This window comes from Coregonus lavaretus (assembly GCF_964263955.1).
Source record: "Coregonus lavaretus genome assembly, chromosome: 22".
Classification (NCBI taxonomy): Eukaryota; Metazoa; Chordata; class Actinopteri; order Salmoniformes; family Salmonidae; genus Coregonus; species Coregonus lavaretus.
The window spans coordinates 6,745,575-6,869,243 of NC_140009.1; the positions used below are offsets into that span (position 1 = coordinate 6,745,575).

General features: G+C 41.8%; 8 protein-coding genes across 10 annotated transcripts; 1 reads left to right on the forward strand and 7 right to left on the reverse strand.

Moving 5' to 3' along the window:
* Window positions 1-14,460: 14,460 nt before the first annotated feature.
* Window positions 14,461-33,305, reverse strand: LOC311149834 (SRSF protein kinase 1-like). The gene is made up of 15 exons (XM_084187067.1): window positions 33,267-33,305; window positions 32,500-32,554; window positions 25,144-25,280; window positions 24,711-24,819; window positions 24,435-24,522; window positions 24,102-24,296; window positions 23,560-23,725; window positions 23,390-23,415; window positions 23,001-23,247; window positions 22,240-22,686; window positions 21,901-22,001; window positions 21,539-21,646; window positions 21,274-21,343; window positions 17,732-17,824; window positions 14,461-17,414 (listed from the first exon to the last, which is right to left on the reverse strand). The coding sequence occupies exons 1-15, from the start codon at window positions 33,277-33,279 to the stop codon at window positions 17,227-17,229; spliced, it is 2,043 nt and encodes a 680-aa protein (XP_084043193.1). The 5' UTR covers window positions 33,280-33,305; the 3' UTR covers window positions 14,461-17,226.
* Window positions 33,306-37,180: 3,875 nt separating this feature from the next.
* LOC311149836 (interleukin-17 receptor D-like) lies at window positions 37,181-56,855 on the reverse strand. Its single transcript, XM_084187069.1, has 12 exons — window positions 56,584-56,855; window positions 53,974-54,058; window positions 42,964-43,122; window positions 42,565-42,683; window positions 42,160-42,283; window positions 41,741-41,779; window positions 41,489-41,631; window positions 41,298-41,372; window positions 41,127-41,193; window positions 39,132-39,272; window positions 38,829-38,998; window positions 37,181-38,401 (listed from the first exon to the last, which is right to left on the reverse strand). Exons 1-12 carry the CDS (start codon window positions 56,845-56,847, stop codon window positions 37,865-37,867), a joined length of 1,923 nt encoding a protein of 640 aa, XP_084043195.1. The 5' UTR covers window positions 56,848-56,855; the 3' UTR covers window positions 37,181-37,864.
* A 300-nt stretch (window positions 56,856-57,155) lies between these two features.
* Window positions 57,156-75,912, reverse strand: LOC311149843 (protein FAM50A-like). Its single transcript, XM_084187080.1, has 13 exons — window positions 75,597-75,912; window positions 75,382-75,466; window positions 75,139-75,238; window positions 74,587-74,735; window positions 74,002-74,078; window positions 71,694-71,760; window positions 68,283-68,344; window positions 66,471-66,547; window positions 59,174-59,228; window positions 58,414-58,462; window positions 58,246-58,316; window positions 58,001-58,111; window positions 57,156-57,461 (listed from the first exon to the last, which is right to left on the reverse strand). The coding sequence occupies exons 1-13, from the start codon at window positions 75,705-75,707 to the stop codon at window positions 57,453-57,455; spliced, it is 1,023 nt and encodes a 340-aa protein (XP_084043206.1). The 5' UTR covers window positions 75,708-75,912; the 3' UTR covers window positions 57,156-57,452.
* A 418-nt stretch (window positions 75,913-76,330) lies between these two features.
* Window positions 76,331-80,029, forward strand: LOC311149854 (transmembrane emp24 domain-containing protein 4-like). Of its 2 annotated transcripts, XR_014615059.1 has the most exons (6): window positions 76,331-76,507; window positions 76,857-76,957; window positions 77,252-77,377; window positions 77,867-78,013; window positions 78,319-78,557; window positions 78,913-80,029. XR_014615059.1 is itself a non-coding variant. In XM_084187095.1 (5 exons), exons 1-5 carry the CDS (start codon window positions 76,369-76,371, stop codon window positions 78,466-78,468), a joined length of 663 nt encoding a protein of 220 aa, XP_084043221.1. In that variant the 5' UTR covers window positions 76,334-76,368; the 3' UTR covers window positions 78,469-80,029. The 2 variants fall into 2 exon arrangements, 1 of the variants encoding a protein (XP_084043221.1); XM_084187095.1 differs by having other exon boundaries at window positions 76,334-76,507; window positions 78,319-80,029.
* A 77-nt stretch (window positions 80,030-80,106) lies between these two features.
* LOC311149851 (pyridoxal phosphate homeostasis protein-like) lies at window positions 80,107-90,569 on the reverse strand. Its single transcript, XM_084187092.1, has 8 exons — window positions 90,462-90,569; window positions 89,439-89,546; window positions 88,476-88,511; window positions 88,303-88,378; window positions 87,971-88,111; window positions 81,668-81,810; window positions 81,444-81,542; window positions 80,107-81,278 (listed from the first exon to the last, which is right to left on the reverse strand). Exons 1-8 carry the CDS (start codon window positions 90,549-90,551, stop codon window positions 81,129-81,131), a joined length of 843 nt encoding a protein of 280 aa, XP_084043218.1. The 5' UTR covers window positions 90,552-90,569; the 3' UTR covers window positions 80,107-81,128.
* Window positions 90,570-91,673: 1,104 nt separating this feature from the next.
* Window positions 91,674-99,829, reverse strand: LOC311149857 (small nuclear ribonucleoprotein G). The gene is made up of 4 exons (XM_084187097.1): window positions 99,723-99,829; window positions 96,487-96,509; window positions 92,220-92,344; window positions 91,674-91,863 (listed from the first exon to the last, which is right to left on the reverse strand). Exons 1-4 carry the CDS (start codon window positions 99,752-99,754, stop codon window positions 91,813-91,815), a joined length of 231 nt encoding a protein of 76 aa, XP_084043223.1. The 5' UTR covers window positions 99,755-99,829; the 3' UTR covers window positions 91,674-91,812.
* Window positions 99,830-100,472: 643 nt separating this feature from the next.
* On the reverse strand, window positions 100,473-107,548 carry LOC311149839 (uncharacterized protein). The gene is made up of 2 exons (XM_084187073.1): window positions 107,480-107,548; window positions 100,473-103,893 (listed from the first exon to the last, which is right to left on the reverse strand). Exon 2 carries the CDS (start codon window positions 103,876-103,878, stop codon window positions 102,211-102,213), a length of 1,668 nt encoding a protein of 555 aa, XP_084043199.1. The 5' UTR covers window positions 103,879-103,893; window positions 107,480-107,548; the 3' UTR covers window positions 100,473-102,210.
* Window positions 107,549-110,496: 2,948 nt separating this feature from the next.
* On the reverse strand, window positions 110,497-120,777 carry LOC311149838 (TBC1 domain family member 22B-like). 2 transcript variants are annotated; one of them, XM_084187071.1, is made up of 13 exons: window positions 120,554-120,777; window positions 118,673-118,729; window positions 117,963-118,330; window positions 117,598-117,765; window positions 117,417-117,487; window positions 116,555-116,683; window positions 115,945-116,010; window positions 115,676-115,790; window positions 112,069-112,175; window positions 111,840-111,915; window positions 111,539-111,666; window positions 111,323-111,418; window positions 110,497-111,073 (listed from the first exon to the last, which is right to left on the reverse strand). In XM_084187071.1, the coding sequence occupies exons 1-13, from the start codon at window positions 120,607-120,609 to the stop codon at window positions 110,945-110,947; spliced, it is 1,566 nt and encodes a 521-aa protein (XP_084043197.1). In that variant the 5' UTR covers window positions 120,610-120,777; the 3' UTR covers window positions 110,497-110,944. The 2 variants fall into 2 exon arrangements, with proteins under 2 accessions (XP_084043197.1, XP_084043198.1); XM_084187072.1 differs by lacking the exon at window positions 118,673-118,729.
* Window positions 120,778-123,669: the final 2,892 nt, after the last annotated feature.

Sequence of the window (123,669 nt, forward strand, 5' to 3'; positions counted from 1 at the left end):
AAGTTGGAGTTGGTGATGGACCCCCCCGATGGACATGTCTACCTTACACTTCAGACCACTTTCTCGCTTACATTGGTAGTAGGTGGCATATAGGCTTTGAAGAGAGAAGAGTGTTAAGGACAGAGTTAGATCAAAACACTATCTCAATTATCAGTGGAACTATTTTCACCAAGGACTATGAGCTTGGTCCCAGATCTGTTTGTGCTGTCTTGACAACTCCTATGGTTGTTGTCATTGCTATTCACCATAGGATTTGGCAAGACAAACCAAAAAGATCTAGGACCAAATAGCTAATAAATGTCTATGACACCCTGTTACGAGCCCCGTGGCTTTAAACGTCTAGGGTGGATGGACATGAGACCCGTAACATAATTCATGCAAATTAGGATGATGACATGGAACAGTGAGACAAAAACTACACGACAACCATAAACTACCGTCAAACATAAAAGGTTTATTGCTGAACACACGGTAAAGGTTTGGGAAAAAGGGCTGAGCAGGACCCAAGAAATGAAACAATAGTGTAAAAAAAACCTAAACTGATCTTGCCTGCCTCAAGAACCGCTAAGCTACTGCTAATCATACAAAAGTACAGGGGGTGGTCCGCTCAGGTCTAACTAGTGTTTTTAGACAGATTTCTTCCTACGGGTAATGTACGCCCAAGGGCAACTTGCTTAAACTCCCCTTTTCCCAGAAACACACAAAGTTACCAAACAGATTAACCAACAAATTAGTGAGTACACAAAACACAGGACACCACAGTATCCATACTCACATACGGAAATAGTCTCTCTCACAACAAACACAACTGACCGGCTTTTAAACAATGGGATGTGTGATTGAAAAACCAGCAACAGGTGGTGCAATGCAGAGGAATGTTCACTGATTGGTCCACCTTAGCAATCAGCAGACACCTCAACGACCACCAATCAGGAACATACAGGACACCTGTGATTAGGGCAGAAGGAGAGGAAAAAACACAAAAAGACACAGGATACCTGTATCCGTAACACACCCTATCATCACTATCAACATGGACATGGTCAGTTAGGATATCATTCGGAGCAGGTGCTAGAGAAGAGATCAAAATCCTTCCCTCTATGTCTATTAGTAGTAGTCGTGCTACCACAACTGTCCACTGGAGGGGGCTGTTGTCAATGTCTTGTTCACATGGTCCTCTCATTCTAGTAGGCTACAGCAAAAAAAAACTATATTTTGTGTGTGTGTGTGTGTGTGTGTGTGTCCAACCATGCATGTAAACACTGTGTGCCAGTTTGGAGGCACTTCTGATTCTCGGCAGGTAGGGGAACACAGAGGGACAGACTGGTGCCTTTGGGTCGGTGGCTGCCAACTACTGATGGCACATATCTCCTCCCCGTTCTTCTGTAGAGGTGGGAAAATGAACATACAGTACAAGTACACATATTATATCAGATAGTGAAATATAATCACATCCTCAATATAAACACCCAGGGACATAAAGTGCAGTATAAGCTACACGTGACTTTAGTCAGACCACTAGGTCTTTTTTAAACAGCTACAGCAACAACAACAAAATTATGGACATGATTCCACACACAAAACATTCTATCCATTACACAGATCCATTACATAGATCCATTTCACAGATCCATTACATAGATCCATTACACAGATCAGATTCGTTCATTACATCTTCAAGTGTGAGATTCCTGACTAGACTACAGTTATATCTGGTCCATGTGTTGGTAGTGGTGAGATGTGGTTATGGGTTCATTGAATGTCTAACTGTATGAGAAGCACAAGGACAAACCCAAATAAATGAATGCACAAGCACAGAAGAAGGAAACATTTAATATTGTAACAGTTATGGTTAAAAACGACTACTTTTTGAATTTGTAAACAATATTGAGGTTATTACATCACATTGGAGAATTTACATGTTTAATACTTAGTCAGAAGTCTTATAAATCAATCAAAAGAATAACACCTAGCTGGGTGTATCTGGTTCCACTATGCAACATGTTCTGTCACCTTACTCCTAACGCCTCTCATCTCCTTATCTTGAATAATTCAATACCTCACACCTATGCTGGCACAAGGGTTGTCTCAAACACAGGAGACCAGTGGCGGCTCCTGAAAAAATTCTCAGGGGGGGCAATTTTTCTGATGATTTAGGTGACCTACACACATTTTAAAAAAGATATGTCCAGCAACAACATGAAGACAGGGGCAGCATATAAGTCAATACCAGAAGCATTTATTGACTGATCTCAAAAGTGTTGGCTTACCAGGGTTGGTGGAGCCCTCAGTTTCATCTTTGCCTCGCAAAGCTAACTCAAACACTCCGCAAAACTTCACACACTGGATTAGCCGGCTGAGGATGTGGCGGTTCTTGCTAATGTCGTAGTAAATATATTTGTCATAGTGAATATGGAATATGATATGTTGAGTAAAATGTTGTGCTAAGATCTATTTAGGTCAGGAGCTGGTTATAAGTTCTGTTCCTATCCAATAACAATGGACAAAAGGGTCCTATCTTGTCAGCCTTGTCAGTTTCAGTTCTCCAGTAAACTTGTGATTATCAACACTAACCTCATCGTTGTGGCGGCGGACAGCTAGCCTGTATCCCTCATCCAGTTGAGTGGGAATGTTCACTCTCCCCAAAGCAGACCATCTCAAACAGCTATCCATGTGGGTCTTTGACAGCTCATGTTTCTTAATCTTTCCTGAAAGATGGTGCATGTCCGTTACACACCAGTCGCTGTCCAAGCGGTGCTGTCTGCCGTGCCGCCTTCAGGGTGAAAGAGTAAGCAGGGGGTAGCAGAAGACTGCATTAGCTACATCGCAGCCTGCTAGCCAGGTTTTTCGTTCGTACCAATTTTTGGAAAATCCTCGGGTGTAGGACTTCCCCCCTTTAGTAGAAACCTGTTGAATTATTAAATTTGGTCTGGGAGGTCCTAATTGTTTCGTTGCCAATTTATCTTCATTTGTTCGCCGACAAAAAGGAACTTCTTTCAAAGACACAATCGAGTTGCACTGAAGCCTAGCCATTTTGATAGAAGTAGTGAATTGATTGACGCTGCTACCCGCTCTTTTCTTAGTTACGTTCATGGTTATATGTTACGTATGACGAAAGCGCGTAAGTGCAAGCCCTCAGAAACCCATAGAGATTGTATTGAAAGCTCTGATATTTGAAAAAAATAGATTTTACATGGGAGTCTATGACAGACTTCTGGGCGATTTTCAACCTGACTGAAATCGCCCCAAAAGGGGGGGGGGCCATTTGAAGCACGACTTTAGCCTGATTGGACATTTAGTGGCACTGTGGCAGATCAGACGTCTAGATTACAACACTGATAACTACTGTTGCCGTGATATAATTGATTAGAAAAAAAATCCCTTCCTTTTCCCATTTGGCAGTGCGTCGCCCATATCGCCCTATTGAACACACCGCCCCTGCAGGAGACACACCAAATCTTAACAATTAGCATTTAGCATGATTAAACCTAAGAAACATACAGTTTTATAAAACTGTTTTAAACTACCATTACTTGTTGTAAATCATGCGAACATCATCATAATCATCATCATCACGCTTGCAAGTTTGTTTAGGAGATCTTAAGAGTTACTTTGATTGACAGCCTGACCAGAGACATTGCGTCATCAGGCGGGTAAAGGCCAGAGACGGCAGAGGAAGCGAGACATCTCACGCGCTCCTTTTTTTCCGGTCAGTCAATGAACTAAACAGACTAGACCATAGACCTCGACAGATATCGCATCATTGTATCTGTCCCATTATGACGCCTGTGAGAGCATGGGCAGCGCCATTAAGGCCATCTCATTTGAAAGTATTTCATTTTCTTCTACTGCTACTTCAATGAGTTGGTAAACAAACTGGAATGGTGCATACTGCCACCTGGAGTGTGTTGTTTGAACATGTATAAAGCAAAGGTTGGCGATTTACTGCCACCTGCAGTAATGGAATGTTTCCTTATGAGTATAATTAATTGGCTCATCCCTCCTGGTGACCTGGATGGAATTATGTCATTAACCAATAGCAAGTCCCACCCAGTTGACTGGGTTCCCAACCTTTTTTCCCCAGGGCCCCGTTTTTCACATTTAAAAAAATGTCACTATATTAAATACACCACCAGCTTGATTTTGTTTAATTTAAGGGACCTACTAGGAAAGTGTGGCTGTTTTGAAGCTAATTTCCTGCAATTCTATGTAGCTTAATTCTACTTTTGACATATTTTAGGAAGGCTATTTAATTATAATAATAATGGGTAATGAAAATATAGTAGTGGAAAAAGTACTCAATTCTCATACTTGAGTAAAAGTAAAGATACCTTAATAGAAAATGACTCATGTAAAAGTGAAAGTCATTCAAAATGTAAGGAGTACTTTTGGGTGTCAGGGAAAATGTATGGAGTAAAAAGTACATTTTCTTTAGGAATGTAGTGAAGTAAAATTAAAAGTTGTCAAAAATATAAATAGTAATGTAACGTACAGATACCCCCCAAAAACTACTTAAGTAGTACTTTAACGTTTTTTTTACTTAAGTACTTTACACCACTGGGAAAATAAATGATAGACCCGATTTCTCCAAATGTTACTCCACTAGCAAATATGTTTTATTATGATAATGTAGATTAACTCTCAATTTAATTATTCATGGTTTGTACGTTTCCTCACAATATTGTTTCGAACATTCGTTTTAGGACTGATGGCCCAGCTAAACATTCTACTCAATGCAGTATCAATAGGTGCTGATGAAAAGCGGCAGGTGGGCGGCAGGTAGCTTAGTGGTTAAGAGCGTTGTGCCAGTAACCGAAAGGTCGCTGGTTCTAATCCCTGAGCCAACTAGGTGAAAAATCTGTCGGTGTGCCCTTGAGCAAGGCACTTAACCCTAATTGCTCCTGTAAATCGCTCTGGATAAGAGCGTCTGCTAAATGACATAAAATAAATAAAAATAAATACATAAAAGTTTGTCTGAAGTGCATTACTGTGTCTGGGAAACAAGATGACATTTGAAAAGGAGGCAAATAATTAGTAGGACTGTCATCATTGTGATGTCACCAGATTGACTTTAGATGCAGTATAACTTTAGCTAGCTTGCTAAAATTGAGGGGAGAGCGCCAACATTTAAGCTAGCTCAAGTTAGCACTGCTAGCTATTTCTGGCGAACTTTGCTAGCTCATGGCAACATTGCCATCTCTCTAAAGTAAACTTGACAACATCAAAAGGGTGGAAAAGTTGTTCTCTACTTATTATGTGTCAACTTTAGCAATGTCATCATATTTACAGGCAACTATAGCGTAATTTTGATGAAACAGTCATTAGCCCCTGTTCAGAGAGTTTCGCATTAACCTTCAGTCGGACATCAATATTCTGCGGCATCTGTAGGACGTTGACAACAATGGCAACGACGTGACAGAGGTGCAATTCATGAATACATATTCTCTTTTACAGGAAGTGAACAGATCAATCCATAGCGACAGAGTCAGACATTGTATAATATTACTTCCCAAGCAAAGTCCAATTTCATGGACTCCTCGACTTTGGGTCGTAGCTCAGCTTCTGAATGTCAAAGAGCCAAATCAATGTGCATCCCATGTGCATCAGAGTCGCATCTTCCTCTGGCATTTTACCCACACCCGTCGCTATGGGTGTGGGTAAAATGCCAGAGGAAGACGCGACTCTGATGCACATGGGATGCACATTGATTTTTTTTACAATGTCCATAGTAAAAGCCTGAGTAAGACATCTTCATTTATCCACCATCGCCGTGAAGGCGCGCTGTCCTTGGTTCTGAAATGTTGAACCGCTGTCCAGCTCCAGCAGATCATTGATCTTCTCAATGACTTCAGCACGAGCCAAAGGTAAGCAGAGAGAACCCACTGGGCACAGACGTCAATTCAACCTCTTTTCCACCTTGGTTCAACGTAATTTCATTGAAATTACGTGGAAACAACGTTAATTCAACCAGTGTGTACCCAGTGGGAACGACCTCAGCGCTCAATAGATGGGGGTCTTGAATTAGAAAGGATTCGTTTTGTGGATTTAAGTGTGACTTTTCTTCATTCAGTTATAACTTCATATGACAAGTTAATTCCTACTGCTTGGAATTGTCTGGCAGATGACCAAATGGAGCGTTCACGGAAAACAAGATGGCAGTGAAGTGAAACACAAACAGACAGTGACTGACAGTAAGCACTGAAAAGCTTCTTCTTCTCCTTCCCCTCATCCTCCTTTCCCTCCTTCTTCTTCTTCATAAAGGAAGTGCTCTGGAGTAAACGTCCATCCCGTCCTCAGCCTTTTAGAACAGTCCTCTTCTTTGAGGGTCTTTAGAACAGCCCTCTTCTTCGTGGGTACGTCCATGCTGCTGTTTGCTGTATTTCACTCTGTTCTGGTTTTAACACCAGGAGTGTATACACGGTCTGTGGGAGGATGCAGTTTGCATCAGGTGAGATTAGAAGACAGTCTAGCCTAACTAGCCGGTACATTTTAATGTATAGCATCCAGTGTTTGCTGAACTAACATGTATAGCCAGGGGCGGAACCTAGAGGACATTTTTAAAAAAACACTTGCTGGCCCTCTTCTCTATCCTGTCTCTAGGCAACCTTGGCTGATGAACAGTCACACGGTATGTACAGTCATACAGGCCCCTGGCTGCCACCCCCCAGTGACAGAAGTTGTCATCCCTGTTGTCCAGGAGAGGTGAGATGACAAACCTATCCTGTCCAGTCAGTGAAACCCCAGTGAAATCTCTCCTGTTTCAGAAAGGTGGCATGTGTCCAGTGCTATTGTCACTAGTGACAACAACACTGTGGGCTCCAGCCCAAAGGGATTCTGTTTCAGTCCAGATTCTGACACCTACGTTCACACCTTCCTTCAGGGGTGGATGGATTACATAACACAATACATGTTGTTATGTCTCTTAGCAGACTTCTATATCCAAGGCTCCGTACACACTCAGGTTTTACAACTGGTGTAAAAGGCATTTCACACAACGGTTGTGACACATCAGATATTTTCAATGAGTTTGTCTGCACAAAAAATGTTTACACAACCATTGTGGATAGCCTCCACTGTATCCATCTCACCCCTAGACATACATATTCACTCATTCATTCATCGTATTTATATACTCACCTCCAGATGTAATTGGACAGTGAAGCTAAAAATGTAAATTTGGCTCTATACTCCAGCATTTTGGATTTGAGATCAAATGTTTTATGAGGCGACAGTACAGAATGCCACCTTTCATTTGAGGGTATTTTCATACATAGTTCAGGAATAAAAGCACTTTATGTATCTAGTCCCCCCATTTGAAGAAGTCGTATGTATTTTCAACAAATTCAGATATAGTGTACTAAAGTAGTCAAAAGTGTAGTATTTGGTCCCATATTCCTTGCACTCAATGACTACATCAAGCTTATAACTCTACAAACTTGTATGCATTTGCAGTTTGTTTTCGTTGTTTCAGATTATATTCTGCCCAACAGGTACATTTGATCTTAAATCCAAAATGCTGGAGTAAAATGTTAGCTTCACTGTCCAAATACATATGGAGGTCAAGTCAGTGTATAATCTCCTTGGTCTTTCCCCAGCCATTCTGATGGTGATGGGTTGTACGAGACGCCCCGGAGGTGAAGAGGATGTGTGGTGAGAGGAAAGGCGAGTACACCCTGGGGGACTGTACGGTGAGGTGGACCTACATCCTGGCTATCAGCTGTGTCCTGGACTCTCTCATCCTGGCCTTCCTAGCCTTCACACTGGGTAACAGACAGGACAAACCGCTGCCGGATGACTTCGAGGTGGAAGGGAAAGGTGAGGGGACAAAATTAGGAGATATTTGTTGCATGAGGGATTCATTCAAAAATAGCTAAGGGGTTGGGGGGGGGGGGGGCATGCTGCATAGCACATTTCCCTAGTGGATATGAAAGTATACAATTCCATTTTATTTTATTAGGTGGGAAGAAGCAAAAAAGGGGGTGTTGATGCAGTTGTAATGATGTGATAAAACACGTTTTTGTAGACTGAGGGATTCAGAAAATTAAAGAGCTTGGAGTGTGGGACACTGGGATTATCTCAATTTTTAAAACATAGCCCTACTTTTTCATTTATCTTATTTTAACTCATCCTGTTTCCATTACAGAAAAACAATGAGGCACTGGAGTAAGAAGAGACCACGTCTTAAAACAGCTCAGCTGGTAGAGCACGGCACTTGTAACGCCATGGTAGTGGGTTCGATCCCCGGGACCACCCATACGTAAAAATGTAAGCACACATGACTGTAAGTCGCTTAGGATAAAAGCGTCTGCTAAATGGCATATTATATTATGATCATTAACATAATTCTGACACTTATGACGACCGGGCCCGGGATGCAGCAAGGCCTCTATGGTTAGTGTTATTACAATAGACACTAAGGCGTCCTTTCCTCAACATTTATTTATTCAGTTTTATTACTCGTTATGCTAGGAGGGCAGTTTTATTACTCGTTACGCTAGAGGGCAGTTTTATTACTCGTTACGCTAGAGGGCAGTTTTATTACTCGTTACGCTAGAGGGCAGTTTTATTACTCGTTACGCTAGTGGGCAGTTTTATTACTCGTTACGCTAGTGGGCAGTTTTATTACTCGTTACGCTAGAGGGCAGTTTTATTACTCGTTACGCTAGAGGGCAGTTTTATTACTCGTTACGCTAGGAGGGCAGTTTTATTACTCGTTACGCTAGAGGGCAGTTTTATTACTCGTTACGCTAGAGGGCAGTTTTATTACTCGTTACGCTAGTGGGCAGTTTTATTACTCGTTACGCTAGAGGGCAGTTTTATTACTCGTTACGCTAGAGGGCAGTTTTATTACTCGTTACGCTAGAGGGCAGTTTTATTACTCCTTTCGCTAGAGGGCAGTTTTATTACTCGTTACGCTAGAGGGCAGTTTTATTACTCGTTACGCTAGAGGGCAGTTTTATTACTCGTTACGCTAGAGGGCAGTTTTATTACTCCTTACGCTAGAGGGCAGTTTTATTACTCCTTACGCTAGAGGGCAGTTTTATTACTCGTTACGCTAGGAGGGCAGTTTTATTACTCGTTACGCTAGGAGGGCAGTTTTATTACTCGTTACGCTAGGAGGGCAGTTTTATTACTCGTTACGCTAGGAGGGCAGTTTTATTACTCGTTACGCTAGAGGGCAGTTGTATTACTCGTTACGCTAGAGGGCAGTTTTATTACTCGTTACGCTAGAGGGCAGTTTTATTACTCGTTACGCTAGAGGGCAGTTTTATTACTCGTTACGCTAGTGGGCAGTTTTATTACTCGTTACGCTAGAGGGCAGTTTTATTAGTCGTTACGCTAGGAGGGCAGTTTTATTACTCGTTACGCTAGGAGGGCAGTTTTATTACTCGTTACGCTAGGAGGGCAGTTTTATTACTCTTTACGCTAGGAGGGCAGTTTTATTACTCGTTACGCTAGAGGGCAGTTTTATTACTCTTTAAGCTAGGAGGGCAGTTTTATTACTCGTTACGCTAGAGGGCAGTTTTATTACTCCTTACGCTAGGAGGGCAGTTTTATTACTCGTTACGCTAGAGGGCAGTTTTATTACTCCTTTCGCTAGAGGGCAGTTTTATTACTCGTTACGCTAGAGGGCAGTTTTATTACACGTTACGCTAGAGGGCAGTTTTATTACTCGTTACGCTAGGAGGGCAGTTTTATTACTCGTTACGCTAGGAGGGCAGTTTTATTACTCTTTACGCTAGGAGGGCAGTTTTATTACTCGTTACGCTAGAGGGCAGTTTTATTACTCCTTATGCTAGAGGGCAGTTTTATTACTCCTTTCGCTAGAGGGCAGTTTTATTACTCGTTACGCTAGAGGGCAGTTTTATTACTCGTTACGCTAGGAGGGCAGTTTTATTACTCGTTACGCTAGGAGGGCAGTTTTATTACTCGTTACGCTAGGAGGGCAGTTTTATTACTCGTTACGCTAGGAGGGCAGTTTTATTACTCGTTACGCTAGAGGGCAGTTTTATTACTCGTTACGCTAGAGGGCAGTTTTATTACTCGTTACGCTAGAGGGCAGTTTTATTACTCGTTACGCTAGTGGGCAGTTTTATTACTCGTTACGCTAGAGGGCAGTTTTATTACTCGTTACGCTAGAGGGCAGTTTTATTACTCGTTACGCTAGAGGGCAGTTTTATTACTCGTTACGCTAGGAGGGCAGTTTTATTACTCGTTACGCTAGGAGGGCAGTTTTATTACTCGTTACGCTAGGAGGGCAGTTTTATTACTCGTTACGCTAGGAGGGCAGTTTTATTACTCGTTACGCTAGAGGGCAGTTTTATTACTCGTTACGCTAGAGGGCAGTTTTATTACTCGTTACGCTAGTGGGCAGTTTTATTACTCGTTACGCTAGAGGGCAGTTTTATTACTCGTTACGCTAGGAGGGCAGTTTTATTACTCGTTACGCTAGGAGGGCAGTTTTATTACTCGTTACGCTAGAGGGCAGTTTTATTACTCGTTACGCTAGGAGGGCAGTTTTATTACTCGTTACGCTAGAGGGCAGTTTTATTACTCGTTACGCTAGAGGGCAGTTTTATTACTCGTTACGCTAGAGGGCAGTTTTATTACTCGTTACGCTAGTGGGCAGTTTTATTACTCGTTACGCTAGAGGGCAGTTTTATTACTCGTTACGCTAGGAGGGCAGTTTTATTACTCGTTACGCTAGGAGGGCAGTTTTATTACTCGTTACGCTAGAGGGCAGTTTTATTACTCGTTACGCTAGAGGGCAGTTTTATTACTCCTTATGCTAGAGGGCAGTTTTATTACTCCTTTCGCTAGAGGGCAGTTTTATTACTCGTTACGCTAGAGGGCAGTTTTATTACTCGTTACGCTAGGAGGGCAGTTTTATTACTCGTTACGCTAGGAGGGCAGTTTTATTACTCGTTACGCTAGGAGGGCAGTTTTATTACTCGTTACGCTAGGAGGGCAGTTTTATTACTCGTTACGCTAGGAGGGCAGTTTTATTACTCGTTACGCTAGAGGGCAGTTTTATTACTCGTTACGCTAGAGGGCAGTTTTATTACTCGTTACGCTAGAGGGCAGTTGTATTACTCGTTACGCTAGTGGGCAGTTTTATTACTCGTTACGCTAGAGGGCAGTTTTATTACTCGTTACGCTAGAGGGCAGTTTTATTACTCGTTACGCTAGTGGGCAGTTTTATTACTCCTTTCGCTAGAGGGCAGTTTTATTACTCGTTACGCTAGAGGGCAGTTTTATTACTCGTTACGCTAGAGGGCAGTTTTATTACTCGTTACGCTAGAGGGCAGTTTTATTACTCGTTACGCTAGGAGGGCAGTTTTATTACTCGTTACGCTAGAGGGCAGTTTTATTACTCGTTACGCTAGAGGGCAGTTTTATTACTCGTTACGCTAGGAGGGCAGTTTTATTACTCGTTACGCTAGAGGGCAGTTTTGTTACTCGTTACGCTAGAGGGCAGTTTTGTTACTCGTTACGCTAGAGGGCAGTTTTATTACTCGTTACGCTAGAGGGCAGTTTTGTTACTCGTTACGCTAGAGGGCAGTTTTGTTACTCGTTACGCTAGTGGGCAGTTTTATTACTCGTTACGCTAGGAGGGCAGTTTTATTACTCGTTACGCTAGAGGGCAGTTTTATTACTCGTTCCGCTAGAGGGCAGTTTTGTTACTCGTTACGCTAGTGGGCAGTTTTATTACTCGTTACGCTAGAGGGCAGTTTTATTACTCCTTACACTAAGAGGGCAGTTTTATTACTCCTTACACTAAGAGGGCAGTTTTATTACTCCTTACACTAAGAGGGCAGTTGTTTGGACCTTACTGTAACCAATGGGACCCCGTTTTCATGTGGCGTTTCCCCCTTTTTCGAGCCTTGGTAATTGAACTCAGTTTTACTTTATTATGTTGATATTTTGCAATGTCTTCTGTATACAATAACTGTATAAATCATCAATACACATTTTATTTTCTGAGTTAAAGTTTTCTGTTCCTTGTATTTCTCATTTTAAAAAAACTGTCCTATCAACAGTAGCTGGGTAAAGAATCAAGCTAGACTAGATTACATTTCATAATGTGAATAACTTTTGTTTTATTGTATGGTGTGGCGTAGTATACCATTTTATAGTGTCCAATTTTAACCCTACCTCTTTAAGGAATAACTGGAATAGTATAAAGTAATCCTTCTTCCCCCACCCAACAGTGGTTGTCCCACTTGCTATCATAAGTTGAATGCACCAATTTGTAAGTCGCTCTGGATAAGAGCATCTGCTAAATGACGTAAATGTAAATGGACATTTCTAATATGTGTGTGATAAACCCTGACTGGCAAAATGGAGCTTGATATAAAATGACCTTCCTCACCCAGTAGACCCAAGACTAAAAAGGTTCAACATGTATTAAGGACATCATTACAGTATATACAGGGGTGGAAATTGAGATTTTGACAGGTACAAATTAGTTTTTCAAGGTGGGTTTCGCACTTCGCAGTAACCTTTTCCCATTTCCACCCCTGAACATTAGAGCACCCTCTCATCCTATGGACCAATAACATACAGTGCCATTAAACAGCTGATGGACATGCATACGAAAGATCTTGCACACTTCTTCCAAATGCTTTATTAAAACAATACTACCTAAATCATTTTAGCTAAGACCGTAAGGTCCGTCCCAAATGGCACCCTATTCCACAGTGCATTCGGAAATTATTCAGCCCCCTTGACTTCATCCACATTTTGTTACGTTACAGCCTTATTTTAAGATTGATTTAAAAACATTTAATCAATCTACACACAATACCCCATAATGACAAAGCTTAAACAGGTTTAGAATTTTTTGCAAATGTGCTAAAAATAAAACAGAAATGCCTTATTTACATAAGTATTCAGACCCTTTGCTATGAGACTTAAATTTGAGCTCAGGTGCATCATGTTTCCACTGATCATCCTTGAGATGTTTCTACAACTTGATTGGAGTCCACCTGTGGTAAATTCAATTGATTGGACATGATTTGGAAAGGCACACACCGGTCTATATAAGGTCCCAAAGTTGACAGTGCATGTCAGAGCAAAAACCTAGCCTAGTGGTTAAGAGCGTTGTGCCAGTAACCGAAAGGTTGCTGGTTCTAATCCCCGAGCCGACTAGGTGAAAAATCTGTCGATGTGCCCTTTGAGCAAGGCACTTAACCCTAATTGCTCATGTAAGTCGCTCTGGATAAGAGCGTCTGATAAATTACAAAAATAAATAATAATATATATTTTAAAAAAAATAGGGTACAAAAAAAATTAAATGTCTGCAGCATTGAAGGTCCCCAAGAACACAGTGACCTCCATCATTCTTAAATGGAAGAAGTTTGAAACACCAAGACTCTTCCTAGAGCTGGCAGCCCGGCCAAACTGAGCAATCTGGGTATTAGAGCCATGGTCAGGGAGGTGACCAAGAACCCGATGGTCACTCTGACAGAGCTCCAGAGTTCCACTGTGGAGATGGGAGAACCTTCCATAAGGACAACCATCTCTGCAGCACTCCACCAATGAGGCCTTTATGGTAGAGTGGCCAGACGGAAGCCACTCCTCAGTAAAAGGCACGACAGACGCTTTGAGTTTGCCAAAAGGCACCTAAAGGACTCTCAGACCACGAGAAACAAGATTCTCTGGTATGATGAAACCAAGATTGAACTCTTTGGCCTGAATGCCAAGCGTCACGTCTGGAGGAAGCCTGGTGGTGGCAGCATCATGCTGTGGGGGTGTTTTTCAGTGGCAGGGACTGGGAGACTAGTCAGGATCGAGGCAAAGATTAATGGAGCAAAGTACAGAGAGATCCTTGATGACAACCTGCTCCAGAGCACTCAGGACTTCAGACTGGGGTGAAGGTTCACCTTCCAACAGGACAATGACCCTAAACACACAGCCAAGACAACGCAGGAGTGGCTTTGGGACAAGTCTCTGAATGTCCTTGAATGGCCCAGCCAGAGCCCGGACTTGAACATCTCTGGAGAGACCTGAAAATAGCTGTGTAGCAACGCTACCCATCCAACCTGACAGGGCTTGAGAGGATCTGCAGTGAAGAATGGGAGAAATAGGTGCCAAGCTTGTAGTGTCACACCCAAGAAGACTCGCGTCTGTAATCGCTGCCAAAGGTGCTTCAACGAAATACTGGAGTAAAGGGTCTGAATACTTACGTAAATGTAATATTTCCGTTTTTTTTTTTTTTTTTATATATATAAATTTGAAAACATTTCTAAAAACCTGTTTTCGCTTTGTCATTATGGGGTATTGGGTGTGGATTGATGAGGTGAAAAAAAACAATTGAATCCATTTTAGAATAAGGCTGTAACTTAACAAAAATGTGGAACAAGGGAAAAAGGTATGAATACTTTCAGAATGCAACATATAGGGAAGCGTGTGCCATTTCGGCCACACCCTAGGATCAGTTAACTGTACATGGATGTAATATAGAGCAAGGCAAACTCTTTGGTATTTACACACAATACTTTATTTTTCACAACTTCTTCTTTTGAATGGGGCTCTTATGAACAGATTTGTGTTGAACGTTTTTCAAACATAATATTACTTAATGAAACCCACAAAACATGAGAAAACCAGTCTCCTATCCGATGAGTGAATCAATGACAAGTTAGAACTGCAACGGATTCTGAACAAAGTGTCAGGTGATATGGGTTTTACTGATCCGAACGGCAAGACAGTCCTCTAATGCATTTTCCTGTGGAGACCTAGAAATAGTTCCGTCAGGAAAGAGAGTGGAGTGCCACCTACAAGTCCGTTTGCCCTATGTGCAACTTCCTAATACAAAAACAAAAACAAAAAGAAAAGCCTTACGAGTGAAGGTGTAACACAGAAGTACTCTTCGCCTTAAAGTGAACACAAGACACACTAATTACATTTATCAAGAGAAAAACCAAGTTGTATCAAGTTATAGGACAGAGATTTTAAAAGTGGTAGAGGGTACTAGAGACTACAGAGGTAGAACAAAACAAGATGGTGGTGGGAATCACAATAACAACAAGTCATCTTACACTACATAACCAAAAGTATGTGGACACCTGCTTGTCCAACATCTCATTCCAAAACCATGGGCATTAATATGGAGTTGGTCCTCCCCTTTGCTGCTATAAACAGCCTCCACTCTTCTGGGAAGGCTTTCCACTAGATGTTGGAACATTGCTGCGGGGTCTTGCTTCCATTCAGCCACAAAAGCATTAGTGAGGTCGGGCACTGATGTTGGGCGATTAGGCCTGGCTCGCAGTCGGCGTTCCAATTCATCTCAAAGGTGTTCGATGGGGTTGAGGTCAGGACTCTGTGCAGGCCAGTCAAGTTCTTCCACACCGATCTCGACAAATCCTTTCTGTATGGAACTAGCTTTGTGCACTGGGGCATTGTCATGCTGAAACAGGAAAGGGCCTTTCCCAAACTGTTGCCACAAAGTTGGAAGCACAGAATCGTCTACAATGTAATTGTATGCTGTAGCAATAAGATTTCCCTTCACTGGAACTAAGGGTCCGTGCCCAGACCATTATTCCTCCTCCACCAAACTTTACAGTTGGCACTATGCATTGGGGCAGGTAGCGTTCTCCTGGCATCCGCCAAACCATGATTTGTCAATCAGACTGCCAGATGGTGAAGCATGATTCATCACTCCAGAGAACACTGCTCGAGTCCAATGGCGGCGAGCTTTACACCACTCCAGCAGACGCTTGGCATTGCGCTCGGTGATCTTATGCTTGTGTGCAGCTGCTCGGCCATGGAAACCCCATTTCATGAAGCTCCCGACTAACAGTTATTGTGCTGACGTTGCTTCCAGAGGCAGTTTGGAACTCGGCAGTGAGTGTTGCAACCGAGGACAATTTTTACGTGCTTCAGCACTCAGTGGTCCCGTTCTGTGAGCTTGTGTGGCCTACCACTTAGCAGCTGAGCTGTTGTTGCTCCTAGACGTTTCCACTTCACAATAACAGCACTTACAGTTGACCGGGGGCAGCTCTAGCAGGGCAGAAATTTGACGAACTGACTTGTTGGAAAGGTGGCATCTTATGACGGTGCCACATTGAAAGTCACTGAGCTCTTCAGTAAGGCCATTCTACTGCCAATGTTTGTCTATGGAGATTGCATGGCTGTGTGCTCGACTTTATACACCAGTCAACAACGGGTGTGGCTGAAATAAGCCCAATCCACTAATTTGAAGTGGTGGGTCCACATACTGCTGTATATATAGTGTATATGGGTGAGAAGTGTACGGAGCACAGAATTATGGACCACCAAAATGATTGACCATAAACCAATGTTGCCTAGTAGCTTCTTTAAACACCATCAACAATGAAATAAAAAAGGAGAAACAAAGACGTATTCCTCCTTGATGATGATGATGATGATGATGGATGATGACAAAAATGTAAGAACACAAACCAAAACAGAAATAAATAATCATCTCAGACGCTTCAATTGGAAAGTGATCTGTTGCAACAAGTCTCTTGTAAGATGTTTAAATTTGCGTCGCAGTGGCCGGATGCCGCCACTGGAGGGCATACATCTAGGGATGTAATTCAGGGACGTGAAACACTACTTTTACATTTTAGTCATTTAGCACAGTGTTTCCCCAACTCCAGTCCTCCAGTATCCACAACTGTACACATTCTTGTTGTAGCCCCAGGTAAGCACACCTGATTCAACTAATCATCAAGCCCTCAAAAGAGTTGCACCAGGTGTGTCCAGGGCTACAATAATAACGTGTGCTGTTAGGGGTACTGGAGGACTGGAGTTGGGAAACACTGGTTTAGCAGACACTCTTACAGTCGCTCTGGATAACAATGTCTGCTAAACGACTAAAATGTCAAATGTAACATTGCAGATAGAAATGTAATGAAAAGAGCCGACACGATTCCCTATTCTATCTGACAGATGATCATATATCTGTTCGACACCATACATTTTCATCTGAACGTTCAGTAACATTACATGCTCCTGAACATAGCCCCAGGGTTTTACGTCGCAGCGGTTGGACTGTTCCATCACGGGCCGCATTCAGCAGGGCAAAACGTTACGGAACGCTCAGATAGAACTCCTTACTGTAGAACAAACATGCCTCTATGACAAGTAGAAAAACTAGTCATGTCAGCTCCAGTCATTCAAATTAGCTGCAACATTCAAAAACGTTTGCCTACTGAACAGGCCCCAGGGTATTTTGCATTGCAGTACTGGAGGCAGTCACTGGGGGGCGATCCAGGGGTGGCGCAGGCAGTCTGCGGCCGTGGCCCTCTTCTCCGGTACCAGCTCCAGCATGGGGAGGAGGAAGTCAGCGAAACAATCAGCCTCCTCTTTGGGCCACTCGTACTTATCCTGCAGCACCTCTAGTAACCCCCACGGCTTCAGCTTGGTGATGTGCTTCAGGTCACCTAGGGAAGAGAAGTTTTAGAGACAGACGGCACAGTCAGCCTCACAGAGAAAGGTAGAAGGGTTAGACAGAGAGACAGACGGCAGTCAGTCAGTTAGAGACAGGGTTTCACATCACCACACTAACATGACAAGACTCACCACCATGACACACACACACACATCACTCAAGACTGTTACTAAAGCTTTCCTTTAAATGACAGCATACAAGAAAATAAAAAAGATTGGCACTGTGAAATACACGCACAGATGTTTGTGTTTACAACAAAAGGGGTGATAGGTCTTCATTTAAAAACTTTACATAACCACATTGCTTTACCTTTCTTGGTGAAAAAATCCTTGGAATATTTCCCAGCCGTTATGAGTTTGTGTGGGACTTGCCCCAGCAGCTCAATGATCAATGCAATATGGTCTGCTCAGACAAAAAAAACAAGAGCAAAAAAAGAGGGAGAAGAGAAGAGGGGAGGACGAGACAAACGACAGATTCATCAGACTTCGTGCGGCAATCACAAGCCCCCCCTGGGTGTGGGGGTCAATCTGACAGCACTTAGAGGAACCCACCTTTTATTTTGGGGTGTACAACCCTTTTTATTTTGGGGTGTACGACCCCTTTTATTTGGGGTGTATAATCCCTTTTATTTGGAGTGTACGACCCCTTTTATTTTGGGTGTATAACCCCTTTTATTTGGAGTGTATAATCCCTTTTATTTGGAGTGTATAACCCCTTTTATTTTGGGTTTATAATCCATTTTATTTGGGGTGTATAATCCCTTTTATTTGGAGTGTATAACCCCTTTTATTTGGAGTGTATAACCCCTTTTATTTTGGGTGTATAATCCCTTTTATTTGGAGTGTATAATCCCTTTTATTTGGAGTGTATAATCCCTTTTATTTGGAGTGTATAATCCCTTTTATTTGGAGTGTATAATCCCTTTTATTTGGAGTGTATAACCCCTTTTATTTGGAGTGTATAATCCCTTTTATTTGGAGTGTATAATCCCTTTTATTTGGAGTGTATAACCCCTTTTATTTGGAGTGTATAACCCCTTTTATTTGGAGTGTATAATCCCTTTTATTTGGAGTGTATAACCCCTTTTATTTGGAGTGTATAATCCCTTTTATTTGGAGTGTATAATCCCTTTTATTTGGAGTGTATAATCCCTTTTATTTGGAGTGTATAATCCCTTTTATTTTGGGTGTATAATCCCTTTTATTTGGAGTGTATAATCCCTTTTATTTGGAGTGTATAATCCCTTTTATTTGGAGTGTATAATCCCTTTTATTTGGAGTGTATAACCCCTTTTATTTGGAGTGTATAATCCCTTTTATTTGGAGTGTATAATCCCTTTTATTTGGAGTGTATAATCCCTTTTATTTGGAGTGTATAATCCCTTTTATTTTGGGGTGTATAATCCCTTTTATTTTGGGTGTATAATCCCTTTATTTCGGGGTGTATAATCCCTTTTATTTTGGGGTGTACAACCCCTTTAACTTCACCTGTAAAACAATACAAAGACACCCGCCTAAAACTAAGTAGAGAACACCCAGACATGACAGAGACTGGATTAAATGTGGTTCTGATTCTACGTAGTATGCTAGTGTTGACATTGGAACGTAGCAGCTGGGTGTTGGGACTCCTGGTGCTGTCAGAGGACCTTGCCTGCTCTACCTCCCCACGTCCCCCAGGGCAGGCCACAGACACAGATTAGCGTACCTCTTCTGGTTAATAAAAATATTAATACAATAAAATCTCCTAGCAGGTTTCCTTTGGACTACAAAGCACTTTCAATGGAAAATCTCAGCTGAACATGCTTTTCAGTCCAAGACTAGGCTTAAAATATCCGGGAAACTGGCCCTTGAAGATTGACTATAGCTGACATATAGGCAGGTAGCATACTGTACGACGTGCTGTAAACCAACAATTCCTTCTCTTCTATTAATGTATGACATGACAATGACAGAACCGTTGGCTACAGTAATACATAGGCCCAGGTTAGCTGACATATGCGATAACATAGTGTATCCAGATGGCTATTAAACTACCGTATTTTCCGCACTATAAGGCGCACCGGATTATAAGGCGCACCTTCAATGAATGGCCTATTTTAGAACAGTTTTCATATATAGGGCGCACCGGATTATAAGGCGCATAGAATAGAAGATACTGCAGTCAAACGTTTGACTGGGGTTGCGTTATGCATCCACTAGATGGAGCTGTGCTAAAGGGAATGTCAACAAAACAGTCAGATAAAGTCAAACTTTATTAAGCGTTCCGACAACAATTTTGGGGTCTTTATACACACACAAGTGGTGTGGGACTGTGAGTAAGCACAGTACCGGTGTTTACTGACTACGGTAGCCGTAATGCTGCAAGCGGTGCGGCTTTGTAGTTTACCAGTCGTACTGAAACATTTCATTATTATTACATTGTTTTTATTGGTTTTTCATACTGAAACATTTTGACAGAGCACCTTGAGCGCCGTGTACAACCAGTATGGATCAACCAATTGATCCATATATAAGGTGCTCCGGATTATAAGGCGCACTGTTGTTTTTTGAGAAAATTAAAGGCTTTTAAGTGCGCCTTATAGTGCGGAAAATACGGTAATTAAAATCACTGTAATGGAGTAGCACAGACTGCACCGTTTATTGTCAACTAGACTACTAATCAATATTGTACCATCAAACACATTGCACAGTATTGTACCATCGAATGCACACACCGCCTACTGCAAAAAGCATAACTGTTGGTTTTTAATCATTAATACATTTATAAATATTTAGGACCAACTCAAACCCAAAAGTGATAAGAGAGGTTTTTCACAGTATGCAAACGGTTAACGTCACCAATCCAAAATAGCTCTTCTCTGTAGGCCAGTGCTCTCCAAACCTGTTCCTGGAGAGCCACACTCCCGTAGTTTTTATATTGTCATTTTACCCAATTACGTGATCATGACCTTGTCTCATCACTGGAACTCCCCAACAGGCTCGGGAGAGGCGAAGGTCGAGTCACGCGTCCTCCGAAACATGACACGCCAAACCGTGCTTCTTAACACCAGCTCGCTTAACCCGGAAGCCAGCCGCACCAATGTGTCGGAGGAAACACTGTTCAACTGACGACCGCAGTCAGCCTGCAGGCGCCCGGCCCGCCACAAGGAGTCGCTAGAGCGCGATGAGCCAAGTAAAGCACCCCCGGCCAAACCCTCCCATAAACCGGACGACGCTGGGCCAATTGTGCGCCGCCCTACTGGACTCACGGTCACGGCCGGTAATGACACAGCCTGGGATCGAACCCCAGGCTGTAGTGACGCCGCGACACTGCGATGCAGTGCCTTAGACTGCTGTGCCACTCAGGAGGCCCTCCTGTAGGTTCACTCCAACCATGTTCCTGGAGAGCTACCCTCCCGTAGGTTCACTCCAACCCTGTTCCTGGAGAGCTACCCTCCCGTAGGTTCACTCCAACCCTGTTCCTGGAGAGCTACCCTCCCGTAGGTTCACTCCAACCCTGTTCCTGGAGAGCTACCCTCCCGTAGGTTCACTCCAACCCTGTTCCTGGAGAGCTACCCTCCCGTAGGTTCACTCCAACCCTGTTCCTGGAGAGCTACCCTCCCGTAGGTTCACTCCAACCCTGTTCCTGGAGAGCTACCCTCCCGTAGGTTCACTCCAACCCTGTTCCTGGAGAGCTACCCTCCCGTAGGTTTTCACTCCAACCCCAGTTGTAACTAAACTGATTCAGCTGATCAACCAACCAGCTAATTATTAGAATCAAGTACGCAAGATTAGAACAGAGGCAACCTTCTAAAAGTAGACTACTATACATATATTCAAATCAAGCAGAAGAACAAGCGGATGCATAACTACCTTCGTCCCTGGCGTAATCTTCCCCGGAATGGGGCTCAAACAAGTAGTCCCCTGTGGCTAGCTCAAATGCCTGCAGAGAAGGAAAGGACAATAAACAACAAAGGAAGGAAGCAGACACTGTACTGTAGGGAGGAGGATCTTGTCAGGCATTCTAAACAGGATCTCCTTTTTGAATCCCTTCTACGTTCCTTTATTTACTGGTTTTAAAATGTTGGTTTTATTTGAATGTAAAGTGTGTAAGTGGTTCTCTGTTGTCCAGGCTTACCATGCAGGCTGTGCTCCATATGTCGGCTGGTGTATTGTAGCCCGACCCTATGAGCACCTCTACAGAACGGTACTGTCTCGTCTGGATGTCTTCTGTAAAGTGCTTGTGCTGCGGAGGAGAGAGAGAAAGGGGTGAGATGGAGACAGGTCAATGACACTGCTATTGCAGAACTGGGTTCAAATAGTGTTTTTCTTTTTGAATACTTTCCACGTTTGATTGAGCCTGCATGGAGTGGCAGCTGGGGCGGAGTTTAGACTTTTGGGATTATTCCATTGGCAAGCTCAACCAAGCAGGTGGGCGACATGAATGCCGGGAAGACTTAAGCAGGAAATCCCTTAGGTCATCTGCACACAGATACTCACCACCCAGCAGGCGTTCCCCAGGTCTGCTATCTTGACCTTCAGTCTGTCTGCGTTGAGTGGCTCCAGGGGGTTCACCAGGAGGTTCCCTGCTGCTAGTTTGGCTGCATCGAGAGCGAGAGAGAGAGAGAGAGAAACTCAGCAACCAACCATTTCAACACTGATCTGACTGTCAAATAAAAGGAATACAACAACGTACTGCACTAGAGTCGACGCCCGCACCTACATCTAATTAGCATAATCATCCAAAATCCCCAACAAAATCCACCTGTTTAAGACAGAGATATCTGATACCCGTGTTCTCAACATCATGACTGTGTACTCACCGTCCTGTCTACTCACCATCCTTCAGACTCTCCTGTTCTCCTCCATACTGGACGTTCTCCAACACCTCCTCTGTGGCCTCCTTCTCCCCACGACTCCTGTCCTGCGCCTCCTCTGTGACTTCCACTTGACTCCTTTCCTGATTCTTCTCCTCCTCCTCTGGCGATAGCTCCCCCTCCTCCCGGCCACTAAAGCTTGTTGTCTCAGTCTCGGACGCTTTTGTCTTTATTTCAGTCTCAGCCATCTTCCTGGTCAGAGCTCCACTCTCTGGGGTGTCAGGCTCCTCTGTTCCCGGGGACACCAGGCCGTTACACACGGGCTGAAGAAGAGAGCGATCCACTGTTTGGTCTGCGTTACCGTTGTGTTGGTCATGCTCTCTCCACTCTGCTTTCTTCTCTTCCGTTTCATCCTCCTCTTCCTCAGGATGAAGGCCGTTACAGTTCACCTCCGCACCCGCAATGCACTCTGGGTATATGAGAAAATAACATTAGATCTAGTAGGAGGCTGGACTAGTAGTTTCCTTCTAATTAGTCTAATTCTGTGTTGTTCTTAATCCTAATCTTGGAGACCCACTGGGTGTGTAGGCTTTGGTCCCAGCTCAGCTGGTTCAACTAATCAAACACTTGATAATTAGTAGATTAGTTGAATCAGGTGCATCAGTGCTGTGTTGAGGAAAAAGCTGTACAACCCAGTGTGGATCTCCAGGCCCATGATTAAAAAATACTAACGTCCCCTTGAGGGACAATAAAGTTGTATTGAATAGAATTCCAGAAAATCACCTGCTGTGTCTTGGATGGCTACTTCCTGTAAGGAGATCTGTCTGAGAGGAGCACAATATTGCCGCTCCGACTTGGGAGAGACGGGAGACTCTGGGTCCTCCTCCTCTTCATCCTCCTCCTCCTCCTCCTCCCTCCCCGGAGCCTTCTCCATCTCCTCCAGATCCAGAATGCATTTCTCCAACAGCTCCGCCTGACGCTTCTGCTTCTTCTTTAACTTCTTCTTCTTGTTCTTGGACATTTTGGTCGTCTGGAGAGGAAGAGGAAGCAGGCCAGACAGGAGTCAACAGGGTTTACTGAATACAACACTACTGGTTGTGGCTGCAGCAGCACAGCAACACTGAATGGCTAAAATTGTTAGCAGAGACAATGAGTGAAAAGGAGAGACTTACTGCTTTTGGAGCTGGAGCTGTGCTGACTGAAGAGAGAACAGAGCCAAGTCAACATTCTGCTGTACACCACAATTCATATTTTGGTGAACTTTTTCACGAGTGCTGGTGTCGCGCCGTGTCTGCATCTGCACGCGGCGTGTATGGGCGCAGTGCATGGACTTAACCCCTACCTGCGGACCCTGAGGGGGGGGGAGCCCCTGCTTTCTGCCACTCTGTAGCCTCCGCGGCCAGCCTCCTCACGTACGGCTCATTCACCGTCAACAGGATGTTCTCTGGCTTGATGTCTGTGTGGATGATTTTACACTTGGTGTGAAGATAGTCCAGCCCCTGGAGGACCTGCAGAAACACCCGGGGTAACACTAGTGCCATATTGCCATCCATCTTGTTCATTAGTCAAAGAAGTCTGGACATCAATGTCACTTTAGCCAGACACCCTGGGATAGTTTAAGTAGATTAGTAAGACTTTTTTTTTTTTTTTTTTTTAATGGGACTGAAAGTTTTTTTAATTAATCTTTGCAAGGTCAATGAGGTGAAGGATCAGTAGCAGGGTTGGGGCCAATTCCATTTTAATTCATTGCTTTTCAATTAGGAAATAAGGAATCTCAGTTTACTTGCTGAATTGATATGGAATTGACCCCAATCCTGATCAGCAACAAGACATAGGATTAGGTTTGGATAGCCAAGGTATGAGGACTACGCCATGTGTCATTACCTGTCTTATAATGCTCTTGACGCAGGGCAGAGGAAGGCCCTGGTAGTTGGACTTGATGATCCACTTCAGTAGGTGGTACCCCAGCACCTCAAACACCATGCACACATGAGTCCCGTTGATGCCGGAGATCTTGAAGTCATCCAGTAGCTGGACCACCATTTCCCTCTTGGGGTCGTCAGGGTCTGTGTTTCTCACCTACGAACCACAAAAACCCAGGAAATAAAAAAATGTATCAGAACAAATGTCTGAAAGGAGAACAAAGGGAGGGAAGAAAATGAAATATCAGGCTGATGTCAGGCCGATCAGTATGATTGACTCGGAGTTAGCACTCACAGATCTCAGCAGTTTGATCTCATCCACAGCCGTCTCTGTGTAGTGCTCTGCACTCTTCACCACCTTCATAGCCACAAACCTCTTCACCCTACAAAACAGACCGACAGTCAGTCAAGCTGACAGTGTATGTTAAGATTCTGTGCAATATAGGATTATTACAGCAAACTAATTAGGTTTAACAAATACTGCTTCTGGCATTGTGAAGATCTGTTGATCAGAATCTGGTGTGACGCAGTCTCAGGCCTTCACAGACAATGACATGAGAAGTGATCTTACTGGATGTCCCAGGCCAGCCACACAGTGGAGAAGTGTCCCCAGCCCAGCTTCCTGATCACATGGTACCTCCCGTTGAACAGATCTCCTATCTTTACATGGTGATAGCCACCTACACACAGGAGAGGGAGATTAGTGACAGCAGGAAAGCAAACATCATTCAAAGGAGTCATTGGCTCACCCTTGAAGTCCAAAACAACCTAAATAAGCATGTCGATTATTGTAGGCTCCCAAGTTAATATATTACAATTATTAGGACTAATAATGAAATAACATTCTACTTTTACAAAAATCATACAATGAGTTGCTTGACTTTGCGAACTAGCAGCACCCCCCCCCCCCCCCACCATTGCAGTAGTCATCCCCCTCACCCGTGCGCCAGTCACCCGTGCACCAGTCACCCCCCCCCTCACCCTTGCAGCAGTCATCCCCTCACCCTTGCAGTAGTCATTGGGGTCCTCCTGCTCCTCATCATCAGAGCCTAGGATCTCCTCAGGCTCATCTGGCTCCTGGGGAGTGGTCTCTGGCTGGGGCTGCTGCAGGGGTACTGACCCCCTGGGGTGGGCTGGCTGTCTGGATGGAGGACAAGTACAACAATGGTTAGAGGCCTTCTCGTGAGCACTTGGCACAGGCTTTGACAATATTTACCGATACTGTTTAGTGTTCAACTTTTCTCTCTTTCCTTAAATCATTAGAATAACTATTTTCAATAATAGATTTTTATTCACAGAGAATAGTACAAGAAAAAACATTCTGGTATTTCTGGTAGACCTATTACTAATGTATATTACTAACAGCACTAAGATGATCCCTTGTTGTAAAACAGCACAGTATTAGGCATTCCATAACCATAATTCCAGGGATAACATTACATAAAACTTTTTTCCAGAAATGAGTGAGACTTGCATGGGATTTACACTAACATTTTTCATTATTTGTTTTTGGGGGTAGATCAGCTTTAGCACTGCAGATAGATTGTAACTTCCATCAACGTAATTGTCTGCAATGCCCCATATGTTTTTTTTCCCCTCGCACACACACACCTACAAAGACATCCATTTTTATGTAAATAGATACAGTTGGGAGAACAAGTATTTGATACACTGCCGATTTTGCAGGTTTTCCTACTTACAAAGCATGTAGAGGTCTGTAATTTTTATCAAAATTAAGATCAAAAATCCAGAAAATCACATTGTATGATTTTTAAGTAATTAATTTGCATTTTATTAGATTCCGTCTCTCACAGTTGAAGTGTACCTATGATAAAAATTACAGGTCTTGTAAGTAGGAAAACCTACAAAATCAGCAGTGTATCAAATACTTGTTCTCCCAACTGTGTACACACACACACACGTATATATACACACACATATAGTGGTGTGAAAAAGTGTTTGCCCCCTTCCTGATTTCTTATTTGTTTGCATGTTTGTCACACTTAAATGTTTCAGATCAAACAAATTTTAATATTAGTCAAAGATAACACAAATAAAAACAAAATGCAGTTTTGAAATGAGGGTTGTTATTATTAAGGGAAAACAAAATCCAAACCTACATGGCCCTGTGTGAAAAAGTGATTTCCCCCTACAACCTAATAACTGGTTGGGCCACCCTTAGCAGCAACAACTGCAATCAAGCGTTTGCGATAACTTGCAATGAGTCTTTTACAGCGCTGTGGAGGAATTTTGGCCCACTCATCTTTGCAGAATTGTTGTAATTCAGCCACATTGGAGGGTTTTCGAGCATGAACTGCCTTTTTAAGGTCATGCCACAGCATCTCAATAGGATTCAGGTCAGGACTTTGACTAGGCCACTCCAAAGTCTTCATTTTGTTTTTCTTCAGCCATTCAGAGGTGGACTTGCTGGTGTGTTTTGGATCATTGTCCTGCTGCAGAACCCAAGTTCGCTTCAGCTTGAGGTCACGAACAGATGGCTGGACATTCTCCTTCAGGATTTTTTGGTAGACAGCAGAATTCATGGTTCCGTTTATCACAGCAAGTCTTCCAGGTCCTGAAACAGCAAAACAGGCCCAGACCATCACACTACCGCCACCATATTTTACTGTTGGTATGATGTTCTTTTTCTGAAATGCGGTGTAACTTTTACGCTAGATGTAATGGGACACACAACTTCCAAAAAGTTCAACTTTTGTCTCGTCAGTCCACAGAGTATTTTCCCAAAGGTCTTGGGGATCATCAAGATGTTTTCTGGCAAAAATGAGACGAGCCTTAATGTTATTTTTGCTCAGCAGTGGTATTCGTTTTGGAACTCTGCCATGCAGGCCATTTTTGCCCAGTCTCTTTCTTTAGGTGGAGTCATGAACACTGACCTTAACTGAGGCAAGTGAGACCTGCAGCTCTTTGGATGTTGTTGTGGGGTCTTTTGTGACCTCTTGGATGAGTCGTCGCTACGCTCTTAGGGTAAATTTGGTCGGCCGGCCACTCCAGGGAAGGTTCACCACTGTTCCATGTTTTCGCCATTTGTGGATAATGGCTCTCACTGTGGTTCGCTGGAGCCCCAAAGCTTTAGAAATGGCTTTATAACCTTTTCCAGACTGATGGATCTCAATTATTTTCTCTCTCATTTGTTCCTGAATTTCTTTGGATCTCGGCATGATGTCTAGCTTTTGAGGATCTTTTGGTCTACTTCACTTTGTCAGGCAGGTCCTATTTAAGTGACTCCTTGATTGAGAACAGGTGTGGCAGTAATCAGGCCTGGGTGTGGCTAGAGGAATTGAACTCAGGTGTGATAAACCACAGTTGAGTTGTGTTATAACAGGGGGGGCAAACACTTTTTCACACAGGGCCATGTAGGTTTGGATTTAGTTTTCCCTTAATAATAACAACCTTCATTTCAAAACTGCATTTTGTGTTTACTTGTGTTATCTTTGACTAATATTTAAATTTGTTTAATGATCTGAAACATTTAAGTGTGACAAACATGCAAACAAATAACAAATCAGGAAGGGGGCAAACACTTTTTCACACCACTGTACATATACACACACACACACACATATACATACATTCTTTAAAAATATATATTTCCCTTTATTACTTTCCAACCCCACCACCCCTTCCCTAATTGGAGTAAACTAGTGAACACTTAGGCCTCTACTTCCAGCTTATACATACTATATAAATTTTATGGACACAGTCAATTTTACAATAATTCTATTTTGTTTGTTTTTACTCCTGAACTTCCTCTACCCTCAACCTCTCCGATCATTTTCATGATGTCCATCCGGTTTGCTTCTATATGCCATATCTTTCTAACTGTGCTCTTTCACAAAAGCTCTCAACCTATATTCTATATACTTATTATGGACACCTTATGCTTTACATTATTAGTTATCTTGTTGTTATTATTGTTAGTTGTTAATAGTCCCATCCTTCAGCTTCATTCAACACCTCCCATCGATCTCTTAACACCATCCATATAGGATTTCTATTTGCCATATATTTTTCAACTGTACTGTGAAGTTTTACAAAAGTTCTGAACCTTTCTATTCTCATTGTTTCTACAGATTGTAAATTGTAAATAAACATTTTTGCTAAAAGTATTATATTATTGATCGATCCAGGACTATTAGCCTTTCCATTCAAGACGTCTCACAGTAGAGTGACAGCCTTACGTAAGGGATAATGCGTTCTATGGAAAATAATTAACGACCTTCCAATGAGTTGCATTATTTTCCAGAGAACGCATAGAGCCCCAAGTTGATAACCCTTTAATACCATGGCTATAAATTTACATTTAAGTCATTTAGCAGACGCTCTTATCCAGAGCGACTTAAAGGAGCAATTAGGTTTAAGTGCCTTGCTCAAGGGCACGTCGGCAGATTTTTCACCTAGTCGGCTCAGGGATTAGAACCAGCGACCTTTCGGTTACTAGCACAACGCTCTTAACCACTAAGCTACCTGCCACCCCATTTCCCTCTAGAAATGTGATCAACATCCACTGAAGTAGCTAGCAAGTTTACTAGAATAGCTACAGTAGTTGCCTTGGTAACCAAACAAACAGACTTGCTCCTTTAGCTAACCAACCCATCACTCTTAGCTTGCTATTATGAAAATCGAATTCAACAATGCCAATAACATTTTCAATTGGACTTTTGCTTTCAAAAGCAGCTCAAACATAGAACATGTAAGAATGAACTATAGCCATTGAATTCTACCGTGAAATATAATGTGCGTTATAGGGAAATAATGCACGCTCTAGAATGCCCTTCAAGCCAATCAGAAACGAGTATTCAACAATGCTATGGTATGATTAAGTGATAATGCCCGAGAAGCTGGTGTTGAGGATATATTCGTCTCGGGCCGGCAAACCGTGCCAACATATCCTCCAAACACCGGCATCGAGGGCACTCCCACTTTTATACAACGGGTTACCAACATACAGTTGAAGTCAGAAGTTTACATACACTAAGTTGACAGTGCCTTTAAACAGCTTGGAAAATTCCAGAAAATGATGCCATGGCTTTAGAAGCTTCTGATAGGCTAATTGACATCATTTGAGTCAATTGGAGGTGTACCTGTGGATGTATTTCAAGGCCTACCTTACTCAGTGCCTCTTTGCTTGGCATCATGGGAAAATCAAAAGAAAAATCAGCCAAGACCTCAGAAAAGAAATTGTAGACCTCCACAAGTCTGGTTCATCCTTGGGAGCAATTTCCAAACGCCTGAAGGTACCACGTTCATCTGTACAAACAATAGTACGCAAGTATAAACACCATGGGACCACGCAGCCGTCATACCGCTCAGGAAGGGGACGCGTTCTGTCTCCTAGAGATTAACGTACTTTGGTGCGAAAAGTGCAAATCAATCCCAGAACAACAGCAAAGGACCTTGTGAAGATGCTGGAGGAAACAGGTACAAAATTATCTATAGCCACAGTAAAATGAGTCCTATATCGACATAACCTGACAGCATCATGCTGTGGGGGTGCTTTGCTGCAGGAGGGACTGGTGCACTTCACAAAATAGAAGGCATCATGAGGAAGGAAAATTATGTGGATATATTGAAGCAACATCTCAAGACATCAGTCAGGAAGTTAAAGCTTGGTCACAAATGGGTCTTTCAAATGGACAATGACCCCAAGCATACTTCCAAAGTTGTGCCAAAATGGCTTAAGGACAACAAAGTCAAGGTATTGGAGTGGCCATCACAAAGCCCTGACCTCAATCCTATAGACTCAAGTTAAACAATTTAAAGGCAATGCTACCAAATACTAATTGAGTGTATGTAAACTTCTGACCCACTGGGAACGTGATGAAAGAAATAAAAGCTTAAATAAATCATTCTCTACTATTATTCTGTTATTTCACATTCTTAAAATAAAGTGGTGATCCTAACTGACCTAAAACAGGGAATTTTTACTAGGATTAAATGTCAGGAATTGTGAAAAACTGAGTTTAAATGTATTTGGCTAAGGTGTATGTAAACTTCCGACTTAAACTGTATTCAAATAATGATTTACATATTTTCATTAAAAACTTTATTTTTATTATTTTATTCATACCATTTCATCCTTCCACAACATTTAGTCCCGACACAAATCTAAGGTTGCTACCCAAGCCAGCTGGTCGTTCGTTCTATCGGTTCGGTTGCCAGAGACGCGACCCAGTCGTTCGTTCTAATGTTCCATTGCCATACTGGCTGGCAACGTTCTTATCCCTTGCTGGCTAGCTAGCCAACTACAGCTAACTCACAGTCACGTCAAAAAGTGCAGCCAGAATAACAGCAAAGTAGCTGCATTTGCGTTTGTTTAAGCTGTTTTCTAGTGACAATTATTTGGATACATCCATAACAATGAGCTAATGATGCATGATTTCGCCTGGCATAGAAAATGTGCTCACTCGTCAGGACACTGTTGTTCAGCGGAGCTAGCCAACAACACAGTTAACACAATCACTTCAAACGGAAGCTGGAAAGACAGTAAACTAGCTGCACTTAGTTCATTTTTTACCTGTTTTCTATTGATAGTTCTTTGTATATATCCATAAAAACTATGCTGATTCATTTCGACTGGCTGAGAAAAAGCTGCATGCCTGTCGGTCTCGTCCCGACTCCCAACACGTTCATTACTATGGGACAGCTGGAGATCGAATTTCAATAGAAACAATGTTGCAAATGTCAGAGAGACAGACAGCAAGGTTTATACAAATCTCCACAGTTGAAAACTAAATGTAAGTCTAAAAGAAATGTGAGATAATGTCAAGATGCTTTTTATAGTAGAGATCAAGTTTATACATTTCCTGGCTGGACTGATGAGACAGTGGATTGCGCAGTCAGATGGAAATAGGCATTTTAACGTCATAGATTTAGCCAATAGACACCGGCTGGAATGCGGTTTTAACCAATCAGCATTCAGGATTAGACCCACCCCGTTGTACAATCCTCTATAAATAACGTTATTCACACATATACATAGGATGAGTACAGTGTGCTAACCCATTGTTTGGAAGGACAACATTAATTTCGAAGTCATTTTGCTCATGTAATGTTTAAAATGTGATTTATTATTGTGAAAGAGGCCAAACACTTCTATGTTGACAATATATGTCTGATGAGAGGTGCTCTTAAAATGTATTACTATTTTTTGTTTATTTTTTTAATTATACGATTTATCATTGTTTAGGTTGAGCAAAAGCGGGAACTGACTAACTAATAATAACTTAAAGGGCAGGGCATTTTCCTCATCCATAATGTCATGTTTCAGCTGGCCAGTGCTGAGGACTTCTTCATTCTCCTGTTGTTTTAAAATAGCAGCACAGAAGCTAGGCATTACATAACACCGGGCCTACAGAAGGATGTCTGCCATGTGTGACGGCATAGTGTGGGTTGGCTTGGCTGTTGTTGGGTTAAATCACAACAAATCGCAATCCTTTCTATAACTGGATTTACTCAAATAATGTACATCATTCATAACATGTAAAATGGGCGTTAAAGGATTCTTTGAGGTATACTGTTGTTCCGGGCAGGCCCAAGAATCACCAACACTTGTATTTAACTCTGTGCCGGGTCTATTCAAATCTGGCCCTTGAGACCAGTTACACTTCTGATTTACTGTAGACCTGGGACACCAATTAACTATCCGATGGAAACAAAACCCAGAAGTGCTTTGGCGCCCCAGGAGTAGCTCTGCTCTATGCATTCAGATGTCCATATCTACCTTGGATGTGCCATGGTCACATGCACACGCTACCATACACTGGTGTGATGGCAGTTTGTGTCACTATGTAAACATTGATGTTATTAGCTCATGACATTTCCAGATATGTTGCATTCCTTCTATGACTACAGAGAATAGATAAACCAGAGGCTGTTATAGTTCACACACACACTCAAAAGCAAATAATGAATCAACTGCTGCATGAAACAAAGGACAGGTGCAATCTAAAGTCTTTCTAGAAACTTCACACAAATGCATGCATTGCATTTTCTACAACATATCATATACTTTGAGCCTACATAAATAATTAACTGGGTTTTATGTATGTGGTAGAAAACGGATGTACTGACTGACAGGCAACTGACAATACCTTAACAAAAGGGAAATATAAGACATCACGGGTACTGCGACATCAGTACAACTGCCGCAGGTGCAGTCTAGTAGTAATGTGGCTGTCATCGACATACTGTACCACAACGCAGTAAGTCAGTCCGTTTTAGGACCCTACGGAAACTTCATTCAATGCTTATGGTCAAATTAAATACCTGTGTCAGATGTAGCCACGGGTTGTGCAGCGAGACATGCTAACTATGTAACAGTACACTACAGAATTACTCACTTCTTGCTCGACTTCTTCGCTTTCGCCCTCTTCTTCCTTGCTTGAAGTGCTAGAACTGTAATGCAATGAAGAACACATTTATTCAATATCTAGCTAACTATCCCATTACTGGTTAACTAGTCTTTTAGAAGCTATGTTTCCATGTCGTGACTCACTGGATGGAACGTTATGTGCTAGCTAGCTAAGTTAGTTAGCCAAAGACATTTGAAAGCTGGCCAAGGTAGCAAATAAATTAACGTTAGCCACAGTTGTTAGCTAGCTAGCTATTGTCGCAGGAAACAGACACGAATCAAATTGTGGCCGTATTACATAAGTGAGATACTGGTTGAAGATATTCAGTAACGTCCTCTTTTAAAAACAGTAAGAGCCACTGCGATGTTTGGCCAGCTAACGTTAGCTAGCCAGCTTTCGTGCAACCACCACTCACTGAAGATCTGTTAATGCAAATCGTACAAATGTTGCATTATTCCGGCCACGTTTACTCAATTATTTTTTCATGGATAGCACAGGAAATGGACACAGTTAGGAATGGTCTGTAGGGGCAAGGTTGATGGTGCTAACTAGTTAATACTAGCTAGCTGCGCCAATACGTGCCTGGCGTTCAGTTTAGCAGGAGATGCAGTTCCACAAAACATTTCGTACATAAGATTACGTTGATATAATGAACTGTAACTTTAAAAACGACATCAATTTACGTTTGTTAATAATATATTATATTAACAAACAATTGCTTACTGATTAATCTTTTGTATCTTTATGAAGATTACCTTTTCTCTCCATGTTGGTCGGGTAGTTCAGACGTTCGTTCTGCCAGTAGCACAAACGAGGATGTCACTCTCGTATGGCAATGAGGAAACCTTCAAATTAAAAGCCCGCGTTTCACTATTTCAATATCAATAACTGATTTAAATATTTTTAACTTTAATCAAGTATTTTATCAAAACCAAAAAATATGATTTAAAAAAGGCCCAGTGGAGTCAAAATTCTGTTTTTCCTGTGTTTTATGTCATATTGTACACCAGCTGACGAAACTAACACTGTAAAAGTGTGAAAAAAAAGTTGATCAGTGTTATTTCCTAATACAGTGGTTGCAGGTTGAAAATACAATCAACACAGGACCTTCTAAATCAGCAGGTTTGCATGGGTGGTAGTTTCAGCTTTACATGGTGACATCTACATGTGGTAAATTGGTTAATAGACCAATAACACAGAGTTCCAAATCTCTGCCAATAACATGCTCGTTTTCAGTTTTCCCCTCCCCACTCAGCCCACTCTGACAGTCCAAGCAAAATTCTTGCTTGATAAATTGTTTTTTGCTAAAAAAGCTATTTTTGTCAATTTTTAATGGAAATCTATTACAGTAAGGTACTTAATTGTTACCCAGAAATTATTTGAAATTGGTATAAAAAACAAACACATTAGGCCTTTAAGACCAATAATGAAAATTACAATGTTGAGACTGATATGTTAAAAACATTGGTCTGTAGAGAAAAAACCTTACAACAGGGGTGTCAAACGTCCGGCCCGCGGGCCGGATCAGGCCCGCAAACGGGTTTAATCCGGCCCGCGAGATGATTTTGAAAAAAAAGAAAAGAAAAAATTATTTAGGAAAAAAACAAACAAAAAATATTTATTTTTGTAAAGTATAAAAATGCGCTGCAATTTTTCTATAAAAAAAACTGCTGTTCCAATTGAGTCCACTGGATGGCGCAATAGCAATTGTGTTAAGCAAGCAAACTGTTTATACCGGGGCAGAGCAAGTAGGTCAAGCACGTGCAGCCAATGAGCTACTTTGTTTTGCCCGCGATATTTATTACGGCTTCTACTTTTAACATTATGTGCTTTGGCACCCTCATTGCCCCAATATGTCTCTGTCAAAAAAGAGAAAAGTGGACGCAGAGTGCAGAGTGTTCCAAGAAAAATTGTCATCCTATTTATTCACGGAATTGAATGGGAAAGCTGTATGTTTGGTGTGTTCAGAGCATGTTGCAGTGCTGAAAGAATATAACCTTCGTCGCCACTATGTGAGTCTTCATGCCGACAAATATGACAACTTTCAAGGACAGCGGAGATGAGAGAAGGTGAATGAACTGTTGGCGGGTCTGAAGAAACAGCAGTCTGTGTTTACTCACAGCCGAGACATCAGTGATGCTGCAGTGAAAGCTAGCTACCTCATTGCTAATGAAATCGCAGTGGCTTCAAAACCATTTAGTGAGGGTGAATTTGTAAAAACATGCATGATGAAGGCAGCGGAGATTGTGTGCCCTGAAAAGCGGCAGGCTTTTGCAAATATCAGCCTGACAAGAAACACAGTTGCAGACAGGATTTCCGATCTTTCAGTGGATTTGGACAGCCAGTTGAAGCAAAAAGTAAAGTCATTTATTGCGTTTTCGGTTGCAATTGATGAAAGCACGGACATTACAGATGTTGCACAACTGGCCATTTTCATCCGCGGAGTTGATGACACATTGACCGTCACCGAGGAGTTCGTGGAGTTGGTGCCGATGACAGATACAACGACAGCAGCTGATATTTTTACCGCACTCGTCGGCGCGCTGGACAGGGTCGGAGTGGACTGGTCCCGCGCTGTCAGCCTGGCTACAGATGGTGCGCCCTCAATGATCGGGAAAAAAGCAGGCGTTGTGACAAAGTTCAGAGAGAAAGTGCAATCTGCAAATGGAGGACGTGATTTTTTGACTTTTCACTGTATTTTGCACCAGGAGGCTTTGTGTTGCAAGTCATTAAAGATGGATAACGTCATGAAGGTGGTCATCCAAACTGTTAATTTCATCCGATCCAGAAGCCTGAATCACCATCAGTTTGACAGCCTTCTCAGAGAGAAAGACCACATCTATGGCCTGCCATACCACACTGAGGTAAAATGGTTAAGCCGAGGTGCTGTGCTGAGGCGTTTCTTTGATTTACGAGAAGAAATTGAACAGTTCATGGAAGAAAAGGGCAAACCAGTGTTAGAATTTCATTCCGCAGAATGGATGCAGGACCTTGCATTTATGGTGGATGTTACAGAGCACCTGAATAACTTGAACAAACAGCTGCAAGGGCGCAACAAAGTTGTCACGCAGTATTATGACAGCTTACGTTCTTTCAAGTTGAAGCTGTCATTGTGGGAGACGCAACTTGCCGGTGGTGATGCAGCTCACTTCCCCTGTCTGAAAAATGTGTGCGCGACCCAACATGTGGCAGACATGAAGCAGTTCAAAGATCAAATAACGGGACTGTTACGGGAGTTTGAGCAACGCTTTCAGATTTATGTTTATATGTTTTTATGTTGATGTGCTATTGTTTTTAATTGATTTTATTTTATTTGTATATTTAACCTATTCTTGACTCTGTGGTTCTTGCACTTGTTTGGGGAACAGGATTTCATTATTTTTATCTACATTTCTGCCTGAGAAATGACACCCTGATATAGTTATGTGATCTGTGAAACAGTTCTGTTAATCACTGAGGCATTGTGTGTTTGTGTGTTCTTTGTCCTCAGAACTTTCAAATAACTTGAGGTGTTTTATGATTAATTGTGATGTTGTGCTTTTGGACACTGTCTTCAGGCTCCAGCTTTATGTTTATATGTTTTTATGTTGATGTGCTATTGTTTTTAATTGTTTTTATTTTATTTGTATATTTAACCTATTCTTGACTCTGTGGTTCTTGCACTTGTTTGGGGAACAGGATTTCATTATTTTTATCTACATTTCTGCCTGAGAAATGACACCCTGATATAGTTCTGTGATCTGTGAAACAGTTCTGTTAATCACTGAGGCATTGTGTGTTTGTGTGTTCTTTTTCTTTAGAATTTTCAAATAAACTTGACGTGTTTTATGATTAATAGTGATGTTGTGCTTGTACTATTTTGGACACACTGTCCTCAGGCTCCAGCTTTATGTTGTATATTGATCGTATTAAAACAAAGAAAACAATCTGAAGTTGTTGTTTTTAAGTTATATATACCATGATTTTTCCGGTCCGGCCCACTTGGGAATAGATTTTCCTCCATGTGGCCCCTGAGCTAAAATGAGTTTGACACCCCTGCCTTACAACCTGTCTCAGCTTGGTGGCTGGAAATCATTCACTAAGGTCTGAGGGGGTCTGTGTCACATGACCTGCTGCTTGCTTTTTACTCCTACCCCTCCATTGCCCCCAATGCAATACAGTATATTACATATTGGGCTATAACAACAAAACAAAGCTGAGCTAAAGTGGGATGGAAAATACTCAGTAGGGTCTCTACTAACCAAATATGTTTAGAGGGGGACTCTCGTACATATCGAGCAGCACTTCATACTCCACCCTCTGTATTTAAATAGGTTTGAACATACCAGTATGTGTGTAAACTTTCAAAATAAATGCTGGTATATCTATTTTTCCTAGGTGGTTGCAATGCCGTGCAACACGTTTTACTGCACTAGAATGCTTCAAAAATCGACTTTCCCAAAGTTTAGCATGTCTTTGCAGGGGGACTATTATTTTTAGAAACAAATCCGCGTCTGTGCTGCCAGCATAATATCGAGCATAATTTCCTGCTGCTAGCATAACGGAGATGAGAAAACCTATTCAACTGTCAAGGCAATCAAAATCCTGTTTTCCATTCCGCAGCTTTCTTAATTAAATAACATATATGGAATAACATCAAATGTAGCCTATTGCAAAGAAAAGCTATATTCATTTGATTCATACTTTATTCTGGACTGAATGAACTGATGGTCAAATTTGTTTATATCCTAGCCTGCAGATAGTGAGACCATCAAGACAAGTAAACTGCGACTACTAGCGGCTGTTCAGGCTATAGCTAAAGCATTGTACATACAGATCATTACATTTACATTTTAGTAATTTACCAGACGCTCTTATCCAGAGCGACTTACAGTTAGTGAGTGCATACATTTTCATACTTGCCCCCCCGTGGGAAACGAACCCACAACCCTGGCGTTGCAAGCGCCTTGCTCTACCAACTGAGCTACAAATACTCCGAGACTATTTGTAGGGAATCTAAAATGATCCAACATAGCCCATGGTCAACCCTAACCACACCAATAATATAATCCTCCTAACATCTTGTATAAGGAAGGCCATTTTTTAAAAAGCTTGCCTGGGCTCAACAGTCACAGAATAGTTTCCCATCGAGGACCACTTTGGAAAGAAGTGTTTTAATTAATACTTTTAAGTGCTATCCTCTGGGAATACATTTACATTACATTTTAGTCATTTAGCAGACGCTCTTATCCAGAGCAACTTACAGTTAGTGAATACATATATTTTTTTTATACTGGCCCCCCGTGGGAATACAGTCATCATAAGTCAATTGTCCCGGAGTTTGCAGTGCAGGGCCCAACTGGGATGCTCACGCTCACACACATTCCACATGTTTGTCATGCTCTTTATCCCCCCCTGCATCAGATGATTCCTGATGATTACTCAACGCCATGCCAGCTTCCTGTATAGACCATTGTAGAGCAGCACCGGCTGGCAGCTTGGTGTAACCTTCCTCTGTAATGTGTTCTATTCTCAGATACCCCCCAGGCCTATGTAGGGCCACACCGTGGAGGTGGGAGAAGAGCAAAGGCAAGTCTCTAGTTAGGGTGTAGCGCGACACAAACCCTAGCTGGGCAGGAATGTCCTTCTCCTCAGAGTACTCAAATATGGCAGCCATGTACTTGGAGATGTCTCTCCCCTTGGCTTTGGCACTGCCAAGCTCTTCTCCCACCAGAGCTACTACGGCTGCTGCCGAGCTTCGGCTTTGTGCCTCGTCGCTCTGAGATGGCCGCCTCTGTAGTCCCCGGGAACAGATGACCAGAACAAAGTCACTCTCCTGGATCCTCCTGCAGTGCCATCCCATGGGTCCCTCCTCTGCCAAGCTTAGAGAATCCCACAGGTCCAGATACACCTGGCGCAACAGACAACAATAAATAATAATACAAGTGATATAACAAGGTATTATAAATAACATTTACATTTGGCCCTTTAAAATGCAATTTTCAATTACAACCAAGAAGACCAGGTGCGTTCAGTTCGGTTTCAACGATTGCTATGTTGCATGACGGTTTGCACTGAATAACACGTTTCCACCCAAAACGGTGTGTAGCATTCTTCAACAGCCTTTTGAGGAACGTTTGCTCCTGTTTTGGTGGGTGTGGCCTGATCAATTTGGGTGTGACCATTTGGAAATGACGTGCAGCGCGGCATACACAATCGCTCTCTGGGGCCACTATAATCACAACATTCTTCAACTGGTCGTTAAGTACAGTACCGTTTCTGTTGAATTAAACGTTGCACACTGTTCTGTCGTACTGATATTCTCATCCCAGTGTTACCTGTGTAGCCATGTGCTGCTGCAGGAAGACTGCTAATTGCATGACTGCTCGGACATGGGCAATGCCGTCATCGCTGCTGTAGCAAATTAGTAATCGAGGCGGAGTTAACGTGCTGGTCAGTGACACATGTTCCTCATTCCCATTCTTGCCTAGATGTTGCTCGATTATTTCTGAAAAGCACAAAACAAAGTGTATGAAATGTATTGTATTGCCAAATTCTTGTTAGAGGAAAACGTTTTGTCTGTCTGACCTGCACATGCAAAGAAAGCATTGGTATCGTTAGTGAAATGTAAAGATGCCGACCGTGATTTATCTCTGTCTTCCTCGTGTTCTGCCTGGGATTCTTCCAGATGACAGCCAGTAATAACACCACTAACATGGCTGCCAGGGCAACGCCAACAGGCAGCAGCAGGGTCAGGGATGGAGTGGCTGTGGGAGGTGGCTCTGCGGGGAGCAAGGTAGACTATATACACTGAACCAAAATATAAACTCAACATGCAACAATTTCAAAGGTTTTACTGAGTTACAGTTCATGTAAGGAAATCAGTCAATGGAAATAAAACCATTAGGCCCTAATCTATGGATTTCACATGACTGGGAATACAGATATGCATCTGTTGGTCACAGATAGCTTTAAAAAAAGGTGGATCAGAAAACCAGTCAGTAACTGGTGTGACCACAATTTGCCTCATGCAGTGCGACACATCACCTTTGCATAGAGTTGATCAGGCTGTTGATTGTGGCCTGGGGAATGTTGTCCCACTCCTCTTCAATGGTTGTGTGAAGTTGCTGGATATTGCCGGAAACTGGAACACGCTGTCGTACACATCGATCCAGAGCGTCCCAAACATGCTCAATGGGTGACATGTCTGGTGAGTATGCAGGCAATGGAAGAACTGGGACGTTTTCAGCTTCCAGGAATTGTGTACAGATCCTTGCGACATGGGGCCGTGCATTATCATGCTGAAACATGAGGTTATGGCGGTGGATGAATGGCACGACAATGGGCCTCAGGATCTCGTTACGGTATCTCTGTGCATTCAAATTGCCATTGATAAAATGCAATTGTGTTAGTTGTTCATAGCTTATGCCTGCTCATACCATAAACCCCACCGCCACCATGGGGCACTCTGTTCACAACATTGACATCAGCAAACCGCTCACCCACACAACACCATACATGCTGTCTGCCATCTGCCCGGTACAGTTGAAACGGGATTCATCCGTGAAGAGCATACTTCTCCAGCGTGCCAGTGGTCATCGAAGGTGAGCATTTGCCCACTGAAGTCGGTTACGACGCAGAACTGCAGTCAGGTCAAGACCCTGGTGAGGACGACGAGCAAGCAGATGAACTTCCCTGAGATGGTTTCTGACAGTTTGTGCAGAAATTATTTGGTTGTGCAAACCCACAGTTTCATCAGCTCTCTGGGTGGCTGGTCTCAGACAATCCCGCAGTTGAAGAAGCCGGATGTGAAGGTCCTGGGCTGAAGTGGTTACAAGTGGTGTGCGGTTGTGAGGCCGGTTGGACGTACTGTCAAATTCTCTAAAACAACATTCAATTCTCTGGCAACAGCTCTGGTGGACATTCCTGCAGTCAGCATGCCAATTGCACGCTCCCTCAAAACATGAGACATCTGTGGCATTGTGTTGTTTGACAAAACTGCACATTTTTAAAGTGTCCTTTTATTGTCCCCAGCACAAGGTGCACCTGTGTAATGGTCATGCTGTTTAAACAGCTTGTTGATATGGCACACTTGTCAGGTGGATGGATTATCTTGGCAAAGGACAAATGCTCACTAACAGGGATGTAAACACATTTGTGCAAGAAAATTGAGAGAAATAAGCTCTTTGTGCTTATGGAAAATGTCTGGGATCTTTTATTTCAGCTCATCAAACATGGGACCAACACTTTACATGTTGCGTTTATATTTTTGTTCAGTATAAATAGCTAGATAAGCTGTTATACACTCTATACTGTTTCTCATTTTCAGAAAGGGAGTTTTTGACATTGCACAATTTATTTTAAAAGCCTGGGGGAGAAGGAGAAGTGTGGTGATTGATTGACATTTTTATGATAAATTCTGCAGGTAATGGAATTTTGTTTTGCGTTTTGTGCACACGCACTTAAATAAGTAGTGTCTTATAAGGTCGTACGGGCTGGGCACCAATTGGTCTATGACATGAAATAAAATAACCCAATAAAAAAAATCTATCATATACCTATGCTAAGTACACAGCAAAAAATATCTACAAGCATTTGTATAAGTTGTATAAACGTTGGTCTTGATTGGAACATACCGTGCTTAATCTGCATCACTTGAACATTGAATGTTTTTCTTACAGCGTCTACCTCATCAACTGCGATCTGAGATAAAAAAAAAGTACAGATTTATGGAAACATGGGCTGAAACTACAAGTTTTTGTTTGTATAGTTAGAGTTTGAGTTGTGCCACATTTTCAATGACTCACCTCACATGTGTAGTTGGACCCTTCCACCAGCCCTTGGAGATGATAACTGTAGTGAGTTCTGTTTTTTGTGGAATTCTAAAGACGGTAGCAATAAAAAAGGTAGAAATCATTATACACGGCAGACTAATAATGACAGTAAATCATTCTCCACATAGACATGTAAATAGTCGATCAAAAGCTCTCTCACTCACAGGTTTAATGATGTATCTCTTCAGCCCCCCTCCATAACATAATGAGAAGTAGCGGTTGATTCCAAAATGTGGGGGAGCAAGGTTGAATGTCACAATAATGTCAGACCCTTCCTGCTGAACTTCTATATGTTTTGGGTACCAATCTATAAAAGGAAGAAAGAAAAAAAACATTGACAAACAAATTAACCAATGCTGTACAGAGAGTGATTCATAAGATTGTCAACATTAACTCAACAAAGTAGTATTACTCACCTTTCTTGCAATGCTCAAGTCCATTTTTCTCTGGGCATGCTGCAAAACAGCCAGGAAATTCACACATTATTTACAATAGATTGCATTTTTATTGACTGGATTATGTTTGATTGTAAATTTACAAAATAAATAAAAAAAATAAAAAACATTTATGTCATAGTGGAAGCAAACAGTGTTAGTGAACATTTTACATTTTAGTCATTTAGCAGACGCTCTTATCCAGAGCGACTTACAGGAGCAATTAGGGTTAAGTGCCTTGCTCAAGGGCACATCGACAGATTTTTCACCTAGTCGGCTCGGGGATTAGAACCAGCGACCTTTCGGTTACTGGCACAACGCTCTTAACCACTAAGCCACCTGCCGCCCCAATGTTCCTGTGTTCCATTTATGTGGTACTGTATAGTGTGAGGAAGATTTACTGCGTGTGGTGAACATTGTACTGTGGTAGAATTGATCCCACAACTCAGGAACTGGCAGGGCCATCACAGTGACAGCATACTGGGCACCCAGGTCTAGACGGGAGAAGGAGTCTGACTGGTACACCTACAACAGCCAATAAAAACACTGTTAGATGTCGTGGGAATCTTGACAAGACAAAACCCTGCTTTATTGGCCCAATAACATCTATCATTTTTTACTTTAAACAGTTTTCACTTTACAGTAGCTTTCCTTTTCACTACCTTTCAGTGAAAATAGTATATACAAGTTCTGTAAGAACTTGGTATTGAGGTTGTACTGGGTTTTATCCACCTTTTCATAGATGTGTTTTCAAAACTAATTCAGACAAATTTGGGGAATGGGGTCATATCAGCAAAGTGTCCTACCCTTTGGGCATATGCGGCAGAGAGAGAAATATTGCTTTGAAAGAGAAAGAGCTGACAGGCAATATGAGATCCTCCCAAGGCCTGAAGGGAGACCTGGAACCCTCTGAGGAAGGAGATCCCTGGAACAAACACAAAGGGACAAGGCCGGTAAAGAGTGAGCGAGTTAACATGCATGATAATACTAGTCATTAACATGAATGCATGTATTGTACAAAATCATTTTTATGGCAATACAGGATGAAAGTCACCATTATTACTGTATATTCAGATTGGTACCCTCTAGGCCAGTAGCCTTTTCTCTGAATTCATATTCCGTAAATTATAATGACCCCTACATTGGATCTACAGTATATGATTGATGATTACAGGAAAATGTTTGTGTCTTATGTTTGCCCTTACCAAACTGGCTGGGTTGCCAGGAGACAACTACAGTGTCATATTTAGGATTCTCGTCAGCTACAAACTCTACAGTCACATCGTGAGGCGCATGGACATAATGTTGGCACACGTCAGAGCTCTGTCCACCCAGAAAGACAAAACATGGCCATGGAACACAACCTGGGGAAATTGATGATAATAACAGGATTATAATAATAGTAATGATTAACATTTAACACACAGCGCTAAAATGGTAATAGCAGAAATGCAAAAATGGACTAATGGATATACATATACATCCACCTTATCCATTTTTTACATTTCTGCCATGACCATTTTAGCGCTGTATTTTAAAGCTCTATTTATTATACAGTGAGGTATATACAGTGGGGAGAACAAGTATTTGATACACTGCCGATTTTGTAGGTTTTCCTACTTACAAAGCATGTAGAGGTCTGTAATTTTTATCATAGGTACACTTCAACTGTGAGAGACGGAATCTAAAACAAAAATCCAGAAAATCACATTGTATGATTTTTAAGTAATTAATTTGCATTTTATTGCATGACATAAGTATTTGATCACCTACCAACCAGTAAGAATTCCGGCTCTCACAGACCTGTTAGTTTTTCTTTAAGAAGCCCTCCTGTTCTCCACTCATTACCTGTATTAACTGCACCTGTTTGAACTCCTTACCTGTATAAAAGACACCTGTCCACACACTCAATCAAACAGACTCCATCCTCTCCACAATGGCCAAGACCAGAGAGCTGTGTAAGGACATCAGGGATAAAATTGTAGACCTCCACAAGGCTGGGATGGGCTACAGGACAATAGGCAAGCAGCTTGGTGAGAAGGCAACAACTGTTGGTACAATTTTTAGAAAATGGAAGAAGTTCAAGATGATGGTCAATCACCCTCGGTCTGGGGCTCCATGCAAGATCTCACCTCGTGGGGCATCAATAATCATGAGGAAGGTGAGGGATCAGCCCAGAACTACGCGGCAGGACCTGGTCAATGACCTGAAGAGAGCTGGGACCACAGTCTCAAAGAAAACCATTAGTAACACACTATGCCGTCATGGATTCAAATCCTGCAGCGCACGCAAGGTCCCCCTGCTCAAGCCAGCACATGTCCAGGCCCGTCTGAAGTTTGCCAATGACCATCTGGATGATCCAGAGGAGGAATGGGAGAAGGTCATGTGGTCTGATGAGACAAAAATATAGCTTTTTGGTCTAAACTCCACTCGCCGTGTTTGGAGGAAGAAGAAGGATGAGTACAACCCCAAGAACACCATCCCAACCGTGAAGCATGGAGGTGGAAACATCATTCTTTGGGGATGCTTTTCTGCAAAGGGGACAGGACGACTGCACCGTATTGAGGGGAGGATGTATGGGGCCATGTATCGCGAGATCTTGGCCAACAACCTCCTTCCCTCAGTAAGAGCATTGAAGATGGGTCATGGCTGGGTCTTCCAGCATGACAACGACCCGAAACACACAGCCAGGGCAACTAAGGGGTGGCTCCGTAAGAAGCATCTCCAGGTCCTGGAGTGGCCTAGCCAGTCTCCAGACCTGAACCCAATAGAAAATCTTTGGAGGGAGCTGAAAGTCCGTATTGCCCAGCGACAGCCCCGAAACCTGAAGGATCTGGAGAAGGTCTGTATGGAGGAGTGGGCCAAAATCCCTGCTGCAGTGTGTGCAAACCTGGTCAAGACCTACAGGAAACGTATGATCTCTGTAATTGCAGACAAAGGTTTCTGTACCAAATATTAAGTTCTGCTTTTCTGATGTATCAAATACTTATGTCATGCAATAAAATGCAAATTAATTACTTAAAATCATACAATGTGATTTTCTGGATTTTTGTTTTAGATTCCATCTCTCACAGTTGAAGTGTACCTATGATAAAAATTACAGACCTCTACATGCTTTGTAAGTAGGAAAACCTGCAAAATCGGCAGTGTATCAAATACTTGTTCTCCCCACTGTGTGTGTGTGTATATATATATATATATATATATATATATATATATATATATATATATATATATATATATATATATATATATATATATATATATATATATATACATACATACATACATACATACATACATACATACATACATACATACATACATACATACATACATACATACATACATACATACAGTGGGGAAAAAAAGTATTTAGTCAGCCACCAATTGTGCAAGTTCTCCCACTTAAAAAGATGAGAGAGGCCTGTAATTTTCATCATAGGTACACGTCAACTATGACAGACAAAATGAGAAAAAAATATCCAGAAAATCACATTGTAGGAGTTTTAATGAATTTATTTGCAAATTATGGTGGAAAATAAGTATTTGGTCAATAACAAAAGTTTCTCAATACTTTGTTATATACCCTTTGTTGGCAATGACACAGGTCAAACGTTTTCTGTAAGTCTTCACAAGGTTTTCACACACTGTTGCTGGTATTTTGGCCCATTCCTCCATGCAGATCTCCTCTAGAGCAGTGATGTTTTGGGGCTGTCGCTGGGCAACACAGACTTTCAACTCCCTCCAAAGATTTTCTATGGGGTTGAGATCTGGAGACTGGCTAGGCCACTCCAGGACCTTGAAATGCTTCTTACGAAGCCACTCCTTCGTTGCCCGGGCGGTGTGTTTGGGATCATTGTCATGCTGAAAGACCCAGCCACGTTTCATCTTCAATGCCCTTACTGATGGAAGGAGGTTTTCACTCAAAATCTCACGATACATGGCCCCATTCATTCTTTCCTTTACACGGATCAGTCGTCCTGGTCCCTTTGCAGAAAAACAGCCCCAAAGCATGATGTTTCCACCCCCATGCTTCACAGTAGGTATGGTGTTCTTTGGATGCAACTCATCATTCTTTGTCCTCCAAACACGACGAGTTGAGTTTTTACCAAAAAGTTCTATTTTGGTTTCATCTGACCATATGACATTCTCCCAATCCTCTTCTGGATCATCCAAATGCACTCTAGCAAACTTCAGATGGGCCTGGACATGTACTGGCTTAAGCAGGGGGACACGTCTGGCACTGCAGGATTTGAGTCCCTGGCGGCGTAGTGTGTTACTGATGGTAGGCTTTGTTACTTTGGTCCCAGCTCTCTGCAGGTCATTCACTAGGTCCCCCCGTGTGGTTCTGGGATTTTTGCTCACCGTTCTTGTGATCATTTTGACCCCACGGGGTGAGATCTTGCGTGGAGCCCCAGATCGAGGGAGATTATCAGTGGTCTTGTATGTCTTCCATTTCCTAATAATTGCTCCCACAGTTGATTTCTTAAAACCAAGCTGCTTACCTATTGCAGATTCAGTCTTCCCAGCCTGGTGCAGGTCTACAATTTTGTTTCTGGTGTCCTTTGACAGCTCTTTGGTCTTGGCCATAGTGGAGTTTGGAGTGTGACTGTTTGAGGTTGTGGACAGGTGTCTTTTATACTGATAACAAGTTCAAACAGGTGCCATTAATACAGGTAACGAGTGGAGGGCAGAGGAGCCTCTTAAAGAAGAAGTTACAGGTCTGTGAGAGCCAGAAATCTTGCTTGTTTGTCGGTGACTAAATAAATACTTATTTTCCACCATCATTTGCAAATAAATTCATTAAAATTCCTACAATGTGATTTTCTGGATAAAAATTTCTCAATTTGTCTGTCATAGTTACGTGTACCTATGATGAAAATTACAGGCCTCTCTCATCTTTTTAAGTGGGAGAACTTGCACAATTGGTGGCTGACTAAATACTTTTTTCCCCCACTGTACGTACGTACATACATACATACATACATACATACATACATACATACATACATACATACATACATACATACATACATACATACATACATACATACATACATACATACATACATACATACATACATACATACATACATACATACATACATACATACATACATACATACATACATACATACATACATACATACATACATACATACATACATACATACATACATACATACATACATACATACATACATACATACATACATACATACATACATACATACATACATACACTCTACCGGTCAAAAGTCTTAGAACACCTACTCATTCAAGGGTTTTGTTTATATTAACTATTTTCTACATTGTATAATAATAGTGAAGACATCAAAACTATGAAATAACGCATATGGAATCATCTAGTAACCAAAAAAGTGTTAAACAAATCAAAATATATTTTATATTTGAGATTCTTCAAATAGCCACCCTTTGCCTTGATGACAGCTTTGCACACTTGTCATTCTCTCAACCAGCTTCATGAGTTAGTCACCTGGAATACATTTAAATTAACAGCTGTGCCGCCTTAAAAGTTAATTTGTGGAATTTCTTTCCTTCTTAATGCATTTGAGCCAATCAGTTGTGTTGTGACAAGGTCGCCCCCTTATACAGAAGATAGCGCTATTTGGTACAAGACCAAGTCCATATTATGGCAAGAACATGTCAAATAAGCAAAGAGAAACGACAGTCCATCATTCATTTGTCCTGTTTTCAACAGGACAATGACCCAACACACCTCCAGGCTGTGGAAGGGCTATTTTACCAAGAAGGAGAGTGATGGAGTGCTGCATCAGATGTCCTGGCCTCCACAATCCCCCGACCTCAACCAAATTGAGACGTTTGGGATGAGTCGGACCACAGAGTGAGGGAAAAGCAGCCAACAAGTGCTCAGCATATGTGAGAATTCCTTCAAGACTGTTGGAAAAGCATTCCAGCTGAAGCTGGTTGAGAGAATGCCAAGAGTGTGCAAAGCTGTCATCAAGGCAAAGGGTGGCTACTTTGAAGAATCTCAAATATAAACTATATTTTGATTTGTTTAACACTTTTTTGGTTACTACATGATTCCATATTTGTTATTTCATAGTTTTGATGTCTTCACTATTATTATACAATGTAGAAAATCGTAAAAATAAAGAAAAACCCTTGAATGAGTAGGTGTTCTAAAACTTTTGACCGGTAGTGTGTGTATGTACAGTATATATACACTGCTCAAAAAAATAAAGGGACACTTAAACAACACAATGTAACTCCAAGTCAATCACACTTCTGTAAAATCAAACTGTCCACTTAGGAAGCAACACTGATTGACAATACATTTCACATGCTGTTGTGCAAATGGAATAGACAACAGGTGGAAATTATAGGCAATTAGCAAGACACCCCCAATAAAGGAGTGGTTCTGCAGGTGGTGACCACAGACCACTTCTCAGTTCCTATGCTTCCTGGCTGATGTTTTGGTCACTTTTGAATGCTGGCGGTGCTTTCACTCTAGTGGTAGCATGAGACGGAGTCTACAACCCACACAAGTGGCTCAGGTAGTGCAGCTCATCCAGGATGGCACATCAATGCGAGCTGTGGCAAGAAGGTTTGCTGTGTCTGTTAGCGTAGTGTCCAGAGCATGGAGGCGCTACCAGGAGACAGGCCAGTACATCAGGAGACGTGGAGGAGGCCGTAGGAGGGCAACAACCCAGCAGCAAGACCGCTACCTCCACCTTTGTGCAAGGAGGAGCAGGAGGAGCACTGCCAGAGCCCTGCAAAATGACCTCCAGCAGGCCACAAATGTGCATGTGTCTGCTCAAACGGTCAGAAACAGACTCCATGAGGGTGGTATGAGGGCCCGACGTCCACAGGTGGGGGTTGTGCTCACAGCCCAACACCGTGCAGGACGTTTGGCATTTGCCAGAGAACACCAAGATTGGCAAATTCGCCACTGATGCCCTGTGCTCTTCACAGATGAAAGCAGGTTCACACTGAGCATGTGACAGACGTGACAGAGTCTGGAGACGCCGTGGAGAACGTTCTGCTGCCTGCAACATCCTCCAGCATGACCGGTTTGGCGGTGGGTCAGTCATGGTGTGGGGTGGCATTTCTTTGGGGGGCCGCACAGCCCTCCATGTGCTCGCCAGAGGTAGCCTGACTGTCATTAGGTACCGAGATGAGATCCTCAGACCCCTTGTGAGACCATATGCTGGTGCGGTTGGCCCTGGGTTCCTCCTAATGCAAGACAATGCTAGACCTCATGTGGCTGGAGTGTGTCAGCAGTTCCTGCAAGAGGAAGGCATTGATGCTATGGACTGGCCCGCCCGTTCCCCAGACCTGAATCCAATTGAGCACATCTGGGACATCATGTCTCGCTCCATCCACCAACGCCACGTTGCCCCACAGACTGTCCAGGAGTTGGCGGATGCTTTAATCCAGGTCTGGGAGGAGATCCCTCAGGAGACCATCCGCCACCTCATCAGGAGCATGCCCAGGCGTTGTAGGGAGGTCATACAGGCACGTGGAGGCCACACACACTACTGAGCCTCATTTTGACTTGTTTTAAGGACATATATATATATATCTGCAGAGATGATCAATCGGGTTCAAGTCCGGGCTCTGGCTGGGCCGCTCAAGGACATTCAGAGACTTGTCCCGAAGCCACTCCTGCATTGTTTTGGCTGTGTGCTTAGAGTCGTTGTCTTGTTGGAAGGTGAACCTTCACCCCAATCTGATTTCCTGATCGCTCTGGAGCAGGGTTTCTTCAAGGATCTCTCTGTACTTTGCTCCGTTCATCTTTCCCTCGATCCTGACGAGCCTCCCATTCCCTGCCACTGAAAAACATCCCCACAGCATGATGCTGCCACCACCATGCTTCACTGTAGATATGGTGCCAGGTTTCCTCTAGGCGTGACGCTTGGCATTCAGGCCAAAGAGTTCAATCTTGTTTTTCATGGTCAGAGTCCTTTAGGTGCCTTTTGGCAAACTCCAAGCGGGCTGTAATGTGCCTTTTACTGAGGAGTGGCTTCCGTTTGGCCACTCTACCATAACGGCCTGATTGGTGGAGTGCTGCAGAGATGTTTGTCCTTCTGGAAGGTTCTCCCATCTCCATAGAGGAACTCTGGAGCTCTGTCAGAGTGACCATCGAGTTCTTGGTCACCTCCCTGACCAAAGACCTTCTCCCACGATTGCTCAGTTTGGCCGGAGGCCAGCTCTAGGAAGAGTCTTGGTGGTTCCAAACTTCTTCCATTTAAGAATGATGGAGGCCACTGTGTTCTTGGAGACCTTCAATGCTGCAGAAATATTTTGGTACCCTTCCCCAGATCTGTGCCTCGGCACAATCCTGTCTCGGAGCTCTACGGACAATTCCTTCAACTTCATGGCTAGGTTTTTGCTCTGACATGCACTGTCAACTGTGGGACCTTATATAGACCGGTGTGTGCCTTTCCAAATCATGTCCAATCAATTGAATTTACCACAGGTGGACTCCAATCAAGTTGTAGAAACATCTCAAGGATGATCAATGGAAACATGATGCACCTGAGCTCAATTTCGAGTCTCATAGCAAAGGGTCTGAATACTTATGTAAATAAGGTATTTCTGTTTTTTTATTTTTTTTATAAATTTGCAAACATTTCTGAAAACCTGTTTTCACTTTGTCATTACGGGGTATGGTGTGTAGATTAATAAGGAAAAACATTTATTTAATCAATTTTAGAATAAGGCTGTAACGTAACAAAATGTGGATGAAGTCAAGGGGTCTGAATAATTTCCGAATGCATGGGAAATAGGGTGCTATTTGGGACACACCTTACGGTCTTAGCTAAAATGATTTAGGTAGTGTTTTAATAAAGCATTTGGAAGAAGTGTGCAAGATCTTTCGTATGCATGTCCATCAGCTGTTTAATGGCACTGTGTGTTATTGGTCCATAGGATGAGAGTGTGCTCTAATGTTCAGGGGTGGAAATGGGAAAAGGTTACTGCGAAGTGCGAAACCCACCTTGAAAAATTAATTTGTACATGTCAAAATCTCAATTTCCACCCCTGTATATACTGTAATGATGTCCTTAATACATGTTGAACCTTTTTAGTCTTGGGGTCTACTGGTTGAGGAAGGCTATTTATGTGGAAAAAGAGAAGGGGTCTGAATACTTTCTGAATATACTGTCTCCACTGAGTATACAAAACATTAGGAACGCCTGCTCTTTCCATGACATAGACTGACCAGGTGAATCCAAGTGAAAGCAATGATCCCTTATTGATGTCACCTGTTAAATACACTTCAAAATCAGTGTACATGAAGGGGAGGAGTCAGGTTACAAAATTATTTTTAAGCCTTGAAACAATTTAGACATGGATTATGTATGTGTGCCATTCAGAGGGTGAATGGGGAAAAACAGCCATTTTCAAGTCTTGCCATAGATTTTCAAGCCGATTTAAGTCAAAACCGCAATTAGGCCACTCAGGAACATTCAATGTCGTCTTGGAAAGCAACTGCAGTGTATATTTGTCCTTGTGTTTTAGGGTATTGTCCTGCTGAAAGGTGCATTTGTTTCCCAGTGACTGTTGGAAAGCAGACTGAACCAGGTTTTCCTCTAGGATTTTGTCTGTGCTTAAAGCTGTATTCCGGTTCTTTTTAGCCCAAAACACTCCCTAGTCCTTGCCGATGGCAAGTGTACCCATAACATGATGCAGCCACCACCATGCTTGAAAATATGAAGAGTGGTTCTCAGTGATGTGTTGTATTTGCGCCAAACATAACACTTTGTATTCAGGACAAAAAGTTAATTTCTTAGTCACATTTTTTGCAGTATTACATTACCTTGTTGCAAACAGGATGTATGTTTTGGCATATTTTTATTCTGTACAGGCTTCCTCATTTTCACTCTGGCATTTAGGTTAGTATTGTGGAGTAACTACAATGTTGTTGAGCGTTTAGTGTTCCTCAGTTCTCATATCACAACCATTAAACTACACTGCTCAAAAAAATAAAGGGAACACTAAAATAACACATCCTAGATCTGAATGAATGAAATAATCTTATTAAATACTTTTTTTCTTTACATAGTTGAATGTGCTAACAACAAAATCACACAAAAATTATCAATGGAAATCAAATGTATCAACCCATGGAGGTCTGGATTTAGAGTCACCCTCAAAATTAAAGTGGAAAACCACACTACAGGCTGATCCAACTTTGATGTAATGTCCTTAAAACAAGTCAAAATGAGGCTCAGTAGTGTGTGTGGCCTCCACGTGCCTGTATGACCTCCCTACAACGCCTGGGCATGCTCCTGATGAGGTGGCGGATGGTCTCCTGAGGGATCTCCTCCCAGACCTGGACTAAAGCATCCGCCAACTCCTGGACAGTCTGTGGTGTAACGTGGCGTTGGTGGATGGAGCGAGACATGATGTGCCAGATGTGCTCAATTGGATTCAGGTCTGGGGAACGAGCGGGCCAGTCCATAGCATCAATGCCTTCCTCTTGCAGGAACTGCTGACACACTCCAGCCACATGAGGTCTAGCATTGTCTTGCATTAGGAGGAACCCAGGGCCAATCGCACCAGCATATGGTCTCACAAGGGGTCTGAGGATCTCATCTTGGTACCTAATGGCAGTCAGGCTACCTCTGGCGAGCACATGGAGGGCTGTGCGGCCCCCCAAAGAAATGCCACCCCACACCATGACTGACCCACCGCCAAACCGGTCATGCTGGAGGATGTTGCAGGCAGCAGAACGTTCTCCACGGCGTCTCCAGACTCTGTCACGTCTGTCACATGTGGTCAGTGTGAACCTGCTTTCATCTGTGAAGAACACAGGGCGCCAGTGGCGAATTTGCCAATCTTGGTGTTCTCTGGCAAATGCCAAACATCCTGCACGGTGTTGGGCTGTAAGCACAACCCCCACCTGTGGACGTCGGGCCCTCATACCACCCTCATGGAGTCTGTTTCTGACCGTTTGAGCAGACGCATGCACATTTGTGGCCTGCTGGAGATCATTTTGCAGGGCTCTGGCAGTGCTCCTCCTGCTCCTCCTTGCACAAAGGCGGAGGTAGCGGTCCTGCTGCTGGGTTGTTGCCCTCCTACGGCCTCCTCCACGTCTCCTGATGTACTGGCCTGTCTCCTGGTAGCGCCTCCATGCTCTGGACACTACGCTGACAGACACAGCAAACCTTCTTGCCACAGCTCGCATTGATGTGCCATCCTGGATGAGCTGCACTACCTGAGCCACTTGTGTGGGTTGTAGACTCCGTCTCATGCTACCACTAGAGTGAAAGCACCGCCAGCATTCATAAGTGACCAAAACATCAGCCAGGAAGCATAGGAACTGAGAAGTGGTCTGTGGTCACCACCTGCAGAACCACTTCTTTATTGGGGGTGTCTTGCTAATTGCCTATAATTTCCACCTGTTGTCTATTCCATTTGCACAACAGCATGTGAAATGTATTGTCAATCAGTGTTGCTTCCTAAGTGGACAGTTTGATTTCACAGAAGTGTGATTGACTTGGAGTTACATTGTGTTGTTTAAGTGTTCCCTTTATTTTTTTGAGCAGTGTATGTAACATTTTTAAAATCACCATTGACCTAAGAGTGAAATCCCTGAGCGGTTTCCTTCCTCTCCAGCCACTGAGTTAAGAAGAACGCCTGTATCTTTGCAGTGACTGGGTGTATTGATATACCATCCAAAGTGTAATTAATAACTTTACCATGCTCAAAGTGATATTCAGCGTCTGTTTTTTTAAATTTATGTTTACCAATCAGTGCCCTTCTTTTAGAGGCATTGGAAAACCTCCTTGGTCTTTGTGGTTGAATCTGTGCTTGAAATTCACTACTCGATTGAGGGACCTTACAGATAATTGTATGTGTGGGGGTACAGAGATGGGGTAGTCATTCAAAATTCATGTTAACCACTATTATTGAACACGGAATGAGTCTATGCAACAAATTATTAAGCGATTTGAGCTAATTTTTACTTCTGAACTTATTTAGGCTTGCCACAACAAAGGGTTTGAATATTTATTGACACTAGACATATCAGTTTAAATGTTATTAATTTCTACATACAAAATTCCACTTTGACCTTATGGGGGTATTGTGTGTAGATCAGTGACACAAAATCTCAATTTAAACCATTTTAAATTCAGGCTGTAACACAACAACAACAACAACAACAAAAATGTGGAAAAGTAAAAAGAGGTGTGAATACTTTCGGTCTGAAACAAACTTACTTCCAAATGCCTCGACAGAGGGAATGCCTAGGGTTCTTCCAACATCTTCTCTGTTGATTCTGCAGTATTCGCATCCTGGACTCCCCTGAGATGGTGCACGAGAAAGACAGGATACAGTGGGGGGAAAAATGTATTTAGTCAGCCACCAATTGTGCAAGTTCTCCCATTTAAAAAGATGAGAGAGTCCTGTAATTTTCATCATAGGTACACGTCACACCTATGACAGACAAATTGAGTAAAAAAATCCAGAAAATCACATTGTAGGATTTTTAATGAATTTATTTGCAAATTATGGTGGAAAATAAGTATTTGGTCACCTACAAACAAGCAATATTTCTGGCTCTCACAGACCTGTAACTTCTTCTTTAAGAGGCTCCTCTGTCCTCCACTCGCTACCTGTATTAATGGCACCTGTTTGAACTTGTTATCAGTATAAAAGACACCTGTCCACAACCTCAAACAGTCACACTCCAAACTCCACTATGGCCAAGACCAAAGAGCTGTCAAAGGACACCAGAAACAAAATTGTAGATCTGCACCAGGCTGGGAAGACTGAATCTGCAATAGGTAAGCAGCTTGGTTTGAAGAAATCAACTGTGGGAGCAATTATTAGGAAATGGAAGACATACAAGACCACTGATAATCTCCCTCGATCTGGGGCTCCACGCAAGATCTCACCCTGTGGGGTCAAAATGATCACAAGAACGGTGAGCAAAAATCCCAGAACCACACGGGGGGACCTAGTGAATGACCTGCAGAGAGCTGGGACCAAAGTATCAAAGCCTACCATCAGTAACACACGACGCCGCCAGGGACTCAAATCCTGCAGTGCCAGACGTGTCCCCCTGCTTAAGCCAGTACATGTCCAGGCCCATCTGAAGTTTGCTAGAGTGCATTTGGATGATCCAGAAGAGGATTGGGAGAATGTCATATGATCAGATGAAACCAAAATATAACTTTTTGGTAAAAACTCAACTCGTCGTGTTTGGAGGACAAAGAATGCTGAGTTGCATCCAAAGAACACCATACCTACTGTGAAGCATGGGGGTGGAAACATCATGCTTTGGGGCTGTTTTTCTGCAAAGGGACCAGGACGACTGATCCGTGTAAAGGAAAGAATGAATGGGGCCATGTATCGTGAGATTTTGAGTGAAAACCTCCTTCCATCAGCAAGGGCATTGAAGATGAAACGTGGCTGGGTCTTTCAGCATGACAATGATCCCAAACACACCGCCCGGGCAACGAAGGAGTGGCTTCGTAAGAAGCATTTCAAGGTCCTGGAGTGGCCTAGCCAGTCTCCAGATCTCAACCCCATAGCAAATCTTTGGAGGGAGTTGAAAGTCCGTGTTGCCCAGCGACAGCCCCAAAACATCACTGCTCTAGAGGAGATCTGCATGGAGGAATGGGCCAAAATACCAGCAACAGTGTGTGAAAACCTTGTGAAGACTTACAGAAAACGTTTGACCTGTGTCATTGCCAACAAAGGGTATATAACAAAGTATTGAGAAACTGTTGTTATTGACCAAATACTTATTTTCCACCATAATTTGCAAATAAATTCATTAAAAATCCTACAATGTGATTTTCTGGATTTTTTTTCTCATTTTGTCTGTCATAGTTGATGTGTACCTATGATGAAAATTACAGGCCTCTCATCTTTTTAAGTGGGAGAACTTGCACAATTGGTGGCTGACTAAATACTTTTTTCCCCCACTGTATGCATAAAGTACTTGTATGTGACACAGTGAACAGGTAAACCCAGAGGTGGAGCCCAATGTTCTAATCCTTTCCTTCAGGATGTACGCTCGGTCATCTTGAAGTTTATTGTTAGTCTAAGAGAGAACAAAACACAGCTGGAGGAAATGAGAGTGAGAAAACAGGAACAGCCAGAGAACCCAGGCTCTCACCTGTCAGGTAGCTAGTATAGTAGGTAGGTTAAAAGCCTCCATCTTGGAATATTTCTTAAACAGAACCTTTGCATGCATGACTGTAAATCGCTTTGGATAAAATAATTTGCTTATTAATAGCATATATCACTTCCTAAATCAATCACTGTACTACTGTCAATAACTGTACTACTTTAAATCGACTCTACAGTGACTATTTACTGGGATTAATAATTTCGTACTTCTGTAATCCACTTCAAGATGTTTTTGTCCTTGATTTATCCAGGTTTTTTAAATTATCCTGCATGTCACTGTCCTTCGCTGGTCACTGTTACCTTTTGTAATATTTTGGCATTTTTTAAAACCAGAAAATTTATATTATGCATTTGGTAAACAGGACATATCGGGTTTGTCTAGAAATCTTGACAACACGATTTGTAAAATAAGTGGTACAGCGCCAGAAATCAAAGCATTTTACCTTTCAGTATTCCTCATCTGAGGTGCAGGATTTTTTTTTTGCAGCTTCCAAAATATTTCCTCGAAAACACAAATCAACTCAACTTTGTTGGTACAAGTCGTATACCTAATAACCCAGTCTGATTCCTTCCCTTCAGCGTGTTCAACAAAAGCAGTGAAAAAATGAGCCAAAACATTTTGTGAACAACATAGAAAGTCAGGTAGAGTGACAGAGAGAGGCTTAATTACTACGTGTGTGGAGGCTCACCTGCAGGACACATTCCAGACTGCAGTTCTGTGGTGAGATGGCTGTTAGGTCCTCCTGGGCCCAGAGGTACTGACTCAGAGTCAGAGCCTGGAGTAAGATGAGATTGGCTCTCCACATCCTGCCGAAATACACATCGCAGTGCCCCAAGTACCTGGACTCAAAACAGCTCCCAAATCGGGACTGTATATCCGTTTTCTGTAACACAATAGGTGTTGTCTGGTCCTTGTATGTACAGTTTTGAAGAACGCTGTGAAGTGTTGACATCTCAGGGTGAGTGCGTGAGAGAGAGAGAGAGCGTGAGAGAGAGAGAGAGCGTGAGAGAGAGAGAGAGAGCGAGAGACAAGGGAGTGGTGTCTTCAGGCTAAAAAGGTGTACACAAAACACAGGCAGCTCAACCTGCCAACTTTTAACAGATGTGTTCCAGTTTTTTAATTATCTCCAAGAGCCGAGTCTTACGATTATATAATGGAGCCAACCAAACCACACTCATTCATGAACAAGGCCAAATTAAAATAATAATATGAATTAATCATGTTGATCTAATCTAATTTAAATCAACACAGTGGACAGCATCCAAGTGTAGGTTTATTTGTATTTCAAAAATAGGATCACATATTTTCATAGAAATTAAAGTTGGAATATTTATTAAACAGAACTGTTATCTTATTGCTAAAGAGATCACTATGGTTTCATAAAACAACACTTTGGGGGATTGACATAAAAAGTTGAGGAGTAACAATGAAGAGTAACATAATGTTTTAAAGTGAATACAATTTATTACATCTGAAAGGAGAATGCTTCTGACAATACATTCATAGTAAAACACAGAAATAAAATTTGTGTCCAGAATGATCTTGAAGACAATATTTTCACCGGATCTGAAAAACAAGAAATTAAGAAGAATATTTCATTTATGTTGCAACATCTGCACATTTTACGATCAACCTCCCAACTTCATATCCATGCTTTACCGAATAATAACATTTTCACTATAATTATTCAATTATTAATAGGTCTATTTTCGAGTTGCCTCAGATAGCCATTTCTGACATGTTTAATGAACCTACAACTGAAAGTGAACAGGACCATGCATGCAACGCTTTAAACACAGACACTCATACAGTGTCATGTGTTGCCTACTTATGAAACCATCCCGTTGTTGCAGTTTGAAAAGGCTATAAATCATGAGCCACTAGGCACGATAACAATCTATCTAGCCATTGACGCTACATTCCTTTGATGATTTATTTGGACGTGTGATTGGCCACAGGAGGAAGTGCTGTGGAGGACGACATGACGTCACACTCGAAATAAAAACCCACAATACAAAATCACATAGTTTGATAAAACTAAGGAAGCAATTACAATATTCCAATGTAGATATTGGCAGTGTGTTAAAGTTAGACATACTACTCACAGTATATTTGTCCCATTTCTTCTCCGGGTCGTAGGGCTCCCAGCGGCTGGCGGGGAAGATGTGCTTGTTCTTTTCATACCAGCACCTCAGCACCACTTTACCTGCGTGAGACTACGACACACCAAGGAGGCTCACCGGTGTTAAAGCTGCACTGACAAATTACCTTTTGATTCTAAAAAGTATCAAAACACACTTGGAAATTGAACAGTATATTAATTGTGATTAAACAATACGGATCTCCTAACCTCGTCTTTTTCAACCGTGGCGTCGTTCACCAGCCGAATGTCATCGTGGACGTCAAAGCTGAAGAGTGGGCCTGTGGTAGAATAAAGTTAAATACATGCCATCAGTGAACTTCCATACATATTTCAATATGCTGTACATTTTAGAAGAACTTTGAGGTTTCCACTCACCAGATTTGCCTCGAGCTTTCGTCACAATGAAGTCATAGAAACTGTGATGCTAGAAGAGAAAACAGAGATAACTAACTGTGATTCTAGAAGAGAAAACATAGATAACTAACTGTGATTCTAGAAGAGAAAACATAGATAACTAACTGTGATTCTAGAAGAGAAAACAGAGATAATTAACTGATTCTAGAAGAGAAAACAGATATAATTAACTATGATGCTAAAAGAGAAAACACAGAGATAATTAACTGTGATGTATGAGAAAACACAGAGATAATTAACTGTGATGTATGAGAAAACAGATATAATTAACTGTGATGTATGAGAAAACACAGAGATAATTAACTGTGATGTATGAGAAAACACAGAGATAATTAACTGTGATGTATGAGAAAACACAGAGATAATTAACTGTGATGTATGAGAAAACACAGAGATAATTAACTGTGATGTATGAGAAAACAGTAGTCCCCTGTAGCTCAGTTGGTAGAGCATGGCGCTTGCAACGCCAGGGTTGTGGGTTCGTTTCCCACGGGGGAGCCAGAATGAAAATGTATGCACTCAATAACTGTAAGTCGCTCTGGATAAGAGCGTCTGCTAAATGACTAAAATGTAAAAAACACAGAGATAATTAACTGTGATGTAAGAGAAAACTGAGATAATTAACTGTGATGTACGAGAAAACAGAGAGATAACTGTTCAATTTAAAGATCAAGAAGAGCTATAAATGTATAATGGGATAAATCAGTCTAGTAGCACTTACATGTGGGATGATCAAATCCTCTTTGATATACATCAGCTGTTCCACACCAGCAGCCCTACGAACAACAACCAACATTTGACAACCTTCCTTCATAGATATATGTAAGGGATAATCAACGAGGGGCTATGCATTCTATGGAAAATAATAGACCATGTGGGAGGTATGTGCCACGATGCCAAATATTTATTTTTTGAACTAACCCAAGACATTGGAATACTAAACCTGTCGTTTTCCAATGGGAGCAAATTAATCATAGTGGGCAGAACAAGCAAGGAGGTGGGCAGAGCCAAACACGAGCTAGTGAAATCCTATTGGCGCGTTCTAGCATTTATTTGCATATTTCCATTAGGAAGCGCCTACTCTGAAGTGCACATGTGCAATAACTAAATTCGCCCTTGCACTCTTTCTAAACAACATAATATATTTTTTTTACTTTGGCAAAGGGTAGTCTACAAAACGCAGTCCACTCTTTGTTACAGATTCTAGTTTTGGAAACAAAAACAACTGTATGGACATCAAATGTTTAATCGATGAGAAAATTAGCAGAATGTCGGACAAATTCCTCCCACAGGCCTTCCTCTCACCACCATATTTGGTAGTGAGTGGAAATGCCTACCGGATGCTTCACATTTACACATCCAGTGAAATATCTGGCTCATCGCAGTGCTAACTGTGCCACTAGAGATCCTGGTTCGAATCCAGGCTCTGTCGCAGCCGGCCGCGACCGGGAGACTCATGGGGCGGTGCACAATTGGCCCAGCGTCGTCCAGGGTAGGGGAGGGAATGGCCGGCAGGGATGTAGCTCAGTTGATAGAGCATGGCGTTTGCAACGCCAGGGTTGTGGGTTCGTTTCCCACGGGGGGCCAGTATAAAAAAAATATATGAAAAAAATATGTATTCACTAACTGTAAGTCGCTCTGGATAAGAGCGTCTGCTAAATGACTAAAATGTAAAATGTAATTGTTCTAGCCGAGTAGCACCAACCTTCCACAGAGTTGCATTATTTCGCAGAGAACACAGAACCGAGAGTTGATTATCTTGCTTATACCGCGGCTATAATTGACACATTTCCCTCTAGAAATGTGTTCAACATCCACTGAAGTAGCTAGCAAGTTGACTAGATAGCTACAGTAGTTGCCTTGGTAACCAAACAGACTTTAGCTAACCGAACCATAGAAATAGAATGAATAGAAGGAGCATCTCTATTCAAGTCAAACGATGGTATAACGGGTGGACTGGCAGCCATTTTGAGTATACTCATGCCAGGAAGTAAAAGCTAGGTTTAAAATATACCCATCTTCAACCTAGAGTAAAACCTAGGTAAAAGATGGGAAGGTTGAAGGGGAAATCAGCAGTTGCAACATCCATTTCTGGACTTATAACTTAATAATATGTATCCATTGATTCTTGAAGAATAAAGCTTATAAATGCCTCATGAGACTAGTTCCAACTGTGGTACCCATCAGAACCCAAAACAAAAGCTTGTTTGTAAACAAAGTAAATGTAATAAACACTGTATAGCCTCAAAACATGGTTAAAACTATAAAGTTCGAAAACAAATTAATGGGACCAGCGCTGTTGCTGGATTGTACAGGATTAGCAGTGAAACCGTGAACAGCAGTCGGGAAATCCACTAATAAAGTGTCTGTAAATAATTGTTTAAACGTCTAAATCAGGGGTGTCAAACGTACGGCCCGCGGGCCGGATCAGGCCCGCAAACGAGATGATTTTGAAAAATAAAAATATTTTTTTTTTTGTAAAGTATAAAAATGCACTACAATTTTTCAACAAAATAAACTGCTGTTCCAATTGCGTCCACTGGGTGGCGCAATAGCAATTGTGTTAAGCACGCAAACTGTTTATACCGGGGCAGAGCAAGTAGGTCAAGCACGTGCAGCCAATGAGCTACTTTGTTTTGCCCGCAATATTTATTACGGCTTCTACTTTTAACATTATGTGCTTTGGCACCCTCATTGCCCCAGTATGTCTCTGTCAAAAAAGAGAAAAGTGGACGCAGAGTGCAGAGTGTTCCAAGAAAAATGGTCATCCTATTTAATCACGGAATTGAATGGGAAAGCTGTATGTTTGGTGTGTTCAGAGCATGTTGCAGTGCTGAAAGAATATAACCTTCGTCGCCACTATGTGAGTCTTCATGCCGACAAATATGACAACTTTCAAGGACAGCGGAGATGAGAGAAGGTGAATGAACTGTTGGCGGGTCTGAAGAAACAGCAGTCTGTGTTTACTCACAGCCGAGACATCAGTGACGCTGCAGTGAAGGCTAGCTACCTCATTGCTAATGAAATCGCAGTGGTTTCAAAACCATTTAGTGAGGGTGAATTTGTAAAAACATGCATGATGAAGGCAGCGGAGATTGTGTGCCCTGAAAAGCGGCAGGCTTTTGCAAATATCAGCCTGACAAGAAACACAGTTGCAGACAGGATTTCCGATCTTTCAGTGGATTTGGACAGCCAGTTGAAGCAAAAAGTAAAGTAATTTATTGCGTTTTCGGTTGCAATTGATGAAAGCACGGACATTACAGATGTTGCACAACTGGCCATTTTTTCATCCGCGGAGTTGATGACACATTGACCGTCACCGAGGAGTTCGTGGAGTTGGTGCCGATGACAGATACAACGACAGCAGCTGATATTTTTACCGCACTCGTCGGCGCGCTGGACAGGGTCGGAGTGGACTGGTCCCGTGCTGTCAGCCTGGCTACAGATGGTGCGCCCTCAATGATCGGTGGTCCTCTGTAGCTCAGCTGGTAGAGCACGGCGCTTGTAACGCCAAGGTAGTGGGTTCGATCCCCGGGACCACCCATACACAACAAAAAAAAAATGTATGCACGCATGACTGTAAGTCGCTTTGGATAAAAGCGTCTGCTAAATGGCATATTATATTATTATTATTATTATTATTATCGGGAAAAAAGCAGGCGTTGTGACAAAGTTCAGAGAGAAAGTGCAATCTGCAAATGGAGGACGTGATTTTTTGACTTTTCACTGTATTTTGCACCAGGAGGCTTTGTGTTGCAAGTCATTAAAGATGGATAACGTCATGAAGGTGGTCATCCAAACTGTTAATTTCATCCGATCCAGAAGCCTGAATCACCGTCAGTTTGACAGCCTTCTCAGAGAGAAAGACCACATCTATGGCCTGCCATACCACACTGAGGTAAGATGGTTAAGCCGAGGTGCTGTGCTGAGGCGTTTCTTTGATTTACGAGAAGAAATTGAACAGTTCATGGAAGAAAAGGGCAAACCAGTGTTAGAATTTCATTCCGCAGAATGGATGCCGGACCTTGCATTTATGGTGGATGTTACAGAGCACCTGAATAACTTGAACAAACAGCTGCAAGGGCGCAACAAAGTTGTCACGCAGTATTATGACAGCATACGTTCTTTCAAGTTGAAGCTGTCATTGTGGGAGACGCAACTTGCCGGTGGTGATGCAGCTCACTTCCCCTGTCTGAAAAATGTGTGCACGACCCAACATGTGGCAGACATGAAGCGGTTCAAAGATAAAATAACGGGACTGTTACGGGAGTTTGAGCAACGCTTTCAGATTTATGTTTATATGTTGATGTGCTATTGTTTTTAATTTATTTTATTTGTATATTTAACCTATTCTTGACTATGTGGTTCTTGCACTTGTTTGGGGAACAGGATTTCATTATTTTTATCTACATTTCTGCCTGAGAAATGACACCCTGATATAGTTCTGTGATCTGTGATATACTTCTGTGAATCACTGAGGCATTGTGTGTTTGTGTGTTCTTTGTCCTCAGAACTTTCAAATAACTTGAGGTGTTTTATGATTAATAGTGATGTTGTGCTTTTGGACACTGTCCTCAGGCTCCAGCTTTATGTTTATATGTTTTTATGTTGATGTGCTATTGTTTTTAATTGATTTTATTTTATTTGTATATTTAACCTATTCTTGACTCTGTGGTTCTTGCACTTGTTTGGGGAACAGGATTTCATTATTTTAATCTACATTTCTGCCTGAGAAATGACACCCTGATATAGTTCTGTGATCTGTGAAACAGTTCTGTTAATCACTGAGGTATTGTGTGTTTGTGTGTTCTTTTTCTTTAGAATTTTCAAATAAACTTGAGGTGTTTTATGATTAATAGTGATGTTGGGCTTGTACTATTTTGGACACACTGTCCTCAGGCTCCAGCTTTATGTTGTATGTTGATCGTATTAAAACAAAGAAAACAATCTGAAGTTGTTGTTTTTAAGTTATATATACACCATGATTTTTCCGGTCCGGCCCACTTGGGAATAGATTTTCCTCCATGTGGCCCCTGAGCTAAAATGAGTTTGACACCCCTGGTCTAAATGAATAGAATGACAGTAAAGCAGTTATGCTATGTTTTCACTGAGTAGTTAGCTGAAATTCACTATGATTGTGTTTCTTTTTCACTCTGATGGTTAACTTTCTGTGCTGCTACCATTCACTCCCAGTCATTCCAAATGCGGAAGCTGGTCCCTTGTTAAATAGTGGTGCAAGGAGTCATGTGATATTAGAATCCTGTTTTCTTAACCTGTATATTTTGAACCTAGAGTAAAAGCAGGAAGTGTCCTCTTCAATCTGGGTCATGGCTAGAAGGGATCCAGCTTCTGACAGAATTGACTTTTCGTAGCAGGCTTAGGAGAACCTGCGCGACAGGTTAGGAGAATAAACGTGGCAGGTTAGAGAATTAGGCTAATTAAGGTTAGAAAAAGGGTTAGGGTTAGCTAAAATGCGCCCCCCCCCCCCCCCAAAAAAAAAGATACACTTTTGACGTAAACTTTACAAAAGACGGATCCCCTCTAGACATGATGTTCAATCTGTGCTGTGATTTGTTGTTTCAACTCAACTGACATTACAAAAAATACATTACATGAGCCACATCAGTTGAATGAACATTCTACATTACCATGGCAATCCATGTCAGTTGATAGACCATTCCAAAATACCATGGATATTATTGCATCACAATACCAGTGTACCCATGAGTTTACCAGTCAAATCGCCCGGTTTCCAAGCTTCCAAGCCTGTTCTATTCATTATATTTATATGAACCAAACCATCAGTCCTAGTTTGCTATTATGAAAATCGAATTAAACAATGCCAATAATGTTTTAAATTGAAGTTTTGCTTTCAAAAGCAGCTCAAACATAGATCATGTAAGAATTAACTTCATAGCCATTGAATTATACTGTGCATTATAGGAAATAATACATGCTCTAGAATGTCCTTAAAGCCAATCAGAAATGAGTACTCAACAATTCCATGGTATATACTGTATATACTGTGTACTACCGGTCAAAAGTTTGGACACATCTACTCATTCACAGGTTTTTCTTTATTTTTACATTGTAGAATAATAGTGAAGACATCAAAACTATTAAATAACAAATATGGAATCATGTAGTAAACAAAAAAAGTGTTAAACAAATCAAAATATATTTTATATTTGAGAATCTTGAAATAGCCACCCTTTGCCTTGATGACAAATTTGCACACTCTTGGCATTCTCTCAACCAGCTTCACCTGGAATGCTTTTCCAACAGTCTTGAAAGAGTTCCCACATATGCTGAGCACTTGTTGGCTGCTTTTCCTTCACTCTGCGGTCTGACTCATCCCAAACCATCTCAATTGGGTTGAGGTCGGGGGATTGTGGAGGCCAGGTCATCTGATGCAGCACTCCATCACTCTCCTTCTTGGTAAAATAGCCCTTCCACAGCCTGGAGGTGTGTTGGGTCATTGTCCTGTAGAAAAACAAATGATAGTCCCACTAAGCCCAAACCAGATGGGATGGCGTATAGCTGTAGAATGCTGTGGTAGCCATACTGGTTAAGTGTGCCTTGAATTCTAAATAAATCACAGACAGTGTCACCAGCAAAGCACCCCCACACCATAACACCTCCTCCTCCATGCTTTACGGTGGGAAATACACATGTGGAGATCATCCGTTCACCCACACCGCGTCTCACAAAGCCGCGGCGGTTGGAACCCAAAATCTCCAATTTGGACTCCAGACCAAAGGACACATTTCCACCGGTCTAATGTCCATTGCTCGTGTTTCTTGGCCCAAGCAGGTCTCTTCTTATTATTGGTGTCTTTTAGTAGTGGTTTCTTTGCGGCAATTCGACCATGAAGGCCTGATTCACACGGTTCCCTCTGAACAGTTGATGTTGAGATGTGTCTGTTACTTGAACTTTGTGAAGCATTTATTTGGCCTGCAATTTCTGAGTCTGGTAACTCCAATTAACTTATCCTCTGCAGCAGAGTTAACTCTGGGTCTTCCATTCCTGTCGCAGACCTCATGAGAGCCAGTTTCATCATAGCGCTTGATGGTTTTTGCGACTGCACATGAAGAAACTTTCAAAGTTCTTGACATTTTCCGGATTGACTGACCTTCATGTCTTAAAGTAATGATGGACTGTCGTTTCTCTTTGCTTATTTGAGCTGTTCCTGCCATAATATGAACATGGTCTTGTACCAAATAGGGCTATCTTCTGTATACCCCCCCTATCTTGTCACAACACAACTGATTGGCTCAAACGCATTAAGAAGGAAATACATTTCACAAATTAACTTTTAAGAAGGCACAGCTGTTAATTGAAATGCATTCCAGGTGACTACCTCATGAAGCTGGTTGAGAGAATGCCAAGAATGTGCAAAGCTGTCATCAAGGCAAAGGGTGGCTAATTTAAGAATCTCAAATATAAAATATATTTTGATTTGTTTAACACTTTTTTGTTTACTACATGATACATGTGTTATTTCATAGTTTTGATGTCTTCACTATTACAAAATAGTAAAAATAGAAAATAGTAAAAATAAAGAAAAACCCTGGAATGAGTAGGTGTGTCCAAACTTTTGACTGGTACTGTGTGTGTGTGTGTGTATATATATATATATATTTAAACTTAACTATTTTTCTAATATATATTTTATTTTATGCACTTTGATATTGTTGTATAATGAAAAACGCTTTACAAATGTAATAAATTATAAAAAAGGATCAAATCAATGGTAATGCTATAATGTTAGTGCCCGTGGGCACTCGCTGCAGGACACTATAAACCTAGGGTGTATTCATTAGACGAAGACTGTAGCAAACAGTTGCAAAACATTTTACTAAGGAAATAGTTTACTGCAAATGGAAAACGTTTTGAAACGAAAAAGAGTTTCTATTGGAAAAAATTCAGGTAGGTCCCTCCCAGTTTCATTCTGTTTTCTAGTGAATACCTCCTATATAAAACCAAAGCCACCGCTTCAGTCACTCATCACCTCTTACCTGAGCTCACTGAAATCTTTCCTCAGGACCTCCAGTGCTTTCTGAAGGAACTGCTGCATGGTGTTGCCTTTCTTCATCTGTAGTAAACAACAGTGTAGACTGATACATGCTATAGTGTACAGGTAGGTACAGTTGAAGTCGGAAGTTTACATACACTTAGGTTGGAGTCATTAAAACTCGTTTTTCAACCACTCCACACATTTCTTGTTAAGAAACTAGAGTTTTGGCAAGTCGGTTAGGACATCTACTTTGTGCATGACACAAGTAATTTTTCCAACAATTGTTTACAGACAGATTATTTCACTTATAATTCACTGTATCACAATTCCAGTGGGTCAGAAGTTTACATACACTAAGTTGACTGTGCCTTTAAACAGCTTGGAAAATTCCAGAAAATGATGTCATGGCTTTAGAAGCTTCTGATAGGCTAATTGACATCATTTGAGTAAATTGGAGGTGTACCTGTGGATGTATTTGAAGGCCTACCATCAAACTCAGTGCCTCTTTGCTTGACATCATGGGAAAATCAAAAGAAATCAGCCAAGACCTCAGGAAAGAAATTGTAGACCTCCACAAGTCTGGTTCATCCTTGGGAGCAATTTCCTAACGCCTGAAGATACCACGTTCATCTGTATAAACAATAGTACGCAAGTATAAACACCATGGGACCACGCAGCCGTCATACCGCTCAGGAAGGATACGCGTTCTGTCTCCTAGAGATGAACGTACTTTGGTACGAAAAGTGCAAATCAATCCCAGAACAACAGCAAAGGACCTTGTGAAGATGCTGGAGGAAAGAGGTACAAAAGTATCTATATCCACAGTAAAACAAGTCCTATATCGACATAACCTGAAAGGCAGCTCAGCAAGGAAGAAGCCACTGCTCCAAAACCGCCATAAAAAAGCCAGATTACAGTTTGCAACTTCACATGGGGTCAAAGATCTTACTTTTTGGAGAAATGTCCTCTGGTCTGATGAAACAAAAGTTGAACTGTTTGGCCATAATGACCATCGTTATGTTTGGAGGATAAAGGGGGTGGCTTGCAATCCGAAGAACACCAACCCAACCGTGAAGCACGGGGGTGGCAGCATCATGCTGTGGGGGAGCTTTGCTGCAGGAGGGACTGGTGCACTTCACAAAATAGATGGCATCATGAGGAAGGAAAATGATGTGGATATATTGAAGCAACATCTCAAGACATCAGTCAGGAAGTTAAAGCTTGGTCGCAAATGGGTCTTCCAAATGGACAATGACCCCAAGCATACTTCCAAAGTTGTGGCAAAATGGCCATCACAAAGCCCTGACCTCAATCCTATAGAAAATGTGTGGGCAGAACTGAAAAAGCGTGTGCGAGCAAGGAGGCCTGCAAACCTGATTCAGTTACACCAGCTCTGTCAGGAGGAATGGGCCAAAATTCACCCAACTTATTGTGGAAAGCTTGTGGAAGGCTACCCGAAACATTTGACCCAAGTTAAACAATTTAAAGGCAATGCTACCAAATACTAATTGAGTGTATTTAATCTTCTGACCCCACTGGAAATGTGATGAAAGAAATAAAAGCTGAAATAAATAATTCTCTCTACTATTATTCTGACATTTCACATTCTTAAAATAAATTGGTGATCCTAACTGACCTAAGACAGGGAATTTTTACTAGGATTAAATGTCAGGAATTGTGAAACACGAGTTTAAATGTATTTGGCTAAGGTGTATGTAAATTTCCGACATCAACTGTACATGGACGGAAAGTTCATGTATAGCTCCAACAATGGATTTGCTTTCCGGCAGAAACCTGTTTTGTCTCACTGTACCTTGACAGTCTTACGATGCCCCGATCCATCCCAGTAGGAGAATGTGATCTCAATTTCTTCACCTGCACAGAAGATTAATGAGTGTCATTATCATGACAAGGTTGTAATTAGCAGGGTGGTGAACTATTCATTTAAACTCATCTTAGGGCGGCAGGTAGCTTAGTGGTTAAGAGCGTTGTGCCAGTAACCGAAAGGTCGCTGGTTCTAATCCCCGAGCTGACTAGGTGAAAAATCTGTCGATGTGCACTTGAGCAAGGCACTTAACCCTAATTGCTCCTGTAAGTCGCTCTGGATAAGAGCGTCTGCTAAATGACCTATTTATTTATTTATCTTTACCATAGAGACCAATATAGAAGGGCTGTGGATGTACCATAGGGACTAATAGAAGGGCAGTGGATGTACCATAGGGACCAATATAGAAGGGTGGTGGATGTACCATAGGGACCAATATAGAAGGGCAGTGGATGTACCATAGGGACCAATATAGAAGGGCAGTGGATGTACCATAGGGACCAATATAGAAGGGCAGTGGATGTACCATAGGGACCAATATAGAAGGGCAGTGGATGTACCATAGGGACCAATATAGAAGGGCTGTGGATGTACCATAGGGACCAATATAGAAGGGCAGTGGATGTACCATAGGGACCAATATAGAAGGGCTGTGGATGTACCATAGGGACCAATATAGAAGGGCAGTGGATGTACCATAGGGACCAATATAGAAGGGCAGTGGATGTACCATAGAGACCAATATAGAAGGGCAGTGGATGTACCATAGGGACCAATATAGAAGGGCAGTGGATGTACAATAGGGACCAATATAGAAGGGCAGTGGATATACCATAGGGACCAATATAGAAGGGCAGTGGATGTACCATAGGGACCAATATAGAAGGGCAGTGGATGTACCATAGGGACCAATATAGAAGGGCAGTGGATGTACCATAGGGACCAATATAGAAGGGCAGTGGATGTACCATAGGGACCAATATAGAAGGGCAGTGGATGTACCATAGGGACCAATATAGAAGGGCAGTGGATGTACCATAGGGACCAATATAGAAGGGCAGTGGATGTACCATAGGGACCAATATAGAAGGGCAGTGGATGTACCATAGGGACCAATATAGAAGGGCAGTGGATGTACCATAGGGACCAATATAGAAGGGCAGTGGATGTACCATAGGGACCAATATAGAAGGGCAGTGGATGTACCATAGGGACCAATATAAAAGGGCAGTGGATGTACCATAGGGACCAATATAGAAGGGCAGTGGATGTACCATAGGGACCAATATAGAAGGGCAGTGGATGTACCATAGGGACCAATATAGAAGGGCAGTGGATGTACCATAGGGACCAATATAGAAGGGCAGTGGATGTACCATAGGGACCAATATAGAAGGGCAGTGGATGTACCATAGGGACCAATATAGAAGGGCAGTGGATGTACCATAGGGACCAATATAGAAGGGCAGTGGATGTACCATAGGGACCAATATAGAAGGGCAGTGGATGTAACATAGGGACCAATATAGAAGGACAGTGGATGTACCATAGGGACCAATATAGAAGGGCAGTGGATGTACCATAGGGACCAATATAGAAGGGCAGTGGATGTACCATAGGGACCAATAAAGAAGGGCAGTGGATGTACCATAGGGACCAATATAGAAGGGCAGTGGATGTACCATAGAGACCAATATAGAAGGGCAGTGGATGTACCATAGGGACCAATATAGAAGGGCAGTGGATGTACCATAGGGACCAATATAGAAGGGCAGTGGATGTACCATAGGGACCAATATAGAAGGGCAGTGGATGTACCATAGGGACCAATATAGAAGGGCAGTGGATGTACCATAGGGACCAATATAGAAGGGCAGTGGATGTACCATAGGGACCAATATAGAAGGGCAGTGGATGTACCATAGGGACCAATATAGAAGGGCAGTGGATGTACCATAGGGACCAATATAGAAGGGCAGTGGATGTACCATAAGGACCAATATAGAAGGGCAGTGGATGTACCATAGGGACCAACAGAAGGGCAGTGGATGTACCATAGGGACCAATATAGAAGGGCAGTGGATGTACCATAGGGACCAATATAGAAGGGCAGTGGATGTACCATAGGGACCAATATAGAAGGGCAGTGGATGTACCATAGGGACCAATATAGAAGGGCAGTGGATGTACCATAGGGACCAATATAGAAGGGCAGTGAATGTACCATAGGGACCAATATAGAAGGACAGTGGATGTACCATAGGGACCAATATAGAAGGGCAGTGGATGTACCATAGGGACCAACAGAAGGGCAGTGGATGTACCATAGGGACCAATATAGAAGGGCAGTGGATGTACCATAGGGACCAATATAGAAGGACAGTGGATGTACCATAGGGACCAATATAGAAGGGCAGTGGATGTACCATAGGGACCAACAGAAGGGCAGTGGATGTACCATAGGGACCAATATAGAAGGGCAGTGGATGTACCATAGGGACCAATATAGAAGGGCAGTGGATGTACCATAGGGACCAATATAGAAGGACAGTGGATGTACCATAGGGACCAATATAGAAGGGCAGTGGATGTACCATAGGGACCAATATAGAAGGGCAGTGGATGTACCATAGGGACCAATATAGAAGGGCAGTGGATGTACCATAGGGACCAATATAGAAGGGCAGTGGATGTACCATAGGGACCAACAGAAGGGCAGTGGATGTACCATAGGGACCAATATAGAAGGGCAGTGGATGTACCATAGGGACCAATATAGAAGGGCAGTGGATGTACCATAGGGACCAATATAGAAGGACAGTGGATGTACCATAGGGACCAATATAGAAGGGCAGTGGATGTACCATAGGGACCAACAGAAGGGCAGTGGATGTACCATAGGGACCAATATAGAAGGGCAGTGGATGTACCATAGGGACCAATATAGAAGGGCAGTGGATGTACCATAGGGACCAATATAGAAGGGCAGTGGATGTACCATAGGGACCAATATAGAAGGGCAGTGGATGTACCATAGGGACCAATATAGAAGGGCAGTGGATGTACCATAGGGACCAACAGAAGGGCAGTGGATGTACCATAGGGACCAATATAGAAGGGCAGTGGATGTACCATAGGGACCAATATAGAAGGGCAGTGGATGTACCATAGGGACCAATATAGAAGGGCAGTGGATGTACCATAGGGACCAATATATAAGGGCAGTGGATGTACCATAGGGACCAATATAGAAGGGCAGTGGATGTACCATAGGGACCAATATAGAAGGGCAGTGGATGTACCATAGGGACCAATATAGAAGGGCAGTGGATGTACCATAGGGACCAATATAGAAGGGCAGTGGATGTCATCGTCATGGATATTTATTATCACACCTACTCTTAATCTTTTCTTGCTTTCCCTCCCACTCCTGGCGCAGTTCCTCTCGAAGACGATTCTCCTCCTCCTAAACTCACAATAACACATTTTAAGCTTGAGCTCTGTGTATATACAGCATAGGACATGTACAGTGGGGGAAAAAAGTATTTAGTCAGCCACCAATTGTGCAAGTTCTCCCACTTAAAAAGATGAGAGAGGCCTGTAATTTTCATCATAGGTACACGTCAACTATGACAGACAAATTGAGGGAAAAAAATCCAGAAAATCACATTGTAGGATTTTTTATGAATTTATTTGCAAATTATGGTGGAAAATAAGTATTTGGTCACCTACAAACAAGCAAGATTCCTGGCTCTCACAGACCTGTAACTTCTTCTTTAAGAGGCTCCTCTGTCCTCCACTCGTTACCTCTATTAATGGCACCTGTTTGAACTTGTTATCAGTATAAAAGACACCTGTCCACAACCTCAAACAGTCACACTCCAAACTCCACTATGGCCAAGACCAAAGAGCTGTCAAAGGACACCAGAAACAAAATTGTAGACCTGCACCAGGCTGGGAAGACTGAATCTGCAATAGGTAAGCAGCTTGGTTTGAAGAAATCAACTGTGGGAGCAATTATTAGGAAATGGAAGACATACAAGACCACTGATAATCTCCCTCGATCTGGGGCTCCACGCAAGATCTCACCCCGTGGGGTCAAAATGATCACAAGAACGGTGAGCAAAAATCCCAGAACCACACGGGGGGACCTAGTGAATGACCTGCAGAGAGCTGGGACCAAAGTAACAAAGCCTACCATCAGTAACACACTACGCCGCCAGGGACTCAAATCCTGCAGTGCCAGACGTGTCCCCCTGCTTAAGCCAGTACATGTCCAGGCCCGTCTGAAGTTTGCTAGAGTGCATTTGGATGATCCAGAAGAGGATTGGGAGAATGTCATATGGTCAGATGAAACCAAAATATTACTTTTTGGTAAAAACTCAACTTGTCGTGTTTGGAGGACAAAGAATGCTGAGTTGCATCCAAAGAACACCATACCTACTGTGAAGCATGGGGGTGGAAACATCATGCTTTGGGGCTGTTTTTCTGCAAAGGGACCAGGACGACTGATCCGTGTAAAGGAAAGAATGAATGGGGCCATGTATCGTGAGATTTTGAGTGAAAACCTCCTTCCATCAGCAAGGGCATTGAAGATGAAACGTGGCTGGGTCTTTCAGCATGACAATGATCCCAAACACACCGCCCGGGCAACGAAGGAGTGGCTTCGTAAGAAGCATTTCAAGGTCCTGGAGTGGCCTAGCCAGTCTCCAGATCTCAACCCCATAGAAAATCTTTGGAGGGAGTTGAAAGTCCGTGTTGCCCAGCGACAGCCCCAAAACATCACTGCTCTAGAGGAGATCTGCATGGAGGAATGGGCCAAAATTTACATTTACATTTTAGTCATTTAGCAGACGCTCTTAACCAGAGCGACTTACAGGAGCAATTAGGGTTAAGTGCCTTGCTCAAGGGCACATTAACGTCATTTAGCAGACGCTCTTAGCCAGAGCGACTCACAAATTGGTGCGTTCACCCTATAGCCAGTGGGATAACCACTTTACAATTTGGGGGGGGGGGGGGGGTTAGAAGGAATACTTTAGCCTATCCCAGGTATTCCTTAAAGAGGTGGGGTTTCAATTGTCTCCGGAAGGTGGTGAGTGACTCCGCTGTCCTGGCGTCGTGAGGGAGCTTGTTCCACCATTGGGGTGCCAGAGCAGCGAACAGTTTTGACTGGGCTGAGGGGGAGCTGTGCTTCCGCAGAGGAAGGGGAGCCAGCAGGCCAGAGGTGGATGAACGCAATGTCCTCGTTTGGGTGTCAAAATACCAGCAACAGTGTGTGAAAACCTTGTGAAGACTTACAGAAAACGTTTGACCTGTGTCATTGCCAACAAAGGGTATATAACAAAGCATTGAGAAACTTTTGTTATTGACCAAATACTTATTTTCCACCATAATTTGCAAATAAATTCATTAAAAATCCTACAATGTGATTTTCTGGATTTTTTCCCCTCATTTTGTCTGTCATAGTTGACGTGTACCTATGATGAAAAGTACAGGCCTCTCTCATCTTTTTAAGTGGGAGAATTTGCACAATTGGTGGCTGACTAAATACTTTTTTTCCCCACTGTATATAGTGTATTCCCTGTGCATGCTGGACAGTAGTCAAAGAACTCTTGATTTACACGCAGGCCAGATTTCAATGTGAGAGGTTAGATTTTTAGAAAATGAGTGTGACTCGTTATGAATAGTGGGCATGCATAAGGCTCACCTCTCGGTCCCGGTCAGGCAGGAAACTGGTGTCCACATCTGGGTTCTTCCCTAGCTTCTTCTTCTTAGCAGGGAAATCTTTAGAAGATAAAAGTCAGTATTCATTGATTGTTCTTAGACAAGAATAATATACTGTAACGACCCTGGGTTTATAAGCGCGGATATCGACTCTGCCACGGGAGCATGCTTTTGGGGCACAGTCGATGGCGCACTGGACTTCGGGCTAGAAGGTTGAGGGTTCGAGACCTGCTCCCTGCCTTTTTCATTACATTGGTGTCAGAAGTGGGATCGGACCTTGCATCCACGAACGTGCGTGTGCTTGGCCGGTGAGCGCGTTCCTGTAAGACGTTGAGTTGTAGGTTAGCGCGAGGACGTTCACTTTGAAAGGAGGGAGTTGTGTAACGACCCTGGGTTTATAAGCGCGGAGATCAACTCTGCCACGCGAGCATGCTTTTGGGGCACAGTCGATGGCGCTCTGGACTTCGGGCTAGAAGGTTGAGGGTTCAAGACCTGCTCCCTGCCTGTTTCATTACAATACATAAGTCTTGTGGATATAAACAACTGATTTATTATTAACACCACTCACAGTCCTCTTCCTCTTCCTCTTCATCGGTCTCCTCTTTCTCCTCTTTCTCCTCTTCCTCCTCCTCTTCATCTTCCGGATTAAAGGATAAACTGGCTATCTTTCTCTTCTGCTCTTCCTTTCTCTTCTTCTCCTTCTGCTTCTCCAGCTTCCTGAAGGTAGACAGAAAGAGAGACGAGACACTGACAACAGATTCCTGAAGGTAGACAGAAAGAGAGACGAGACACTGACAACAGCTTCCTGAAGGTAGACAGAAAGAGAGACGAGACACTCAACAGCTTCCTGAAGGTAGACAGAAAGAGAGACGAGACACTGACAACAGCTTCCTGAAGGTAGACAGAAAGAGAGACGAGACACTGACAACAGCTTCCTGAAGGTAGACAGAAAGAGACGAGACACTGACAACAGCTTCCTGAAGGTAGACAGAAAGAGAGACACTGACAACAGCTTTCGACAGAAGACCAGAAGACTTCGTCCATAATCATGAGTCATTGAGAGATCATAGCAGACAAAAGTGTCAGGGAATACAGTAACTCAGGGAATACAGTAACTCACAGCATCAACTCCTTTGATTGCTCCTTCTTGGCCAGTTGCTTTTCTCGTTCTTTCACAAGTGCCTCCTGCCTGGCCTTCATATCATTGAGTGTCACCAGACCTGACAAGGTAACACAGTATCGCAGTAAGATTGTGTTCTTAACAATTACGTATTGAAACATTCATCCTAGTAATAAAGAAGTGCCTGACATGCAAAAATACCATTATTTTCTTATAACTTGCCTAGCTAGCTACAATACTTACCAACAGTGCTGGATTTGAGCTCTGCTTCCACCGCATCATAATGAGCTGAGAACTTCTTATCGATGTTGGACTTGACCATGTTGTCCTGCAGGAGACATTCAGATAGTTAAGAGGGGGGAAATAGGTAATGCTGTAACGTTGAAGGCTTTCAGTAACTGGAAAGCATAGAATATGCAATAATATTACTTAGCTTGCTAACTAACAAGTTAACTGACCTGAGCAATTTTCTCCTTTAGCTGTGAAAGTTGTTCTCTTTCCTTTTCACGCTTTTTTATCAGCTGCATGGCTCTTCCAGCTTCGCTTGCTGCTCCTTTGTACTGCGCCATGACGATATCTTTGAGAATCAAACAGCGATAATCTGAAAAAGTAGCTAAATGCCACAGACAAATTGTCTTCACAACAACCAAACACCGTTTTATAACAGTGTAGAGCGAACCGCTAACAGTTTACAGCGAACCGCTATTGTAGATGCTGAGATACCCTAGCATCACAACACCACCAAAAACGGTCCCGGTGAAGTGCATTCTGGGCAGTGTGCGATCCTGTAACAAAAAAAACACTTCCGACGGGGTTTCAAAATAAAAGTACAGCAGCAGCTGCTTGCATCTCCTAGTGATGGACATTCGGACTCTTTTCGATGAGCCGGTTCATTTAGCTCAGTTCAAGTAAAAGAGCCGGCTCATTTGGCTCCCAAACGGACCAGATTGACGCGCTCTCCCCACTTTTATTGTTTCTGCAGTGAGGATTCATCCTCTTTAGATCATTATTTTGTAACTTATCTGCAGAAAAACGTTGTTTTGAGCTCAGAAAGCAGTAGTAGCCGTATGCAAATCAGGGAACCAAATGAACGGCTCTTTCACCGATGCGATTCGGTTCCCAACGTTCACCAAAAAGATCCGTTCAAAAAGAGCCGTTTGTTCGCGAACGACCCATCACTAGCATCTACTGCACTGACTCTGCTGATGGTGACAACAAAGCTGATTTAACATGATGCTCACTGTACCTGGCGCCGGAATTATCATATTATTTGCTTGGCTCTCTCCAAGTTACTCTCTCTATTTTCACATTGGGGAGACAGAGAAAAAATGCTTTATAGAGGAAATTCCAGATGAGACTATGGTTATTGGTAAGTTAGTTAGCTATGGTTTTAGCGTTAGCTATTGCTGGTTAACGTTAGCTACCTAGTTAGCTAGCTGCTTCTGGCCCATAGGCTATTTTTATTAAGCCAGTCAGTCAGTGCATGCATGTCTTTTATTTCCTGACTGATGTAGATTTGATGGATGAAAAATATCTATCACATGGGTCTTAATAAATAAATGTTTTCTAGCTAGCTTCAAAAGATGAGAAGATGATAAACGCTAATATGGGGTGAGCCAGTGTAGTGTATTGTTATTTGAGATGGAGTAAATTATGCCATCTATTGACGATATGAGGAATAGCCTTTCATAAGATTATTTATACCTCTCTATCATTAGGGAAATACAGGACCCAGCTGTGGGACAAGCAGACCGGATCCTTCCTCCCAGCCACCCCTGGCCTTGGAATGCATGTGGAGATCAAGGATCCGGATACTAAGGTCAGTCCATCAATGAGAAAAGAGATTAGATGTAAAATAATCTCGGTTAACCCAGAACAAAAATGCGTAATTTACGTTGTCAGTCCATGAGAGATTAAGATATAAAGTTAACACACACTCAAATGTGTACAGTCACTACAGTTTGTATGTTCAGAAAACCTGAATGACCTCAATGAGGCAATTCATTTTGCATCACACAATACATAGACAAAATCTAAAATCACATCTTTCATGCACACGCCTCCAAGTGTTTCATCGGCATGTCTCTTATTGCTTTCCAACCCTCTATTCTAGATAATCCTGTCTCGTCAGTATGGGTCTGATGGACGGTTCACCTTTACGTCCCATACACCAGGCGAGCATCAGATCTGCCTGCACTCCAACTCCACCAAGATGGCCCTCTTTGCTGGTGGCAAACTGGTATGAGTGGGATGTTGTTGTTCATACAGAATGGGTTGTTCAGAAAATATTCTGCTCACAAAAACCTTCCATAAAGTACAAAATACACTGAGTATACCAAACTTTAAGAACACCTTCCTAATATTGAGTTGCACCCCCCCCCCCCCCCTCCCTTTGCCCTTAGAACAGCCTCAATTCATCAGGGCATGGACTCTACATGGTGTCGAAAGCGTTCCACTGTGATGCTGGCCTATGTTGACTCCAATGCTTCCCATAGTTGTGTCAAGTTAGCAGGATGTCATTTGGGTGGTGGACCATTCTTGATACACATGGGAAACTGTTGAGCATGAAAAACCCAGCAGCGTTGCCGTTCTTCACTCAAACCGGTGCGCCTGGCACCTACTACCATGCCCCGTTCAAAGGCACTTACATCTTTTGTCTTGCCCATTCACCCTCTGAATGGCACACATACACAAGTCTGGCATTCTATCCTTGTGTTCTATCTTACAGAGAGTGCACCTAGATATTCAGGTCGGTGAGCATACCAACAACTACCCCGAAATCGCAGCAAAAGACAAGCTCACAGAGCTGCAATTAAGAGCTCGACAATTACTGGACCAAGTAGAACAAATCCAGAAAGAGCAAAACTATCAGCGGGTGAGTTGAAAGATAAAGTCTACATTTTCAGTTGAATAACTAAAGCCACAACATATGTGATAATAAATATTGAAATGTATTTAAACATGTCATACAAAGCAGTGTTGTAGAATGTCTGTCTCTTCACAGTATCGTGAGGACTTCACCTTGTCTTTCAGTGTTCTAGTGACTGTCTGTCTCTCTTCACAGTATAGTGAGGACTTCACCTTGTCTTTCAGTGTTCTAGTGACTGTCTGTCTCTTCACAGTATCGTGAGGACTTCACCTTGTCTTTCAGTGTTCTAGTGACTGTCTGTCTCTTCACAGTATCGTGAGGAGCGGTTCCGCATGACGAGTGAGAGCACTAACCAGCGTGTGCTTTGGTGGTCTATAGCTCAGACACTTATTCTCCTCACCACTGGCATATGGCAGATGAAGCACCTCAAGAGCTTCTTTGAGGCCAAGAAGTTGGTGTAGTGCCCACAGGACATCACTGATTGAGTTCAAGACAGACGTCACAGCCATACAGAGCTGACTGGCAGAGAGACATGGTGTTGATGTGATTAGTAGAGATGCTTAAAAGGGCAATTCCGCCACTTTCAACGTCAATTATTCAAAAACAGTGCATTTGTAGTTAAAAAGATAAGGTCCTATAATAACGCTTCTCTGTGACTAGGATTAAAAGTAAAAAAGTGATTTTCCAAACCTGCAACGAGTTTCTAGCCCAAGGGAGGGTATTTTCTTGCTCCCCATGTCACCGCAAATCTCATAGTTTGAAAATCACTGTTTTTAAAATGTTTTAACTTTTGATGTCATCGGGTAGAACTTTACTTAATTTTTTTTCTACAAAATGTAGAAATGTGCCGTTTCACATATGTTGACACTGGTATTGTGCTGGAGATAATGAATGAGGTTGACAAGTGGTAGAATTGCCCTTTAAAGGGGTAATCTGCAGCTGAGGGATGGGGCCGTTTAAAAAAAAAAAAAAAAAAAAAAACTCACATTTTTAGACAGCTATAAATTCAAGGCCTGACCAACTATGAGATCAAAATGATAGTTTTAACCATGTTCTGAGGCTAGTGTTTGTTTACATTTACTTTGTTTACAAACACTGGAGTAAAATAAGCTTCTATTTTGGGTTCTGATGGGGTACGACAGAAACTAAACTCATGAGGCATTTATAAAAGTTATATTCTTCAAGAATCAATGGGTACATATTAGTTCTAAGTCTAAAAATGTATGTAGCAACTGCAGATTGCCCCTTTAAACCTGGGAAGCAAATTAATTGAGACCATCCAGTGTGTTATGTATTGTCCATTATTATTCAGTGATTTGAATTATTGTGATAAGGAGTAAGCAGCACCTGTGTCCATTTTGTTTTATTATGTCTACTGTTGTATAGTTTTTGTTTTATAAACTTTGTTGGACTGTACATATAAGCAGTGGCAAATGTACCCAAGTTAACTTTCATTTGTCACTTTGGACTAAGCAGTCACAGATCCGCATGACTAGTATTTTGTAGATCTTGGTCTTTCTGCAAACTGTACACTTTTGGTTTACACACTTGTATTTGGACTAGATTGTGATTTAGTCTACTAACATGATTGTAACATAGCTAATAATAGGGATATCTTAATGACTAACTTGTTCACTCCCAAACAGCAGTTCACAAGCCGAATGGCATCCACATCCTTAGTTTCTGTTGAAGAGTACCATTCCAGGAAACATCATTATTTGTTTCTAGAGGTCCAAACAGACACGTTTTTTTTAAAAGACCAACTAAATCATTAAATCAGGTGTAAATTACATTTGAATGTTGTGAAATTAATGCCCATGATAAAATACCATGAAGTTATTCAAAACTGAACAAGGTTTAGGTTACAATCTAGATATCAGTAAGCTGCGAATACAATGTTTAATGACAATACTGTAGTGGTATGATGAGGAATAAAGTCACAAGGTCTTCATTTGTCATTATTAAGGGTTTTACTTTTGGTTGGCTGTCATTTCAATGTACTCAATAAAAATTGAAAAAGGATTTGATTCACATCTGTGGTTCTTTGTTTATATAACAATCATTTACATTTCCTGAATAGGGAAAAAATATAACAACAGTTATTTTCAATAAATATTTTATTGCTCGTCAGCTTCCTTAATATCAACTATAACCCTGTATCTTGTTTAAGTGAATGTTTAGCAATACAATTCACAATGTAAGCATTATCACCTTTAGTTATGGATTTAGTTTTACATTGATGGTAACTACAGCATCATTGTTCCATAATAACTATAGGGTAGAAATTCTCATAACAGAACAAACTAAACTATTTCCTCTTTGCATAGGTTAATTGTTCAATCTTTTAGTGCACCAACAAATAATTCAGACCAAATGAATCACGGACATCACACAAAATGAAATACTGCAACGTAAACATATGGTATGAATCGATCTTTACCTGCCGTTTTGTAATTTTGTTTATCAATTATAAAAAAACGTCAAATATTTGACACCATACAAAACAATTTAATTTACTCACAATACCATATGTATGCACTCACTAACTAAGTCGCTCTGGATAAGAGCGTCTGCTAAATGACTAAAATGTAAAATATGTCATGATGAGGGGGGGGTGAGATATGATTTAATAAACATAAGTATTTTGCAAGAAAAATAGGACATTTTACCAATGTAAGATTCCCAATCACTGGGATATTGAACATGTTCATTCTAGGTTGTAAAAATATCAAATCATCAAAACATTTGCTTGTTTAGATATAAACTCGATCTCCGCTTGACTCTCCGAATGATCTCTATTTACGTTATCGTGTTAAACGGTATCTATTGAACCTAGGGTTGGCACAAGATCAAGATGGGAGGTCTGGAACGTCTTATATCCAATATCATCAATTGATTAATGAGAATCTATGTCTAATGTGAGAAGAAGTTTGTAATGTCAACTTAAAGATCGAACGCCATCCAAAAATGCTCAAATAAATGAACGGGCTCTGTAGAAAAGTACTATATCAACCAAAGACATCATTAAGACATACTGTGGAAGCTTGCTGTTGTTTTTTCCAGAAAATCTCATAAAATACTAAATCCTTTTCAGCCTGTGTGAGTGTAGGAAGGAGAAACATCACTGTTCTGTCAGAGTGAGACGCTCCATCTTCTTAGCTGCCTCTTCTGTCCGAACCTTTGACTTTTTCTCTGGACTGGGAGTGTTGGGATAATCCCTATTACCAAAAATAGTACTACCCACTCGCACGTTGGTTGAACCCACCTCAATCTAAAGGAGGAAATGAAAGAGGAGATATACCTCAGAAGGGTATAAACTTATAGAAACAGCATGAGCATTCGAGTAGTAATGGGTAGCCTAATCAATATCTGATCATTCAATATGTTAAGAACATATTGTGTTAGCAATTAACAAGGCTGAGACAGTGGAACTTACCGCGTGTTCAAAGTCAGTGGACATGCCCATACTAAGCTCAACATCCTCAAGCGGGAGCTGTAGACTGGTACACACTTCCTGTCGCCGACTCAGCAAAGCCTGGTTGGTGATGCACAACAGACGTAACACACACACACACACACACACACACACACACACACACCTATAGAGCTTTACCAAAATCTGTAAAATAAAAAATGAGGGTAATCATAACAGAAAAATACCTGAAAATCTGGGTTAGGACCATCAGCTAGGTCGTAGCCATAGCGACCAATGGTCATGAGTCCGGAGAAGTGTAGGGCGGAGCATTTGGATAAAATGTGTTTCACTGTGGTCACGGTCTCACCAGGAGGCAGTCCATGTTTACCTAGAGGCAATATACACAGTGTACAAAACATTAAGAACACATGCTCTTTCCATGACAGACTGACCAGGCCAATCCAGGTGAAAGCTATGATCCCTTATTGATGTCAATTGCTAAATCCACTTCAAATCAGTGTAGATGAAGGGGAGGAGACCGGTTAAAGAAGGATTTGTAAGCCTTGAGACATGGATTGTGTATGTGTGCCATTCAGAGGGTGAATGGGCAAGACAAAATATTTAACTGCCTTTGGGTGTGGTAGTAAGTGCCAGGCGCACCAGTTTGTGTCAAGAACGGCAATGTTCTGTCTGTGTGTGTGTGTGTGTGTGTGTGTGTGTGTGAGAGAAGCAGGCTGACTTTATTGTCATAAGTCTTGCCCTGGATGCAGAACTGAGCGATTTCCGCTAGATGGGCCAGCTGCAAAGTCGAAATTGGCTAGATATACAAAAATATACACTACCGGTCAAAAGTTTTAGAACATTCAAGTTTTTTCTATATTTTTACTATTTTCTACATTGTAGAATAATAGTGAAGACATCAAAACTATGACATAACAAATATGGAATCATGTAGTAACCAAAAAAGTGTTAAACAAATAATAAATAAATAAATATTTGAGATTCTTCAAATAGCCACCCTTTGCCTTGATGACAGCTTTGCACACTCTTGGCATTCTCTCAACCAGCTTCAGCTGGAATGCTTTTCCAACAGTCTTGAAGGAATTCTCACATATGCTGAGCACTTGTTGGCTGCTTTTCCCTCACTCTGTGGTCCGACTCATCCCAAACGTCTCAATTTGGTTGAGGTCGGGGGATTGTGGAGGCCAGGTCATCTGATGCAGCACTCCATCACTCTCCTTCTTGGTAAAATAGCCCTTACACAGCCTGGAGGTGTGTTGGGTCATTGTCCTGTTGAAAAACAAATGATAGTCCCACTAAGCCCAAACCAGATGGGATGGCATATTGCTGCAGAATGCTGTGGTAGACATGCTGGTTAAGTGTGCCTTGAATTCTAAATAAATCACAGACACTGTCACCAGCAAAGCACCCCCACACCATAACACCTCCTCCTCCATGCTTTACGGTGGGAAATACACATGTGGAGATCATCCGTTCACCCACACCGCGTCTCACAAAGACACGGCGGTTGGAACCAAAAATCTCCAATTTGGACTCCAGACCAAAGGACAAATTTCCACCGGTCTAACATCCATTGCTCGTGTTTCTTGGCCCAAGCAAGTCTCTTCTTATTATTGGTGTCCTTTAGTAGTGTTTTTTTTTGCAGCAATTCGACCATGAAGGCCTGATTCACACAGTCTCCTCTGAACAGTTGATGTTGAGATGTGTCTGTTACTTGAACTCTGTGAAGCATTTATTTGGGCTGCAATTTCTGAGGCTGTTAACTCTAATGAAGAAACTTTCAAAGTTCTTGAAATGTTCCGTATTAAAGTAATGATGGACTGTCGTTTCTCTTTGCTTAATTGAGCTGTTCTTGCCATAATATGGACTTAGTCTTTTACCAAATAGGGCTATCTTCTGTATACCTTGTCACAACACAACTGATTGGCTCAAACCCATTAAGAAGGAAAGAAATTCCACAAATTAACTTTTAAGAAGGCACACCTGTTAATTGAAATGCCTTCCAGGTGACTACCTCACGAAGCTGGTTGAGAGAATGCCAAGAGTGTGCAAAGCTGTCATCAAGGCAAAGGGTGGCTATTTGAAGAATCTCAAATATAAGATATATTTTGATTTGTTTAACACTTTCTTGGTTACTACATGATTCCATATGCTTTATTTCATAGTTTTGAGGTTTTCACTATTATTCTACAATGTAGAAAATAGTAAAAATAAAGAAAAACCCTTGAATGAGTAGGTGTTCTAAGACTTTTGACTGGTAGTGTGTGTATATATATATATATATATATATATACACACAGTGGGGAAAAAAAGTATTTAGTCAGCCACCAATTGTGCAAGTTCTCCCACTTAAAAAGATGAGAGGCCTGTCATTTTCATCATAGGTACACGTCAACTATGACAGACAAATTGAGAATTTTTTTCCCAGAAAATCACATTGTAGGATTTTTTATGAATTTATTTGCAAATTATGGTGGAAAATAAGTATTTGGTCACCTACAAACAAGCAAGATTTCTGGCTCTCACAGACCTGTAACTTCTTCTTTAAGAGGCTCCTCTGCCCTCCACTCGTTACCTATATTAATGGCACCTGTTTGAACTTGTTATCAGTATAAAAGACACCTGTCCACAACCTCAAACAGTCACACTCCAAACTCCACTATGGCCAAGACCAAAGAGCTGTCAAAGGACACCAGAAACAAAATTGTAGACCTGCACCAGGCTGGGAAGACTGAATCTGCAATAGGTAAGCAGCTTGGTTTGAAGAAATCAACTGTGGGAGCAATTATTAGGAAATGGAAGACATACAAGACCACTGATAATCTCCCTCGATCTGGGGCTCCACGCAAGATCTCACCCCGTGGGGTCAAAATGACCACAAGAACGGTGAGCAAAAATCCCAGAACCACACAGGGGGACCTAGTGAATGTCCTGCAGAGAGCTGGGACCAAAGTAACAAAGCCTACCATCAGTAACACACTACGCCGCCAGGGACTCAAATCCTGCAGTGCCAGACGTGTCCCCCTGCTTAAGCCAGTACATGTCCAGGCCCGTCTGAAGTTTGCTAGAGTGCATTTGGATGATCCAGAAGAGGATTGGGAGAATGTCATATGGTCAGATGAAACCAAAATATAACTTTTTGGTAAAAACTCAACTCGTCGTGTTTGGAGGACAAAGAATGCTGAGTTGCATCCAAAGAACACCATACCTACTGTGAAGCATGGGGGTGGAAACATCATGCTTTGGGGCTGTTTGTCTGCAAAGGGACCAGGACGACTGATCCGTGTAAAGGAAAGAATGAATGGGGCCATGTATCGTGAGATTTTGAGTGACAACCTCCTTCCATCAGCAAGGGCATTGAAGATGAAACGTGGCTGGGTCTTTCAGCATGACAATGATCCCAAACACACCGCCCGGGCAACGAAGGAGTGGCTTCGTAAGAAGCATTTCAAAGTCCTGGAGTGGCCTAGCCAGTCTCCAGATCTCAACCCCATAGAAAATCTTTGGAGGGAGTTGAAAGTCTGTGTTGCCCAGCGACAGCCCCAAAACATCACTGCTCTAGAGGAGATCTGCATGGAGGAATGGGCCAAAATACCAGCAACAGTGTGTGAAAACCTTGTGAAGACTTACAGAAAACGTTTGACCTGTGTCATTGCCAACAAAGGGTATATAACAAAGTATTGAGAAACTTTTGTTATTGATCAAATACTTATTTTCCACCATAATTTGCAAATAAATTCATTAAAAATCCTACAATGTGATTTTCTGGAGAGAAGAAAATCTCAATTTGTCTGTCATAGTTGACGTGTACCTATGATGAAAATTACAGGCCTCTTCTTTTTAAGTGGTAGAACTTGCACAATTGGTGGCTGACTAAATACTATTTTTCCCCACTGTATATACACATACAGTGAGGGAAAAAAGTATTTGATCCCCTGCTGATTGTGTACGTTTTCCCACTGACAAAGACATGATCAGTCTATAATTTTAATGGTAGGTTTGTTTGAACAGTGAGAGACAGAATAACAACAACAAAATCCAGAAATACGCATGTCAAAAATTTTATAAATTGATTTGCATTTTAATGAGGGAAATAAGTATTTGACCCCTCTCAATCAGAAAGATTTCTGGCTCCCAGGTGTCTTTTATACAGGTAACGAGCTGAGATTAGGAGCACACTCTTAAAGGGAGTGCTCCTAATCTCAGTTTGTTACCTGTATAAAAGACACCTGTCCACAGAAGCAATCAATCAATCAGATTCCAAACTCTCCACCATGGCCAAGACTAAAGAGCTCTCCAAGGATGTCAGGGACAAGATTGTAGACCTACACAAGGCTGGAATGGGCTACAAGACCATCGCCAAGCAGCTTGGTGAGAAGGTGACAACAGTTGGTGCGATTATTCACAAATGGAAGACACACAAAATAACTGTCAATCTTTCTCGGCCTGGGGCTCCATGCAAGATCTCACCTCATGGAGTTGCAATGATCATGAGAACGGTGAGGAATCAATTTATAAAAATTTTTACTTTTATAATTTTAATGGTAGGTTTATTTGAACAGTGAGAGACAGAATAACAACAAAAAAATCCAGAAAAACGCATGTCAAAAATGTTATAAATTGATTTGCATTTTAATGAGGGAAATAAGTATTTGACCCCTCTGCAAAACATGACTTAGTACTTGGTGGCAAAACCCTTGTTGGCAATCACAGAGGTCAGACGTTTCTTGTAGTTGGCCACCAGGTTTGCACACATCTCAGCAGGGATTTTGTCCCACTCCTCTTTGCAGATCTTCTCCAAGTCATTAAGGTTTCGAGGCTGACGTTTGGCAACTCGAACCTTCAGCTCCCTCCACAGATTTTCTATGGGATTAAGGTCTGGAGACTGGCTAGGCCACTCCAGGACCTTAATGTGCTTCTTCTTGAGCCACTCCTTTGTTGCCTTGGCCGTGTGTTTTGGGTCATTGTCATGCTGAAATACCCATCCACGACCCATTTTCAATGCCCTGGCTGAGGGAAGGAGGTTCTCACCCAAGATTTGATGGTACATGGCCCCGTCCATCGTCCCTTTGATGCGGTGAAGTTGTCCTGTCCCCTTAGCAGAAAAACACCCCCATGTTTGACGGTGGAGATGGTGTTCTTGGGGTCATAGGCAGCATTCCTCCTCCTCCAAACACGGCGAGTTGAGTTGATGCCAAAGAGCTCCATTTTGGTCTCATCTGACCACAACACTTTCACCCAGTTCTCCTCTGAATCATTCAGATGTTCATTGGCAAACTTCAGACGGGCATGTATATGTGCTTTCTTGAGCAGGGGGACCTTGCGGGCGCTACAGGATTTCAGTCCTTCACGGCGTAGTGTGTTACCAATTGTTTTCTTGGTGACTATGGTCCCAGCTGCCTTGAGATCATTGACAAGATCCTCCTGTGTAGTTCTGGGCTGATTCTTCACCGTTCTCATGATCATTGCAACTCCACGAGGTGAGATCTTGCATGGAGCCCCAGGCCGAGGGAGATTGACAGTTATTTTGTGTTTCTTCCATTTGCGAATAATCACACCAACTGTTGTCACCCTCTCACCAAGCTGCTTGGCGATGGTCTTGTAGCCCATTCCAGCCTTGTGTAGGTCTACAATCTTGTCCCTGACATCCTTGGAGAGCTCTTTGGTCTTGGCCATGTTGGAGAGTTTGGAATCTGATTGATTGATTGCTTCTGTGGACAGGTGTCTTTTATACAGGTAACAAACTGAGATTAGGAGCACTCCCTTTAAGAGTGTGCTCCTAATCTCAGCTCATTACCTGTATAAAAGACACCTGGGAGCCAGAAATATTTCTGATTGAGAGGGGGTCAAATACTTATTTCCCTCATTAAAATGCAAATCAATTTATAACATTTTTGACATGTGTTTTTCTGGATTTTTTTGTTGTTATTCTGTCTCTCACTGTTCAAATAAACCTACCATTAAAATTATAGACTGATCATTTCTTTGTCAGTGGGCAAACGTACAAAAACAGCAGGGGATCAAATACTTTATTCCCCCTCACTGTATAATTATTTGGGCCTAATTCAGATAGTGGGCCTAATTCACATAATGCAGGTAATAACAAGATGCCCAGCGCTTCAAGGCAAGCTTCCTCCATCCTCACCCTCAAAATTTCAGTTGCATCTTGCGCCCTACACTGTGACTGGCAGCACAGTGTGTGCGTTTGTCTTTCTATAGGATTAAACAATGCTGTTATGGCAAGAAAAAATCTTAATGACTTTCCTATACAGATTCAATTGGTTATCCGCTCCATAGCAAACTGCTCTATCCGCACTGATTGGTAATTTAATTTAATGTCGAGCTTAATGTAAAAATAAATGTATATTTCAGAGGTTTAAAAAGGAACAGAAAGGAATTTTATAAACCTGTACTTTTTTGGGGTTTGAACCGGTTCAGAACTTTATTTTGCTGGTCGGAACAGTGGAACGGAATGAAAAAAATTATAGTTCTGTTCAGAACAAAACGATTGGAAAATAAACACTTACTTTCCTCCCCACTGGTGTTGATCTGAACCATGATCTTTAACGTCTGCGTGCTAACTGTTCTCAACCGCTGCCAGGAGCTGTTTACCTTGTCGGCCAACTTGACAGAGTCCACTGTCTCCACCATGAACAGGTTTGGTACACCTGTGGGAAGTGTGTGAGTAGAGTTAAGATTTGCCGGTGCTACTAAAGGCTTCTATGGAATGGTGTTCAAAGCTTGCTTTTTGACAAAGCTTTGACAAAGACCAATGGGTATAGGGAGACATGCAAGTTGATGTTGACAGCTTTAGATATGGAGGCATAACATGTTGCACAAGAAGTGACATGTTACTCACCCAAAAGTTTGTTGACATTGTTCTTCTGTAAATGGCCAATAAAATGCCACTCAATTTCTGGGCATGATTCTAAAATCTAGATTAGGACAGAAATATTATTTTTATTGGTTGCTGGATAGAGAGACACATTACATAAAGTAAAGATTAATGTGACTTTAAACCTTTCAACAAACCTGAGGATTTGAAGCTTTATCCACAAGTTCATTCACCTACAAGTGAGGGGTAAAATGACAAAAAAAAGTCAAGCCGCAAAGATCTTACCACTACTAGTAAAGGTTTTATGTGATACTGTACATGTTCCTATCATAATAATAATATATATCATTTAGCAGATGTATTTTATCCAAAGCGACTTAATCACGCGTGCATTGATTATACGTACGGGTGGTCCCGGAAATCAAACCCACTATCCTGGCATTAAAAGCGCCATTCTCTACCAACTGAGCTCCTTGCCCTTGATCACGACTCTCAGTTCCATTACATTACACAAGACTCATTGAACGAAGACGTCTTCTGTACAGGAGGGTGTTTTGTAAAGAGCCCCGACGCTCAATCTGAACATTAACACGCGTTGCTTGCTGTACTGGAAGCATAAGGACCTTATCTTACATATCAACAATAAATAATTTTCTAAAATCAAAAAGGTTAAATTGATACACACCTTGATAGGGTTCCCACTTGGCTACATATCCATGTTACAGCGCTTGTTTACGGAAAAAGACGGAAGACAAGAGGCGACCACCTGTGCTAATTAGCTATCTAGCATGCTCCGGACACCTGTGTGGAAGTGTAACTCAGGAAGTGTAGAGGAAGTGTAGTTTCATCGGATGGAGGCACCCATAGCTGTATGGATCTGTAACTGCTACAGTAAGTATCTTTATTATTTGAAGGATTCTATCTCGCTGATGAAAGATAAGGGCCATATGTTTCGAGTGATGATTATTGACTGAGCTACAGAGGACCATGCTCTACCAACTGAACTACAGAGGACCATGCTCTACCAACTGAACTACAGAGGACCATGCTCTACCAACTGAACTACAGAGGACCATGCTCTACCAACTGAACTACAGGGGACCATGCTCTACTAACTGAACTACAGATGACCAGTGTACAATACTCAGTACAACACTCACATAGTTTTCACCAAAGTTGCGATGTCCTTTTCGGTAAGCCTCGATCACCATGTCAGGTGGTTTCGTCTTACTTACAGCTACCAGGCGGGGCGGCACCGCAGGCAACGTCTTGGATGGAAGAGGCGGTGGGTTAACGAAGAGCAATAAAATATATTGTAAATAAATGAATGATAAAAGTGTGTCACATCTTGGATAAACCTGAACCCAGCCGACATCTGAGGCTCATTCAGGAAGGCATATTGGGGACACAATACAGAACATAAATATTTTGTGTAGAGCAGGTATGCCTCTGTCATGTAGAGAACTGAATTGTGTTAGCTCTTTTGGCAACGTTTAGAACATTGTGCTCTCCTTAACACAACCCAGATATGCTGTCCAAATCAGTGGTCCAAATGGAATTATTTTAGCCTGCTGGCATTTCCTTACAACCAATATGACAGAAATCTGAAAGGGTTTTCTTTGTCTGTCCCCATATTATGATGTGCGCAACAGTGAATTTGCCAGATTAATTGAATGAATCCTGTCTGGAATTGACAGTTGCTCCATCTAATTTCTGTGTATGTGTGGTCTGATATGTCAACTGGAGTCTATCAATTTCTAGTATACCTACTGTTTTCAATGGTGGTGGGATGGTTTCAATTGAACCAATCAAAACGTTAATTCACTTACGAATCAGGAGTGAACGGAAGTTGATGGAAACATTTTTTGGCAACGTTTATGAAACATTGTTGACGTTACCATCAAAATTATTAAAGCACCAGCAGATTAGCAAATCGTCTAGAACCATCCACGCGCAAACTGGTTGCATGCAGCGTGCGCCTTTAAAGAGAGTTTGCCGTAAGATAATTAGTATGTATCAAAATGTAATGTGCATGTTATGGTGTGCTGTCTCAATCCAAAGGTTGGTGTTTTGCCTTTCATAACTGGTCCACCGACACTCAAACGATAAGACCATTTCGCACGACAAGACTATCTAAAGTAGATACACTGGTTCTTCCCAAGATAATACTGCACTTGATTTACCTTGAGGCGACGTGCCGCGGCTTGATTTACCCTGTCTACCACCGCTTGCAACGCTTTTCCAACCTCCTCCGACATTCCTACTTTCCACATACCCTCAATACACCGACTGTGCGTAAGCAACACCAACGTGATCAACCTGTCAAAATAAAAGTCCTATTTCATAGAAAGCCTGTGTGAGGCGAGAGGGCGACGCCTTGTGTTGACTGTTGATAAACCATTCCGTGTCCATTCAATCTCGTGTACACTATCTAGCTGTGTGTGTGTTGAATTAGGGCAGTTATTTACTAGTGGATAATCTACCTAACTATAAATTGCCTTTAGAGGGATACTTCTTATATATTTCCCCAGGCAGATGAACGTATGGATAGGGCCCTGCACGGCATGAATGTTAAACCCGAGCCCTACCATGACGTTCAGGCCCAGGCCCGATTGCATCTGCCGAATTTAAGGCCCGGCCCGAAACCAGAAATAATTTACTCCGTTAGTAAATCCATTACGGCGGCTCTGGGTCTGTGAGTATGTATATAGCAATGCTGGCTCCGCTTGGGCTCCTCTGCTCAATGACGAGACATGAGAGCAGTTTGCTACTTTTCGTCATCAAGGAACGTTATTTTCTGTGTAATTATCTCTCCCGTTTTATATTTGACTTCCCGTCTGAGATTTATCTTAGTCAGATATAACTGTATTGCGCAGCTGAGCCGCAAATGGCTCAGCTTCAAAATGTTAGTAAACAATTTAGTGATACCCGAGCTCTGCCCATACACTAATTATTGATGAAAAAACGTCCCCTACCCAATGCATAATGTCGGGCTCGGTTCGAGTAACAGAGCTCTACTTGTGGATACCATTTGTATGTCTCTGCGTGCAGTTTGGAGGAAGTTGCTAACTAGTGTTAGCGCAATGACTGGAAGTCTATGGTAACTGCTAGCATGCTAGTACATACAATAGACTTCCAGTCATTGCTCGAACACTAGTTAGCATTGGCTCGCGAAACGTACTCTAACTTCCTTCATACTGGAGACAGAGACATAAAAATGGTATCCACGAGTTCATCTGACTCTGGGGAAGTAGATAAAGGGCCTCATAGCCAACATCCCAAAGTATCCCTTTTAAATGTAACTTCTAATAAAAGGCTATGTATGCACACCTTGTCAAGAATAAATCAATCAAGTGCTTGAAACATGTAGAGCTAAAAACACAATTACGCAAAAATAAAGAAAACAAATATCCAAGTTTATTCACAAGATTTCACAATTCAAAACATTTCCAAATGAAACATCTGTTTAAATGTATCAGAAAAAAACGGTCCATTATTCCACTTTCTTGAAGCCGATTCTGCCATCCCAACCCCTCATACTCTCTCAAGGGCCTCCAACATGATGATACTGTTTCCTCGGATTACCTACAGATAGTTAAAATAAAATAAAAAGAAATAGCATAATTCATTGATTTACGTGCAACAACAACAAAAAAAAAGGTATGTGGTGACATTGATGAAGGGCGGCAGGTAGCTTAGTGGGTAAGAGCGTTGTGCCAGTAACCGAAAGGTCGCTGGTTCTAATCCCCGAGCCGACTAGGTGAAAAATCTGTCGATGTGCCCTTGAGCAAGGCACTTAACCCTAATTGCTCCTGTAAGTCGCTCTGGATAAGAGCGTCTGCTAAATGACCAAAAAAATAAAATAAAAAAATGAATAAAAGCTAAATGTGTCTGTCCCCAGAGGTAGTGTGGATGTAGTTAACAACGCTGTAGATACTGACCACCATGCCTATCGTGTTCTGTAGCCCCCCTGGGGCCATCTCCAAGCAGTCATCCATCACCAAGTTCATGAAGGGGTCAAACCCTCGCAGGACTCCTTGGACCTGCCTGCCACCGTTCAGCTTCACTGAGGGACAAGATGTACAACTGTAAGAACAATAAGACAGGGTTCCCCGATTTTCATTGTTAGCCACAAGACTAAAAACACCAGGGAATGAGCTCAGTGATTTTAATTTTAAGAAATCTGTTCCCAAGTATTCCCATGCATATGAGACGCGTAATGGTATACCAATGTAAGCAAGGCTTGGAATTATATTTTAGTCAAACATCTGTTTGGGCTTCTTGCAGTCTACAAATGATTTTTAATTATAAACTGGGTGGCTCGAGCCCTGAATGCTGATTGGTTGACAGCCGTGGTATATCAGACCGTATACCACGGGTATGACAAAACATTTATTTTTACTGCTCTAATTACGTGGGTAACCAGTTTATAATAGCAATAAGGCACCTCAGGGGTTTGTGGTATATGGCCAATATACCACAGCTAAGGGCTGAATCCAAGCCCTCCGCGTTGCGCATAAGAACAGCCCTTAGCCGCGGTATATTGGCCATATACCACACCTCTCGGGCCTTATTGCTTAATTATGTTCCGGCCCCCCGACCATCCACTCAAGAAAAATAAAAGATTATCCCTGCAATAACGCAAAACAAGTTGGACACTTTTCATTTCAGTCCTTCACCTCCCTGACCAAGGCCTTCTCCCCCGATTGCTCAGTTTGGCCGTGCGGCCAGCTCTAGGAAGTGTCTTGGTGGTTCCAAACTTATTCCATTTAAGAATGATTGAGTCCACTGTGTTCTTGGGGACCTTCAATGCTGCAGACATTTTTTGGTACCCTTCCCCAGTTCTGTGCCTCGACACAATGCTGTCTCGGAGCTCTACAGACAATTCCTTCGACCTCATGGCTTGGTTTTTGCTCTGACATGCACTGTCAACTGTGGGACCTTATATAGACAGGTGTGTGCCTTTCCAAATCATGTCCAATCAATTGAATTACCACAGGTGGACTCCAATCAAGTTGTAGAAACATCAAGGATGATCAAAGGAAACAGGATGCACCGGAGCTCAATTTCAAGTCTCATAGCAAAGGGTCTGGTATGTTTTTTTTTTTTTTTTTTTTATACATTTGCAAGAATTTCTAAAACCTGTTTTTGCTTTGTTATTATGGGGTATTGTGTGTAGATTGATGAGAAAAAAACAATTTAATCTATTTTAGAATAAGGCTTTAACTTAACAAAATGTGGAAAGTCAAGGGGTCTGAATACTTTGAATGCACTGCATCAAATTAACGTTTTAGCGACTAAGTCGCTTTGGATAAAAGCGTCTGCTAAATGGCATATTATTTATTATTATTTAGCGCGATGTTCCAAATGCCTGTATCGCAAGAATCTAGTTTTTCAAAATGTTTTTATGAGCGTTTGTTTCTCTGGTCTCCTTTGCTCCTTCTGTGCACCTTCCCACTCGCACACAGACACCATGCTCCTCACAACTACAAAGATCACTTCTTCCTCTCTGACAAGCAGTTTCAACTTGCTACTTGGTATCGTTAGATTCTCCTTCTAACGATACCCATATGTCTCAACTGCCAACATTTTTAACAGAGCAGACACTTAACGTGAGTATCAATTAAAATGATTGTGTTAAATTAATGTTCAGTTTGTCGCGCACGGCATTGCGGCTAGCAGCATTTTAGCCACATGCTGTTGTGCTAGCTGTCTTGTTTGTGTTTTATAAATGTGCAATGAGCATAAAAAGACTAATTTATATAAGAAATTGACAACTCGTTCTCATTCTGATCAATAAGCATCTTATCCAGGTAGGCCACTTGATTTCAACATCTAAACAAAGTGAACAGGCTATGTTGATTCATTACAGTTCAACTGTTCTACCTTGTTAGCAAGCAAATAGATCCAAGTAGGCTAGACTTCAAATATAAAAGATTAGCTGGCTACTCACTAGCATGTGGACTTGTGCTAGAGAGATTGTTTATGAGAAGTGTTAATGTTCTATAATGCCTGGTACCAGAAATTAGTCATTGTTATAGTTCTGGTAAAATGTGTAACAAAAAGGGCATTTTCATAGACTTGAAAGCCAGATCAGTGATTGCAAAAAGCAGGTTAAACCTGGGGTTGCGTTAACACAGGATTTTGCGTTTTCCAACCAGAAAAGGCAGATCTAAAATGCTTCTTATTGTACATTCTGCTCGGGTTCAGTCAGGGTTCGCTCCAAATCATGAATGTAAAAGGACACATTTAGTTCTTCAGTTGCACCTCTCCACTCGGATGAAATATCTTATCCTTGCTCTTATCATTGGATCACCAGACTGATGTGTAGGCAATCTTTTCTCCAGTACTTTCCTCCGGTAGCAAAACATTAGGAAATGTAGCTGGCTACATTCTTTCTGTGATAAACAATAGAAATATGACGGCCTGTTCCCTTTAGTTTTTTTCCGGCACTGAGCAGATTTCAGATCTGCTGAGCGCAAACTTCAATCAAAAACAATGGAGAAAATGCATCCCATAACATTAACATGGAAATGGCTGTTCTATCATTCAGCCTACAGTAGCAGCCAATGTGTGGTATTCAATGTGGGCCTACATTCCATGAGACTTTTGAATGCAGGGCTTGACATTAACCTGTTTATCCACTTGTCCTTCAGACAAGGAGGTGACTGAAAATGTTGTGTTTGATGCAAGAAACCACTTTACAAAATAAAATCCATTATTATTCCCATAGCATTATTACAGAGAATCAGACAAATTATGGTACCCTCTGCCTATTTTTAGCTTATTCAAGCCTGTCTCAAAATAAATCACTGCCCCTTTAAGATAAGAAAAGCACTTCACCTGACTGGCTTTTCAAAGAGGTCTAGAAACGTACATGTTTTGTGCTCTTGTAGGAAGCTATCACTCCCCCATTACTGACTACAAATGATCTATAACTGGGTCTAGTAACTCACTACTAGCAAAGGATATGAACAAAATGTTCACACGTGGCTACACGCAGCTCTCGCTTTGATCTCAAAACAAGCGCTTCTACTCACGACCGCTCATGGTGTAAACACAGTCCAGTTCAGAGTGAATGGCACAGATCCATATTATTATTATTATTTTTTTTTTTTTTTGGTCATTTAGCAGACGCTCTTATCCAGAGCGACTTACAGGAGCAATTAGGGTTAAGTGCCTTGCTCAAGGGCACATCGACAGATTTTTCACCTAGTTGGCTCGGGGATTAGAACCAGCGACCTTTCGGTTACTGGCACAACGCTCTTACCCACTAAGCTACCTGCCGCCCTACCATATATGGCAACGGTCTATTTGCATATAGGCCTACTGCAGCTCTGATTGGTTATGCCCCACTGGTCTGTGTAGAATCCTACTCCGATGCGTTGTGCCTACAACAAAAGCTCACGCTTCACCATTTGGCACTCCGACGTAAGAATCTGGGATTGGCGGATGCCAGGAGAACTCTACCTGCCCAATGCGTAGTTACTGTAAAGTTTGGTGGAGGAGTAATAATTGTCTGGGATGTTTTTCATGGTTCGAGCTAGGTCCCTTAGTTCCAGTGAAGGGATATCTTAGCGCTACAGCATACAATGACATTCTAGACGATTCTGTGCTTCCAACTTTGTGGCCACTGTTTGGGGACGTCCCTTTCCTGTTTCAGCATGACAATGCCCCCGTGCACAAAGCGAGGTCCATACAGAAATGGTTTGTCAAGATCGGTGTGGAAGAACTTGACTGGCCTGCACAGAGCCCTGACCTCAACCCCATCGAACACTTTTGGGATGAATTGGAATGCCGACTGCGAGCCAGGCGTAATCGTCCAACATCAGTGCCCAACATCACTAATGCTCTTGTGGCTGAATGGAAGCAAGTCCCCTGCAGCAATGTTCCAACATCTAGTGGAAAGCCTTCCCAGAAGAGTGGAGGCTGTTATAGCAGCAAAGGGGGGGACCAACTCTATATTAATGCCCATGATGTTGGAATGAGATGTTGGACAAGCAGGTGTCCACATACGTTTGGTCATGTAGTGTATATCGTGAGTTGCCCCATAAGTTGAGAAAAAAAATCTAGATATGATTTTTAGGCCACATCATCCAGCCCTAATTGGGTTTGTCAACATTATGCAATCAGAGTCTCTGCACCCAAAGAGATGAGGTTTGTCCATTCAACTCAGCAGAACCATGGATATTCAGAATCAGTACTCACACGAAAGCTTCTTGTCCATGAACCTGAAATGAAAAAAAAAAACATGTTATTATTAGTTGCTAAATAAAGATTGCTACACCACAAATTGTATGGCTATACCAGAGAGGGTTTGGCTGTGCATGTGTGTACCAGGCTAGCTCTGGTCCACGCGCATACGTCTGATTTGCACTACGAGCTGCATGCGCGTGGACCTGGACCAGAACTAGTTTTGTCGGTAAAGCATCAAAAGTTTGTTGAAATTACCCTTTTTACACAAGAGATCCATATAGCACGTTGGGGACAGAATGTACACTGGCTACCCTTCTATATTGCACACCCTTTAGGTTTGTCCATTTTTCATCTCACACGGTTTTACATGAATATTTTAAAATGGCTTTTATTTATTTCAATAGTTCCCTGGTCATGTGACCTACCACCCTAAAAAACATGCTCTAGATTGTCCGTTCACTATGCCTTCATATCACACACTGTTGTTTGTCTACTTTCATCTAACGCTATTAGACTTAAATATGTAAGCGTGGGACCCAGTAGGTGTGGACATTGCTGCACAGTGGACACCCACACTCAGAAGTCATTTGGGGGGAAAAAAGAGAGTATATGCTACTTGTATTATTCTCCTGTAAATGGTGTAGAATGGGGCATAAAGGAAATTACCGCTACTAGATTATGCTGATAAGGAAAACAGCATACAGTTTTGGCCTGTGTATTCATTTGCCTATAACTAAATCAGAATTCCATTATGTTTACATTTAAAAAAAGAGACTACTTCAAAATGAGAAGATCCTGCCATGGAAAAGACGACTGGGAGGACATAGAGTGGAAAGGAGGAGAAATAACTCCCACCATGCAGCAGGACACCTTCAGCTGAGGGGTCTTTGTAATGCAGGTTTGATAGTTATATTTTCAATAATGAATGGTTAGCTGTTATGTGACAATTAGGTCAAAAACTCCATTTGATTTTTTGGTGTAGAGGGCCAAGGAAGTTGCACAGAACTTCCAACATCCCCTCCCAAATGGATATAGAACCTTCACAAAAACACATGGAGCAACTGCGAAAATAAAATGGCTGAGGATATACTAAAAATGTCTGGTATGTAAATGACATTTTATTCAAAGTAAATGTCAGTTCTTTATTTTTTTATGTAGTTGTGTGGGACAACCATATGTTCAGTTCATGCCTATGATTTCCGAGTTCAACAAAGCCAACAACTGCTTCATGTGTGCCACTGATAAAGAACCTGGATGTGGCCCAGATACTGACTGGGTTAGTAACTTTATGTAACATGTTTATAATCTTTTGACAACAGTGACGGCATGTAAGACAATTTATGATATAACACAATGGATGGCTAATTTGTCATACTGCATTGATATTTATAATGTGTTACGCTTTGTTCCGTTTTAGATTGAATGTTTTGCATGCCAACAGTTGTTCCATGTGCTGTGCCTAGGGATGAATACAAAATAGTTCAACAGAGTGAAGAACACAAACTGGAAGTGCTGTCTTTGCTAAACCCCATCCACGCTGAAGAGGCTCTGAAATTTACATCAACCAGGGATAAAGAGAAAGTTAACACTGAAATGTTTTGTAATTATTTGAAGTAAACTGTCTGTTGACATGTTGGAAAAGATTAAAGGTCTACAATTTGTGTTTAATTTGTCAATATTCCATTTTAATTCATTGATTATCTGGCCACCATTATTGTGGTTACATGTTCAGTGTATGTATTGACCAGCGAACCCACTGCAGCCTGCCTTCCTATCCGTGCAGTTCACTCTCCATCCCTGCTTTGGACAATGAATAAAGTGACTCTCGTACTTTGCCCTTTTCCTTTATGGTTGATATTAACGACGAAAGGAGATATTCTCTTTGTCTCTCCTATTGTGTTCCGCTGTTAAATACTTTAGCAAAATGAAGACTTAAGGAAAGGGAAAATAAGTACTCAGAACTACCAATTATTATAGATAAACATTAAAGAAAAGAGAGTAAACACAACACTGGACTGAACCCCCTAATTGTCAAACTAATATTCTAATATGTACAACAATATAGAAGATACATAACTAGGTTATGCAATGTGGGTATATATCCACTACACACTTCTTAGGTGTGTAACTGACATGACCAAGGAGCTATTGAAATTCAAAACTATGAAAAATGTACGTAACACCGCATGAGATGAAAATGGACAAACAAAAATGTGCAATATAGAAGGGTAGTCAGTGGACATTCTGAACCTTGTTTGAAAATGTATGCACTCACTAACTGTAAGTCGCTCTGGATAAGAGCGTCTGCTAAATGACTAAAAATGTAAAAGTAAAGGTCAGTAGGTCACATGACCAGAGAGCTATTGAAGAATGAAAAACAGGAAAATTCATGTAAAATCACCTGAGATGAAAATGGACAAACAAAGGGTTGTGCTACATATAAGGCTACTCAGTTGAGATTCTGAAAGTAGTTTGAGGGTTGTAAGTCATATGACTAAGGAGCTATTGAAATTTGAAACTTTTCAAACAAAAGGGTGTGTAATGTGTAGATCCACTGAGTGTACATTATGAACCTTGTTTGAGGTGTATGGTTCACATGACCAAGGCTCTATTGAATTTTAAAAATTATAATACATAATTTAAAATAGTGCGAGATGTAAATCAACAAAAAAAGTGTGCAATATGTGTCTCTGCCATCTGGTTAACTAGAACACGTTTTTAAAGTTTTAGGAGTAATGGTTAAAGAGCTTTTACAATTTGAAAAATTAGATTTGTCACTATGTTGACGGTCCCTACTGCTGTTGGTGGACGTAAGGAAAACTACAGGCGAATATCCAACCTCAATCTGTCTTTACCTCGGTCATTTTAATGCGACAGAGCGCAGAGGCAACTCGTTGTTGTCGAGCGATGGACCAGAGCTAGCCCGCCACAAGCTTGGTCAACCTGAGAACCCAACTGTTCAAATCGCTTTCGTTCATAATACTGACACTTTTAATGATATTCGTGCATCAATTCAATGTCAATGATTGCATGGTTTAGATATCTAACCGTTTAATTCAATAGCTAGCTAGACATTTTACTAGCCACAACAGCGTTAGCTAGCTACCGACTACGGGTGGCTTTGTGCTAGCGCGTAATTACCTATGCTAGCTTGCTAGCCACAGTATATACAATGAACAGCGAAATATTAGCGATTAAACTGGATCGAAGATTAAATATCTCTATATATATAATTTTTTTCAACTCACTTTTTCAACTCTGGTGGGTGTGCTTTACTCATGTTTCTTCTTTTTGTTGTGGACCTTCAGTTCGTAAGACTTGCTTCTGTGAAAAAAGCGGAAAGCATGCAAGAGCAGAGCCGGAAAACGTCTTCTTCTATGATATAATAGCGGTCCGCAAACAAACGTTAAAGGTGGATGCCGCCACCTACTGTGCTGGAGGTTGTGGTCAATGTAATCCATTAGCTCCACATTTCTAAATCCTCCTACCCAACTCCGTACTTCTAAAAAAAATTACAAAATTAAAGAGCCCAATTAATTTCAAAAAGACCCCCCCCAACTTCCTCTAACATAAACGGGCATGTCACCGCTCTACTGTATGGGAGTAGATCATTGAACAGTGGATGTACTGCATCTTGCTTTTTTTCTCTCTTCACATAAATTGCAGAACTACCTTGACAGAAAAGTTTTGTTCGAAATGTGTGCATATTTACTGTGCCATATAAAATTTCTCACTCTCCATAAATCAACATTATTTGTTGATTTGAGGGTAGTTTCACAATCTGCATCAGTGTAAAAATGTGCCATGTAAATCAACAAATCACATTTTAGAATGCAGGGCAGTGCCACATCTGAACAACTCTGCAAGCCCAAGATCCTTTCTTATGTTGTAATGGATATCGTATATATAGATAGTATAGTATTGTGTCTATTGAATAATGTAGCAATATTTTATTCTGTAACAAGATCAATGGAGTAAACACAAAACATCTTAATGGGAGAATCCTTTTAATGAGGTATGTTCTAAGAAAAGGTTGCTAACTCGAACACAAAAAGGCACTTTTCCGAAGTAGAAAAATAAATAAAAAAATTCAAATAAAATATGACTTTCTTTGAAAGGTAGAATCAGCGATGACGTAGATGCAGAAAGTAAACAGCATAGTGGGTCAATTTCCGAAACAACTAAGAGTGTTGAAGCGCGACGTCTACCTTTAAGTCTTTTTTTTACAAAACTGCAGAAAATGAATAAACCTGGTAAACCAATTTCTAACCAACAGTAGCAGGAAGGTTGCAATCACTGCTTGTTTTGCATAATATCCAAGACAAATCTTCTTCCAGAGAAAATGTTATGTTATGTCACATTGTTAAAGATGGCCTTAACTGGCTCCATGAGTATGCATCACACAGACAGAAAGGCAGACGCATAGGTAAATAATCATGAAATTAATGCTAAATCAGTGTCACACTTACATATAAGTCCAATGCCATCAAGACTAAAAACAAATCCCATTAAATGGAAATATGGTCATCATGAGTCATCAAAACCTGACCATGTACTTTTTTTCACGCACATTTTCCCGTACCGAATAAAACATCTAAAAAGTTCAATGTGTTTCCATCGCATTTTCAACTCTACCGATAGTTTTGTCACAAAATGGTAGTAGATGCCAGGCACACCGGTTTGTGTCAAGAACTGCAACGCTGCTGGGTTTTTCACGCTCAACAGTTTCCCATGTGTTTCAAGAATGGTCCACCACCCAAAGGACATCCAGCCAACTTGACACAACTGTGGGAAGCATTGGAGTCAACATGGGCCAGCATCCCTGTGGAACGCTTTCAACACCTTGTACAGTCCATGGCCCGATGAATTGAGGCTGTTCTGAGGGAAAAAGGGGAGGGGGGGGTGCAACTCAATATTAGGAAGGTGTTCATAATGTTTGGTATACTCAGTGTATCTTTCCACACTATGAGGTTGGAATAATACTGTGAAATGGTGAAAATGATGATAATGCCCTTTTAGTGTAAGAGCTGTTTGAAAAGACTGACTGAGATTTCAGCTTGTTTTGGTGGGATGGAGTACATTTTGGGTAAATCAGTTAATAGCAAATAAGAGTTCCAAACCTCGATCCCAATAACAGCTTTCAGTTTTCCCCTCCCCACTCAGCCCCCCAGACAGTCCTAGCAAAATTCTTGCTAGAGAAATTGCTCTTTGCTAAGAAGCTATTTTTGTTTCTTTTTGACCATTTAAATTTAAAACAATCACAGTGAGGTACTTAATTTGTTACCCAGAAATGATTTGATATTGAGATAACAGCTGCTTTGGACCTTTAATGCTCCAGCAACATGCTAAATTAGTTCTCGCATATATTCATTTCATTTCAACCAAAATCGACAAATGGATGGTTGGATCCGATCAACATTTGTAATGGAATATAAAATATCTAAATCAAGAATCAACAATGACGAGGATTTAGGCCTGTTAAGATTGTTTCTGCACTGCTTTCACAGCATACCACTGTTGGCCAGTCACAAAATGAATTGTATCAGACAGCACACCAAACAAAAACAAAATAGAACACTAAATGGTTGCAACTTGAATCGCATGTTGATATGAATTACATTCAAACAGCTATTCTGGTGAGTGGTCTAAATATATCACACTTTAAATGTACATGAACACATAATATCTCGGGAACTCAGTACAGCTTGTTAAAAAAAAACGAAGGAGTACATCATCTCAGATTTTGCTGTCAGGGTCATAATCGCTCCCCTCCTCATCGCCACTGACAATGAGGTGATCTTGGCAGTGTTGTAAGAAAGTGTCCAGTGTTACAAAAGCCTTCAGGCAGGGCACACAGTGGTAGGCCCTCCGAAGCTTGGCCCCAGGCTTCTTAGAGATGCCCATGCCCTGACTGCACACGCTGCAGTGTCTCATACTCCCTGTAGGCTGATGCAGCTCCTCATGCTCCTTCAGGGCAGACTGCAAAGAAAACACCTCAGCACAAGACGGGCAAGGAAACTCTCCCTCTTCCTCTGGAATTTTCTTTGGTCTCCCTCTGCCAGCCTTGACCAGTGTTCTTCCCACCTTCCGCGCTAGATTGATTTTAGGCTTTTTTGGCGTCTTCTCAGCTAACTTGGGCTCCTTGGCTGCTTTCCCAACCTGCTGAACTTGGCTTGGTGGTTCTTGACTATGGTTCTTGACGTGTGCCTTAAGTGACAAGTGGTGCAAGAACACTTTACCACAAACTTCACAGGGGTAAGTCTCTCTTTTCCTCCGCTTGCTAATCAGCGGCCTTGGATCTCTTCTGATATCCTTCTCTCTGCTGTGAGACTCTTGTCTGTGCAAGTACAGCTTGGCAGTGCTTAGGAAGACCCTATCACAGGAACGACAGGAGAGAAGCTGGCTCTTCTGCTTGGATTTTCCATTTACCTGCTTTCTCCCTCTTCCTTTGGGTTGGGATGGCCCAGACTTCTGCTGGGATATTCTATCGACCCCATTTGTGCATCCTCCTTTTGGTGGGAGATACTTAGAGATGCTCCACTCCTTCTGATGGGTGGATCGCTGATGGCAGGCAAGGCCAGCCCCAGAGCGAAAGCTCTTGACGCAAAGTGGGCATTGGCTTGGCCTGTCAGGATCTGGGGAACTAGTGGCATCAGGTGGGGGAGAGTCAGGTGGAGAAGAGTCAGGTCGGGGAGAGTCAGGTGGGGGAGAGTCAGGTGGGGGAGAGTCAGGTGGGGGAGAGTCAGGTGGGGGAGAGTCAGGTGGGGGAGAGTCAGGTGGGGGAGAGTCAGGTGGGGGAGAGTCTGAGACGGCAGATTCAGGCGAGGGAGAGTCAGCGGGAGGGCTGACAACCTTCGAAGTTCGTGAGGCAGATTTACTGCAGCCAGCCTGCTGATGGTGAAGCAAAGCTTGCTTTTGGCTAAAGCTTTTACCACACGGAGCACAGGCATATAATCTGCTTTCATGATGGTGGGACTGGTGATGAAGGGATTTATTCTGGACACTCTGAGAGTCTGAGGTTGAAGCCTTGCATGCACTGCATGGAGCACCTAGCTGAGATTTACCACAACAGAGCTGACAAGGGGCTGCATCATGAATGCACTTGTGCAACTGCAGAGAGGATAGGAGAGAAAACTCCTTGCCACAGGAAAGGCATCGGTGACGCTTACGTAAGGCATGTTCTCCCTGCTGGTGGTGCAATAACTCGGCCATGTCAGAGAATCCCTGGCCGCACTCTGCGCACACACATGGGGACACATCAGGCAGTAGTTGGTTTTGGCTTTCACTCTCTTGCTTTTGTGCCACAAGTTTTGCCAGCTTTGTTAGAGCGTCTGATGCAGGCTTAGTCCGAGCAAACGACTCCTGGACTCTTGTAGTGTTCCAAGTGCAAGGAACTGCATCCATCTTCAACCAAGGCACCTAGTTGGAGGTACAGAGGACAGTCTATTAGACACGTTCATGGATAAAGGAAATATATTACATTCCTCATCCTGATGAGGGAAAACTTAGCTATAGCCTACAAAACATTTCCTTGGTCTCTCTTTTTATAGCACAATGGTTGCCTGTATATCTGTCACTCTCTGTAGCTCGGTTGCTATTGCAACGACAGGATAGTGGGTTTCGATTCCCGGGACCACCCATACGTAAAATCTATGCACGCACGACTAAGTCGTTCTGGATAAAAGCGTCTGCTAAATGGTAAATTCCCCTTGACGGGTGCCTACCAACGAATGTTGTCTCAGTGACTTTTTTCAAGGTGTATGTCCCTAGAGTTGGAATGTGTGATAGCAGTGCAGCGATGGCAGCTTTGTGTGGTATTATTATTTATTTAATCCCTCCATCCTGTTAATATTCCCCATATGACAAACGATGTCATTATATGAAAAGGTATTGCTCGCTTATACCCTGTAGCTCATGTTGGTAGAGTATGGCGCTTGCAACGCCAAGGTTGTGGGTTCGATTCCCACGGGGGCCAGTATGAACAATTTTTTATGCACTCACATACTGTAAGTCGCTCTGGATAAAAGCGTCTGCTAAATGACAAACATTTTTTTTTTTATGTAATCATATCTCATTGGAAAGCTTAGATTCACAGTTATCCGTCAGACACATTTTCAGAAAGTTCAGGTCAACAGAACTTTGACCTCTAGGGTACATATTAGAATTACATGTGTACATGGCTTTAAAGCGGAAACCATGATACATTTTAAATTTTGGTTTGACAAGTGGTTCTGAAAGGTCATGAAATTACCTTTCAAATGATATATAATATAACCAACTTTGAAAGCACCAGATACAACTATTGATTAAAAATCACCAATTTTGTGCCATTGACATTAGAATGTTGGATGCTTAGCCATAGAATTCCATGTAATGGGGTAGCTATGTTTTTGGATATCAACTTTGGTGATATCGGTACCAAATTGCACACACGGCTAGAACAGGGTTTTAAAAATATTTTTAGATATAGGGCCATCACAGAATTCACTCCTTAACCCCACAGAAGCCTTTTCCCAATATGGCTGCCAAACAACTCAATGGGGTCTCATTGGATAATTTCACATGCGATACCTGTATGAAATATAATTGTAGTGTGCCCAGAAATATCTTTAAAATGTTAATAGTGATGTAAAATACACAATCAAATGAGCCAGGTGTGCCAGATATATCAGGATGTTAAATTATTCACAGAATTGGGGTAAGAATGTGCCCAAAAAGCTGTCTGAATCGCTGATTTCTGAAGATACGACGAATAATTGCAATATTTCATCTTCAAACATGTCAAATGGATATGTACATGTGAATACTCATGATGTCAGCCAATTTAAAATTATATACGTTATCCTATTAACTGTTTTCGTAAAGCAGAGGACTAGAAACTTGCCGCATACATTACAATGTAAAATTACATAGTAATGCCAATACGTTTTCACCTGATTGTAAGAGCAGCAAACCCTTACACATAGTCTAAATTAAAATGTATTCTTACTATGGGGACATAGCAGCTTGGTCTGTTACTAGAATACTAAAAGTAATATAATTGGCCTCAACAGGCCCAACATAGGATTTTACTTATGTACATTGCAATTGAATGTACAAGGCATGGTTTATAGTCCTCATAAAGAAAACCAAATTATGTGAATAATTTAACAACGTTATATATCTGGCACACCTGGCCCATGTGGTTGTGAATTCTACATCACTATTAACATTAAGACATTTCTGGGCATTAAACCAATTATATTTCATACAGATATGGTCATGCGAAATTGTCCAATAAGACCCCATTGAGTTGTTTGGCGGCCATATTGGAAAAAGGCTTCTGTGGGATTAATGGGTGAATTCTGTGATGGTCCTTTATCTACAAATCGTTTTAAAAACCCTGTCCTAGCCGTGTGTGCAATTTGGTGCCTCTATCACCAAAGTTAAAATCCAAAAACATAGCTACCCCATTACATGGAATTCTATGGCTAAGCTTCCAACATTCTAATGTCACAACATGGGCGATTTTTAACCAATAATTGTAGCTGGTGCTTTCAAAGTTGGTTATATTATATATCATTTGAAAAGTAATTTCATGAAATTTCAGAAGTTAGAACCACCTCTAAAACAAAGTTAAAATGTATCAGGGTTTCCGTTTTAAAGCCATTTATACTTGTAATTCTGATATGTACCCTAGAGGTCAAAGGCCACATTTCTGTTGACATGAACATTCTGGAAATGTGTCTGATAACTGAATCTAAGCTTTCCAATGAGATATGATTAAAGGGTATAAGTGAGCAATAATTTGTTGTGTAGCTACTGACCTTTTTTGTTTGTCATAAGGTAAAATTGAATCCCAGCATGTACTGCAAATGTGGCTAGCTGTGTTGTAGCCCAATAATGGACTAAAGGAGGCTAACATTGCTCCTGATAGTGTAGGGCCGTTTTGTTTTGTTTAAAGGAGAATTTACTCAAAATACTCAATCTATTTGTCAATTGGGGTACGGTTCTAGAAACATAAATCCTTCTACTTTCATATCCAATCAAAATAATTTCACAATCGTAAAATACACACTTATTATACACTGTTTTAACACAGTTGCAGCCGACAGCACCTTTGTGAAGTCCATCTTCTGTTAACACACTGGTGTTCGAGATGCAGATAGTCAGTTTCCGTAAACTGGAAATATGGCCGTGTGGGAACCCTATAAAAAGGTGTGTATCAATTAAACCTTTTTGTTTTTAGAAAAGTATTTCTCGCTGCAATGAAAGATGAGGGCCTTATGCTTCCGAAACCGTACCGCAAGTTATGCGTTTTAATGTTCAGACCGAGCGTCTGGGCTCTTAACAAAAAAGCCCCCCGCACAGAAGACGCCTTCGTCCAATTACTTATGTGTAATGTCATGGAACGGAGTCATGATCAATGGCTAACTGTGTGGTAGGTGAGTGTAGGCATTTCCCTACTTCTAAAACGACAGAAAAGCTTTACTGCCTGAATAGCAAAACAGGCTACATGCAGTGATAAATAGTAATAAAGCAAATAGCATGAAACATTATGCATAAAATCGCTAATGGGTAACTAACTAGCTGCGTTAACTAGGCTAACTATAGCCGATTAACCTCAACTCCACGATTTACTATGTCACATAAAATGACGTTATATATAAATAAAAAAAATTCAACGACTGATTTGAGCGCAAAAAGAATAGCCCGCAATTACACACGACATTGTTCTTCGTAATTGCGGGCTATTCTTTAGGTGCTGAAATCAGTCGTTTTTTATAAAAACATTTTGTGACGTCGGAGCTCCAGTCCGCCCACACTAGTAGCGTCTCAACTCCATCGTAAATTGTGGAGTTTAGTCGGCTAGGCTAGCTAGCTAAACAAGACAAGACTGTTAAACGTGCTACTCATGCAACGAAATTAGCCTACCTTTTTTTGCCAAACAAATTTGAATACTGGCGAAACATCAGTTTCCAACAAGTTAATGGAAGCAATTTATAAAAGATAAATACTTGGCTACCTAAACGTTGTTTTCATTCCCTGCAGCACCGTAGCCATGTGTTCCAAAGTGAAGCCAAGTTGTTTGTGTACTTTGAGCTTTGGAAGGACTACAACACATTGCATTCTGGTACTTCCTTTTCGGACAACGAGTCATTCGCGAACACAAATTATTTCACGAAAGTTGGTGATAACCGTAGAGATGAACACCATGGTTTATGATTAGAGAATGAAGTGGAAAGTAAAATATTCGATTTATCCAGAGAGGAGCATATAAAAACACCTGATTTAGCATGGACATTCAAAATGTTTCAAAGTGTAAGGGATCCGATTTAGCATGAAAATTCAAATGAACTCTGATCTGTGTGTGGAAATCAATGTGGGCATTTAATGCAAAAAATTATCTGGCCACTTGCCTCCATCCATCTGAGTTTATCACGTGTATTTCAATGAGGTGAGGTATGCATCCTCTCCCACTAACCCCCCTTATGCACAACACCATGACTCAGTCAAAACAAAGGGTAGCAATCGTTTAATATAAACAAAGCATTTATATACAGCAGATTACTGTAATATTTCCTCCATTTAAGGTTAAAACCAGTATTGACTACAGAAGCATTGAACTGAATGAAAACATTATTGGCCGGATAGTTTGGCATTGAAGATAAGGAAAATAAAATGAATGATTGTAAATGAATTTAGACAATGAATTCAGGTTTCATAGTGCTGTTACTGTATATCCTGTTTTTAAAACCAAAATGCAGTGAACCTTTGAATGACCATAAAACAACACAGGGCATGGAGTGAATAATACAATCGTATAATTAAATTGAAATTATACAGTCATACATTTTTTAGAGCAAATAAGCAAATGAGGACAGAGGAGAGTTTACTTTAAGGCTGAAAGGCAAATATTCAAATACACAAACAAATCATTATATATTTGCAAATGCCAACTAAGAACAGACATCTGAATTTGTTCTACAAAAACACTGAATTGAGAACTGAATTGAGAAGACATGGTAAAATGTGCACCTGGAACAAGCAGAAATCAAAAGTAGAATGATTCAATTAGATGATTAAATTGCAGAAAAATCCTAATTGAACGACATGGTGTTCTTGAAAACCAATATGAGAATAATACTGGTACGGAAGTTATGGCACTTCAGTTTCCTCAGTATCATGAAGGTAATTCATATCATTACAGGTCCAATACCACCGGGTGCACTGTCCTAGCACTGATTATTGAAAAACTGAACTTCAGTTAACAAAAAGATAGGTTGTCATTGGGTCACTAAAACCTGACAAAACAAATTTACTCCATATTGTTCAATGCCATATCCACATGTCAATTTCACAAACTGAACCTCAATGCCAATACAAGAATTGTGAAATCTAAATGAATGATTGGCAAATCTTTCGTACCATAGCAGAGAAATGGTTATGAAGGTTGGTGAAATAACATCAATATTCACACTCCATTGCTTAAATGTAATTACTATTCCTGCTTTACGTCACCTGAGGTGACAGCAGGTAGGATACTACATTACCCCAATATTTAAATTGAAACACAAATGATGTACAAACAAAACAGGGCAAATGATAACATTTCAGCTTTCTATGCTTAGTCAAAGTGCATTACAAATGCTTATAACAAAGGCATCATTACAGACTTGAAATACAGCTGTGTTGATGTCACAGTTTCCAATAGACCAAGTAACTGTATAGGGACTCGGGAGGGCTACTAAAAGTTGCCTTTGAATATCAACATCAGGAGACAACCCTCAGAGGCAAGGCAAAACACATTCATTTACTGAAAAACTAATCTTAACATTTGAATTCTTAATATACACAATTTTCACAAGTTTACAGACAACTGTTTAAGTTAACCATACTGAATAAGAGTAGATGATGTTGCAAACAACAGACAGGGAAGTGCAACAATTCTTCAGGCATTTTCTCTATTATTTGAATAACTTCCTGGATGGTTGTTACATTGTGCTGCAGACTGTTGATTTAGATTGCACTGGCTGCTTTGTATATTTCTTCAGAAAGAGGAAATAGACTAAGCAAAATCTTCAGCGCATGTTATGGACACCGCAAACATACAAAATATACATTTGGTAAAGTGTCAGATACCTTTAGATGTACACTACTTGAAGGGTAAACAAGTCTCATCAGTTGCAAATTACAACTTCATTTTGGACCAATTTAGTAACTTTCATATGTGCCACAGTTTTAAATAATCTAAAAAGAAAGTGTGACTAATCTGAATGTGAAAATTAAGCTTGAGAATTACAAAGCAAAATAGCTAGTAATCAGTTGAGATACACGTTAACCTAGATCCAGATTAACTGCACAAGTGCAAACTTAAAGAAGGGGGGAAACTTCACAATAATACACCATCAAAAAAATAGAAGGTCCCCATTCTCATCCTATTCTCATTGAGGCCTTGGGATTCAATATGGCACCACTATAGATAAGCCCTGAAATAGAGTACCTATTCCTGGTATACAGAGTGGCTATTAGTAACAGCTGTGGCACATCCTGTACCATGTTGTACTACATTGTACCATTTCTTCAGTAGATATTCAGACTGGCCTTTTAGTGGACTCTATATATCCATGAAGAGAACATATGGGGGGAAATAAGCAGTAAAATATGTGGGCTAGCTTTACCACAGAACTCTGTTAGATAAAAAGGATAAACAACATAACTCAAATATATTCGCTCTGAAACTTGAACGATGATCACGTAAACATTAATCATCCATTCAGAGTGCTTTCCAGTGTTTGTTAAAACTTCTGAGACATTCAATGCTGATTAATGCCAGTATGAATTTGAATTTAAAAGGCCATGGCCAAGTATTTATCCCCTCCAGATTAAAATACCATTAATTTATGTAGTACAGTATAGAGTTCCAATACCAGAACAGTATAGAGTTCCAATACCAGAACAGTATAGAGTTCCAATACCAGAACAGTATAGAGTTCCAATACCAGAACAGTATAGAGTTCCAATACCAGAACAGTATAGAGTTCCAATACCAGAACAGTATAGAGTTCCAATACCAGAACAGTATAGAGTTCCAATACCAGAACAGTATAGAGTTCCAATACCAGAACAGTATAGAGTTCCAATACCAGAACTCACATAAGGTTATGGTTAAGTTTAGGACTTAGGTTAAAGGGTTAGCTGTGTTTTATGTCCAGACCCTACTCGATGAATTGTAACAGACTACTATTAAGATGTCGAAGCCAGTGGCTCTGAGATAATACGCTGTAGTCTCAGTGGAATGAAACTTGGCAATACAAAGTCTTAACAAGAAAAATATTATAGAAATAGGGTTCAGGGTTCCCATTTTGAGTGAATTATTCTGTACCTGTGTGCAAGCTATATGTCTGTCAGTCATATCAGAGAGGGAAATAAACCCCTACATTCCTCCTAACAGTATATCAGAATCAGTTTTACACCGTTGCATAGAGGCCTATCTCTTGTAGTGATTGGGCGCATCAGCAAACATGTACTTGAGTCTGTATGCTTCAGCCAGGAGAAGGCCCACTTCCTCGTTCCCCCAGTGGATTGTGGGAAGGTTTTGGAGTAACATGAGAAGACCCTGGAAAGGCAGATTTTATGACATGAACACCATTTTGGAACTGGATGGGTGGAAGTGTGTGAATAATCCCTCGTGGGCCTCAGTCACAATCTGCAGTGTCATGAAGACTGAAATATGCAGATTTGTTTTTAATGAGAGCTTTTCACTGGAGGGGTCAGGTCATACAAAGAAAGTAGCACATTTCCAAATACAGAGTACTCGAGTACTGTTCACTCAAACAAATCAAAGAAAGGATATAATTAATTGTACCTGAAAATCGACCATGGAGAGGATCTCTTTGCGCCACTCGATCAGGAAAGCAGCACAGACGTACAGGTGGAAGTGGGAGAAGCCCTCTTGCTCAGCCTGCAGGGATACATGACAGGTGAGCACGTGAAGAACACATACATCATCTCTAAATCACACAAACATTCAGATCGAAAACACAAAGGTTTTAATGCAAATATCTATGTGTTTGTGTGTGACCTGATAGGTGTCCCAGAGGCGGATGGTGCAGCGCAGAGGCAGTTCTCTCATCAGCAGGTTGTTCATCCAGCGGAAAGCAAACTGCAGGTACTCCACCTCATACCTCTTAAAGTAGTTGTGTATGTCCTCTGAGACAAAAAGGACGCAGCCACACAGTGAGTAGAGAAAAGACAAGAGAGATGAAAACTGACACTGAGGCCATCTGAAATAATGGATATCTATTTTCATATTAATTAAAAGGGTGTCTTGAGGTAAGGTCTTACCTCAGATAATGTAACAACATGAGGAGATCATATCTCACCATCGATTCTGCTGACCAATTCTTCCAAAGCTTTCACTTTGTTCTGAATCCCTGGCTGAGCAAAGGTGTAGTTGTCCTGCAAAGATAAAACCACACTAATATTAACGACACATCATGAGGAGGATTTGATTTGTGATTGTAGGGGGGGGGGGGGGGCTGCTGGAGACAACAGTGACAGAATGAAGACCATCGGAGCAGATGGAGAAAAGAACTGAATGACAATACCAACCTGTATTCCATCCAGCAGCTTGGTCATGCACCAGAAGCTGTCTGCCTCAATGTTCCTCTGGGTGTCAAGAGGCAGGGACGCTACGTCAAAATTCTCCACATCCTCCTCTGTGGATGTAAACCCAAACGATCAGTGCGCAGTCAGCGAAACACAACCCTCCTTCCAGTTCACTAAAGCAGGGGTGTCTCATTTCCCCTGCGGGCCGTATTCGGTCTTCACCGAGGTCCTGAGGGCCGCACTTACAAGTTGATTATTTTTCCTCGTCGTCAAAATGTGCATCGCTTTTGCCATTTTCGATGCTCCCCTGACTGCCTAGCTTTCGTTTCGATCACTGTTAGCAAGCTGGACAGAGTGAAGAGACTGTACATGTAGGTCCATTATTTCTACACAGTTTCCATTTGGTTTCAGTCATTTCAATGTCGATTGAGATCGTTTTCCCAGGAGAAAAAAATTAAATAAATAAAGTATTACGCAAACCTGATTAAATTCAGCCCGTGGGTGGTTTGATTAAACATTTGAAAAAATTGTTTGACATTTGCACTAAGGGAAGCAGACTTGCCGGTTTGTAATGCTGACAAATAACCAGACAGGAAAAATGAATGCATGTACACTACCGTTCAAAAGTTAGGGGTCACTTAGAAATGTCCTTGTTTTCGAAAGAAAAGCACATTTTTTGTCCATTAAAATAACATAAAATTGATCAGAAATACAGTGTAGACATTGTTAATGTTGTAAATGGCTATTGTAGCTGGAAACGGCTGATTTTTAATGTAATATCTACATGGGCGTACAGAGGCCCAATATCAGCAACCATCAGTCCTGTGTTCCAATGGCACGTTGTGTTTGCTAATCCAAGTTTATTATTTTTAAAGGCTAATTGATCATTAGAAAACCCTTTTGCAATTATGTTAGCACAGCTGAAAACTGTTGTACTGATTAAAGAAGCAATAAAACTGGCCTTCTTGAGACTAGTTGAGTATCTGGAGCATCAGCAATTGTGGGTTCGATTACAGGCTCAAAATGGCCAGAAACAAATAACTTTCTTCTGAAACTCGTCAGTCTATTCTTGTTCTGAGAAATGAAGGCTATTCCATGCGAGAAATTGCCAAGAAACTGAAGATCTCGTACAACGCTGTGTACTACTCCCTTCACAAAAAAGTGCAAACTGGCTCTAACCAGAATAGAAAGAGGAGTGGGAGGCCCCAGTGCACAACTGAGCAAAAGGACAAATACATTAGTGACTAGTTTGAGAAACGCCTCACAGGTCCTCAACTGGCAGCTTCATTAAATAGTACCCGCAAAACACCAGTCTCAACATCAACAGTGAAGAGGCGACTCCGAGATGCTGACCTTCTAGGCAGAGTTGCAAAGAAAAAGCCATATCTCAGACTGGCCAATAAAAATAAAAGATTAAGATGGGCAAAAGAACAGACACTGGACAGAGGAAGATTGGAAAAAAGTGTTATGGACAGATGAATCGAAGTTTGAGGTGTTCGGATCACAAAGAAGAACATTTGTGAGACGCAGACGAAATGAAAAGATGCTGGAGGAGTGCTTGATGCCATCTATCAAGCATGGTGGAGGCAATGTGATGGTCTGGGGGTGCTTTGGTAGTGGTAAAGTGGGAGATTTGTACAGGGTAAAGGGATCTTGAAGAAGGAAGGCTATCACTCCATTTTGCAATGCCATGCCATACCCTGTGGACGGCGCTCCTACAACAGGACAATGACCCAAAGCACAGCTCCAAACTATGCAATAACTATTTAGGGAAGAAGCAGTCAGCTGGTATTCTGTCTATAATGGAGTGGCCAGCACAGTCACCGGATCTCAACCCTATTGAGCTGTTGTGGGAGCAGCTTGACCGTATGGTACGTAAGAAATGCCCATCAAGCCAATCCAACTTGTGGGAGGTGCTTCAGGAAGCATGGGGTGAAATCTCTTCAGATTACCTCAACAAATTGACAACTAGAATGCCAAAGGTCTGCAAGACTGTAATCGCTGCAAATGGAGGATTCTTTGACGAAGTTTGAAGGACATAATTAATATTAAAAATCATTATTTCTAACCTTGTCAATGACTACATTTTCTATGCATTTTGCTATATTTCCTATTCAAACTCATTTCATGTGTGTTTTCATGGAAAACAAGGACATTTCTAAGTGACCCCAAACTTTTGAACGGTAGTGTATATTAATCCTTCTGCATGTAATATAAGACAAGATTATTGGACACCCTGTCAGAGGATTCAGAGGACATTTTCCTTTCATATGGACAAGCCTCATCTGGTTGGACAGAAATCTATGACACAGACACCAGAGGAGGCTGGTTGGAGGAGCTATAGGAGGACAGGCTCAGTGTAATGGCTGGAATGGAATAAATGAAACAAAGTCAAACGTGGTTTCCATGGGTTTGATGTGTTTGATACCATTCCATTCCAGCCATTACAATGAGCCCGTCCTCCTCTACAGGTGTAGGATCTTAATTTGATCACTTTTGTTGCTGAGAATTGTTTACTGCACAGGAGGAAATGCAAACTTGTAGTGTATTCGAGGTTTAAAATGGCTTCTAAAGTTTGTAATTTCCACTTTAAAATGTCAGACCTAATTTGCCCTAACAAAATTTTTTTCAACCCCTACAAAAAAAGCCCATTAATTGTAATCCACATAATAATTCCCATTTCCTGTTGCTGCAGAATTATTTTCCTGCTGTAGCAAACTGGCTCAAATTAAGATCCTACATCTGTAGCTCCTCCCACCAGCCTCCTCTGACACACACACACATTATCCTCCAGCCAACCTACCCACACATTATCCTCCAGCTGACCTACCCACACATTATCCTCCAGCCAACCTACCCACACATTATCCTCCAGCCAACCTACCCACACATTATCCTCCAGCCAACCTACCCACACATTATCCTCCAGCCAACCTACCCACACATTATCCTCCAGCCAACCTACCCACACATTATCCTCCAGCCAACCTACCCACACATTATCCTCCAGCCAACCTACCAACACATTATCCTCCAGCCAACCTACCCACACATTATCCTCCAGCCAACCTACCCACACATTATCCTCCAGCCAACCTACCAACACATTATCCTCCAGCCAACCTACCCACACATTATCCTCCAGCCAACCTACCCACACATTATCCTCCAGCCAACCTACCCACACATTATCCTCCAGCCAACCTACCCAAACATTATCCTCCACCCAACCTACCCACACATTATCCTCCAGCCAACCTACCCACAAATATCCTCCATTCAACCTACCCAAACATTATCCTCCACCCAACCTACCCACACATTATCCTCCAGCCAACCTACCCACAAATATCCTCCATCCAACCTACCCAAACATTATCCTCCAGCCAACCTACCCACACATTATCCTCCAGCCAACCTACCAACACATTATCCTCCAGCCAACCTACCAACACATTATCCTCCAGCCAACCTACCCACACATTATCCTCCAGCCAACCTACCCACACATTATCCTCCAGCCAACCTACCCACAAATATCCTCCATTCAACCTACCCAAACATTATCCTCCACCCAACCTACCCACACATTATCCTCCAGCCAACCTACCCACAAATTCGGAGAGGAAGACCACAAAGAATGGAGTGACCAAGTCGTTGATTCCCTGGACATAGCCACTGGCTGGATGGCGGATAGCCCAGATGAAGAGGATCCGTTCAAACACCTAATGAACACATGAAGGCACAGACAGAACAGAATTCAATCCAAAGTGATATGCCATGTCTAACAAAACTCCTCTCCACAATATTAAAAAGTGGAATTGGCGACTGTCCATCCAAGCCAGGCAACTAGTATGAAGAGCTGAGAGAGAAGCTCACCTCTTGCACCGTGGGCTGCTGGAAAAGTGGAATTAGCGGGTTTGTCCTCGGAATATCAATGTGGATCTGTGGAAACAAAGCATAAGCTACTTAATCACTGACTCACTACAGTAGGCAGGGCTACTTAATCACCGACTCACTACAGTAGGCAGGGCTACTTAAAACACTGACTCACTACAGTAGACAGGGCTACTTAATCACTGACTCACTACAATAGACATGTGCTACTTAAACACTGACTCACTACTGTAGGCAGGGCTACTTAAAACACTGACTCACTACAGTAGGCAGGGCTACTTAATCACTGACTCACTACAATAGACATGTGCTACTTAAACACTGACTCACTACAGTAGGCAGGGCTACTTAAAACACTGACTCACTACAGTAGGCAGGGCTACTTAATCACTGACTCACTACAATAGACATGTGCTACTTAAACACTGACTCACTACAGTAGGCAGGGCTACTTAAACACTGATTCACTACAGTAGGCAGGGCTACTTAAACACTGATTCACTACAGTAGGCAGGTCTACTTAAAACACTGACTCACCAGAGTGGGTAGCATTGGTTGTTAGGATTTATTGCGTTGGTGACTCATGTATTACCTGTCTATATGTGTCTTTGTAAGTCTCGTCTGTCCTGGAGTGGTAATACTGTTCAATGAAGCCAAAGTACTCATCTCTCTTCCTCATCAGCACCAGATCTCTGCGCTCCATGTTGGCTGGGAGGTAACCCTGCCATGACAGAGAGGACGACAATGTAAAGAAAAGAGGATACTGTAGCGGAACAGCAGGGTAGAAGAGTGATATATGCCAAGGGTCAAGGGTCAACCCTACAGTCAAGATTATGTTGATCATATCACCAACGTGTGTTGCAGTTGTCATATATAAATACAGTGAGTGTACGAAACATTAAGAACTCTCTTTCCATGGCATAGACTGACCAGGTGAAAGCTATGATCCATTAATTATGTTTTAAATCCACTTCAATCAGTGTAGATGAAGGGGAGGAGACAGGTTAAATAATGATTTTTAAGCCTTGAGACAATTGAGACATGGATTGTGTATGTGTGCCATTCAGAGGGTGAATGGGCAAGAGAAAAGTGAACTGCCTTTGGGTATGGTAGTAGGTGCCAGGCGCACCGGTTTGTGTCAAGAACTGCAACGCTGCTGGGTTTTTTACGCTCAACAGTTTCCCGTGTGTATCAAAAATGGTCCACCACCCAAAGGACATCCAGCCAACTTGACACAACTGTGTGAAGCATTGGAGTCAACATGGGGCCAGCATCGCTGTGGAATGCTTTCGACACCTTGTAGAGTCCATGCCCTGACAAATTGAGGCTGTTCTGAGGGCAAAAGGTGGGTGGAGGGGGGGGGGTGTTCTTAATGTTTTGTACACTCAGTGTCTATCGTCATACTCTTTGTGTGTGATCTCCAGCCAAAGGTCAAAGGTCATCATGGTACTTACAGAGAGGAGCCTCCATGTGATGGGCCTCACTTCTCGTGGAATGCCTGACCAGCTGTGCTTCCGGAGTGCCTCTGTGAATCACAAGGCCCAGGAGATAGAATGACAATACATACATTGTAAACACAACATTGGCCTTCTTGTATTAGCTATTTCAATCTATAAAGGTGGTGTTTATTCTCACCGAGGTCGGTGTTAGGACAGGACAGAAGGTATTTGAATTTGTCCAATCGGCTCTTGTCTCGCACTGTCATGATTGGGGCCCCCGAGGAATTTTGGTCAGAGATTCTGGCGACTAACGGGATGATAGGACGAACTGGGAGAGACTGTTGCTTCTGCAGGGTGGAGCGCACTGTGGAGGAAACTGACCCAGAGTGAAGGATCATGGAACAAATCGCAGAGAGCAGATTATCAACAATATCAGGCAGTTTTGAGTTGATAATGAGCAATATCTTTAATACATCCACATGGGATATTAACACTAAATGCAAAGACATGTTCCCTAAAATCCACCCCACCCCTGTCGTTAGTGTCCAGTGTCCACATTACCTGTATTGGTATTGAGCAGGGCCTCACTGCTGGACTTCACCACCACTCTGCCATTGATCTGTCCACAGTCTGTGTTCTCCTCCTGCTGAAGACAGACCTCTGCTGTTGGGGGAGCCAGCTGGTCTGCAGGCCCTGGCCCTGTGTCTGGCTCCCTGGTGGTGTCACTGGGTTGTTGTGAAGGAAGAGGAGGCACCTGGTGCGGGGAGTGCAGGGTGGGCGGGAGAGATGAAGGGTGAATGGGAGCTAAGAAGTCCTCATCCTCCTCCTCATCAATGTCCCAGGCATCGTTGGTGCTACGGGCAAATTCGTGGAAACTAGACGCCTTTTTAGACTTGAGATTGTTTCCCTTAGGAGTGTCTTTAGGAAACCTGCAGAGAGAAAATGGGGGGAAAAAATGTAATCTACGTGTCACTGATACAAAGAAGATACCATTGACTAGCTACAGCACTCTCATGGTAAAGACAAGATGATACATTGGCAACATACAATATAAAAAGGAACAGCTGGCCCAAAGTCCAATAAAATAATAGTGAAAGAAGAAAGACGTGGAACAATCAAACCAACAATACCACACATGTTCAAGGGCTTGGCAATATAGACAAGACACGAACATCTACGATCTAAAGTAAGCATACAAAAATCAATGTTGAATGTAGGGTGAAAAATTATCCCTGTGGGCTGCATGCAGATTGGCTATGCGGAGCACTTACGTGCGGTGTATTCTGGGGTCGAGTGGAGGATGCTGCGCTCCATAAACTGGCTGTATACTGTAGAAGACAAAGAGCAGTAGCCTACCTGGTGCGTCACTGGGAGCATGTGGGCTCATTGAGGCCTCTTTTCATGTTTCATTGACAATGTCGGCCATTACAGTGGATTCTACAGGTTCATAAAGCATAGACTCTCCAGAGCAACCATTATGGGCAGACAGAGGACTTCATTTCATTCCTATCTCACCCCTAAGATATTTTGTTTTGGTTTTGGAAAACGGTTGTTAGTTAAGTAGGCGTATAGCTTTAAACACATTCTGTGAACCGCTTGCCAGGGCGAGTGAGACGACAGCCTTACTGCCACCCCATGGAGAGTATCCTGTTCAGCGGAGGCACGCGTGTTGAGCACTCACCACCGATCTGATGACGCTACAAGAGCTGTGACCTGCAACACAGTCCAAAGGCCCCCCTGTGTGTCTGTCTCCCTTTGTGTTCTGACGTGAACCAAGCTCGGTGGAGAGGAAATAGCCTAATGTTATCTAAGACTACATTGTAGGTGACTAAATTAGTCAAGTTACTGGGTCTTTAAAGGGAAAATCAGCAGTTGAAACAAGAACAAAGCCTTTCCCCGCCACTGTTTCGGTATAAAGCTGAGGGATGGGGCTGGAGAAATGTAACCACTCTTAAATTCATAGACAGCGCTATGGATGCAAGGACTGACCATCCATGATATCAACATTATAATTTTAACCATGAGGCAATACAATGTAATGCTATACAGTATAAGTAAAAAAATAAAAATAAAAACTGCAGATTGCCTCTTTAACACAGTAATAGCTCATGTTGTAGTAAAGTTGCTCATCAGCTGGATCTTAGGAGGATAGTGTAGGATCTTGACACGATCTAGTAACCTTTTAGTACACTGTATTAATATGTACAATGGTAATACCCTATCATGTCTGGTTGGTATCTCATCAGAGCTCATTACATAACTTGTTCTGTCAGGATTAGGAACAGTGTTACTTCCTGTTCTAGGCCCTAGTGTTTGCATTGTGGCTACCACCCACCCACCATACATACATTGAAAAGATGAGTCTTACGGAAGACAACACCCAATCCTTATAGACCACTCACATTACCTTGGCTCCTGCCTCCAGAGATATGACACATTGTGTCAATTTGTGTAAATTTTCCCAGCCATAAAGAAACGCCATATGCCAATCTATTTGGTAATACTGTATTGGGGACGTTTCTGAAGTCTTTTCTCAGTCTTTCCTGCGTATTCAACATGTCAACATTCACCCATTACAGACCACCTGACATGTTGTATGGACATAGCGGTAGCCAAGACAAAGGCATGAAGATTACCTCATAATGAGCTCCAATGTGCAACAAAGACCACCACTTCCGTATTGCCTAAAGACAAGGTGTACGTTTATTGTCATGAGTCTTGTCCTGGTGGCAGAACTGAGCGATTTCCCCTTAGGCCAGCTGCAAAGTCAAAATTGGCTATACTGTAAAAATTCATGAAAACAAACAATTTAAGTTTAGGGTTAAGTATTAGTGTGGCTACGGTTAGGTTTCAAATCCGATTTTATGACTTTGTGGCTGTGCCAGCTAGTGACCAGTGTGCACAGCTGCCTCCAGAACAAGATTCATGACAAAAAACGCTAACCTGCGCATAAAGGCTTCATAAACTAGCTATCTATCAAACAAGGTTATCCATATGTTTTATAAACATTTTAATGACACTGTAATTACGCAAAATCAACGCTATTATGCCCAATAAAATACAGAGTTAACTCATTATCAGAATACACATTTATAATCTTAAGAATCACGAGAGATTCTTCATCATTAACGAGAGGGAGAACTGAAACATACCTTCCTGGAACCTTTGCGTTTTTCCTCCAGAAATTAATTATGTTGTCGGTGGCCATGCTCGGATAATGCAAATCCACTCAGTCTAACACCGCGCGCAGTTCTACAAATGTACAAAGCATTGGAGAAGATTTCAGCGTTTCAGATTCGATATACCAAACCGGATTGTCTTTTCAGCGACCAACAACAAAGTTTTGACGTGTGTCAATAATGTTATTTTGTTGCAATTACCGATACCGTATAATACAGAACGATGGAGGTCGCCATCTTGAAGTACATTGACATGGACGTGTGATTGGCGGACGGGTTTAACAGGTGCATAGACACTTACCAATAGGAATACTATAGTGAAAGGGAGTCAACCTTCTCTGAACACCCGTCCTCCATCGTCTTATAATTAAGCAATAAGGCCTGAGGAGGTGTGGTATTTGACCAATATTCCATGGCTAAGGGCTGTTCTTAGTCATGAGTGCCTGGATATAGCCCTTAGCTGTGGCATATTGGTCATATACCACAAACCCCCAAGGTGCCTTATTGCTATTATAAACTGGTTACAATGTAATTAGAACAGTAAAAATAAATATTTTGTCATACCCATGGCATACCACGGCTTTCAGCCAATCAGCATTCAGGGCTCGAACCACCCAGTTTATTATAAACTGGTTCAAACCCTGAATGCTTATTGGCTGACAGCCGTGGTATATCAGACCGTATACCACGGGTATGACAAAACATTTATTTTTACTGCTCTAATTACATTGGTAACCAGTTTATTATAGCAATAAGGCACCTCAGGGGTTTGTGGTATATGGCCAATATACCACGGCTAAAGGCTGCATCCAGGGACTCTGCGTTGTGACATTTACATTTGAGTCATTTAGCAGACGCTCTTATCCAGAGCAATTAGGGTTAAGTGCCTTGCTCAAGGGCACATCGGCAGATTTTTCACCTAGTCGGCTCGGGGATTAGAACCAGCGCCCTTTCGGTTACTGGCACAACGCTCTTAACCACTAAGCTACCTGCCGCCCGGATTCAGACATGCCTAAGAACAGCCCTTAGCCGTGGTATATTGGCCATATACCACACCTCCTCGGGCCTTATTGCTTAAACGTGCAACAGTTTAGATGAAGGGGGGAAACATAAACATTTGGCTTTGTTATTATTACTGAGGCCTACTCTCCTACACACCAGTTATCACCTTTACGTTTTTTGACAACGTCATGTCTGAATCTGTCCATAGGTCTACCATCCATTCATACTATACACAGTTTGGCATCATAACCTGTAAAGAGTTTTACTATGGGCTAATGGCTATACGATCTGCTAGGCCTACTGTGTAGATGAAGTTCAGAAATAGCTCACTCTGAAGTTATTACATCAGGTCTTGCCTCATTCTGCTCAATTCTAAATATGCTTATCAGATTTTTTGGGGTGAGATTTGGGAAGTTAGATTGTGAAATTGATAGAGATACAAGGCTATTACTTCTAGTTCTACCACTAATGAGATTGTACTTTATGTTACGTAGTTATTACTTTGTAAGGGGGGACAGTGTTATTTTTCCAAACAGAAACAAAACAGCATCAGTGTTGCCCCTAGGATTCTTTTCAGCAGTGGTGGCAAGGGTAAAAAAAACACAGATTTTATGACTTTGTTCCTGTGCCAGATAGGGGGGGGGGGGGGGGGGGGGGGGGGGGGGTTGCATTGCTACTAGCGTTAGCATAATGACATGCTAGCTGTTCCCATAGACTTCCAGTCATTGAGCCAACGACTATCCATTTAAAAGTGCGTCTCAGCACAAATATATATATATATATTTTCAAAAAATTACATGATATTATTTGCATTAGTGGGCCAACCCTGCTAAATGAATATAGGGGAAACTCTGAGCATCAGTTGCGTTGACTTTGATTATTGCAAAGCAGAAACACTAATTTGTTGTGCTTGTTCCCCATTTCCAGGTTCTGCATGGTGTTCTCATTCCCACAAGAGGGCAGGCATTTACTGATGGTCAGTAGCTGTGAGCTTTCTAGAAACCAGTTGAGCCACTCTATTTACTGTAAATTGTTGATATTCCAAATAATTTGTAGATTTGTTTTGGCTTGGGATATATTTAGCCTTCAATGGGTAGCTTAGTTCTTAACACACTTTAGTTTGCTTGATGGAGATCATAGCAGTCTAATTAGATTAGTGTTACACAGAATTGTAGGCCATTGTTATTCCATTGCCTTCAATATAGCATATTGCTACTCAATGGCTTTCACAGAACATGTCATTTACAATGCTCTTTTATATTTAAATGTAGGGAAATGAGAATTGTGCACACGTAAACAGGTCTTACCACATCACCTTATATTTGAATGTCAGGTAGACTCCTCGGTCTGGTTGCTAAGGGAAATGTCAGGTAGACTCCTCTGTCTGTTTGCTTATGGAAATGTCAGGTAGACTCCTCGGTCTGGTTGCTAAGGGAAATCACTGCAGTCTTCCACTTCTTCCTTCCTTCTGCTGACGGCTTCAACTGGCAAAATGCAGGTAGATTTGATTTTTACTACCTACTGTATAATGGTTTCTGTAATAACTTTTTTATTTCTCATACACAGTGAGAAGAGTAGCTAATGTAGCCTGCAAACAAAAATACTACTGTGTTTGTTATGTGTGTTTTGGGTAATTTATGTATCTCTCAGACTAAGTTCCTGCTTGACTGTGTCTCTGCCTGACTCAGTAGCCTACTCTCTATGTAAATAAACTGGGTTAACTTTTTTGAAAAGTTTCTGAAACTTTTTTTTCTCTCAAACAGGTCTTGTGATCTCTTTTCCTCTTTCCTTTTGGTATGGGTTAACTTAATAAAAACATATTTGGGAAGAATGTCACAAGACATGACAATAGCTAACTCTGTTTCTGAAATGAGGGACTGTTGGTGGTGCCTGAGGCCGAATGAGGCTCCACACTAAGTCAGTTTGAACTTTAGAGGGTTACAGGAATATGTGTTAGAACGGTCTTGGGAGAATATGAGGACATATTGCTCGTGCTACTTCTTTTTTAAGGGCTATGACATTTTACCATATAATGACAACATATTTAGGCCTACATGTATAATATAATGACACCAATCAGGCCTTTT

What these genes read in the sequence shown, in the direction of transcription:
- LOC311149843 (XM_084187080.1), bottom strand. Translation starts at nt 75,707, where the DNA reads ATGGCGCAGTACAAAGGAGCAGCAAGCGAAGCTGGAAGAGCCATGCAG. An exon ending in TAAAGGAGAAAATTGCTCAG is followed by an intron (nt 75,467 to 75,596) that starts GTCAGTTAACTT and finishes TGTCTCCTGCAG; the next exon opens with GACAACATGGTCAAGTCCAA. An exon ending in GCTCAAATCCAGCACTGTTG is followed by an intron (nt 75,239 to 75,381) that starts GTAAGTATTGTA and finishes TTACCTTGTCAG; the next exon opens with GTCTGGTGACACTCAATGAT.
- LOC311149854 (XM_084187095.1), top strand. Translation starts at nt 76,369, where the DNA reads ATGATGCTCACTGTACCTGGCGCCGGAATTATCATATTATTTGCTTGG. An exon ending in TCTTTGCTGGTGGCAAACTG is followed by an intron (nt 77,378 to 77,866) that starts GTATGAGTGGGA and finishes TCTATCTTACAG; the next exon opens with AGAGTGCACCTAGATATTCA. An exon ending in AAGAGCAAAACTATCAGCGG is followed by an intron (nt 78,014 to 78,318) that starts GTGAGTTGAAAG and finishes GTCTCTTCACAG; the next exon opens with TATCGTGAGGAGCGGTTCCG.
- LOC311149851 (XM_084187092.1), bottom strand. Translation starts at nt 90,551, where the DNA reads ATGTGGAAAGTAGGAATGTCGGAGGAGGTTGGAAAAGCGTTGCAAGCG. An exon ending in CCGCGGCACGTCGCCTCAAG is followed by an intron (nt 89,547 to 90,461) that starts GTAAATCAAGTG and finishes CTTCCATCCAAG; the next exon opens with ACGTTGCCTGCGGTGCCGCC. An exon ending in CAACACCAGTGGGGAGGAAA is followed by an intron (nt 81,811 to 87,970) that starts GTAAGTGTTTAT and finishes TATTGCCTCTAG; the next exon opens with GTAAACATGGACTGCCTCCT.
- LOC311149834 (XM_084187067.1), bottom strand. An exon ending in AGCCATCCAAGACACAGCAG is followed by an intron (nt 22,687 to 23,000) that starts GTGATTTTCTGG and finishes TCATATACCCAG; the next exon opens with AGTGCATTGCGGGTGCGGAG. An exon ending in GGATTTTTTCACCAAGAAAG is followed by an intron (nt 17,415 to 17,731) that starts GTAAAGCAATGT and finishes TCTCTTCCCTAG; the next exon opens with GTGACCTGAAGCACATCACC.
- LOC311149838 (XM_084187071.1), bottom strand. Translation starts at nt 120,609, where the DNA reads ATGGCCACCGACAACATAATTAATTTCTGGAGGAAAAACGCAAAGGTT. An exon ending in ACAAAGACACATATAGACAG is followed by an intron (nt 116,011 to 116,554) that starts GTAATACATGAG and finishes TTGTTTCCACAG; the next exon opens with ATCCACATTGATATTCCGAG. An exon ending in TCTCCATGGTCGATTTTCAG is followed by an intron (nt 111,074 to 111,322) that starts GTACAATTAATT and finishes CTGCCTTTCCAG; the next exon opens with GGTCTTCTCATGTTACTCCA.
- LOC311149836 (XM_084187069.1), bottom strand. Translation starts at nt 56,847, where the DNA reads ATGTCAACACTTCACAGCGTTCTTCAAAACTGTACATACAAGGACCAG. An exon ending in CTCTGTCGAGGCATTTGGAA is followed by an intron (nt 43,123 to 53,973) that starts GTAAGTTTGTTT and finishes CAATTTCCCCAG; the next exon opens with GTTGTGTTCCATGGCCATGT. An exon ending in AGAGATACATCATTAAACCT is followed by an intron (nt 41,373 to 41,488) that starts GTGAGTGAGAGA and finishes TACCGTCTTTAG; the next exon opens with AATTCCACAAAAAACAGAAC.
- LOC311149857 (XM_084187097.1), bottom strand. Translation starts at nt 99,754, where the DNA reads ATGAGTAAAGCACACCCACCAGAGTTGAAAAA. An exon ending in CACCCACCAGAGTTGAAAAA is followed by an intron (nt 96,510 to 99,722) that starts GTGAGTTGAAAA and finishes TTTTCATTTCAG; the next exon opens with GTTCATGGACAAGAAGCTTT. An exon ending in AGAACACGATAGGCATGGTG is followed by an intron (nt 91,864 to 92,219) that starts GTCAGTATCTAC and finishes AACTATCTGTAG; the next exon opens with GTAATCCGAGGAAACAGTAT.
- LOC311149839 (XM_084187073.1), bottom strand. Translation starts at nt 103,878, where the DNA reads ATGGATGCAGTTCCTTGCACTTGGAACACTACAAGAGTCCAGGAGTCG.